Genomic DNA, 124010 nt, shown 5'->3' with positions numbered 1-124010 from the left:
AAAACAAAGACAAACATTATGATTACCCTGCAGTAAATAAATAGCATAGTGAATGAGAATAATATACAGTACTAAGTTAACATGTTTTCTTTATCGCCTTATTGGGGGACACAGATGACCATGGGTGTATGCTGCTGCTGCTAGGAGGCTGACACTATGCAAAACAAGAAACTTAGCTCCTCCCCGGCAGTATACACCCACCGACAGGCACCAAGCACCTCACTTTGTGCTTAGTGTCTGCAGGAGGCGGACCGGGATCTCCCCAGATCCGCATTTAATCCTTTTCTTTTCAGGTTTTAGTTGTGTTTTTTAATGATTTCCCCTTTTTTTTCCAGATACAGCATCAGGAAACGGGATGTGAGTTCATCCTGCTTTTCCTATTAATGCGGCTGAGCGAGCAATGTGGTATTGCCCACATCGCAACTCTCAGGCCCGCAGCCAGGACCTCTCCCTATCACCTTCCCAGGACAGGGCTGAGAGGAAGACGGCGGTCGCCAGCGGTGACGTTTCCCCTGACACAGGGATTGGAGCCGTCTTCTGCACCATACGGCTGGTGCGGGTACTGAGGATCGTCTCTCCCAGCGGCCTGCGCTCTATCGTGGGCCCCTGTGGTCAGCCTCTTCAGGGACATCAGGTAAGCCTGTCTGAATGTTCCCTGCATCCCTGCGCTCACAGACCAATCAAGGAACACATTCAGCAATGACGTACAGCAGAGTACCTAAACGCTGGGGCTCCTCCTGTTTGAATTCCCCGCTCTTTTGACCCAGCGCCCTGACAGGCGCGCGTCCCTCCTGTCGCGAGGGGGGGGGGCTGCGCTTCCTCTGTCAGCGCTCCCGGTCCTCAGTATTCAGCCCACAGGGAGCCCGGGCGCGCCGTCGCTAGTGAAAGCTGAGGGAGCGCTTTCACTTTCATTTTCAAAAGCGGTGCTCCCTCTCCCTGCGCGCGCTTTCTTCGCGCGCTTCGACAGCCTATCTCAGGGCTGCTTTCATTTCAGCCCTGTCAGTGTCTTAACCGCACCCCTCCCCACTGGGGTCTCAGCCAATCGCGCGGTGCGGTGGCTTAGCTCCGCCCACCGCCAGCGTTCCTTCCTGAATTGCCGAGCTTCTTCCTCCTTCTCTCCGGACCTTGCCTGGGGGACACATCGCTAGTTTCTTCTGAACCTCGGTAGGCTAGACGCTGACTATCCCTGACGCCTAACTTAGCTTCACCCCCGCAGTTTTTTCTCAGGTAGTGTTTTCTACCACTGAGACTTATGCCCAACCCTGCAAGGGCCTTCTGCTCCAGACCCACCGCTACTCACTACGCCTGCGCGCGCTGTAAAAAGAAGTGGGCTTCGGGTCAGTCGTCTCCCCTCTGCCCGTCCTGCAGCCCTTCCACCATGTCTGCCCCTCAGGAGCACTCCGAACCCCGGGCGGAGACCACCCCACCCCCTGCGTGGGCCGTGGCGATGTCTGTCAGTTTCTGAGCTGACAAAGGTGTCTCAATCGCTGGCCCAGGTCTTAGAGCGGTTACCTCAGTTATCTGCATTCACCTGTGCACCGACCGCCTCGCATAGTGAGTCGACAGCACCGGACCGTGGCCCTCAGACGGACAGACCAGGTAGGGGCTCTAGGAAGCGGGTCCTGTCTGGCTCTTCTTCCGGTTCGCAGGGTCCCTCCGCTTCTCTCAGGCTACGCTCTTCGTCTCCCTCATCGGCAGACGATCCTGGGTCAGACGAGGATTCACAATCTGGATCAGACTCAGAGGCGGACGACATAGCTAGAACTCGGGAGATGGTAGATAGTCTCATATTGGCTATATACCAAACACTCAAGATAAAGGAGGATAAGGCCCCCCCTCAGGAATGCTCTGTTTCCCTTAAGAAGGCGAGGCCTCCATCTCGAACCTTTCCTAATAAGGATTTCGACACTTCCTTAGCCAATCACTGGCAACATCCTGAGAAACGTTTCTCAGGCCGCAAGTACTTAGATGTACTTTATCACTTCGATGCGGATCTAGTCACGAAATGGACCAAAGCTCCCGAGGTAGATCCACCAGTTTCTCGTATTTCCTCTAAGACGGTTCTTTCCCTTCCGGACGGAGCTTCTCTTAAGGACCCATCAGACAGGCAAATAGAGTTGTTGGCTAAGTCTATCTTTGAGGCATCCGGTGCATCCCTCTGCCCTATCTTCGCATCCGCTTGGGTGGCGAAAGCCATTTCGGCTTGGGCGAAAATTCTGCGCAGGGGCATTTCAGCGGCAGCTCCTCAGGACGAGCTGGCAGCTTTAGCAGACCAAATTAATCACGCAGGCAAGTACCTTCTGGCCGCCTCCTTGGACGCGGCAGGGTGCGTAGCTAGAGCTAACAGCAACATTGTGGCCGTACGCCGCATTCTTTGGTTGAAGTCTTGGAATGCGGATACCACCTCAAAGAAGTCGCTCACCAACCTGGCATTTCACGGCACTAGGCTCTTTGGCGCCAAGCTGGATCAGATAATCTCGGATACCACTGGTGGAAAGAGCAGTTCCCTTCCCCAGTCCCGCCCTAAGAGGTTCTTTAACAAGAAGGTTTCTCGGCCTTTTAGGTCCTTTCGCCCCTTCTCTCCCACAGACGGTTCATCCCAGCAGGACCGGAACACTGCTTCCAGTGACCGGAGAAAGCCATCGTATAAGCCGGCCCCTCGCTGGAGATCCAGGGGTCAGCCTTCCAGGTCCTCAGGCTCTCGATCCGGAAGGTTTTCATCTAAGTGACGGGTCACCCCCACCTGGAAAGCTTTCCAGGGTGGGAGGCAGACTTTCCTTTTTCAAGGACGCGTGGCTATCCGTTGTCGACGACACTTGGGTCAGGGAAATCATCACATCCGGATACAAAATCGAGTTTTCTTCCCTCCCAAACAGTCGTTTCTGTCTGTCTCGAACCCCACAACAGCGATCTCAGGTTCCAGGGTTCCTTCAGGCCGTCTCCTCTCTCCTTTCCGCCGGGGTCATCGTTCCCGTTCCTACAAACGAGCGGTTTTTAGGGTTCTACTCGAATCTCTTTGTAGTCCCGAAAAAGGACGGCTCTCTTTGCCCAATTTTGGACCTCAAGCTGCTCAATCGCCACGTGAAGATCCGCCACTTCAAGATGGAGTCTCTGCGTTCGGTAATAGCCTCGATGGAGCCCGGAGAGTTTCTCTGCTCGGTGGACATACAGAATGCCTACCTCCACATCCCCATTTCTCGGCGGCATCAGAGATACCTCCGCTTTGTGATTCAGAACAATCATTATCAGTTCGCGGACCTTCCCTTCGGCCTAGCCTCCGCCCCTCGTGTCTTCACGAAGGTGATGGCAACAGTCATGGCCATCCTTCGATCCAGAGGGATTCTTATCATCCCTTACCTGGACGATCTCCTGATCAAGGGCTCGTCCCGCCAAGACTGTCTTCACAGTCTTCACATAACCTTGGATCCCCTCAGACGCCTGGGATGGATAGTCAACAAGGATAAGTCCACTCTGCGCCCTACCCAACGTCTGACCTTTTTGGGCATGGAGTTCGATACGAATCTAGCCCGAGTGTTCCTACCGAGGGACAAGTTTTCAACCCTTCGCAAGGGGATCCAGTCCCTTCGGCGCTCGAGGATCATGTCCCTTCGGTCCTGCATGAGAGTCCTGGGGAAGATGATAGCCTCTATGGAAGCAGTGCCATTTGCACAATTCCACTCTCGCCCTCTCCAACTGTTCCTCCTGTCAGTCTGGGACAAGACCTCGTTTTCTCTGGATCGCCCCATTCTTCTTCCGCTCAGAGTCAAACAATCGCTGACTTGGTGGACGTTGTCGGCGTCAGTTCTCCGCGGAAGATCCTTTCTCCCACCTCGGTGGCAGGTCATCACCACCGATGCCAGTCTCCTAGGATGGGGGGCGGTCTACTATCAGAGAATGGCCCAAGGGCGTTGGAACCCCCAGGAGACTCTTCTGCCCATCAACCTTCTGGAGATCAGGGCAATCTTCCTCGCTCTCCTTCGTTGGCAGCATCTTCTCGTAGGCAAGCCGGTCCGCATTCAGTCGGACAACGCCACGGCCGTGGCATACATAAACGACCAGGGCGGTACTCGCAGCAGGCAGGTGATGTCAGAAGTGGCAAGGATTCTCCGCTGGGCAGAGCGTCATGTGCCGGCAATTTCCGCCGTTCACATTCCAGGGGTGGAAAACTGGGCAGCTGACTTCTTGAGTCGCCAAGGTCTAGCAACAGGCGAATGGTCCCTTCATCCCACAGTCTTCAGTCAGATATGCCAGCGCTGGGGCACCCCGGACGTCGATCTCATGGCCTCTTAGATGAACAAGGTTCCTCACTTTGTAGCCAGGTCCAGGGATCCATTAGCCGTCGGTTACGACGCCCTAGTAATTCCGTGGTCCCAGTTCCACCTACCTTACCTGTTTCCTCCGCTTGCCCTGATCCCAAGAGTGGTCAAAAAGATAAAGTCAGAGGGCATCCCGGTCATCTTAGTGGCTCCAGACTGGCCGAGACACCCTTGGTACGTGGAGCTGGTGAACATGCTCACGGACGTCCCTTGGAGGCTTCCAGACCGTCCAGATCTTCTCTCGCAAGGCCCCCTTTACCACCAGAGTTCTCAGTCTCTGAGTTTAATGGCATGGCCGTTGAGGCCGCAATACTGAAGGAATCAGGGTTTTCCAACCGGGTCATTCAGACCTTGATTAAGGCTCGGAAGCCGGCTTCCTCCCGCATTTACCATAGGTACTGGAAGGCCTTTTTTCGTTGGTGTGACGAAAACAATGTTTTTCCACTATCATTCTCAATTCCTCCCATTCTTGGTTTCCTCCAATCCGGCTTGGATGCGGGCCTATCCCTCAGTTCTCTCAAAGGCCAGGTATCTGCCCTAGCAATCCTTTTCCAGACGGATCTAGCTTCCTTACCGCAAGTGAAGACTTTTCTCCAAGGAGTCGCCCATGTGGCTCCTCCTCATCGTTCTCCGATAGATCCATGGGATCTCAATCTTGTTCTTGGCGCTCTCCAGGAGGCGCCGTTCGAGCCGATTCAGGATATCCCTCTGTCTTTTCTTTCATGGAAGGTGGCTTTTCTAATCGCCATTACATCCATCAGGAGAGTTTCTGATTTGGGGGCCTTTTCCTGTCGTTCTCCTTACCTTATCCTCCACCAAGATAAGGTTGTTCTCTGGCCAGTTCCTTCTTTCCTTCCGAAAGTGGTATCCCCTTTCACATTAACGAAGATATCGTCCTTCCATCGTTTTGTCCTGTTTACCTTGCCAGGACCACTTCCTTTCGCCAATCTGATTCCTTGCTTGTCGTTTCTGAGGGTCGCCGGAAAGGTCTTCCAGCTTCCAAATCCACAATTGCTCGTTGGATTCGGTCTACCATCCTGGAAGCCTACCGTCTTTAGGAGAAACGGCCCCCTCCGGGGGTGAAAGGCCACTCCACCCGGGCTGTAGGGGCTTCTTGGGCTGTGTGGCACCAGGCTTCGGCCTTACAACTCTGCAGGGCTGCGACCTGGTCGTCTTTGCACACCTTTGCGAGGTTTTACAGGGTTCATACCCAGGCCTCCTCTGATGCAGCTCTTGGTAGGAAGGTTCTGCAGGCGGTGGTGGCGCATCGACCGACCTAAGCCCTTCCTTATTTTGTTCCTTTATTGCTGTTCCCACCCTCGGGACTGCTTTGGAAAGTCCCATGGTCATCTGTGTCCCCCAATAAGGCGATAAAGAGGGATTTTGGGTTCTTACCGTAAAATCTCTTTCTTGGAGCCTTCATTGGGGGACACAGCACCCTCCCTGTTTAAGTAGTACCGTGTTGGGTCTGAGAGTCCCTTGTTGAGTTGGTACATATGTTTATGGTTTTTGGTTGCTTCTCCTACTGCTTTTTTCACCAACTGAGGTGCTTGGTGCCTGTCGGTGGGTGTATACTGCCGGGGAGGAGCTAAGTTTCTTGTTTTGCATAGTGTCAGCCTCCTAGCAGCAGCAGCATACACCCATGGTCATCTGTGTCCCCCAATGAAGGCTCCAAGAAATAGATTTTACAGTAAGAACCCAAAATCCCTCTTTTTTGATAAAAAAAAAATTGCCAAAGCCATCTCACTTCTTCCCTGTGACCGTTATTGGGTTAGTCCTAACTGTAATATTGAAAACCTTACGTTTTGTCAAGTCACATGCATGTGGATAAGAGCTGAGAAGGACTGAGCCCAACTAGTGGACACACAGCCATGGGAGACCACATCAATATAATGCCCAGCTCAAAGAAAAGGCAGGCCACAGCTATATATGGACATGATTCAAACAGACAGAAAACCCCCCCAAAGGTATGAACTGGGATGTAAACTGGTGTGCATGCAGCATGTAAGTGCATGATCACACTGGCCACTGAACAGAAAAAAACAAAGACAGAAACATAATTATTAGGCTATGTGCACACGCTGCGGATTTGTATCTGCGGATTTGTATCTGCAGGTAAAAACGCAGCTAAAATGACCTGCAGTTTTACCTGCGGATTGGCCAGTGGTTTTCCCCTGCGGTTTGACACCTGGACAATGGAATAGGTGGTAAACCGCAGCGAAATCCGCAGAAAGAATTGACATGTCAATTCTTTCTGCGGATTCAAAACCGCAGCTTTTCCACAGTGAAAAAACCGCAGCATGTGCACAGCAGATTGTAAATCCCATAGACTTACATGGTACTGTACACTGTCTGTGGAACTGCGGCGAATCCGCAGAGGCCGGATCTGCAGCAGAATCCGCAGCGTGTGCACATAGCCTTAAATGCCCTGCAGTAAGTAAACAGCATAGTGCATGAAAACAATATACGGTACTTAGTTAACATGCTTTTTGATCCAAAAATTTAAAAGTGATCCCACCTCTTCACGGTGACTGTAATTGGGACAGTCCTAACTCCAATATTAAAAACCTTACTGTTTGTGAAATGACATGCATGTGGATATATAACTTTTTTCAAGAGTAGAGGGAACTGAGGCAGGCCAAACATCCAAGCTAGCAGGATTATTATCATGTAAATAACATGGAGATCAGCTATGCAGTTGGGCACACTGATCCAGTCAAACCCACATTTTGCTAATTTTACAATGGCTTTCTGAACTCAGCCTCAGGTCTCATTCAGAAATCTGGGAATCATGTAAGTGTTTTATGTTTTTTCTCAGAACAAATAGAAATGTTAATATTTTTGTTATCATGGATCAAAATTACCCATCAAAGTTTATAGGTCCGTAAAAAAATTGACAGAACAAGTGTACAATCCGTGTGCTGTCCGTTCTTAACACTGCAATGGGTAAGAGATGCATTGTGATTTTTTTTTTCCTATACCACAAAATCAATAAGGGCAAATTTAAAATATACCTGACTAAACGGTGATGAACATCTGATCGTTATCAGAGAAAATAGTACCTTTTTTGGTTATGAAAAGTTACTGAATGAGGCCTAAGAGTTTTGTGAGTTAAATTGAGAGACTGGACAGTTTACAGACAGCTCATTGGCCATATATTATCTGGTCAATTTGTACTTGGATTTGCTGCTCTGAATGAGACAGATGCAACCATTTCATTGCACATGCAAGTCTTTTTCTTTTTTTTTTTTCCATATTTACAACAAGCACTGTTAATGTATGGTTCCTGGTCTTGAGCTTTAACATTACGCCATTGTAAATTTACGGAATGAGGTTAAAGCTTCTGCTATCCAGCAGGAGCAGGTCTGGTTATCCAACACAGCCGTGGACTTTGGGAATAAAACAAAAAATGGTAATTACTGCCTTCTCCTTTACTCTCTATATTACTGATGCATATGAAGGACTTGGCGATCAAATGATGGCTGGGTCTGTGCCAGCCTCGCAGTGCTGCTGTGTCCTAGCAGACCCAGATTAACTCGGCCAGTGACCTAGCACAGCAGGAGACTTTTTTTTCCCCTTGCAACTGAGGCGTCTATGGATGCTCCAGTTAGAGTGTGGGGAGGGAACAGATAAAAAATAATAAAAATGTTGGGGGCATGGATAGCCATGGCTGAGGACACACATTGTGGAGCTCCTGCAACCTACATACCTAATAGGCTAGTAAACTGAATCCCAGTATGGGCAAAGGTGGCTTGAAAACGAGGCCACGTTCCTCTCACAGAGATGTTTCCTTTTAGGACATCATTGAACCCTTCCTGCTGCATCTATAGATATAGAAGAGTATCCTGGATACTCCACAGCAGGCGATCACAGAGCCTGGTGATGGTGCTGCTGTTCCCCTGGACACAACTATGCCACCAGCAAGTTTATGATCTCCTCTGCAGCTACCAGAAACAAACACCAGCACTGAAGTAGCTCACCCGACCTTCCCCTGCTTGTCGCGTCTGCTAGATCCTCCTGCACCATTCATGTAGGGGGATGCGGCGATGCCACAAGATGGGCACCACCACTTGTTATATGTCGCTGAGACACCTCTGCATCTTACACAGGCTGCAATCGCAGCTATATGTCCATCACATGATTCTGATGGGCATTCTGATCTCCATTTTGCCCTATATGAAGCAGCAACACTGCACTCCAGTATATTTCTGCCCAGCAGAATAAAAGAACAAATTCTCCCCCTCCCATGCAGCCTCCTAAAAGACATTGTTCCCATATCATCATCAGAGAGTAGAGGGAATAATAGGCTTACCTCCACAGGGCCAAATGAGCCTATGGTCTTGGACTTCTCCGCCAGGCCTTTGACATTAACCCCTCCAGGGTCCCCAATCAAGTTGAGGATCCCTCTTCTCTCATAGACTTAAGATGGCTGACTTGAGAAGAACCCCAGATACAGCCTGCCCCAATTTCATCCCCAAATCCCGCCATTTCACTGGGATGGTGTACCGGCTATTCGTGGGATGTGTCCCCCTCATGCTGTATAGGGAGGCACACCATCACCTGACCCCTCTCCACTGACTCCTCATTTGGGCAATAAGTCCGCATCTACAGTAACATCTGGTTCCACAGCCTTGCCCTTTTTAGATCCAATTATATCTACAGAAGAAGGAAATGAGGGTCATCCCAAACAGCAGTTGCTCCACATCATAGCCCCCACCTACAAAGTCAACTGCAACCTAGGGGCCCTGTTCCTACTGACTCTTGTATAACACAGCTTGTTGATAACAGACCAGCCTCCCTGGCAATACCTCAGTCCCCTTCTCCAGTCTATCCCTACCAGAAATGATATCTCAGTGCTCACAAAACAGGTTGTTGTGAAATGCAAGCAAGAGTTCACCTTTTTCCATTATTAACTCTCCTCTATCTCTGCTAGAGTCGAGAAACTGTCTCAATCTCAAATTACTCTTCTTCCATTCAAGCTTTGCAAGAGACAATACTTCATTCGGCTCAGCAATTTTCTCTCCAACAGAATGTGGACTTGGCGAATAGGAACAGGTGCAATAATTTACGAATCTGGGGGCTCCCGGAGTTAGTCACCTCTGTGGATATTTCTTCTGTTCTCAAGTCTAGCTTACTTCCTGGGCCGTCCTCCAGGCCGAGAAATAGAATAGAATAGAGCTCTGCGCCTTGTGGGTCTCGATGATTCCCGCCCCAGGCACAGAAACGCTTCAGAGTAACTTCATCTCTTCTTATCATGGATAATTTTAATCAAATGGAATAAAGCATTAACATTTTTAAGCACAACTTCTCAATCCAAACCTTCTTCTTTTGTATTACCATTACTGATCGTCAGCAGACTCTTTGGATTTGAGCGGTTTCTCCACATATTACACGGTAAGGCAGTTTTTATACACTCATATGGCTATGCCGACAGAAAATAAAGTTATGGTTCTTAGAAGAAGACGACGATAAAATGTGTATGCAAATAGAGAACATAGGCATGTCGGGAAGAGGTTAATTGGTCCAAGCCGTACAGCACGCCACGCAGGCCATATAACATTTTTCGGATTTATCTTCTTTGGTCTTGACAGAATTAGCTGCAATAAATTGAAATTCTAAAAGGATTTGTCAGAAGAAAAAAAATGTTTTCAGTATCGAGTAACCAGAGGAAAACTTTTATTGATTTGTCATATTTAAAGATATCACCATCAAAGAGTGTTACACCTTTATGAGTTATCAGCTTTAAAATGTATTATAATTAATTTTATCAAAATAAAATGATACCAGTACTATACATATAAATCATAAATTAAATATTTCTAGGTAGTTGAAGACTTGTAACCAAGAGGCAAAACAGGAACCATCCTCATTTTAGGAATCCCAGCCCTCATCAGAGAATAGGTCAACACTGCGCTTCTGAAAAGTCTTCTGAAACGCCTCATCAAACATACTGAGGTCCTCTTCATTTTTAAATATGCCCTGAAATTTACAGAAAATAATATTAATACAACTTGAAAAAGACAGATTACAGACAATAGAACTGATAAAGGAAACCTGTCAGGTCCCCCGTGCCCTCCAACCCAGCAACATTAACATATATATGACTAAATTCCCTGCCTAACCAGCCCTGTATTATTATTATTTATTATTATTATAGCGCCATTTAGTTCATGGTGCTTGAAAGGGCTGTCACAATGTAGAAGGATCATCTTTATTCTCATTTGCACAAGGAAAGACTAGAAGCAATGGGATGAAACTGAATGGGAGGAGACAGATTAGATATTAGAAAAAGCTTTTTGACAGAGTCATCAATGAGTGGAACCAGCTGCCACGAGAAGTGGCGAGTTCTCCTTCAATGGAAGTCATCAAACAGGCTGGACAGACATCTGACTGGGATGATTTAGCAAATCCTGCTTTGAGCCGGGGGTTGGACCAGATGGCCCAGGAGGTCCCTTCCAAGTCTACAATTCTATGACATGTGAAAAGGGGTATAAATAATAAAAACGAGCACAGTAGTCTTAAACAATAAAAGTCAAGACTGGTAGAGGAGGAGAGAGGACCCTGTCCGCGAGGGCTCACAGTCTACAAGGGATGGGTGAGGATACAATAGGTGAGGATAGAGCTGGTCGCGCAGCAGTTTGGTGGATCGGTGGTTACTGCAGGTGGTTACTGTCGGAAGAGACAGGTCTTCAGCTTTCTTTTGAAGGTTTCCATGGTAGGCGAGAGTTTGATCTGTATAAAGCTATTCGCTGATATCTAGGTTTAAAGAAAGTAGTTTTAACTTCTGCTTTTGAATGCTAATTAGGGCTTTGACTAGTCAAATGGGCTTCAGTTTCACCAGACTGGTCGGCTCTTTTTCCATGCTATTACGCCCCTGTAGGCATGACAACATGATTTGCACAAACCAGCGCCATCGCCAGCTCCTGCAAATCTCACACATGCACACGGCTCATTCTCTCTAGCCGTGTGCATGCTTCCTGGCTTCAGAGGCTTGCATGAGATTTGCAGATGGCGATGATGCTGGCTCATACAGTGGCATGATAACATAGAAAAGGGCCAACTTGTCTAACTAACTCTTCAGGGAATTTAGTCAAATATATGTTAATCCTGCTGGGTTTGAAGCCATGGGGAACCAGACAGGTTCTCTTTAAAGGGAATCTGTCAGTAGCATCAACCCTCCTAGGCCATCTACATGGGCATGTAGGTCATAGGAAGCTCAACAAAATGATACCTTGATATCTGCGCTCTGATGTCTTAATTACAGAGAAATCCACGGTTATAATATATAAATGACCTGTTAACATCTATGGGCCAAACACCGATCTCCTCAAGAATCTGCTTACAGAGGTCACTGTAAATGAAATGGGGTGTATCTGGTGTTAGACATGGTGCTACCAGGGCTTGGAAAGGAAGGCACGCTTTAATTTTTGAAGCGCAATTTTGGCTGGAATAGACTGCAGACACCATGTTGCATTTGTAGAGCCCCTGAGGTGCAAAAACAGCACAAAAATCCCATAAGTTACCCCATTTTGGAAGCTACTCCGCTCAAGGAAATCATCTAGGGATGTAGACTGTACTTTGAACCCACAGTTGCACCACAGAATTTTATAACATTGGGCTGTCGAAATAAAAATTACTTTTTTTTACCACTGAAATGTTATATTATCTGCAATTTTTTCATTTTTGCAAAGGGCAATAGCTGAAAATGGATTCCTAAAATCGTTACACAATATCTCTTGACCCCATATGTCATAAGAAACTATTGTTGGCTAAACAGCGGGTCTAAGAAGGAAGGAGCACCATTTTCCTCATATGTTATTGGCTTAGTCGACGGTTGCCATTTGCAGAGGTCATAAGTTTCAGAACAGCAGAAAAAAACACAAAGTCCATACTAAAAATTACACTCCTCTGGGAATTCAGCTACAGGAGCTGTGACTATTTTGGCCTCACAGGTGTTATTCATAAAAAATGCATGGAGTGCACATTTCAGAGTGAAAATTGGAAATATGCCAGATATTCTTTCAATACATTGTGTCCCACTCGTGCTTTTGAAGGCACACATCCCTTAAATTAATTTGGTCCTTCCAGCTACACAATTGTCATACATGTAGACGCAATCTGCAGTTTAGGCACACTGTGGAGCTCAGAACAGAGGGGAGCATTTGGATTTAGGAGTGTAAATTTCACTGGACTTTACTTAGGCGAGTAGGAGGCCATGTTGCTTTTTTTAGTGCCTTGGAGATATCTATGACATGGAAACTCCCCTATTTTTCCATTAACAAATGACAGATCTTAGGGTATGTGCACACGCTGCGGATTCCGCTGCGTTTCCGCAGCGTTTTTGGCCGCTGTGGACCCGCAGCAGTTTTAGCTGCGGTGTACAGTACCATTCAAATGAATGGTAAAAAAAAAAAACGCTGTGTAGACCTTGCGGAAAAATCCGTGCGGATTTGCTGCGGTTTTGAAACCGCAGAAAGAAGTGACATGTCAATTCTTTCTGCGGAATCCGCAGCGGGTTCCTATCTCCACCATTGTGGAGATGGTGAATCCGCAGGACCAAACCGTAGTCAAAACCGCAGATAATCCGCAGGTCTTTTGACCTGCGGTTTATCTGCGGTTTTTGCAAAATCCGTGCGGATTAATCCGCAGCGGATTCCGCAGCGTCTGCACACACCCTTAGTGGCAACTGTTTTTTTTTTTTTGCAGAAAGAGTTGTAGATTTATTTGCAGCATTTTGAGGGGCAAATCATTTTTTGATCACTTTTAAGGCTAGTTTCACATTTATCCTGTGCTTTTTGTTAAGCACTCTGTTCCAAAAACAAAGTTGTTGGAACAAAGTGCAGAACCTGATGTCAGATAAAGTCCTAAGTGCCTCATTATACACTGGTCAACTCAAAAAAACATCAGCAAAGGTAATATGTCTGTTTTACGGAGTTTGATGTGCCGATTCCAAAAATATGCTTAGTTTTGCTCTATCACATAAAGTTTCTGAGATAGAACTATTTTTGTTATTACGTTATTTCTGCATTTTCAATGTATGTGGTTTTTCTTATGTTATTCCCATTTCTTTGCTTGTCTTACTTAATTGTGAATTTTCTTACAGGGACAACATCAGTAAAGGTTTTAGTGAGTTTATGGGAAGGAGTATAGACTCTCGGAAAGTCACATGTTATGGGAAGGAGCTAACTTATGTGGCGTTAAGATTTGAGTCAGTCAGAAAAGGATTATGATGGCAGCAAGGACTGGTATGTGAGACTCTGACAGGAGACAGGCCTCTACAAGGATCTGACCCCTGCCACAAGGAGATAAAAGGGAAGGACTATACAGAAAAACTATATACATTTTTGAAATCAGGACAAAAAGATGATTCAGAAAAGTACAAAGTCACCTGCGATGATTCCAAAAAATATTTTTCCTTGAAGGAATTAGTCACTATAACATTATTATTATTATTATTATTTATATAGCACCATTGATTCTATGGTGCTGTACATGAGAAGAGGTTACATACAAATTACAGATATCACTTACAGTAAACAAACTAACAATCACAGACTGATACAGAGGGGAGAGGACCCTGCCCTTGTGGGCTTACATTCTACAGAAAAACACAGTAAAACAAACGTAGAAAAATACTCTGCTGTAAAAAACTAATAGTAAACAGCAAGTGCTAGTAAAAAGATGATAACAAAACAGGGTATTTGGTTGATACGTTTTTTGCAAAAAAAAATGTATACTAAGCCGCTCTACCAAACGTCAAGAATGGCGTGGAAGGAGACAGTAGGTTGGGGAGGTTGCAGCAGCATCGGAGTTGGTGAGGCAGGAGCTCCGGTAGTGATGAAGTGGCAGCGTGGTCATTGCAGGTTGTAGGCTTTCTTGAAGAGGTGGGTTTTCAAGTTCCGTCTGAAGGAGCCGAGTGTGGTTCATAGTCGGACATGTTGAGGCACAGAATTCCAGAGGATGGGGGATATTATAGAGAAGTCTTGGAGGGGATAGGTTGAGGAACGTATAAAGGTACTGTCACACTTAGCGATGCACCAGCGATCCCGACCAGCGATATGACGCGGTCAGGATCGCTGGTGCATCGCTAAGTGGTCGCTAGTGAGCTGCCACACAGGCAGATCTCACGAGCGACATCGCTGGGGTCGGGGGTCGCTACTTACCTGTCACACCAGGCGATCCTGCGTCCTCCCTCCCGGCTCCACGCGTCGCTCGTCGTCACAGCAGGAAGCGCCCGACGAGAAACAGTCCTGGATGTTCTCGCGCGATCAGCGATAAGCAGCGGGTTGTAGGTAAGTATCACACACAGCGATATCGCTAGCAATATCGCTATAACGTCACAAGTTATAGCGATATTGCTAGCGATACCTCTTAGTGTGACATGCCCTTTAGTATGGAGGAAAGAAGGAGGTCTTGGGAGGACTGAAAATTATGTGAGGGAAGATATCGGGAGATTAGTTCAGAGATATATGGAGGTGACAGGTTATGGATGGCTTTGTAGGTCATTGTTAGTAATTTAAACTGGATAAACTGAGGGAATGGGAGCTGGTGAAGAGATTTGCGGAGGAGTAGTGAGGAGAGAGAGATATGAATTAGTCAGGCAGCAGAGTTAAGGATGGACTGGAGAGGTGCGAGTGTTAGCAGAGAGGCCACAGAAAAGGATGTTGCAGTAGTTGAGGGCATGCACAAGCATTTTAGTAGATTGAGGGTTGAGGAAAGGATGGATTCTGGAAATATTTTTGAGCTGGAGGTGACAGGAGGTGGAAAGAGCTTGGATATGTGGTTTGAAGGACAGGGCAGAGTCAAGGGTTACTCCAAGGCAGCAAACTTCCAGTACAGGGGAAAGCGTGATGTCATTTATTGTGATAGATCAAGTAGGGAAGATCTGTGAGATTTGTCCACATTGAGTTTGAGGAAGCGAGAGGAGAAGGAGGAGGATATGGCTGATAGAGACTCCGGGATTCTGGACAGCAGAAAGATGACATCTCGGCCAGAGAAGTAGATCTGAGTGTCATCTGCATAATGGTGGTACCAGAAGCCATGGAACTTTATGGGTTGTCCCAGCCCAAGGGTATAGATTGAGAAGAGTAGGGTGGGATGAGGAGGTAGTGTGGGAGTGAGAGATGCTGAATGTGTGGTTGGAAAGATATGAGGAGATCCAGGATAGGGCGAGGTCTTTGATGTCAAAGAAGAGAGGATCTGTAGTAAGAGGCAGTGGTCAATTTGTGTCAAAAGCAGAGGACAGGTCTAGGAGTAGTATAGAGAATTGTCTGATAGCTTTGGCTGTAAGTAGATCATTAGTAATTTTGGTCAGGGCAGTCTCAGTGGAATGATGGGGACGGAAACCAGATTGTAGATTGTCAAAGAGCAAGTTAGATGAGAGGTGGAAAGAAAGTTCAGTGTGGACGTGCTGCTCCAGGAGTTTGGAAGCGAAAGGCAGCAGTGATATTGGGCGATAGGTGGACATAGCGGTTGGGTCGAGGGTTGGTTTTTAAGGATAGGTATGATTGTGGCATGTTTGAAAGCAGAAGAGAAGGTACCAGAAGTTAGTGATAGGTTAAAGAGATGGGTTAGGGATGGGATAAGTATGGTGGTGAGGTTGGGGAGGAGGTGGTATGGGATGGGGTCAAGTGCACAAGTGGTAAGGTGCAATTTGGAAAGGAGCCAATTAAGCTTTCCTTGAGTGATGCTGAAGAGGGAGGTTATGGGGAAGAGCATTGGTTTGGTATACAAAGGGGTTGTGGCGATTGAACAATAAAGACTTGTCTTGTTTGGTCTACCTTATTTTTGAAGTGTGTGGCAAAGTCCTCCACAGAGATATAGTGAATAAGGCAGTAAATATAGTGAATAAGGCAGATAGAGTTACTTTGGACTCCGTCTGGCCTCCGCTCCAGCAGTGTCATATCTTTAAAGGCAAAAGAATGATCTCAGTGGGAAAAACAAGATAATCTTGTAGTTACGTTACCTTTTAATAGCTAACAAAAATAAAATCAATGTTACAAAGCAAGCTTTCGAGACTTCTTAGACATGCACACAGCTGCTATCAGCAAAACTTTTGCGCCTAAAAAGATAGACACTGCTGGAGCAAAGGCCAGATGAGGTCCAAAGTGTATCCAACTGCCTTACTATAGTGAATAACTCAGTTATGGTTTCGGCTGAATGTGTTTGTTTTTTTTTTTTTTGGGGGGGGGGGATTTAGATGGGGTCCCCGAAATAAGTATACAATATAGAGCACAGGATAAATGTGAATCAAGTTTTATATACTGATTTTTGAAGGGCAGAATTAACAAGTAATCAGCAGTTCCAGAATTGCTATTATTTTCATTTACGCTATTCACTGTGCAGTAAAAGTGACAAAGATAATATTTCCCTATAACTTTACAGCACTGTAGAGAGAGAGAGAGGATCTGCTACAAGGAACAGGAAACCTACAGAATAAAAAGGCGGAACCTTTCTCTATACCTCAATGTGGGTTTCCTGTTCTTACGGGACACCTACAGCCAGGTGTCGAAGGGTGAAATCACAGGCTGAAACTCTTCTTTTTTTTGTTTTATTTTAACCTGGGGAAGGGTATGGCTGATAATTTTTCTGGGCCTCGCTTCCAGCCAGCTGGTGAGTGGTAGGTACTGTTGCTCAGGGTCTTAGACTAGATTTTTCTACCATTCCTCACAAAAAGGATAATACAAACAAGAGAGGGAGCAAAAAGGAACCCAAACTATATTAGCAGAAGAAGTGCTCGCTTTGATGGAAAAACAAGTTTTCGTCAGAGTGCCTGTACCAGAAATTAGGCAGGGGTTTTACAGCTATGTCTTTGTAATCAGGAAGCCAGATGGTTCTTTCAAAAAAATATCAATCTGAAGGCCCTAAATGTTCATTTAAAAACCACAATATTCAAAATGTAAATGCTAAAATCTAGCGTAAAGCTACTATACCCTGTCTGTTTCATGTCTGTGATAGACCTGAAGAAAATATGTCAGAGTTGCAGTGAGAATCATGAGACACCTTCTTCATCTGCAATAACAGTACCTACCCTTCGGTATTTCCATGACGTTCAGAATCTTCACAAAAATTAAAGAAACTTTGATGTTGGCAGAAAGAAATCTTTCATCCATATCCACCATCAGTTGGAGATTCTCATAGCCGATTAACTAAGTTATAACTTACTTCAGCCTGAGAGAGGTATTTACATTAGATATGCAAGGACCCATCAGTTTTGAGACCACCTTGACGTTGGTTGATGGGCATGCATGAATTGGCCAAATTATATGCTAAATGACTCATTTTTTCCTAGTATTAAGAAACAGTATTGCTATTCATATTTCATATATTTCACATTGACACGCTTTAGCATGATAGAGTTCAACTTTTTTGTGTATTTTATATGGAGGTGGCTGATCCTAGTATGCACCTATTCACACTAGCTTGGATGTGCCAGTCAGTCTTTTGTTATTTCCATGTTAGCTCTCTGACCGAGCACATCACCCCTCAACATGTGCTGGTTTTATTTACATAAAATTTACATCAGGATCGTACCTACCCATAAATACAGACTTCAGCCTGAGAGGGATTTACATTAGATATGTAGGGAACCATCAGTTTTGAGACCACCTTGATGTTGATTGATGGGCTTGTATGCATTGGCCAAATTATGTGCTACGCATCTCATTTTTTCCTAGTATTCAGAAGCAGTATTGCTATTCATATTTCATATATTTCACATTGACATGCATTAGCACGATAGGTAATTGTATATACAAAAAAAGTTGCACTCTAACTTGTCACCTACTCAGCCTGTGAGAAAGGACCTTGAATCGAGAAATCTTCAGTCAGATTTGTATTTTGCAAGGTCTTCAGGAAATAGATTGTTTTAGCATCAGGGGAATCGCCACGTAACAGTATTTTTTCCCTAAACCCCGAGGAATCTCCTTGTGGGTTATATGCCCTCCTTCAAGAGGGCATATAAAACCTGTCCAGCTAATCTTCCTAAAGTAATTTCTAGGTTTCATAGATCTCAAGAAATACAATAGTTCTCCCTTTGCTCTGTCAGAATCCGAGATCTCAGGGTTAGGTAATGCTTCATTCTTTAGATGTTATGAGAGGTCCTCTTAAATATCTTGAAGTTACAGGCTCCGAGCAGAAATCTTTATCCATGTTTGTATTAGTTCGGGGCACCAATAAGGGTAGGAGGGCTACAAAAGCCTCCATAGTTAGATGGGTTAGAATGGCCATAGCTCTAGTCCATTGTTCGTCTAGTGAGAATCCTCCTCAGAATATTAACGCTCAGTCTTTAAGAGCCATGGACACTTCCTGGGCAGAAAAGACCAATACATCAGTAGATCAGATAAGCAGTACAGCAATCCCTAAGGATTTCATGTATCTTAGGGGTACCTCACACATAGCGAGATCGTTAGCGAGATCGCTGAAACGTCACAGGTTTTGTGACGCAACAGCGACCTCACCAGCGATCTCGCTACGTGTGACACATAGCGGTGACCGGCCCCCCGCTGCGATATCACTGATCGTGCTCGAATGTCCTAGGCCATTTTTTGATCGTTGGTGTCCCGCTGGCCAGCATGCATCTGGCCATTTGACGCCATAACAACGACAAGCGACCTCGTTGGAAACTCAGAACTCAGGGACGCAGGCGTGATTTTGCTTTGTCTTTTCAACACCCTCTCAGCTCCGATTGATGGTCTCAAATTAGGATCTTTGTAGCGTTTCCTTTTATAGGTCAGCTATCAATTATATGCAATCATAATATTTAACATGTACAGTTATAATAATCACGTGTCCCAGTGTCAGTGACTGTGGATCCATGAATAAATAGCACACTAGCGACTCAGACAGGGACGCTGAAGCAAACTGCATAGTGATAGCGCAGTAGTGGCCACCAATCGGAGCAGAGGGGCGTGGAAAAGGCAATGCTGAAGCACGCCTATTGAGGTCTGAGTCGTCAGAGTAGCTGCTGTGTGACAAGGTCCCAACGACCGCCGAGGTCGTTATATGGATCGCCATATCGTTGCTGCATCGTTGAGTAGATCTGCCTGTTTGACTGCTTACTAGTGACCATGTAGCGACGTACCAGCGATCCTTACCAGGTCGTATTGTTGTCGGGATCGCTGGAGCGTCGCTATGTGTAACGGAACCCTAAGTATCTCTACAGTTTTGTCAGGATGTACGGAAAATATAATTACTTACAAGTAATTTGATTTTCCCAAACCATGATAGCACCTAGCTTTTTATGGTTTTATGGTAGTTTTGTGTCTTTTCATTCTGTAGGTTTTCTGTTCCTGGAGTTACCTAAAGATGCTCTCTTCATTACAGTAATATACAAGATGGTGATCAATGCATCCGCACAAAGATTGTGTAGTTACTATATTTATTGAACTAGAGAAATACTCACTTTTGGAAGATATCCCAGTAACTGTGAGGCATGCTGCTTGAGAAGTTTCTGTCTCTCCTCCTCAATGATAGCCCGGTGAAATGCTTCTCTCTTCTCCTCCTCATGCCTTTCTTGGAGTTCGCGGTCCTGAAAATAATGAAAAAAGTGCGTTAAGTAAGGCAGCACCTGCTTTAAAACAATGCAAAAATCCTGTACAACTTTATTGTGGCTTTAGGGAACATGTTGCGTTCCCGTGTGGTCGGCGGGCACGTCAAAACGTTGCATGCGGACGCAGCTGCATACAACGCATGTCCCTGCATACCCAATGCAAAATGTAAAGAAGATAAAGAGTATGCATCATACACAATTAACAATGTCATTTCTCACTTTATCAGCAATGAACTGTTTGCGTCGGTCCTCCAGTAGTTTCTCCACTGCTCGCTTGTGCTCAAGCTGTTTCATCCTCCTCTTCTGAGCATTCATCTGCTCAATCCTATCATCCTCGGCAAACTTTGCAAGCATGGCCTGCCTGAAAGCTTCTTCCTCCTCTTTTGCAGCTTGCTGAACAATTTGCTTAAAAGCCATTTGTTCTTCAAATGTACGCTGCAATTCAAGCCGCTGACGAATTTTCTTCTCCATCTCTGCCTAAAAAAAAATAGTCCAAAAAGTAATATTACTGCTAAAGTACATACTAGGGTGACCGGATCTCATATGGGGGGGAAAAAAATGTCAGAATCTTGTTCGTCTGGACCCCACAAAACGATTCCCCTTTCCAGATATTGAGAGAGCCAAAATTTGAGCTCGATCAAACAACGTTAACCTGTGTCGCTCGTCGCTCAAAGTTTGAAAAAATCCAAATTGAGGTATTTTAAGATTTAGGTATTTTGCATAGTCTGTTAGACTATAAAGAATGTGACAACAACATTGCAGAAATAGCCCTGACCAAATTTTTGAACCATTTGTGGTATTTGAATGCAGAGTTGGTGGGATTATCGTTTTTTGATCCCACCATTACAGACAATGAAAAGTTGTTAATGGCTAATAAATTGCTCAGTAGCACAGATGAACCATCAGAGCACGCTAACCTACATGAGTTGATTATTTTACATAGTTATCTAATCTATTCTAGAGCTTTAGTTAAAGTAGTTTTTGAAACGTCAGAATATAATGCTCGGCATTTGCTTACAACTTGCAGGACATATTGCTTTTGTTCTTCATCTTTTGTCAGAAGGTCGTTAAAGTCGGTTACTTCCTACCTCTTTTAATTTTTCTTTCCTAACTTTTGGATTTACAACCCTAGCGTGCTCTGATGGTTCATCTGTGCTACTGAGCAATTTATTAGCCATTAACAACTTTTCATTGTCTGTAATGGTGGGATCAAAAAACGATAATCCCACCAACTCTGCATTCAAATACCACAAATGGTTCGAAAATTTGATCAGGGCTATTTCTGCAATGTTGTTGTCACATTCTTTATAGTCTAACAGACTATGCAAAATACCTAAATCTTAAAATACCTCAATTTGGATTTTTTCAAACTTTGAGCGACGAGCGGCACGGGTTAACGTCGTTTGATCAAGCTCAAATTTTGGCTATCTCAATATCTGGAAAGGGGAATCGTTTTGTGGGGTCCAGACGGACAAAATTCCGACATCGATTTTTTGCGGTCACCCTAGTACATACAGCCAGGAACCCAAGCTCAGCAATGTCCAAACTATCTAGTATCTAAATTACTGATAACAAGTCCCTTATGTTGTTACAAACTCTATTCCGTAACCATTGCTAAGAAGTTTAGACAATATAGGTGCCATTGGCTTCTTGTCAGATCCACCTCCTTTTTATGTGTCAATGTAGAAAGATGTCCTATAGGGGGCCGTGGCCTGATGCTTGATGTGAGCAGACACACAGGAGAGCTCTTGTTCATAATCCTGATATTCTAGCCTGCGCCGTTCAAAAACCTTAGCAAAGCACAGGTCCTATATCATAAAACACTCTGGTGTCAGTGAGGAACTGAGTCTGGGAACTCCTGAAGAGTAGGACTCCTCACAAAAGCCGCTGGTAACGAAGCCTGCCAGTCCAACAAGGCCTCGGCTGATGACACACAGCAGAGAGATAAGACACAGGCCAAGAACCCACAGTGAGGGATGTGCTGTCTGCGGTCAATATGTCTAATATAACCTTGACGAGTATTACCACCCTTATGGGATCTATGAAGAAAGATATGTCATCTATAAGGAGAGACCTCCAAAAGGAAATTTTTTTTAAACCAGTTATTTTTATTTAGGTTTCAAAAGATTTTAAACAATAAACAGTGGATATCAATATACATGCAACAATTCACATATCTTGTAGTAATACAATCAAAGCCATCCCCCCCTCCCCCCTCCAATACTCCTTATGCCGGGTATACTTGAGAGTCTTAGCAATCATATCACCGCGATCCAGGCGGACCATATTTTTTCGAAAGTTCTTTCACCATGCCTTCGCCTGTAAATGCTTTCCTCTAAATGCATTACCGTACGTGTCTGAGCAATAAATTCCCTCCTAGTGGGGGGTTCCGAATCCTTCCATTTTCGTGCTATTAGTTTGCGTGCCACATACAGCAACCTCGCTATTGCCACTTTGTAATGTTCTGAGACAGGTATCCCATCCACCTCCCCCAAAACACACAGCACTGGATTACTGTCGAGCGTGCATGCATAAGCTCTCCCAATTTTGTTGATAACGACCAGCCAGTATGCCACCAGCCGCGGACACGACCATAGCATGTGTAACAGTCCGGCCTGGTCTGTGCCACATCTAGGGCAGCTAGAGTCTCCCCTCAAGCCCGCCTTGAATAGGACCAGCGGTATTTTGTATGTTCTATGTATTACATATAATTGGGAGAGCCGTGCCTGCTCGCTTAGAGAGATCTTCGGGACATATTCAAGAATAGCCTCTCATTGTTCTGTTGTGAGGGTACCCACCTCCCTCTCCCATTTACTCTTTGCAGTGAGGTGATTGTCCCCCAGATAGGAGTGTAGTAGATCATGATATATGCTCTATATAACTCCCCTCGTCCCTCCCTTCATACACACAAAGTCTAGTACAATGTCGCCCTGAACCGTCATGGCTCCCAATCTACACTGTGCCCTCCAAGCATGTCGAAGCATATAGTATTGAAACCCCCATACCGAAGGCAAATCAAATTCCTCTCTCAATGTCTCAAAGGTCTTCAGGTCCGTTCCACTCTGCAGCTGGCACACATATCTCACTCCTTTCGCCTTCCAATTGCCCATTTGACGCAGTTTATTAAGTTCCGGCAGATGCTCATTGTCCCACACAGGTGAGTACCTAGTCAGCTCATCCACCCCTCTGATCCTTTTAATGGTGTCCCATACCTTCTGAATCATGCCTATGGTAGGATATGGTGCTCCCAGTTTCTTAAAGGTACCATCCTCTAGACCCTGGATAAGTGGGCGTCTCCCCGTCACATGCACCAGCACCCGGTGAGCTGCTCCTCCACAATCGAGCTCTCTCCATCCCCTGACATGCTGGCCCTGTACTGCCAAGAAATAGACCCATGGATTTGGTGCGGCCAGTCCTCCCTCTTCCTTTCCTTTTTGCAGAGTTCCAAATTTAATCCGTGCCTGCTTCTTGCTCTATATCAAGGATCTGAAGATAGAATTAATGCCCCAAAACCGTTTTTTGGGTAGCCATATCGGCGAATTGTGCAAAACGTACATTAGTTGTGGCATAAGGACCATCTTAATCAGGTTAGTTCTACCCGTTACCGTTAAAGCCAATTTGCACCATGCACCTATTTTCCCTTTAAATTTCTCTAGCAGAGGAACCAAATTCAGACCCGTGAATCGTGACAGTGGAAGAGCTACCCATATCCCTAGGTATTTAAACTGTGAAACTAGCTGGAGTTGTTTCCCCCTCTCATCTATCTCCTCTGCTTCTATTGCTCTATCCACAGCCATGACATAAGACTTGTGCCAATTTATCTCCAGTCCCAAAATGCACCCAAATTGTGTAATTACATCCATTGCGCACCCCAGTGTCTCTCCTGCACTTTCCAAAAACAACAGGATGTCGTCGGCATACAATGATATTTTTTCTTCCAGCTTCCCAAATTTAAATCCGACCACTCCCCTCTCAGCTCTGATCTTGGCCGCCAGGGGCTCCACTGCCACCGCGAACAATAGCGGGGACAGCGGACACCCCTGCCTTGTGCCCCTATGCAAGTCAAACATCCCGGACTGTTCTCCATTCACCTTAACTACCGCCTTTGGGGATGAGTACAATAACTTCACCCAGGCCATGAACGCGGGGCCGAATCCCATCAGTTCCATGATTTTCCATAAGTATTGCCATTCCACCCTATCAAATGCTTTCCTAGCGTCCAATGACATCACTATTCTCCTGCCACCATTATCAGCAGGCAGTTGCATATTAAGAAATAATCTTCTTAAGTTAACAGCCGTGGAGCGGTTAGGCATAAAGCCCGACTGGTCCTCGTGTATAATGGTATGCGCAACCCCGGTGAGCCGGGTGGCCAGGATCTTAGCGAGTATTTTGACATCCGTTGTCAACAACGAAATGGGCCTGTGCGACTCTGCATCCATGGGATCTTTTCCCTCCTTCGGCAGAACTACTATCACCGCTTCCTCCATTGATCTCGGCAGTGCCCCCGTCACTAAAGCCTCATCAAACACAGATTTCAATTTCGGAGCCAGCAGTTCCACTAACTCCCTGTACACCTCCCCAGGTAGACCATCAGCTCCCGGTGATTTGCTATTGGGCATAGACAGTACTGCACATTCCACCTCCTCCACACTCACAGGTTCTTCCAACCTCAACCTATCTTCCTCAGACAATTTAGGTAGTGAAATGCCTTCCAAAAATTTCTCCACATCCCCCTCTGTGTCCCGTGCTCTCGAAGTGTACAGTGCCATGTAATATGCCTTGAAGACCTCCAGTATGTCCTTTGTGTCTGTCAGAGTCGCCCCTGTTTGATCTCTCAGTTTATACACCCTGGAAGACTCCCTCTGTGCCGCAGATATCACCGCCAACAAGTGACCCACTTCTCTCTCCTTCTTCAAAGAATTGGGTTTGCTGAAATGTCCTTTTCCTCTCAGCTTGCATCATGTGCAGTTTATCAACTGCCTCCTGAGCCAATTTTAGTCTATTGTGAGCTTCACTCGTTGGCGCCAAAATCATGTCTGCCTCCGCTCTTGTCAGGTCATCCTTTAATTGTTGATCTGCCAATTTAGTTTTGGTCTTACACCTCGCAATCTCACTTATAAAAAGTCCCCTCGTAAACGCCTTCATGGCATCCCATACCGTTGTGGCCTCAGTACTCCCTTCGTTCATTTGGAAGAAGTGCTCTAGCTCTTTGGTTATGCCACCCATGTCCACCACTTTAAGCCACGTCGGGTGAAGATGCCAACCTCCCCTCTGACCCTGAGCAGATCTCACCAGAAGCGTGACCACCATAGGACCATGATCCGAGAGAGTCCTCTGTAGGTATTCCACCTTCCCCACCATCCCGTCCATAGCGGTATCCCCCAAAGCCAGGTCTATCCTCGATAGTGTTCCATGTGTTGCCGAATGACATGAAAAAGTCCTCTTACCCTCATTTCGTACTCTCCACAGATCTACCAGCCCAAGTTCCCCTACATACTTGCCAAAGGCAGTCATCCTGTCCTGTCCAGCTTCCGTACCTGCCGGTCTTACTTTAACCCAATAATCATTCATAGTGTTGTTAACATCTCCCATAATCAACAACGGAGTCTCCCCCCATCTGCCCGTCAGTTCCAGTACTGCTTGTAGTTTCTTTTTAGAGTAAGGTGGAGGGATATATAAAGCCACTAAAATCATTTTGTGTCCGAACAATCTGCAAGCAATCCATACATACTGCCCTTCACTGTCTACATGCACTTCCAGCTCTTCATAATGTGTGTTTTTGTGTATTAGGACTGACACCCCCATGGAGTACGAGGAATAAGTAGAATGATAAGTCTTTAGCATCCAGGCTCTTGACAACCAGTGCATAGTGTCTCTAGTGAGATGTGTCTCCTGCAAGCACGCGATCATAGGTTCACAGGATTTGATATGATTCAGAACAGCCGCCCTCTTAACCTTATCAGATATACCACGTACATTCCAACTTAACATCCGAACAGTACGGTTACTCATTGTGCATTAGAAAGAACAATCCATCATCATCAAGTAACATCATTACATTGTGGTCCCAATCATAGCCGGTCAAACAGCATGAAAACCCCCACCTCCCTACAAATCCGCCCCACCCACCTCCCCCCATCCCTCTCCGCTTCCCCTCCCCCCACCCTTCCCCTTTTGCAGTTGTCACTCTCTCCCCAACGTGAGAGTGGGAGCTCAAAGAACCTGAGCAACTTCTCAGTATTCCGCACTTCAACATGCGTCGTGTCCTCCTCCATCATTGGCAGCCTCTCCGCCATATTGTCAACAGTATGCATAGTCCCGAACCATTAGTCAAACAATTAACCATAATACGTAGATCCCAGTGGGGAGTTCTCCCCCTCCTCTGCGCTCCTATTTCGCAGAGTAAAGCCGCGCCACAACCCTGTCCAGTGATCAGTCTAGCAGGGTCATGTGGTCATATTGCCATTATCTTCTCTCAATTTGCTCCGGTTGCGCTCCAACCACGAAGCAGCCTCAACCGGTGACGGGAAAAAAATGACCTTTCCAAAAGCTTCCACTCTTAATTTAGCAGGATAAATTGTAGAGTATTACAAATGCAAAGAGCGGAGCTGTTTCTTCACTTCGCTATACCGCAGTCGCAACTTTTGCACCTCGGCTGAGTAATCCGGGTATATTTCGATTCGTTTGCCCTCCAGGTTAAGATCTGTCAACTTTCCAGCCTTTCGTAAGATAGTGTCCCTGTCTCTGCAATTCAGGATTCTGGCTAGCATCGTGCGAGGTCCATCTCCCGGCACTGGGGGTCTCATGGGTACGCGATGGGCACGCTCCACCGCAAACACTCTCGACAAGTTATCAGCACCAAACTTGTCCAGCAGCCAGGTTTCAATAAAGGCTGTGGGGTCAGCACCCTCAGCTCTCTCAGGGATGCCCACAATGCGCAAATTGTTCCTACGTGACCGGTTTTCCAGGTCATCATTTTTATTGGCTACTACCGTGATCCTCTGAGTGTGCTGTTGTTGTGTCTTTTGCACTGAGGTTAAGTGATCTTCTGTTACACCAACTCTGTCCTCCACCTCAGTTAATCTGGCTGTAACTTTCTGCATAAATGTTTTTATGCCTCCCATTTCTTCTTTCAAGCAATTCACCTGCTTTGTTAGAGAAGTTAAGGCAGTCTTGCAGTATAAGACAGCTTGGAATACATCCCGCAGGGTGGGCTCTGCTACATCTGCACTTTCAGCTAACTGCACAGTGTCACATCCCCCTCTTCCTCCTGCTCCAGCTCTGCATTCAGCACAGGCATCTCCTCATCATCTTCCTCCTCATCTCTGTGCTTCTCACTCCCTCCATTTCCTTCTTCATCTGTCTCTATGCCCCTCACATACCTGTTCAGCCGGGCTGAGACTTCCAGCCTCTGTGCAAAGGCTGTGTTTCTTCTTCCCGCCTCCTCCACTCTCTCAGCACCATCTTGGACTGAGGCACTGCTGCAGGCTCCGACATCTTTCTGCCTTTTGCGGCCCATGTCTGTCTCTCTGAGTCTGGCAGAAGCTCGCCCCTGACTCCTGGGACCTTCAGACATCTGATCCTGGTAAAGGAATTAGCTGGTTCGGGCTCTGTGCAGGATAATTGAGGCTAATGGTGGCAGAGAAGCACAGCCACCCGACTTCTCACATCAGGAGCTAGGCCCCGCCCCCCCAAAAGGAAATTTGAAAGAATTATAGAAACAGAAGGAAGAATTAGTAATATTGAGGATCAACTATCTCCAATGCAACGTGATATGAAAATGTATAAACAAAATCTGAGTGCTCTGTTCAATAAAACGGATGACTTGGAAAATAGACTATGTAGAAATAATTTACGCATTATAGTAGTCCCTGATAGGTCTGAGGGCAAAAACTCAGTTGATTTTATGGAATCCTGGCTCAGGGATGTGTGTGGAAAAGAGGCACCATCTCCTATGTTTGCAATAGAATGATCTCACAGGGTGCCATCCAGAAATCCATCACGAGGGGCCCCACCAAGACCTTTGGTACTGAAGATATTGCATTATAAGGATAGAGACACAATCCTGCGTAAAGCACGTAACTGTTCTAATCTGTTTATTGAAAGTACTAAGGTGGCCATTTTCCCCGATTTCTCTGCAGAAGTGCAGAAACTCAGAGCACAATTTACACATGTCAAGAACAGGATGAGAGACCTGCAGCTTCCATACTCTATGATGTATCCTGCACGATTGAGGATCATTGTGTCTGGAAAGGTGCTAATTCACGATTCCCCTCAGGAAGCAGCACAGAGGCTGGACATTAATGAGGCTAAACTGAAACCAGATAAATCTGGTCCCCATTAAGAGTCAACAAATCCGTATCGGTGATTTCTGTATCCTGATACCATATCACATGGATAGTGCGAAGCCCTGAAACGGTTCTGAAGAACTCTCTTCTGATCTTTTTCAATTGTTTCTGGGGTGTTTTTTTATTTTTTGGAAAAAAGTCCTTTTAAGTCAGGCTTTGGACTTGTATAGGCTCCCAATCTCTCCTACGGGAGAAATGTCTATGTTTGGTTATGGTTGTGTGTTAAGTTCTGTGTTTGTTATATGTTAATAAGGGGTAAGCTACAAGGAAAAAAGAAGGGATGATGGAGAAAATGCTCAATGTTGTCCAGTGGTCATTATCTTCTCCTGTTTCCATATGGCTAAGCTTGTAAATATTATAACGTGAAACGTGAGATCTAACTAAGAGGTGCACAATATATACATGGTTGCATCAATACCAACCAGCGATTATCTGTCTACTAGAAACTCATTTGACTCTTGAAACAAAACAAAGAATTAATAGAGCTTGGGTAGGTCATTCCTTCCACTCGATATACTCTTCCCATGCAAGAAGGGTTAGTGTATTGATACATAAATTAATCCCATTTAAATGTTTTAAATCTGTTGTGGATGCGGAGGGTCGGTATATAAGTCTATTGTGTCATATAGATGGAATTAAATTAATTTTGGTGGCCGTATATATACTGGCTCCACACAAGGATGCAATTATCAAAAAAATACTATGCTTTACATCAAAATTTCCTATAACCGCAGTTCTGTTAATAGCGGATTTTACCAATTATATTCATTCCCATTGGGACAGACTACACACGGGTAATACACCTGCCTCGTCCTCCCCTACAGTGATGTATAGAATGATAACGGAAATTGGGTATTTTGATATTTGGAAACAGAAATCCTCTCACTTGGTAGTATTAGTGCTACTCAATGTCAAACCATTCTTTGTCAAGGATTGACCTAGCAATTGGAACAGAATCCTTGAACCAGTTTGTCCACGAAGTGGAATATTTACCTAGAGGAATCTCGAACCATTCTCCGATTCGAGTGCAATTTAGAACAGGGGAAATAGAGGGGATAATTAGGTGCCTGTGGCGATTGAATCCATATTGGCTTATGTTAGTAGGTAATTCTATAAAGGAAGAATTGACAGAATTCTGGGAAATAAATGAAGGATGAACTTCAAAAATAATATTATGGGACAACATATGTTAGAGGAATATTTATAAGAGATGTTTTTACGTACAAAGCTAAAATCAAGGAGTTCACACAAATTCTCAAAAATAACGTGCAACAGGCTGAAGGCCAATATATTTTAAGCCTATCGGTGAGTACTAGGCAAGAACTAGAAAAAGTTCAGAAATTATTTAATGATCATCTTATATGTAGAGCAGAAAACAAACTTTTTTTTTATAAAGAAGAGATATTTTGAGCAGGGGAAAGTGTGGGGCACTTTTTGTCTACAATAGTTAAATCACAGGCGGGGCCGTCTTATATCATCCAATTAGTTACAGAAAATGGAGATATAATAAGGGGAATGATAACATACTTAAAGCTTTTGATTTGATCCTAGCAAATAGATTATTTCACATTATTACAGAGGTTATTCACCAGGATCAATCAGACTTTATGTCAAACTAGTCCAGAGCAATAAGTCTAAGAAGACTTTTCTTAAACATTCAGAAATCAAATGCAACACCGGGACATAGTAACATAGTTAGTAAGGCCGAAAAAAGACATTAGTCCATCCAGTTCAGCCTATAAAATTCTGTCAGAATAAATCCCCAGATCTACGTCCTTCTAAAGAACCTAACAATAACTGTAAGATACAATATTGTTACGCTCCAGAAAGACAACCAGGCCTCTCTTGAACCCTTCGACTGAGTTTGCCATCACCACCTCCTCAGGCAAGGAATTCCAGATTCTCACTGCCCTAACTGTAAAGAATCCTCTTCTATGTTGGTGGAAAAACCTTTTCTCCTCCAGACGCAGAGAATGCCCCCTTGTGACCGTCACCTTCCAATGAGAGCTATTCTATCTCTTGACGCTGCTGAAGTGTTTGACAGCGTGGAGTGGAGATACCTGTGGTAGGTTCTTAAACAATTGGGAGTGGGTCCTAAATTTTTATCACATATGCAACTTTAGTACTCATGCTAAAATAAGAACCAATGGTCTTTTATCTGATTGCGTTGGGGAGGGGCACATGGTAAGGATGTCCATCGTCAATACTGGCTAAAGTGCTGGCGAACAGACTAACTGGTGTTGTTGATACATTGATCCATATGGATCAATCGGGGTTTATGCCCAACAGGTCAACAGCAACCAATATACGGAGACTATATCTTAATCTGCAGTTGCCAGTCGATAACCCAGGTGGGAGGGTGATAGCCTCACTTGATGCCCATAAGGTCTTTGACTGTAGGATGGTCATACCTGTGGAGAGTGCTACATAGCATGGGCTTTGGTCCTCAATTTACAGCATGGATTCAGCTATTGTATACTCAACCCACAGCTAGAGTTAAGATTACTGGGGTACTGTCCGCGGGAATACAGCTGCATAGAGGAACGAGGCAAAGCTGTCCACTGTCACCGCTCCTGTTTGCTATTGAGATAGAGCCATTGGCAGCTGCTATTAGACGCAACAATGCAATAAAGGGGTTTCAATACGGCGATTTGGAGGAAAAGGTGGCCCTATATGCGGATGACCTTTTGTTATTCCTAGGGGATCCCTCGGCTTCATTGGATCACGCTGTGCATACCATTGAGGGGTTCGGTGAGATCTCAGGACTGACCATAAATTGGTCTAAATCAAGCCTATTTAAAGTGGACAAGGAGGTGGTATGGACTCAGGAAGACATAGGGGCCAATAAACTACAATGTGTGGAAATGTTAAAATATTTGGGGATACAGGTTTCCTTGCCGGTGACTGAGTACCTTAATACTAATCTGGTACCCCTACTGGCAATTCTAAGAACTAAGGTGGATACTTGGAACAAATTACATTTGTTGGTGGTGGGAAGGATTAACCTACTAAAAATGGTTTTAATGTCCAAGCTTTTATATATATTACACAACTCCCCAATCTGGATACCGCAGAAAAGGTTCGGAGCGGTGAATTCACTGTTCAGAGCCTTGGTATGGGGTAAGAAACAACCTAGAATAAGGCTTGAAACCTTGCAGAGACCAAAGGATGAGGGGGGACTGGCACTGCCAAATCCGGAACTGTATTTTGCCCAAAGTCAACATCTTAGAGGGTGGTCTAATCAAGAGAAGGCAGGCGTCATCAGAGGAGTACTGGAATACGTACTAAATAGAAGCCCGTTGATACTTGGCCTACAGGATGGGAAGATGGGTGTAATGGGAGACGGGTGTCCCACTCTGCGACTCTTGCAAGACCTATGGAACAGACTAAAGAGGGTGAAAGGGGTGACCGGGTTGACTAGATTCACAGCTATATGGGATAATAGTAACCTCCCAGAGATTCGGAAACTTGGGAGCCTGAAAGGCTGGAAACATAGGGGGCTGACATTAATGTCTCAAATTATGGATAACGGGGAGCTGAGACCGTTTATGCAATTACAGAGTGAGTTTCAGTTGCCGGATTCTGAATTGTATCACTACTGTCAGGTATGACATGCCATTATGGCTCAAACACTTTCCAGAAACCTGCAGATACAATCTGACATAGTTTTGGACTATATATGTGGTGGTGCTGGACTTACGAAAGGGTTAATTTCTAACACATACAAAGATATATTGCATACACATTTAATGGGGTTCCCACTTAAAGCAAGATCAAAATGGGAGGGAGAGATTGGGGCGATGACTGACGAGGTATGGGAAAGGGTCCTAGAATATGTCCCCAAACTCACTATGAGTGAACCAGCTAGGTTGTCCCATCTTTATGTGATCCATCGTGTGTACCGCTCCCCCCTTCTGATGTTTAAAATGGGGCTGAGGGACAACTCTGACTGTCCAAGATGTGGGGGGTCTGATGCCGGAATCCTTCATATGATGTGGACTTGTCCCAGGCTAGCCGCGTTCTGGGTTACTGTCATTAACAGAATAGAAGGGGCTTACAGTTGTGTTATACCCAAAAACCCACTGGTCTGCATACTGGGATATGTAGAGGAAATTGAAATAGTTAATAGTGCAAAGCTTGCTATAGCCAGACTGCTTTATGTAGCAAGGAAGCTGATTGCGAGGAACTGGATCAGGAAAGAACCACCTTCTGGGAGAGAGTTTGTGAAACAGGTGACTTGTGTCATTCGGCTAGAGGAAAGGATATATGTTAAAAGAGGCAATTCTAAAACCTATGAGAGGTTGTGGAATCCCTGGTTACAATACGGTACAGTTAACTGATGGGAATGTGCTATATGTTGCAATGTTGGTGTTGTGGATAAACCATTAATACCCGAACATAGGAACATTTCTGTTTTGTATGGTTTGATTGACAATATGGGTTAAGAGGATGACTAACGGTAAATTACGGTGTAAGAGGAATCATATGGAGAAAAGAGTTATATATGCTGTCTACATGGGGGGGTGGGAGGGGGGGGGAGTAGGGATGTTCAATTTGTAAATGTATTGTTTATGGAAGATTTACGGTATATTCTGTATTTTGAATTCTGACCAATAAAAATCTATTTGATCAAAAAAAAAAAAGGATGTCCATCGTCTCTCCCCTTCTTTTCGCGATGGCCATTGAGCCTTTGGCCTGTATGTTTCGTACCAACCCGGATATAATGGGTTTTGAATATAGTAATTTAGATGAACGGGTATCCCTGTATGCAGATGATTTGTTGATATACATAGGTGATGTCCAGAAATCTATTGATCCTACTATGAACATCATCGAAGAGTTTGGCAAATGGTCAAGCCTATCAGTTAATTGGGACAAGTCAATTCTTCTACCAATTGATAATCCCCCTAGCTCAGTTATACTGGAACATACTCAGATACAAATAGTAGAGGAATTTAAATACTTTGGTATAAATATTTAAAAAAAAATCTCAGGATTATATATCCCTGAACTTACAACCTCTTCTGGAAAGGTTTAAAGGGAAAATAGAAACATGGTGTAGACCACCACTATCAGCTGTGGGGAGAGGAAACTTGTTAAAATTGATATTGATGCCTCAACTTCTATATATTCTGAATAATGCCCCTATGTGGATCCCTAGTTCTTATTTTCATTCATAGCATGTTTCGCTCTCTCATTTGGAAAAAAAATCTGCAATAAAAATTTGAGCACTTAACAAAAGGACAAGGAGTCTGGTGGGCTCGTGGTCCCCAATGTGTTAATATATTACGTTGCAGCACAACCACAGCATTTTAGAGGCTGGAATTGTACTGAAAATTCAAATAGTGCTATGAAGCTGATTACCTTAGGGACACCATGGACTACCCCTATCCACCTGGTTGAACTAAATAACGTTGAGGATAAGAAATCAATAAGCCCAACACTAGCATTACTCTATAAGGAGTGGGATAGAGGTAAACATTGAATGGGAAAAGGAAACTGTAATGAATATACACCTATATGGTTTAATAAAAAATATGTAGAGCTCTATAAACTAGAGGGATTTCGGAACAGGATTGATAAAGGAATACTTACGGAACAACAAATATTATGTGGTGGTATATTAAAATCATTTGATCAATTGAAGGAGGAATTTGGGTTGACAAATAAACAATTCTATCAGTAATTTGCAGCTTAGTCACTTATTTAATGCACAAGTAAAACTGACCCCTTTGTTGATGGATAATTCCTTTATTAATCTGGTATTGGAAAAAGGAAATACCAAGGGCCGTGTTTCTGATATTTATAGACTTCTTCTAAATAATTTTTTTAAAAACTTCCGTTCATTAGCTAGAAAAAAAATGGGATGAAGATATAGGGTCGATTTCAGAAGATCAGTGGAGTCTGGCATTAGAGTTGATACCTCAATTATGTTTAAATGAGGCGCAGAGATTTTCTCAAATTATATTAATGCATAGGAAATACAAGACGCCAAGATTCTTATTTAGTACAGGGTATAGAACTGATGCTGAGTGTCCAAGATGTAAAATGGATGATGCAGGATTATTACATATGATGTGGGAGCGTCGGGAACTGGGAGGATACTGGAAAGGAGTTCTGTCTATCATAAAGAAAGTCTATAAAATTGTTATTCAACCAGATCCCAAAAAAATGTCTACTGGGAATATTAGAGGATGACATGGAATTTGAGCCAGTAACTATAGGAATTTCACGCACTTTATTCCAGGCCAGGAAACATATTGCATCCAAATGGATTAATCCCTTACCTCCACTGATTAGCGATTTTAAACATAGGATAAATAATATTATTAGACTGGTAAAGGGTATATACAAAAAGCGACACATAATGAATAAATTTGAGAGAATGGGAGGTCCATGGTTGGATACTTCTGGAATGCCATCAAGAGGATTGTTGATGGAGAGGCAATTTGACCTAATGGGGGGAGGAGGGTGAAGCTGGGCTTGATATCTCACTATAATATGTGAATGATTTTTAAATCAGGTGTTTTGGGTGATGTTATATATTTAGGCCTATAATAGAGATGTTTTATATAAGAATTCTGTCTTCTACAGGAAGTTAAGATAACACTATTGTAACAACCCTGCTGGCATCACTACATGGCCTCCCATCCCCCGCACACCAACTTACTTTCTGCTTCAAGCCATGCTGTGAATTCTGTCTGTTGCCAGCTCTGTGCCTCTGCTCTCCATGTTTCCAGACTGTGTGTATAGGGGGGCGGCGCCTGAACTCTCTGGTTCTTATGCAGTCAGGGTGCACCTGTGTAATCTGTCCCTGACCAATCACCTGTAGCCCTTGACTATTTAGTTTCGCCACTCCCACTGAAACATTGCCTGTGCAATGTCTATACTCAGTTAGTATCTTGCTGCTGAGCAAGCCAGGCACTGTTCTGTGTGTCTCCTTCTCTGGAGGATTACTCTAGTCTTGCTTTGTACCCTGTCTGCCTGCCAGGAGGCTGAATATCCTGGCCCTTGAGTCTTGTTCCCTGTACCTTGTCTGTACTGTGTCCGCCTGCCAGGAGGCAGAATATCCTGGTCCTTGTGTCTTTGTCCCTGTGCCTCTGTCTGAACTCAGTCTTACCTCTGTCTGTCAGTCTCCTTGTTTGTGGTTCCTTCTCTGCCGTGTCTTTCCTTGTGTCCTCTTTATCTGTGCATCTGTACGCTCGCAGCTTTATCTGTGCATCTGCACCCTCGCAGCTTTATCTGTGCATCTGCACCCTCGCAGCTCTGTCTGCATGGCTCCCTAGCCGCTCTGCCTGCTCCGCACTCCCGCGGCGCTGCCTGCTCCGCACTCCCGCGGCTCTGCCTGCTCCGCACTCCCGCGGCTCTGCCTGCTCCGCACTCCCGCGGCTCTGCCTGCTCCGCACTCCCGCGTGAACAGGTCCAGATCCTGTTCCAGCATACACCACTCCCTCCTGCCTATATCCATACCTGCACCTCCTGTGTGAACAGGTCCAGATCCTGTTCCAGCATACACCACTCCCTCCTGCCTACACCTGCTGTGAACAGGTCCCTACCTGCTCCTTCTCATACCACGCCAATCTGTCCTTTGTCTCCAAGCCGTGCCCGCCTGTCCTGTGTCTCCAAGCCGTGCCTGCCTGTCCTGTGTATCCAAGCCGTGCCCGCCTGTCCTGTGTCTCCAAGCCGTGCCCGCCTGCCCTGTGTCTCCAAGCCGTGCCCGCCTGCCCTGTGTCTCAGCCGTGCCTGTCGTGTCTACCAGCCTGCTTGTCACTCGCACCGGTCCAGGTGTCCTGTTCCCGAGTGGGATCAGCAGCCACAGCCAGACACCACCCTGGAGTGGCACCCGGCAGCTACCTGCCGCACAAGCCTGACCTCACCATCAGAGGCTCCAGTGAAGACCAAGGAAGCTGCCGTAGTTACGCCCCTTCCAGGGTAGTCTGGTTTGTGGCACAGTGGGGCCACAACCCCCCGGCTCGCGCCATTCAGCCAAGGCACGGGCGTGACAACTATTTTGATTGTAAGGTACAATGAATGTGACTGGACAGGGTTGAGCTAGATTGTCAGCTATCCTGAAATAATGCATGTTTGTTACCCTTAGGTTATTATGTTTGTATGTGGTTCTTTATGTGAAGGTTGCTAATGATGTTTGCAACAAAACTAAATGATAAAAAATTGTTTCAATAAAAATGATTTGATTTAAAAAGAAAGATGTCCTATAAAGATGGTGCCTGCTGAACAAGGCATCCCAATCCATAATGTCGGTAAGGATATAAAACGCGTCTTATATTCTGCAGTCTTCATTGCGCAGTATAAATACAGTAATACCTTGACTTAGGAGTTTAGTAAGCTTTGTGACAGAGCTCTTAGCTCAATTAAAAATTAATTGAAATGCTATTAATTCATTCCAGCCCCCAAAAAACACACAATTTTTTTTGGTTAGGGGTTTTTAAATAATGAAAAATAAAGTTATTAATAGCAAATAATGTACAGTATGAAAAACTATTAACGTAATAAACTTGCTACTGAACCAAGGAGGTTTGTTCCTCCCTTTCAAAAGGTTTTGAAAGTAAGTGAGGCAAGTGTCGTTACACAGTGCCAATGAATGACCTGTTGCAACTTTTTCAGGGTGCTTCTTTTCAATAAATTCTGACATTTTCTCTCTCCCACATTCCTAACATTCCTTAATCTCACTTGTATGGATTACCTCCTCCATGTTAATTTCCTGCAAAACCTCTGTGTCCTGCTGCTGTTGTAGCTCCTTTAATTCCTCCGTTCCTCGTTGTGCTTCTCAACGAGTTTTTTTAACGTCATCTTCATCTACTTTCCATGGATTTTCTGAGGGACACAATCTCCTACACCACTAACACTTCAGGTTCGAATCCATCCATGTCCCTTTCAGACACAACCTCAGACCACAGCTTCTTCCATGCAGATTTTAAAGTTCTTCTTGTAACACTCTGCCAGGACTTGTCGATAATTCTGAGGCAGGACACAATACTGTAGTGATTTTTCCAGAAATCTGGAAGGGTGAGTTTTATTCTCTCTCCGTCACCTCAAAGCAGTGCTGGAAGAAGTGCCTGCTGTAGAGCATTTTGAAATTTAAAATCACTTGCTGGTTCATGGGCTGCAGGATAGGGGTGGTGTTGGATGGAAGATAGAAGACCTTAATAAACATAAATTCTTCAAGGAGCTCATCTGTGAGGTTTGGTGGGAGCACAGGAGCATTGTCAAGGACAAGAAGGGCTTGCAGGGGTAGGTTATTTTCTAAAATGTACTAATTGACCGAAGGACCAAAGACCAGGTTTACCCACTGCAGAAAGAACTCGCTGGTGACTCATGCCTTTGGGTCTGCTTTCCACATACGGTAACCTGCAGTTTTACCTTATGAGACTTAAAGGCTCTGGGGTTTTCAGAGTAATATACGAGCAGCGACTTAATCTTGCAGTCACCACTCGCATTTGCGAACAGTGCAAGGTTTACCTATCATTCTTAGGTTTGTGGACAGTAATGCTCTTCTCTTCTGCTGTTATATACGTCCTCCTTGGCATCTTTTTCCAGAAGAGCACTGTCTCGTCACAGTTGAAGACTTGGACTTGCTGGGAGATGTATCTTTCAGTTTCTATCAGTTCGTAAAAATTTATAATAAAGTCGTCAGCTGCCTTCACATCTGAGTTTCCTGCCTATCCATGCCTGACGATGAAGTGGATGCCGGTCCTCTTTTCAAAATTATCAAACCACCCCTGACTGGCTCTAAATGACTCTTCCGATGCTTTGTCGGTTGATGTTCCCACCGTCTGCTGCATCAAATTCCCCTAAATGTCTCCCCGTAAATTTACTGACATAATGACTTTTGGGTTTTCATTGGCTGTAAGCCATAATCATCAACGATAACGGAAATAACCACTTGAAATAGATCACTCTGTTTGTAATGACTCTATATAATATATGCGTTTCACTTTTTGCATTGAAAACTGAAATAAATTAACTTTTGGATGATATTTAAATTTTGTGAGAAGCACCTGTAGATCCTTACAATTTTAACAATACTATGTACTGCATTCTTATTTTTTTGCTAGTGTTAAAGAAGGAAAAAATTTTTAATTTTTTGTAGAAAAAAAAAACATATATATTTTAAGGGCTCGTGCTCACGACTATTTAAAAATAAAAAAAAATAGGTCTCACTCAGTCCAATGTTATTTAACCTCTTCGGCCCTCAACCCTGTTTTCACCTTCATTAGGAGGCCAAATTTTACAATTCTGATAAGTGTCACTTTATGAGGTAATAATTCTGCAACACTTCAACTGATCCCACTGATTCTAAGAATGTTTTTCCGTGACATATTGTACTTCGTGATAGTGGTAATATTTCTTTGCTATGACTTGCGTTTATTTGTGACAAAAAAAAAAGAAAATTTGGCAATTTTCAAACTTTTCATTTTTATGCCCTTAAATCAGTTATGCCACACAAAATAGTTAATAAATCACACTTCCCACATGTCTACTTTACATCAGCACAATTTTTTAAACAATTTTTTTTTGTTAGGAAGTTATAAGGGTTAAAATTTGACCAGCGATTTCTAATCTTTTCAACAAAATTTACAAAACCATTTTTTTTTTTAGGGACCACCTCACATTTGAAGTGACTTTGAAGTACTTACCGTATATGACAGAAAATACTCCAAAACTGACACAGTTCTATAAACTGCATCCCTTAAGGTGCTAAAAACCACATTCAGGATGTTTATTATCTTTTCAGGTGCTCCACAGGAATTTTTAGAATGTGGAAGGAAAAAAATTAATATTTATCTTTTTTTTCACAAAAAAATTGCTTTAGAACCACATTTTTTATTTTCACAAGGGTAACAGGAAAAAAATTGTACCTCAAAATCTGTGGTGCCATTTCTCCCGAGTATGCCGATACCACATATGTGGGGAAAAACTACTGTTTGAGTACATGATACACACTGGTGGGTAAAAAATGTAACTAATTTACCCAAAATGAAACGAACCAAAAAAATATATGTAATAAAATCACACAATTTTATTGGGTACAAACAGAATAAATATACTGTAAAATTAATAATAACATACCCCACGGGGACAAATGCACAGACCAAGAAAATACCTTAGCCAAACTGCGGTGGTGATCGTGGTCCTGTGCACAGACCCCCGCGTCCCGACGCGCGTTTCGCCTTCTTGCTTCTTCTTGGTTAAGGTATTTATGAGCTATACCGTTATTATAGTTACCTCTAATCCCAGTAGTAACTGGTTCTGGTGGGTAGTTTATTTATATAAATAGACCTTTATAGGTCAATCAAACACTGGCACTTATATATATATATATATATATAACCTTTGATCTGATAACCCATTGTATTATTGCTTTAAAGGGATATTGATTTAAGAGATTCATTCTAGGGGTGATGTGGGGGAATTTACCATTGTTGTGAATATACCAGAATACATTGTTATCTTTTGTACTATGTAATTGAGCAACTGGTATACCAGAATAGGAATATTGTCACTACTGTTTCCCTCGTTTTTCTTGGTCTGTGCATTTGCCCCCTTGGGGTATGTTATTATTAATATGTAGCCTTTTATATTTATTCTGCTTGTACCCAATAAAATTGTTTTATCTTATTACATATATTTTTTGGTTCGCTTCATTTTCGGTAAATTAGTTACATTTTTTACCCACTAGTGTGTATTATTGTGGTTGAAGTGCCAATTGTATTATCTTTAGGACACCATAGTGTTTTGTTTGATCACATGGCAGGGCTCAGAAGGGAAGAAGCGCCATATGACCTTTTGTATACAACATTTGCTGGAATTAGCGGAAGCCATGTGACGTTTTGAGAGCCCCTGATGTGCCTAAATAGTGGAACCCCCCACATTTTGGAAACTAGACCCCTCAGGGAACTTATCTAGATGTGTGGTGAGCACCTCAAATCCCCAGGTGATTATCAGAAGTTTATAAAAAAAAAAAAAAAAAAAAAACATTTTTCCCATTTTTTTTTTTAGCCTCAAATTTTGCATGTTCTTTAGGGTAACAGGAGAAATTGCACCATACAATTTGTTGAACAATTTGTCCCGAATGTGGCTATGCCTCATATGTGGTCAAAAACTTTTGCTTGGGCACATGGCAAGGCTAGGAAATGAAAGAGTGCTCTTTGACTGGGATAGATTGTGAATGCCATGTTGCATTTGAAGAGCCTCTGACATGTGAAAACAGCCAAAACCCCCACACAAGTGACCCCATTTTGGAAACTAGACCCCTCAAGGAATGTATCTAGATGTGTGGTGAGCACCTTGAACCCCCAGGTCCTTCATAGAAGTTTTTAATAAGGAGCTGTGAAAATAAATTAAAAAAAAAAAAAAAAAAAAAAAAAATCACATTTCTTCCACAAAAATGTACGTATATCACAGAGGATAGTATGGGGCTACATGGATGTGTCAGAAGGTAAACAAGATGCTGTCTTGTTACTAGGCATTAGAGCAGGAGCTGAACTATCCTCTTAATATCGGCATTACCTCCCTCCAGGCAAACATCTCTGAACAATAAATGCTTTAATCCCCTATTAGGCCGCACTAATCCCAAAAATCTCAACCTGGTTGTTAACCAGTCAAGTTCTTTAAATGTAACAGATTGCCACTACAAGATATTGTGTAAGAAAAAAAAAAATCAATGGAACAAAATTACATTTGACTAAATAAATTCCACAAAGGCATTTATTTATTCGGAGTCTGATTTGCAATAGTGGCAGAGAAAATATTTGACGCGTGTAATCATTAAATAATTGATGATTTATTTAAAAAAAAAAATAAATGTGGACACCAATGATGAAGGTGAATGCTGCTCTTTTCCTAAATGTAGCTGCTGGTCGGATCAACTACGGAAATGGGCAAGCGCACTACTTCAGTGACAATGAGGATGGTTTTCCTTTCTGCTGTTAGAATATGTTCTTAACGACCAGTATGTCACTTACATTGAAGGAGTAGATTCTACAATTAAAGGAATATCCTGCAAATGACAAACTTCCCTTTGTAATCCTCCGGACTGAGGAGTATTTTTTTTTCCAGTAGCCCTGATACGTACAAAGCGTTGCTCACAACTATGAGTTCTAATACTGTAAAAATTGGCATTGTGACCTGGTATACTAGAGAAGCTTGTAGTGGGGAGAATCTATAATACATTATATTTAGAGAGAGATGATCCCTATCACTTACAATTTCCCGTTGCCTGGCCTCCTCCGCTTGTTCTTCCAGGTACAGCTCTTGACGCATCTGCTCAAGCTCTTCTCTCTGTTGCTGCTCTTTTTGGATATGCACTGCAAGCTAACATAAAAATGTATCACTGGTTATTTCTAAAGAAAAACACATATGAACCTACAAAAAGATATCCTGTTCCTCTAAATGCATTTTTAGTAAAGGAGTATTCTGGCTACACTCACTTTCACATGGGAAGTGCAGTACGTGCACGATAACTGCAGCTTGTGTGATCCGGCAGATATCTGTAGAGGTGACATCAACGGCCACGTTCACCAACCAACGTGGAGGTGACAAAAGCCAGATTACCTCCCTCTTTACAACTTTTACAAAATGGCATTAATTGTATTACTAATACAATATTAGCAATACTAATATTAATTTGGACATTTGTAGGGAGATGGAAAGAAAAATATAGATAAGTGGGAGGTGGTTTAAAAGGCATTTTCGGAATGTGGCCATGCCAAATAGCGGCCAATGAAGGGGAAATGTCACATATGGGCACTGCTGCCAGGAAGAACCGCCAGGTCCTCAGTCACACAAGGAGGCACAAGTATTACAAAGAGCACATGGTATTTGGTGGCCTTATAACAAATTTTGCACTCTCGTAAAAGTGGTGGTCTACTTTTAGGCTATAAATAATAATTACTAGTTTCCCTAGATTAAAACGGTGTGAAAGAGTGGCTCAATACACACTATAAAGTAAGGTGCACTATGAGTTATATGCATAAAAATGTTTAACAATTAATTTATCCTTTCTGATTTAATATATAGTTTAGGACTGGGCTTTGAAAGGTGACATCAAGGAGGAGGAATTAATTAAGGTGTTGAAATTTATACTAATTTGTCCTCCGCTAGCAGGATCTGCTGTATTTTATAATTTGGTCAGCAATGGTGGGGTCTCTGGTTGGGTTTAACTCATTTCCTCATCTCATTGATCAATACCATGTCCTGAAGAGCCTTTTTCTTCTCCTCCTGCTCTCTGACTTGTGCCATGCGGTCCTCCTCTCTTCTCTGCTGCATGTTTGCAAATGCCAGGATCTTTCTGTTCTCTTCTTCCATCTTCTCCTTCTCCATTTTTCTCCAGGTGTATTGCTGCTCTTTGAATTCCTCTATGTATCTCCTTGTAGCATTCAATTTTTCTAGTTTCAATTGCCGCTCTCTGTAGAAAGAAAATATAAAGTACAAAAAGTTCCCCAAAATATTGAATAGATTTAATTTAGCTTTTGTTGAGAGAAATTAGAATTTCATTGGCTCCTGCAGCTCATGAAACAGACAAATATTGAGCTTAAAAGGGTTTTCTCATCATCATGAATGGGTAACACACAAAGTGCTGGTAAGAACAAGCAACTTTGTAATTTACGGTAAAAATCCTGTCTGTTCTCAGGAGCAGAGGCTTTTTTAACTCTATAGTTTACTGTTCGTTGCCATAATTACAATTCAACAAGGATCTTCTTAGTTACAGCCATGTGATCGCTCGAAGACTAGGAAGATTTCACATTTTTGCAATTTACACCTCCAGGCTTTACAGTAATATGATATGGGTGGCATCTGGCATTTTGGGAACAACGTAAGAGGAAGTTTGAGGCAAACAGAAGTGAATTGGCCTAGTCGCATAAAAAGTGAATAGTGTATGTAGGTTTTTTTTTCATATACATTTGTTTTATTTCTATATTTAGACAATTATTTTTTTTTTGTCATGTAAAATTACATTCCCTGGTGAGGAGAACTCATATAGCTGAGCTGAAAAATATAAAAGTCTTTATAAACCTTGTAACAGAGTGCCCACTATAGGTTTCTTTGGCATATTACAGCACCTATTGTCTACTATTCATCTCCTCATGTTGTCAAGCGTTAGATTCAAATGAGCTTACGTTTGATCTTCTTCATAAATCTTCCTCACAATTTCATCAACCAGGATCTTTTCCCGTAGGAATTCCTGATAAGCCTCCTGCCTCTTCTTCTCTTTGTCTTCCAGCTGCGTTTCTAGGTCTCTCTGGTAACGCAGCTTCTCCTCGTAACGTCTCGTCTCCTTGGCCAGCTCTTCTTCTGAAGCCCTTTCATGTTCTTCCTTCATTTTGCGAGCAATGTCAGAGTCTCGTTTCTATTAAGAAATGACAAATACATCAAAAAGGGAAATTAATGAATGGCAACTAAAATGGAAACAGGTCAAGTACAAAAGGTTATTAACCTTGCCAACCAAAGCATGCAGTGATTGGTCGCGCATGTCGGCCGAGACTCGCTAACGTAAGTCAATGGGTGCGAGAAAAAGAAAAAGAAAATCGCATGACACACGGACCATGCATGTGCCTTCCACTTTTAATGCACCCCATCTCCTGGTAACCCCGACAGTTCATAAGCTGAGTACAGTAAATTCACTGTGTGACCTGTCAGAATAGAACTGATATACAGTATATACATAGAATAGATAGAAAGATGTCAGTCACATACATAATTAGTACAGTGTGTGTCTAGTTTAATGTGAGAAAAACGGCGTGGGCTCCCGCGTAATTTTCTTAACCAGCAGAAAGAAAGCCCTCGGCTGGGGGGCTGTTTTTAGCTTGGGAAGGGGGTAATACCCACCCCTGGAGCTTCTCAGGCTATTAATATCAGCTCACAGCTGTATACATAGCCATTACTGGTTATTAAAATGTGAAACCACAAAAAAAAAAAAAAGACGTGGGGCCCCCTCTAATTAATAACCAGCAAATGCTAAGTAGATAGCTGTGGGCTAATATTAATAGCCTAGGAAGGGACTAAGGGTATTGGCCCCCTCCCAGACTAAAAACATCAGCTCTCAGCCACCCCATAAATGGCATGTCCATAAGATGAGCCAATTCTAGCGCTTAGCCTCCGCACTTCCCACTTGCCATGGTGAGAAAGTTCTCATGCTAGCGGTGACGTCAGTGAGGTGAACTGAATTAATCGGCTAAGAACTCTGCTTACTTATTCATGTCACAGTGAGACACTGATGCTGTGCTATGACGAGCAGCTCAGTGTCTCTGCTGGCTGCCAGGCTGAATGTTTGCATCATGCCAACGTTCAGCTTGGCATCTAGATGTCGCGGGACAACTGGATTATCATCTTGTTGGACAGGTGAAAATTATGGTGGTTTATTTTTTTTTCTTTTACAGGGGACAAGGGCTTCAATGGATTAGGTATAAAGGAGAGTATAACTTTTTTAACTTTTTTATTTCAAATAAAAGGTGTCTTTATTTCAATTAAAATGACTTTATTCTTGTTTTTTTTATTTACAATATGACTATGGGGTCAGTAATGGGGGCGTCTTATAAAAGCCTCTCCATTACTAACCCTGGGCTTGATGTCAGCTGCCAATACAAATCTGACATCAATCCTAGTACTATTACCCCACTTTCCATCACACCAGGGCAAGTGGGAAAAAAGGAGGCTAAGCGCCAGAATTAGCACATCTTATGGATGTGCCATTTCTGGGGTGGCTGAGAGCTGATGTTTTTATTCTGGGAGGGGGCCAATATCCATGAATCCTTCCTAGGTTATTAATATGAGCCTGCAGATGTCTGCCTAGTCTTTGTTGATTATTAATTATAGGGGGGCCCCACGTCATTTTTGTGGTACTCCATTTTAATAACCAGTAAAGGCAAAGTATACAGCTGTGAGCTGATATTAATAGCCTGGAAAGCTCCATGAGTATTACCCCCCTTATTCCCATGCTAGAAGCATCAGCCCCCAGCTGTCCACTCTCCCTCAGATAGTTAACAACATTTTCGGGGATCCCACGCCATTTTTTTCTGTAATTTAATGATTAATTAAATACATGAACAGTACAGTAAGCTATACAGTCAATGTACTAATTATCTATGTTCTCTCTATTTCTATGTATTGAAGAATATTTACTTTGCAAACTATCTTTAAATGACATACATATTTACTCTATGTAAAAGCTAAATGTTAAAACTGCATTGTTCTCGCATGAAAATCGCATCCCATTTGCATGACACTTGTTGGACTTTTCGGGAACAACATTGGACTGATTTTATTCACGCTGAAGGGTATGAGCCCAAACACTACAAACGGCATTAAATAGATGTCTTAGACCTGATGACACTGTTGTCTTTATTTTGAGAATCCATGTCAGAAAGACTGAATAATCAAATTCTTAATCCCAAAAGAAAAACTGAACATTTAAAGAGTACACAGCATGAAACTATACTAACAAGAGAAAATGGACAAGCTTTAACTGAGAATCTGTCAGTGAGCTTGTTCTCACAATCTAATAATAAATGTTAGTAACTCTTATCTGCCTTTTTCTGAGCTCCTCTCAGCTGATTTATGGCCACAGACTACACTAAAGTTGAATGTGTAGTGAAACAAAGAGCCTGTGAATGCCAAATGGTGCAAAATTTGTAATGAAACCCAAATTGCAAAAGGATTTTTAGCCCAAATTACATGCTTTTATGGATGCTAAAAAAGGTGAATAACATCGGTAATAATGTATGCAGCTTGTATTATTACATTTTGTGATAGATCCGCTTTAGATCATACTCTTGTGCACCATAATATAGATCTACAGAACCTTACCATTTTCTCATAATTAAGAAGTTCTTTTTCAGCAACCTGAGCAGCCCTCTCCCTTGCTAGATAGGCAGACTTCAGTTTTTGTTCCAATTCCCTGAGCTCAAGGCTGTAAGAAAACAAAATAAATTGTAACACAATCATCTAGAAAATGCACAAGCATCGACTGAGACATTATATACTATAATATCAAACAGCAACAATACATTGATCCATACGATTATAAAATAAAACCCTCTCTCTTTCTTACAACTGATAGGCAACTTAAAGGGAATCTGTCAGCAGGTTTTTGCTACCTCATCTGAGAGCAGCCTGAGGTAGGCAAAGAGAAGCTGAATCCAATGATATGTCACTTAAAATTTCTGGGTACAGCTGTCCTGAAACAATCAGCGTTTTTAGATTTAGCAATGCAGCAGAGCTAAGGAAGCTAACCCCGCCTAGACTAGGCTCTGTATATACAATGTCTACACACAGTGAGGTGCCTATCACAGGAGGGGGCGTGTCATAATAGCATATACACTCGTGTCCCAGCAGTGATAAACTCCTGGTGCTAAAACAATCATCGCAAGCAAACAAAACCACAGAGCTGGAAGGCAGGCATAGCTGAAATCTGTTTTTTAACCCCTTAATGCCCCTTGAATTTGGAGCAGGCTTAAAAGCAGAGTCTGCTCCACAGAGGGCAGATGCCAGCTATATTATAGAGCTTACCTCTGCCTCTAACAGCAGCGATTGGCGTGCCTTGTGCCGCCCCGCTAATTCAGAGTGAATGCCCGTAGGGAGAACATAGCTTCCTTTTCACTCTGCAACTGTCAGGAACACCGCACTGCACTTGCTCACTGTGCCAGTGCGGGTGTCCTGAGTACAAAGACAGTACTCACAGATACCTGTGGAGCAGGGCAGCAGCGGTGACGATGCGTGCTTCAGAGTATCAGGACCTGAAGCACATGACTGCTGGGGGCGTGGCCTAAGCTCCACAGATCTAGTAGCTGCAGGGAAACTCCTAGAAAGGTAACTACGGGGCAATGTTACCAAGGGGCATAGACAGAGACAGAAACCAGACGAAGCCAGGGTCAAAGCACCAAATAGCAATACAGTACCACGGGGTTTAGACAGAAAGGATAGTCAGGACGTAGCAATAGGTCAGAAAACCAGAACGGGCAATAGACGATACAATAGGGACAAACTGTAACGGAGTAACGATAGCCAAACCAGGAGGTCAGAATCGGAGAAGACAGTAGTACGAAAGCGAGAGACGGAGTACAGAGTGAGGGAACAGGCCGGGTCATACACGGGAATCAAACAAGCAACGCAGAATACACGCACACCAGGGGTCAGACACACCAGAACAACAGTATAGCTGACAGAGAACCCTGGTAAAGAGTGAGTATAAATACCCCTCCCAGATCCAGAAAGAGGCCACGAACACTTAACCCTGTGAGTGCAGGGCAAGAACCCTGTTCAAACCATGACAGCAACTACACTTCCCAAAAGACAACCACATGTATTTAAAACGGTATTTTCCTGCAGATGGGTTGAAGAATAATACATTATTTTGCTGACAGGTTCCCTTTAAGGAACTACAAATATAAGTTATTATTAGAGCAACAATATCCATTACCTGTTTTCTCGTATTTGTTGCCTCATTTTCTCATCTTTAAGTTGCTCATTCTTTATTCTTGCCAACTCCTGCGCCATTCTCTCTTCTTGCTCAAGCTGTAACTCTTTAAGATGTTTGCTTTCTTCAAACTACATTTAGAGCAAAGAAACCGTATGAAGGTATCTTAAGATGAGTTACAACTTCCATGGATTTTCTATAATGACATATCATACATTATAAGACACAATTCCGCACTTGTCCATGGGCCGGGTCAGATTTTTAAATTCATTCTTAGTCACTTAAACAGGACCTGTCACTTGGTATAAAGTGGTCGGCTATTGCCCCTATATTATTCCCACTGCTCCTCTAAATATTCAGTTTTTTTTGTTTTTTTTATAAATCTGCCATACGGTTGCAGAAATATGGAACTTTTTATCTACCGTAGTTGTATTTTTTTATTTACCAGGGGGAGTTACTGAAAGGATAAAAATTGCATTGCAGCAAAGCAGCGATAGGCCCTCCCGAGACTCCTGTGAGCCACACCCCTTTGGTAAAAAGACTAGAGAGGAGCGACCTTAAACATAAAAGCTCAGTGTTCCTACCGGACAGTCAGTGTCCAGTGCTTAACGCGGAACAAGGACTTCTCCCAGGAAGTCTGCTGAGATGCTCAGAAAGAGAGAATCTATTTTCTGGTTCAAGTTTGGTACATGAACCGAACTTTGGAATAAAGTTTGAGTCGATTACCAGAATCCGAACTTCCAGGGGTCAGCTCAACCTTAGAAAAGATCATAAGCAAAAAGGCCCACATCTCTAGAATTGTGTGGCGAATTTAACACCTTAACGACCAGGGGTATTTCAGTTTTTGAACTTCCGCTTTTTGCTCCCCTTCTTCCCAGAGTCATAACTTTTTTATTTTTCGGTCAATATGGCCATGTGAGGGCTAGGTTTTTGCAGGACAAGTTGTAAATTTGAACAACACCATTGGTTTAACATATCATGTACTGGAAAACGGGAAAAAATTCCAAGTGTGGTGAAATTGCAAAAAAAAAGTGCAATCCCATAGTTTTTTTTAGATGTTCACTAAATGCTAAATGTCATCACGAGTTCACAATTTAAGAACAAACTACTTGAAAAAAATATATAAATAAAAGCAAATACCAACAATCCATAACAAATATTCATTTTTATTAAATAAGAACACCAAAAAGGACAAAAAATATGCTAAAATACTTTAAAAGACATAATGAATGGGAAAGAAATACATTAAAAACCAAGGTGAGCGGATCAGCACATACAGCACTATTAATAATAATCGTGTATCACATATAAGCACTAGAGATTGGAAACTGTGGCACCCAAGAAGAAGGGGATATATATATATAATCCCCTGAAAGATATATATAAAGTGCAGTGCAAAATAACAAGCATATTTTAGTATATCTATGATTCAGTTTTTATTAATTCTATTAGTCCTCTCAGAAGCTCATGTCACAGGTCCAATCACTGCTAATCACAGCTCACTGTATATATCACCACCGGTAGAAAAAGGGAAATGCAAAGTGCAATATAATATGAGATCACATTATAAAAGATATCATTTCATTAGACTACTCAAAAATTCATATCTCAGCTCCAAACAACAATCATGATTCCCTATATAAATTATCAGCAGTAAAAAAAGTGCTCAGTGCAATATACCATGAAAATTTGTTGTCAGATATAAAGGTGGGAGATGAGTAATACTAACAGGTTCTCATGCTGTATGTGCTGACACCTCCACCCCACACTCCAATGCGCGTTTCACACGTTGCTTCGTCAGGGAGTTCACAGACACCAAACATGTCTATGGTTTTTTTTTTTAATTTAAGTGGTGAAAAAAAATCCCAAATTTGTTAATTTGTAGCGTCTACATTTTTCGTGATCAGGGGCTGGATGAGGGCTTATTTTTTGCGCGCCGAGCTGATGTTTTTAATTATACCATTTTGGTGTAGATATGATCTTTTGATCGCCCATTATTGCATTTTATTTTTTTATGTTGATAGATCGGGCGATTCTGAACGTGGCGATACCAAAATATGTGTATATTTGATTTTCCTATTGTTTTATATTGAATGGGGCGAAAGGGGGGTGATTTGAACTTTTATATTTTAATTTTTTAATATTTTTAAAAACATTTTTTCTTTACTTTTTGCATGCTTTGTTAGCCTCCATGGGAGACTAGAAGCTGCAATACTTTCATCGCCTATGCTACACACAGGAGATGATCAGATCGCCTGCGTGTAGCAGAAATGCTCACTTGCTATGAGCGTTGACAACGAGGCACTTTTGACCAAGGTGATGGGTCCTCCATAAAGGTAAGCTAAAATGAACAATTTTTTAAATTAGGTTTTGTGTTATGTGTACTTTAAGAAATAAAATAATTGGAAATTTTTTTCTTTATAAAACAATCGTGTGATTGTTCTTTAAAAAAAAAAAAAAAAAAAAATTTCGCAATTTTGCAATATTTACAAAGGTCATTGGGGTTTGTTTTTAACTCATACTCCCTGTACTTTCAGGAACAGTTTTCAGAAGGCTACTCATCAACAGAGGTAGGATAACAATAACAGGTAACACATCTATAAACCTCTCATAAAACAGAATCCAGTCATCACAATAAGTGACGTCACAGCTCCCCCTCCCTTTACAATAATCTATTGTGGTATAGTGACCACTGTGTCCGCTAGGGGGCGCTGTATGGGTGTCCCAGGACAGGCGTATAAGCATTTCCAGTGTCCTGATAGGAGTAGGATGCTGAATGATCGTAATGTATCTCAAGGTGGGTGGCCTCGGGATGAAGGCTTGTGTATGTGTTGATCAGCAGTGATACTGCTGAGGTTTCGTGCCAATGGGTTAGGGAGAGCTACTACAAATCCAGCCAGGGGTGTGGCTAGAACGCCATAGTAAAGAATGTATGAATGCTTGTAGGACCTGTGATGAGGTCATAGCCATGTGACCCTGTGGGCGTGGCTCCGGACCATATAAGGTGGCCAGGGTATGTCACGAGTGAACGCTGGGACCCGCTTGGTCCGTATGAAAGGTCTCGCCAGATCGACTGTGCTAGGAAGATGAGTCTGTCTTCCTGCCTGACAGCACGTGTGTGAAGTGGCTGTGAGTAATGGCGACGTGTGAGAGTTCCCTGGAGGGAATGAATATCTGCACTGAGAAGCAGCCATGAGGTAAACCCGGACAGGGAATATAACTCTGAGGCTAGAGAGCCTGTGTACTGGACATTGCACAACCTGTGTGACCACAGGATAAGCAGAGTGAAGCTGTCATGGACGCTATGCTGTTTATTTGAACTTTTTGTTGCTGTTCCAGGTTTATGATGCCTAATAAACCGCATGGACTGTTGGAGTTATGTTAAGAAACCTGTGCCGGATATGATTTATTCGCTGCTGTCATGATCCAGGACGGGGTTTCGCTTTGGCCCATCCTGGTCAGACAGGGGGTTAATTGTTTCTGCCTCTCTCTGGCAGAGGGTGGCTATTTAATGCTCACTGGACCTAGGTCCGGTGTCAGTTATACTCCTGCCCTCGGCTGAGTTAGTTGACCTCTTGTGTACGTGTGCCTTGTGCCTGATAACTTGTTGCTTGTTTGGTTTTGATCCGGTTCTGTCCAGTTACGAGTTCTGCCTGTCCCTCTTGTACCGCACCGCCCTCTCGTGTATGACTCTCTGCTTGTGACTTGTACCGCACCGCCCTCTTGTGTATGACCTCTGCTTGTCTGACCTGCGTTTTCCTCTCCTCTACTACAGTATTCCTGCAGTAGGTACATTAAATCACCTGAAGTAGTAGGTCGCTAAGCCCCGCCCCCTGCAGTCACATGATCGTAGGTCCTGGTACTCCTTACTATTTTCCGTGCCTCAGGTCCTGTCTGCTTAAACCTTCACTACCGTATTGGGTCCGTGCTCTCCCGCAGTGTGGGTAAGTCACCCTGCTCAGCCGTTGCAGTTGCCGACGCTGACAGGATCCTGACAGCTGCCAAGCGAGTATCCCCTACCCGAATGACAGCGCTACCTTACACTATGGACATGCTGATTACATGCTTCAGTACAAATAAATTGTTGGGGTTCGACCATTGTGGTTATGTACATGTTTTCTTTCCTGGAACTTAATAGTCTAAAATACATCGTGGTCAGTATGAAAATTGTATGACTTCTATTTGTTTTTTAATACAGTAAATCCAAGATTGCTTAAAGTGGTTGTCCACTTCTCAGATAACCCCTTCTCAGAGTTTTTGCCCCTGTTAAAATAAAAACTCAACTTCAATGGTGGTGCTGTTCTAGTGGTGACAAGATATTGGTGACCTAGCCTTCTCTTGAATAGGAGTCGATGTTCAGTACTCGGCCATTAGGCCAGAGTCACACTAAAAGTATGAAAAATCAGTCCAAGTCTTCCTGCCGAGAGTTGCAGAAGGGGGTGGAGGCTGCGGTAAAGCTGGGTCCCAGAGTCGCTGCTGGAGGAGGCAGGAGTGGGGTGATGCCCCAGGCTGGGATGAGGGGGTGTTCTGATGTGCTGCGCGCCACTGCGGGTGTCCGGTGCTTCAGAGTTGTCCAGCGGTGCTGTCCTGTGCTGCTGCAGGTGCCCGGCGGTGTTACAGGGGGTGTCTGACGCTGCAGGGGTGACCGGCAGTGCTGCACAGTGTTGCTGCAGGTGTCTCCGGCAGTGCGGCCCAGTGCTGCTGCGGGTGTCTCCGGTGCTGTGGGGGCTCTGCCGACATTTTGTGAAAGGCCAGAGCCCCTGCAGTTCTATGGTTTCCTGTGAGGTGGACTCTGGGAAAATGGCCGCCGGGGGCGGCGCATGCGCACATGGAGGTCTCAGCACAAAGATCTTGGGAGATGAGATCTCAGCGCTGAAATCTCATCTCCCGAGATCTCCATCTGTGCCATTTTCCTAAAAAATCAGCAAGGGATCAAATACTTATTTCATATATATATATATATATATATATATATATATATATATATATATATATATATATATATATATATATACACATATATACATATATACATACACACACACACACTGTATACATTACATACATATATATATATACACGTGTGAGTGTGTTTTGACGCGGAAAAGTGAAGTGAGTTCTATGGCCATGAACTCGCAGGACCAGTCAGACGGCACAGCAAGGAGAACTTTGTCACGCTTGCGGTGCCCTCAGACATGGAATAGCGTTTCACAGGCAGACACTGAGCACACGCTGGATGGCAGGCTGCAGGGTCGCATCATGCAGCCTGCCATCTAGATGTAGCAGAGCTAGACCCGTCGTGGAACAAATAAATTAAAAGCATCTCTGAGGAAAGGTGAGGAATTTTGTTTTTTTACCCCTTTTGCAGATGATGAGTGCCTCTGTGGAATTAGGGGAGGTCGTAAGTATGGTTTAATTAAGAATAATAAAGGAGTCTGTGTTTTTCTTTCTATTAAAGGATTATTTTCGCGGTGTCTGTGTTTTCTGTGTTTTCTTACAATGTGTGTCACAATTGGCTGGCGAGTAAACTGGGACCAGGGGCACCTTTCCTGGCCTTGACACTAGGGGGACCCTTAACTTGCCCTGTTCCCTGGGATACCTCAGATGGAGAGGATGCCGGGGCCTCCGCCCTAGCCCTGTCTCCTAGCTTTAGCCCTGCATCTGTCCCCTTCCCCCATCCTGGGAAAGAGAGGCGCTACCGTGCACCGAAGTACACCAACCCGACAGACAGGGGAACGAGACAAGGGTAAAAGAAAATTCCACTCACAAATAATACTCTCACAAACAACAGAGGTATACACCAGGGTGTGAAGGACGGGGGAGAAAATAAAGCAGGAATCGATGAGTAATCTCCAAGCGTACAAACCAAGCAACCGTCGCATAATAAACTCCTCCGGCACTCCAAACACCAGCTTCTCTCTCTCCAGATCTTTGTAGCAAATGCTAACTTAGACAACGATCTGGCCTACAGACCTAGTATTTATAGGAGAGAGGAGTACTTAACGAAGCACAGCTGCAAGCAGGGATTTCCACATGGCAGATTAACCCCTGTACTGCTGAAACAAAACAAACACCCTTAATACGCCGGAGAAGTGCTTCTTCTCAGCGACAAAGCAGCCGGTCTTCTGGCACTGTTCTGTACCGGTAACCCCGTGACAATGTGACTATGGAGTTAGTAATGGGGGCGTCTTATTGACGCCTCTCCATTACTAACCTCGGGGCTTGATGTCACCTGACAATACAAAGGTGACATCAACCCTCCCCAACTATCACCCCACTTGCCACCACTACAGGGCAAGTGGGAAGAGCGAGACTAAGTGCCAGAACTGGCGCATCTTAGAGATGCGCCTTTTCTGGGGCGGCTGAGAGCTAATGTTTTTAGCCTGGGGGGGCAGTATCAATGGCCCTTTCCCAGGCTATTAATATCATCCCGCAGCTGCCTGCATAGCTTTTGCTGGTTATTAATTATAGGGGGATCCCACGTCTTTTTTTTTCTTTTTTGGGGGGGGGGGGGTTCCCCATTTTAATAGCCAATAAAGGCTAATTACACAGCAGTGAGCTGATATTAATAGCCTGCGAAGCTCCATGGGTATTACACCCTTCCCAGGCTAAAAACATCATCCACCAGCTGTCAGCTTTCCCTCTGCTGGTTATGAAAATTGTGCGGGAGCCCATGCCATTTTTTTTCCGAAAAATATTTTATTAATTATATACATGTACAGTAAGTTGCACACACACTGTACTAATTGTATACGTCACTGACATCTACATAGCCATTCTATTTGTATTTTCTGCATGTAATCCATCTCTTCTATCCTGTCAGCTCCTGCAGTGATTTTACAGTACACATGGCACATGAACTACCGGCTTTTCTTCTACCTATGCAATATAAATACATATATATGTGTGTGTCACTGACATAGAATATATATATATATATATATTCTATGTGTATATATCTATTCTATATATATTCTAACCTGTCAGTGTGATTTTACTGTATGCGGCACAAGAATTGCCGGCTTTTCAAAGGACACCGGTACGTAAAAATTGGACAGCACTCGCATGGTCCGAGAGCTGTGCGATTTTTTTTCTTGCACCCATAGGCGAGTCTCAGCCGAATCTCGGTGACAATTGCAGCATGCCGCAATTTTACAGGCACGTTGAATATGCCCGAAAAAATAAACAGTGATGTGAGTTGCCCCATAGATGAACACTGAGCCGAGTGCTATGCAATGTTTTCTCGCATAGCACTCAGCCGTATTCTGCGCTAGTGTGACGCCGGCCTTACACACTGAATAGAGCTGCACAGTGTAGTTATATTGAATGTTTCTATTCAGCCCCTGCTGGAGCCATAAAACAGCGGATTAGTGGATGTGCCTGGTGTTGGACCCCACCGATCTGGCAATGATGTCCCATTTTAAAATTAAGTCACCAATATCTTGATTTCAACTAATTTAACCCCCTTCCCACAATATGCCGTAACTGTATGTCAACACTGAAGGTGATTTTCCACAATCCAAACTAGAGTTAGGGTACCATTACACGTAGCGACGCACCAAGGATTCCGACAACGATACGATCTGGCTAAGATCGTTTGTGCATCGCTAGTAAGCAGTCATACAGGCTGATCTTCATAACGACGCATCAGCGATGTCACTAACGACTATGGCGATCGTTGGTACCGTGTCACACACTGTCTATAATAGCGATTCAGACTTTGTATAGGCGTCCTTCAGCGCTATCTATATGAGTTCGGTGTCGCCAACGAGGTCGCTCGTCGTTGATAAGGGGTGTCAAACACAGCGATGCATGCTGGTCAGCGTGACGCCAGCGATCAAAAAATGATCCTGAACGTTCGCGCACGATCAGCGACATCGCAGCAGGGAGCCGGTCGTTTCCGCGTGTCACACTTAGCGAGATCGCTAGCGATGTCGCTGTTGCGTCACAAAATCGTTGTCGCTTCAGCGATATCGCTAGCGATCTCGCCGTGTGTAACGGGGGCTTTACGGTTACCTCCCAACTTTCCAAGATGCAAAAGAATCATACTCATCCTCCAATGGCCATATAAATATGTTAGAAAGTGTTGAATGGATACTGTGAAAACAAATCTGAAAAAACAATGGAAGAAATGCATCTTTTTCCGCATTTCATCCTACTTGGAGTTTTTTTCTTCCCATTGTTCAGTATACATCTTAGTAAAATTAATGGTTCCATTCAAAACTGCAACTTGTCCCATAAAAAAAAAAACAAGCCCTCATACAGCCGTGTCAATGGAAAAAGTGAAAAAAAAAATACTTATGGTTCTTTGAAGAAATGGAAAAAACAATGCAAATCATAAAAATGAAAACTGGCAGTGGAGGTGATAAAGGGGTTATCCAGGCTTGGGACAAAAGTCTCCAGTCACGATATATGACTACAGATAGCTTACTCGTGACAGTGTGCCGTGCGCCCACTGTCATGATTCCATGGTATTGCAGATGTGAGCAGGTAGTCATTCGACAGCAGTCTAGACTCATCCAGCTCTCTCAGTTCACTTCTATGGAGAGAAGCCGATTGCGTCAAGTCGGCAAGTGACCGCAAGTATGCAAACAGTTTATATGAGGTCACGTGCCTGCTACTCACACTGAGAAGTCCGGGAACTCGTGACAGTGTCGGCACCAAACACTGTCTTGATTCTGCAGTCTCCAGCCACATAGAGAGACTACACACTTTTGTTCCACGCTAGGAAATCTCTTTAATAAATAAAAGTGTATTTGGAGGTTTAGTCTCTTCATTTTTTTATTTCACAATTCTTATATTATTCAAATATATATATTTCTGTGGCTGCATCTCTGCATGTTGCTCTTCTTTATAGACACACTGTATTGATAGCGATAAAGCTCCATTTACCAGTACACTGCTATGTAACAAAAAACAAACCATACTCTAAATACATGATAAGATTAGATAATTACATCTATCTACATAAACATTAGGGAAAATAAGTATTTGATACACTGCAGGTTTTGCAAGTTTCCCCATCTACAAAGAACGGAGAGGTCTGTAATTTTTACCATAGGGTACACTTCCACTGTGAGAGACAGAAACTAAAAATAAAAAACAGAAACACAACATTGTATGATTTTTAAATAGCTAAATGGCATTTTATTGCATGAAATAAGTATTTGATCAACCAACAAAGAAGCAAGAATTCTGACTCTAACAGACCTGTTGGTTTTTCTTTAAGAAGCCCTCCTACTCTGCACTCATTACCTGCATTAATTGCACCTGTTTGAACCAATTACTTGTATAAAAGATACCTGTCCACACACTCAATCACAATCCAACCTCTCCACCATTGCCAATACCAAAGAGCTGGCTAAGGACACCAGAGACAAAATTGTAGACCTGCACAAGGCTGGGATGGGCTACAAGACAATAGACAAGCAGCTTGGCGAGAAGACAACAACTGTTGGCACATTTATTAGAAAACTGAAGAAACACAAAATGACTGTCAATCTTCCTCAGTCTGGGGCACCATGCAAGATCTCGCCTCGGCGGGTATATATTATTTTGAGAAAGGTCACGAATCAGCCCAGAACTACACGGGAGGACCTGGTTAAAGACCCGAAGACAGCTGGCACCAGAGTCACAAACATTACCATTAGTAACACACTACACCGTCATGAATTGAAATCCTGAAGGGCACGCAAAGTCCCCTACTCACGTCAGCACATGTTCAGGCACGTTTGAAGTTCACCAATGACCATCTGGATGATCCACAGGAGGTATGGGAGAAGGTCAAGTGGTCAGATGAGACCAAAATAGAACTTTTTGGGACAGACTCCACTCGCCATTTTGTGAGGAAGAAGAATGAGAACACAGTCACAACCATGAAGCATGGTGGGGGAAATATCATACTTTGAGGGTGCTTTTCTTCAAAGGTGACAGAATGATTGTACCATACTGAAGTGAGGATGGATGGGGGTCATGTATCGCAAGATTTTGGCCAACAACCTCCTTCTTTCAGTAAGAGCATTGAAGATGGGTCGTGACTGGGTATTCAAACATGACAATGACCCAAAACACACAGCCAGGGCAACTAAGAAGTGGCTCTGTAGTCTCCAGACCTGGACCCAATAGAAAATCTTTGGAGGGAGCTGAAACTCAATGTTGCCCAGAGACAGCCTCGAACCCTGAAAAATCTACACGAGTCAACTGTCCCAGAGGGCCGGCAGGGGAGGGGAAGTGGCAGAGCAGCTGGTCACAGGAGGCAGGAGCCGACGGCTGCGGCTGTAACTGTGCCCGCTGCTAAAGAGAAATGAATATTCACTGCACTGGCAATGAATATTAATTTCTCTTATAGTGCGCTCAGTGACACCAGCAGCCGCCGGCTTCCAAAAGACATCCTACTTACCTTCCTGCATCTCGTTGGTTACGGCGTCAGCAGCATTTCCGGCTGAGCGATCACATGGCCCCGCTCATTAAGGTAATGAATATGCATGCCTCTCCACTCCCATAGGCGTGGAGTGAATATTCATTACCTTTTAGCGGGGCCACGTGTCATGCGGCAGGAGGAGCTGCTGGCGCCGGAACGAGATGCATCGAGGGCGCGCAGGAAGGTGAGTAGGATGTTTGTTTTTTTCAAATAGGAAACATGCATACAAGTATAGGAGATAAGGAACAATGCATACAAGGACAGCGATGGGGGAGCCATGCATACCAGGACAACGATGGGGGAGCCATGCATACCAGGACAACGATGGGGGAGCCATGCATACCAGGACAAGGGATAAGGAGCCATGCATACGAGGACAGGGATAGGGGACAATGCATACCTGGCTTATACTTGAGTCAATAAGCTTTCCCAGTTTTTTGTGGCAAAATTAGGTGTCTCGGCTTATACTCGGGTCGGCTTATACTCGAGAATATACGGTATGTAAAAATCATAAAATCATACAATGTGATTTTCTGCATTATTTTAAAAGATTCTGCCTCTCACAGTTGAAGTGTAGCTATGATAAAAATGAGAGACTTGTATAGTTTGCTAAAAAGCATGTTTTAGTGAGAGAAGTCGAAAAATGAAGAATGAGGCTGTGTGCCCGCGTAGCGATTTTTAAGCGTTTTTGCCGCGATTTTCGGTGCGAAAACGTTTAAAAATCGTGTACAGAACGCCCCCCATGCATTCCTATGGGATTCCGCACATGCTGTGCTTTTTTCTGCGGCGGAATCGCATCGCGGAAAAAATCGCAGCATGCTCATTCTTTTGTGCGGAATCGCAAAAAATTGCCACGATTCCGCACCCATAGGAATGCATGAGAATCGCTGACTTCCCGCATGTGGCTATGCCCACCATGCGGGAAGTTAAGCGTCTCATGTGCGATTGGTTCCCACGGTGTGGAGGAGAGGAGACTGTCCTCCAGGCCCTGGGTACCATACCCCTGTAAAAAAAAGAATAAAAAAATCGGGGTATATTTACCTTCCGGTGTCCCGCGCTGCACTCCCGGCCTAGCGTTCCCAGTAATGCCTTGCGGCAAGGCCCTGTAATGACGTGGTCTCGCGAGATCGCTATAGCAACGTGAGACTACGTCATCACAGGTCTCGCAAGGCATTACTGGGAACGCATAGGCCGGGAATGCAGCGCGGGACGCCGGAAGGTAAATATACCCCGATTTTTTTATTTTTTTTAGCATTTTAACATCCTATCTTTTACTATTGATGCCGCATAGGCGGCCTCAATAGTAAAAACCTGGTCACACTTGTCAAACACTATGTTTGACGAGTGTGACCAACCTGTCAATCACTTTCCAAGCGATGCTTCAAATCGCTTGGAAAGTGCTTGAATATCGCACGTGAAAATCGCGGTAAAAATCGCTGTGAAATCGCGCGGAAAAAAACGCGCGATTTCTGGGAAGAAGTCCGTTTTTAGTGAGCGTTTTAAAACGCTACGTTGGCACATAGCCTAAAACTGTTTATGGTAGCTGTAGTGTGGACCCCTAGAGTCAATTCCCCTGATGGGCTCTAGGCATCTCAGTCCAACCCTGTCTCCAGTCCATCCTTAACTCTGATGCCTGACTAATTCACCTCTCTCCTCGCTACTCTTCTGCTTCTCCCCTCTGCAAACCCAATCACTGACTCCCAATTCCTGAACGTATCCATTTCAAACTGATAACAATGACCTACAAAGAAGTCCATAATCTGCCCCTGCTGTGTATCTCTGAACTAATCTCCAGATATCTTCCGACGCTCCAACTCTGGTCCTCCCAAGACCTCCTTCCCTGCTCCACACTCCTATCTTCCTCCCATAATTGCCTCCAAGTCTTCACCCAAGTATCCCCTTATCCTCTGGAATTCTGTGCGGCAACACATCTGATTATATCCAACACACTCAGAACCTTCAGATGGAAATTGAAAACCCATCTCTTCAAGAAAGCTTACAGACTGCAGTGACCCCGCTGACACCCTACTACAGCCTGCAATAACCCCCTGCCACCTCACCACCACCAGAGCTGCCGCAACCCCCCCAACCTACGGTCTCCTTCCCAATTATCCTGTAGAATTTAAGCTGGCAAGGAAGCGTCCTCTCCCTTCTGTACCAGACTGTCATTGTTAATTTGTTCACTGTAATTTACATTTTTTTTTTGTATGTAGCCCCATCTCATGTACAGCACGATGGAATCAATGATGCTTTAAAAATAAATAATAATACATAGCTGTGAATGGTATTTTTTAACAGCAAAAAAAAAAAAAAATCAGAATTACATTTGTTTTGTTTATTTTGCTTCTCAAAGAGTATAATAAAAAGTGATCAAAAAAGTTGCATGTACCACATGGTAGTACCAATAAAAAAAACAGTTTGTCAGGCAAAAAATAAGCTCTCATACAGCTCGGCTGATGGAAATTTGTAAAACTTATGGCTCTCAGAATATGGCGAGCCACCACAGAAAATGTATATTCCGTATATACTCGAATATAAGCCGAGATTTTCAGCCCATTTTTTTGGGCTGACAGTCCCCCTCTTGGCTTATATTCGAGTCACATACCTGGGGGTCGGCGGGGGGAGCGGGGGTGTCACAGATCATACTTACCCCGTCCTGGCTCGGTCTCTGCAGCCCCATGCTTCTCCAGGGTCTCCCTTCCTTCCTTCAGTGGTCACATGGCACCGCTCATTAAACTCATGAATATGCACATATTCATGAGTTTAATGAGTGGTACCACATGACCGACGAAGGCAGGAAGGGAGACCGTGGGAGAACGGGACTGCAGAGACCGAGCCCGGACGGGGTAAGTATAGGCTATATTCACCTGTCCCTGCTCCATCGGTGCTTGCTGCTGTCTGATGTGTCCTCTTGTCAGTGACATTCAAACAGCAGAGGGTGCGGTGACGTTGTTAGTGCGCGGCCTGCCCTCTGCTGCCTGAACGTCACTGACAGATGACGTGGCAGACAGCGGCGGCCCGGCCAGTGAGCAGCGATGGTCGCAGGACAGGTGAATGTCTCAGGTGCCAGGTCCTGAGGCAGCAGCGACATCGGCACCTGGCACCCAGCGACGGAGAGGTGAGTATGTCATTTTTTTTATTTTTATTTGCAGCAGCAGCATATGGGGGCATAATGTATGGAGCATCTTATGGGGGCATGATATATGGAGCAGCATATGGGGGCATGATATGTGGAGCAGAACATGGGGGCATGATATGTGGAGCAGCACATGGGGGCATGATCTGTGGAGCAGCACATGGGGGCATAATCTATGGAGCAGCATATGGGGGCATAATGTATGGAGCATCTTATGGTGGCAGCATATGGGGGCATAATTCATGGAGCAGCATATGGGGGCATAATGTATAGAGCAGCATATGGGGGTATAATGTATGGAGCAGCATATGGGGGTATAATGTATGGAGCATCTTATGGGGGCAGCATATGGGGGCATAATATATGGAGCAGCATATGGGGGCATAATGTATGGAGCATCTTACAGTATGGGGCAGCATATGGGGGCATGATATATGGAGCATCTTATGGGGGCAGCATATGGGGGCATATTCTATGGCGCATCTTATGGGGCAGCACTATGGAGCATCTTATGGGGCCATAACCTTTATGGAGCAGCATATGGGGCATATTATTCTAGGGAGCTTCTTATGGGGCCGCCTTTGTGCAGTATTACACTGTGTGCAGAATTATTAGACAAATGAGTATTTTGATCACATCCTTTTTATACATGTTGTCCTACTGCAAGCTGTATAGGCTTGAAAGCCAACTGCCAATGTAAATCAGGTGATTTGCATCTCTGTAATGAGGAGGGGTGTGGTCTAATGACATCAACACCCTATATAAGGTGTGCTTAATTATTAGGCAACTTCCTTTCCTTTAGCAAAATGGGTCAGAAGAAAGATTTGACGGACTCGGAAAAGTAAAAAATTGTGAGATGTCTTGCAGAGGGATGCAGCAGTCTTGAAATTGCCAAACTTTTGAAGCGTGATCACCGAACAATCAAGCGTTTCATGGCAAATAGCCAACAGGGTCGCAAGAAGCGTGTTGATAAAAAAAAAAAAAAGGCGCAAAATAACTGCCCAAGAATTAAGGAAAATCAAGCGTGAAGCTGCCAAGATGCCATTTGCCACCAGTTTTGCCATATTTCAGAGCTGCAACGTTACTGGAGTATCAAAAAGCACAAGGTGTGCATACTCAGGGACATGGCCAAGGTAAGGAAGGCTGAAAAATGAGCACCTTTGAACAAGAAACATAAGATAAAACGTCAAGACTGGGCCAAGAAATATCTTAAGACAGATTTTTCTAAAGTTTTATGGACTGATGAAATGAGAGTGACTCTTGATGGCCAGATGGATGGGCCCGAGGGCTGGATCAGTAAAGGGCAGAGAGCTCCACTCCGACTCAGATGCCAGCAAGGTGGAGGTGGGGTACTGGTATGGGCTGGTATCATCAAAGATGAACTTGTGGGACCTTTTCGGGTTGAGGATGGAGTGAAGCTCAACTCCCAGACCCACTGCCAGTTTCTGGAAGACACCTTCTTCAAGCAGTGGTACAGGAAGAAGTCGGTATCGTTCAAGAAAAACATGATTTTCATGCAGGACAATGCTCCATCACATGCATCCAAATACAGTTGTGGCCAAAAGTATTGACACCCCTGCAATTTTGTCAGTTTCTTCCTGAAAATAATTGCAAACACAAATTCTTTGGTATTATTATCTTCATTTAATTTGTCTTAAATTAAAAAAACACAAAAAGAATTGTCCTAAAGCCAAATTGGATATAATTCCACACCAAACATAAAAAAAGAGGGTGGACAAAAGTATTAGCACTGTTCGAAAAATCATGTGATGCTTCTCTAATTTGTGTAATTAACAGCACCTGTAACTTACCTGTGGCACCTAACAGGCGTTGGCAATAAATAAATCACACTTGCAGCCAGTTGACATGGATTAAAGTTGACTCAACCTCTGTCCTGTGTCCTTGTGTGTACCACATTGAGCATGGAGAAAAGAAAGAAGACCAAAGAACTGTCTGAGGACTTGAGAATCCAAATTGTGAGGAAGCATGAGCAATCTCAAGGCTACAAGTCCATCTCCAAAGACCTGAATGTTCCTGTGTCTACCTTGCGCAGTGTCATCAAGAAGTTTAAAGCCCATGGCACTGTGGCTAACCTCCCTAGATGTGGACGGAAAAGAAAAATTGACAAGAGATTTCAACGCAAGATTGTGCGGATGTTGGATAAAGAACCTCGACTAACATCCAAACAAGTTCAAGCTGCCCTGCAGTCCGAGGGTACAACAGTGTCAACAAGTACTATCCGTCGGCGTCTGAATGAAAAGGGACTGTATGGTAGGAGACCCAGGAAGACCCCACTTCTTACCCCGAGACATACAAAATCCAGGCTGGAGTTTGCCAAAACTTACCTGAAAAAGCCTAAAACATTTTGGAAGAATGTTCTCTGGTCAGATGAGACAAAAGTAGAGCGTTTTGGGCAAAGGCATCAACATAGAGTTTACAGGAGAAAAAAAGAGGCATTCAAAGAAAAAAAACACGGTCCCTACAGTCAAACATGGCGGAGGTTCCCTGATGTTTTGGGGTTGCTTTGCTGCCTCTGGCACTGGACTGCTTGACCGTGTGCATGGCATTATGAGGTCTGAAAGTCTACCAACAAATTTTGCAGCATAATGTAGGGCCCAGTGTGAGAAAGCTGGGTCTCCCTCAGAGGTCATGGGTCTTCCAGCAGGACAATGACCCAAAACACACTTCAAAAAGCACTAGAAAATAGTTTGAGAGAAAGCACTGGAGACTTCTAAGGTGGCCAGCAATGAGTCCAGACCTGAATCCCATAGAACACCTGTGGAGAAATCTAAAAATGGCAGTTTGGAGAAGGCACCCTTCTAATATCAGGGACCTGGAGCAGTATGCCAAAGAAGAATGGTCTAAAATTCCAGCAGAGCATTGTAAGAAACTCATTGATGGTTACCGGAAGCGGTTGGTCGCAGTTATTTTGGCTAAAGGTTGTGCAACCAAGTATTAGGCTGAGGGTGCCAATACTTTTGTCTGGCCCATTTTTGGAGTTTTGTGTGAAATAATCAATGTTTTGCTTCATTCTTTTTTGTGTTTTTTCATTTAAGACAAATTAAATGAAGATAATAATACCAAAGAATTTGTGTTTGCAATCATTTTCATGAAGAAACTGAGTATTATCTGACAAAATTGCAGGGGTGTCAATACTTTTGGCCACAACTATACTCCAAAGCGTGGCTGCCCAGTAAAGGTCTAAAAGAAGAAAAAATAATGACATGGCCCCCTTGTTCACCTGATCTAAACCCCATAGAGAACCTGTGGTCCCTCATAAAATGTGAGATCTAGGAGGGAAAACAGTACACCTCTCGGAACAGTGTCTGGGAGGCTGTGGTGGCTTCTACACACAGTGTTGATCGTAAACAGATCAAGCAACTGACAGAATCTATGGCTGGAAGGCTTTTGAGTGTCATCGTAAAGAAAGGTGGCTCTATTGGTCACTGATTTTTTATTTTTTTTTTTGAAAGTCAGAAATGTTTATTTCTAAATTTTGTGTTGTTATATTGGTTTACCTGGTGAAAATAAACAAGTGAGATGGGTATATATTTGGTTTTTACTAAGTTATCTAATAATTCTGCACAGTAATAGTTTCCTGAAAAAAACAGATATCCTCCTAATATAGCCAAATCTAAAAAAAAAAAAAAAACACTCCAACTTCCAAAAATATTAAGCTTTGATATTTATGAGTCTTTTGGGTTGATTGAGAACATAGTTGTTGCTCAATAATAAAAAGAATCCTCTCAAATACAACTTGCCTAATAATTCTGCATGCAGTGTATATGGGGTGTATTTTGTATGGAGCATCTTATGGGGCTATCATGAACTGTATGGAGCATTATATGGCTATTCAAAAACATTTATCCTACTGATGTCTCAATTAATTTTACTTTTATTGGTATCCATTTTTCTTTTTGAAATTTACCAGTAGCTGCTGAATTTTCCACCCTAGGCTTATACTCGAGTCAATAAGTTTTCCCAGCTTTTTGTGGCAAAATTAAGGGGGTCGGCTTATACTCGGGTATATGCGGTATATAAATTCGGTATTGCCCATATTCGTACTGGCCCACAGAATAAAGTTAATAGTTATTTGCGCAGCAAGATAAATAGCATAAATTTTAAAACACGGTTTTGTTCAAATTCTTCCCCAGTTTGTACTTCACAATGATTCCATAGACAAATTCAACTAATCTTGGGAAAAAACAAGCCCTCATATGACTATGCCACTGAAGAAATAAAAAAATATATAGATCCTGAGACATGACGATTAAAAAGGATATAAGAAAAAAAACTTTCACGGTGAAAGCAGGGATGTCACCGAGGTCACCGCAGTTCAGCCCGGCTGGGAATGGAGCCTCAGTGACCAGACGTAACCTCTCTGATGGCACCACCGGTCACAGAGTTTGCTCTTGCAGCAGTTCAGTCACCAGGTGGTTCTCAGCCCGGACGGACGCATCTTGGCACCATCCGGGTTGAAAACTGTTTATCCCCCAGTCATGGATTACGGACAGGTATGGTATATTGTTGTTTTACTTTTATTACAGGAGAACGAGGGCTTAGCTGGAATTAGACGTTTAAATAAAAATGGAAACTGTGTTTAGTCTTATTTCAAATAAGGGACTTTTTTCTGGCTGTGTCTTTATTTACCATACAACTATAGGATTAGTAATGGATAGGTGTCTTATAGACGCCTCTCCATTACCAAGCCATGGGCTTGATGTCACCTGACAATACAAAGGTGACATGAACCCCATAAATATGAACCCAACTTGCCACCGCTACAGGGCAAGTGGGAAGAGCTGGGCAAAGTGCCAGAATTGGTGCATCTAATAGTTGTGCCTTTTCTGGGCAGTTGCGGGCTGCCCCCAGCTGTTTGCTTTAGCAAGGCTGGTTGTCAAAAATGGGGGGGGAACCCACGTTGTTTTTTTTTAAATTTATTTAAATCATTTTAAATAACAGTTTGGGGACCCTTCTATTCTTGATAACTAGCCTTGCCGAAGCTGACAGCTGAGGGTTGCAGCCCCCAGATGTGAGTTTTGTCTGGCTGGTTAGCAAAAATACATGGGAACCCATGCCTTTTTAAAAAAAAATTATTTATTTACAGCGCAGGAGCACTAATGAATACTCTCATCCGCCTCTCCTGCTCTCACTGTAATAAGCGGTAGCAGGTGTTGTCAGCTGATGGGACTAAAGATCCCATTATCCGACACCAGTGACCGGAGGTAAGCTTTATACCTCCAATCACAGCTGAGCACTCATGCTGTCTTTTGACAGCGTGGGAACCGCGGCTTTCTGACCAGCGGGGATGATTTCCCCGCCGAACAGAAGCGGTGTTTGCCACGCTGTCATGCATGACAGCGTGGCAAACACTGGATGTTCGGGCCCCCCATTCAAGTGAGTGGGGTCCGGGTACTGTTCTGGTACCTGAACCCAAACTTTTTGTAACTGTTCGGCCGAACCCGCCAGACACGAACATTCAGGTGTACGCTCATCTCTAATTATTATGGAAAAAAAACAATGCATAGCCTTTAGTGCAATTAAAGAGATTGTGCAGGAGATACAATTTGGGTTCCCACAGCAGAAAAGAAACAAACAAAATAAAAAAAAATTACTCACCTGTATAACCTCTTAAAGCACCACTCCAGCAGGGTTTTTTTTGTTGCACAGCTAAAGTGGTGCTCTAAATGTAATTCCCCTGCCCTTTATCTCATACTCACCTGCCACCTTAATCTTTTTCAAGCGTTGCTCCTGTCTGTCTCTGGCAAAAAGTGACCTGCTGGCAGCTCCTGTGTTTCATGGAGCGCGACGGAGGTCACTTTTCAATACAAGTCTATGAGAGCCTCGTTCTTGTCTCGTTCTGGCCCTCACACACTTGCAGTGAGCTCTTTTGACGCAACTTCTGACTTCCAGCCAGTTAAAAGTTATGGGCACAAGATGGCACCGCTGGACTGAAGCCGCTGAAAGAGGAGTGTAAGAACGGGGGGGGGGGTAAGGGGGCTTACATTTAAAGCGCCACTCCAAAGCTGAAAAAAAAAAAAACAAAGCACTGAAGTGTTGCTTTAAGGACACATACAATTTTCATTTCTGTGCTTTCGTTTTTTTCCTTCTTTGAAGAGCCATACCTTTCTTATTTTTTTGCTGACGTAGTCATACAAGAGTATGTTTTTGCAGGATAAATTGTAGTTTTGAATCATACCGTTCATTGCGTAGTACGAATGACTTGACAACACGATTCTTCAGGTCAGTATGATTGCAGCTTACCCAAATTTAATTTCCGTATTATTTTTATTTGCAAAAGAAAAAAAAATTGCCTTGTGTAGCCATTTTCCCGAGACCCATTAGGTTCTATTTTTGTTTGCTGAGCTGTATATTTTTTCGCTTCTATTTTGCGTACACACAGTACTTTGATTACCGAGTATAGCTGCAACCAAAAAAGGCAATGCTGGCAAATACTTCTGTAATGTAGCATGTAGTAAAAATTAAGACTGAATTGAGAATAGGGGAAGTCGCTGCCTTAACGGGCGTCCTCAATGGTACGGCGCCATTTTTATTATGTTGTCTGAGACAGCAGATCAGATTCAAAGCAGCTTCTAACTTCCTGAGACCACTCGATACACCTGCATGATGGATATACTGTAAGTGTCATGGAGTGTAAAGGGATGAATCCCCCTTATTTTTCTTTACTCTTTTGGTCTGAATCTACAATGTGCACATTGCAATAAGAAAAGAGAAAACCACTGCATGACCAGGTGTGTCCAAACTTTTGACTGGTACCATATGTCTCCAGAACAACCACTTTTAATAAATGCTTGTCCATTTGTCAGCTCTTGTGCTAATCCTTTTGGACAGAGGGTGTTTGTACATATTCTGATACCCAGCTTTGGGGTTCTCCTATTCTTGTTTTGGGGAATCCTTGACTCGGTTTCAGGGAAACCATGGGGATAATATTTGGTCTGTGCACCCAGAGGCCTCGATTCATCAAAGCCTTTAGGCTATGTGCCCACGTTAGCGTTTTTAAACGCTCAGGAAACTGATCCCCCTTCCCAGAAAACGAGCGTCTTTTTTCCGCGTTATTTGCACAAAAGACGCACGTTTATGATGCATTTTTTGACGTGCGTTTTCTGGGAACATTGGGGAAGGCTAAAAATGCTCAGCTATGCGGAAATTAATGAGCATGCTGCGTTTTTAGCCGCTAAGCAATTCCTGAGCGTTTAAAAACGCATGCATTGGCACAAAAAGCATGCAAATTAATTTGAAGCTTCTTTTAAGCGTTTCTGCAGCGTCTGAGCCGGCACAAACGCTGTGGAAACCCTTAAAAAACGCAACGTGGGCACACAGCCTTATGCCACTATTCAGGTGTAAAAAGCGTGGAAAAGGCTCAACATTTTGGTGTAACTCATAGCTGTGCTAAAATTTTGCTACTTATGGTGGTCTCACATCATTTTCACCCAGCTGCATCAGGCAGAGCTGATGCGGAATGAGGGCATGGTGACCGCCACTCAAAGTCATGTCGAGCGGTGGCATTCGCTAAGCCACAAATCTTATTCCAGCAGGGACTGGAATAGGATTTGTAGCAGGGGGGAAACCCGAGGTGTACACCACTTGTCCAATGTTCCTGGTCCATGAAGAGCTGTATGCCTCTACATGGATCAGGAGTAGAGATGAGCGAATGTCATCGGCTCCCTCAAGCTATAGCGCTTACTGAAGAATCTGCATCGGGAACCCGTATACCTGGAGCGCTCCCGATGATCAGCTGTTCGGCGCTGCAGCTGCATGTGTTGTGGCTGTGTGACAGTCACAACACACAGGCTCTCCATGCATGTGTTATGACTGTCACACAGCCGTGACACATGCAGCTGCGGCGCCGAACAGCTGATCATCGGGAGCGCTCCAGGTATACGGGTTCCCGATGCAGCTTCTTCGGTACGCGCTATAGCTTGCCGAATAAGGAGGGAGCCGATGACATTCGCTCATCTCTAATCAGGAGCATCTGACTCCAGCACACTTCATGAAGACCAGCGTGAACAATCCCGGCTTTAATGAATCAGGGCCTGTATCTTATGCCAGCAAAGAACTTCACAGCTCTTACCTGCTGGAGAGTTTCCTCCATCCTCTTCTCCTGTTCTTCTTCCTGAAGTCTCCTCAGAAAGCGTTTTTTTTCCACACGTTCCTCGCTCTTCAAGCATGCCTCCATCTGCTGTTCTTGGTTCAACTTCTTAATTTGGTCTTCTCGAATAAATTCTTGGCGCCTAGCCTCTGCTATCATCTTCTCCCTCTGACTGTAGGTCACACTTCTCTTTGAGACCTAATAAGATAAATATATTCGGGAGATGATTTATCAGCAGGACTGTTAAATGCAAAAAAGAATAAGGCACCGGTTGTATTATGATCCTGCACATGGCTTAATATATTGAACGCATCTCGCCAGTCATTGGCTAAATCCACAGCGCCCTATGAACTTACACAGATTTATATGGATTTTCATTAAAAAAAAATATACTGGCTCTTATCAAGACTATAAAAAAATATATATAAATACACAATCCTTATGATATACCGTGAATTATAGCAGTCCAACACTCTGATATGTATATTACATTTCCGTACCCATGTTAGAGCTGACACATGCCCTTGGATTATTTGCTTTTCGAAGGTGCAATATTCATCTTGCTGCATGTGGCGCCCCGATGTATACCAGTGGGGTTCGTGCAGACCAGGACTGGCGATATAGATTTTGGAATGGATTTTTGATCTGGGATAATGCGACGCCGGATCCAGTAGTTATTTAGATAATAATAATAATAATTTCAATTACACCTTTATTTCCTTTGTGTGCATTGGAACAACACACAAAAAAAAAAAAACGGAGAAAAAAGGTAAATTGGACATAATTTTACACAAAACCCCTAAACGGAGCCAGACAATAATCATGTGTATAACAAAACATTTGGAATTGCAAAAATTTTCTCGAACAATTTCAAGGGTGCCAACACTTTCAGCCATGACGTTATGTGCAGAAATCCGCACACATATCGTTTTATGGGTTGGCTCCTTGTTAATCTAACATAGGTACAGAAACACATATCGGAGCGGTGCCCTGATATAATTGACTGTATTCACGACGGAGGGCATTATTATTTAGTGATATCTGAATAAATCAGCTTTTATCAACACCTTGAGAGTTAATGTGCTTTATTAGAATTATTTTAATTAAAAAAAACACAGTTTCTCCATAATAAGACATCGGATCAGTTATATCAGGTATCATCTTATTCAGCCTCCTATCACCTACATTAGGAAGGGTGATCCTACTGACAGATTCCCTTCCACTGCAGGTGTGTCTCCGAATCGTATGTGTATTTACATCATAGCGAGTAATTCACTAAAAAAGGAATGATATATTGCTGATATATTGGTTTGGAATGATGAACACTAAAGATGGCCAAATATACAGTATACACCCAGGTGAGAGATAGAGGTGGCCATTGGTTCTGCTGAAAACCACACAGACATAATAGACTTATCTGCTGAGGAAGGTGAGAAGAGATGATCGGAGACGGCTGCAGGTGATTGTGCCGCCACCTTGACTGCTCCCCGTGTTACCTGCTCATGTGCTGCTGCTGACAATATGGCGATTCTCAGTTGACACATGAGGAGTAATGTTATGGCCACATCATACTAGAATGCAACAAAGTAGCCACGTTTTACAACATCTGAAGAGCTACTGCACGCTTACCAATGGGTGGCGCTACTCCTCTCTAATCTAAGGCAATGTGCTATGGGAATAAGGACATGCTGATTAGGACCCAATGCCACTGGGGCGGTTCAGTGGGTACTGATGTTCCACTAAGGTGATGGTACCTTGCCCACAGATGCCATCACTTACTACCTGAGGACTTCCAGGACCCAAAGGATCCTGAGAATGAGAAGACCCCAGATGTGGCTTTTCAGTGATATCATCCAAAATGTATGGACCTTCAACTAGTGATGGAGTATGAGGGGGAAGGTCCGCTGCCCCTCTGGGCACAAACACCCACTGTCACATGGTCGTGCAGCAGGCATTGTCATCTCAGTCACTGCCTATGAAGAGCGCTGCAGACAACGACAACTCACGGAGACTGCTGCGCTCTACATAGGCAGCAACCAAGATGACCAAGGCTGCACTGCGCCCACACAGATCTCTAGGAATCTTCTTAGTGAGGGGGGGGGACAGAGACCTGCCGAGCGAGCGCTCCCAGACACAAGCACTAACATTCGGCTCCATTTTATGTCTGTACATACTCTCTCCAGCCCTGATCAGCGCTACGGCTGGGGTAACAGCATAGAGAACCCCACACAACGCACAATAAACAAATAAAACACTGACCAAATACTGAATGTGTGAACGTGGCCTTAGAGGGAAGGGGTAAAATCCTCTAGACACGGGCTGTGCTGCTGTACTACATGTATACATCATATCAGAAAGGGGTCCAAAACCGAACGCCAACTTGGCTACTTACTGCCACCACTGCGCACAGGTCGTTAGTGGTATTACATCTCAGGACCATTCACCTTTTACATTAGGCTAAGATGCACTACCTGACATCACCGGTGGCCAGGGGCGGCGCTGTTCCTGGAGGGGGCCGCCTTGTAGTACAGTCTGTAGCGGGCTCCATACGCCGCCCAATATATATGGGTGTTGTATGCTGCTGCTGACCCCTCAGTCACACAATGTCTCACCATCATGGTTACAGCTCAAGCCCGCGCTTCTCCCAGAGCCGCCACTTCTTCCTCAGCCGCCGCTGCTGTTTGCCCACGTTACTCAGGTAACCGAGTTTCCAAGGATATTCTCCGCCTTCCCACGCCCCCTTTTTCCTCACGTGACCTAGCTACGCTCACGTTTCCGAAAGCTATAGCTGCAAAGCGAGTCCTGCCGCCATGTTTTTGGTTGCTTGCTTAGCAAACAAGCGATCGAAGTATTTTGTTTTATTAGCGCCCCCTAGAGTGCGGCCCGGTTGCACACAAAGACAACCAGTGTTGTAGTCTTCCCGCCCTGCTTTACGACCTGAATGCTGCACGGTAAGATCACGTGGTACCTATCCTGATAGTGTAGTGTTCCCTGCTGATATATGAGGGGGCACTGTTTATAGAAAGTGAGGGAGGCTCCAGAGGCTGGGATGTGAGGGGGCACTGTGTGTATAGGGACTGACGGAGACTCAGAGGCTGCTATGTGAGGGGGCTCAGAGGGTAGGGGGGTGAGGGAGGCTCAGAAGCAGAGGCTGCTATGTGAGGGGGCACTGTGTATAGGGAGTGACGACTCAGAGGCTGCTATGTGAGGGGGCTCAGAGGGTAGGGGGGTGAGGGAGGCGCAGAGGCTGCTATGTGAGGGGGCACTGTGTGTATAGGGAGTGACGGAGACTCAGAGGCTGCTATGTGAGGGGGCTCAGAGGGTAGGGGGGTGAGGGAGGCGCAGAGGCTGCTATGTGAGGGGGCACTGTGTATAGGGAGTGACGACTCAGAGGCTGCTATGTGAGGGGGCTCAGAGGGTAGGGGGGTGAGGGAGGCGCAGAGGCTGCTATGTGAGGGGGCTCAGAGGGTAGGGGGGTGAGGGAGGCGCAGAGGCTGCTATGTGAGGGGGCACTGTGTATAGGGAGTGACGGAGACTCAGAGGCTGCTATGTGAGGGGGCACTGTATAGGGAGTGACGGAGACTCAGAGGCTGCTATGTGAGGGGGCTCAGAGGCTGGGATGTGAGGGGGCACTGTGTGTACAGGGGGTGAGGGAGGCTCAGAGGCTGCTATGTGAGGGGGCACTGTGTGTACAGGGGGTGAGGGAGGCTCAGAGGCTGCTATGTGAGGGGGCACTGTGTATAGGGAGTGCGGGCGGCTGAGGGGCTGATGTGAGGGGCCACTGTGTGTACAGGGGGTGAGGTTGGCTCACAGGCTGCTATGTGAGGGGGCACTGTGTATACAGGGGGGTGAGGCCGGCTCAGAGGTTGCTATGTGAGGGGGCACTGTGTATACAGGAGGGTGAGGCTGGCTCAGAGGTTGCTATGTGAGGGGGCACTGTGTATACAGGAGGGTGAGGCTGGCTCAGAGGTTGCTATGTGAGGGGGCACTGTGTATACAAGGGGTAATGGTGGCTCAGAAGCTGGTATATGGGGAGACAGGGCAAAAGCTTAGAACAAAGATGAATTCTCATCGCCACACAATGAGAAAAAAGAATGATTCTACTTGTGGCCAAACACTTTTGTATCCTTGATCACAGCACCATTGACATGAAATTACTTATATTAAAGGGCATCAGTCACCCTTTTTTTTTGACTATCAGCTGCCGGCATTGACATTAGGGGCTTATCTACAGCATTCTGTAATACTGTAGATAAGCCCCCGATGTAACCTGAAAGGTAAGAAAAACACGTTAGATTATACTCACCGGAGGGGGCGTTCCGGTCCGATGGGTGTTGCGGTCCGGTACGACGACTCCCATCTTCATACGATACCATCCTCTTCTTCCCTTCCTGTAGTGGCTCCAGCGCAGGCGCATTGCTCTGCCATGTTGAGGGCAGAGCAGAATACTGCAGTGCGCAGGTGCCGGACCTCTCCCGACGCCTGCGCACTGCAGGACTCTGCTCTGCCCTCAACAGGGCAGAGCAGTGCGCCAGAGGCACTACAGGAAGGGAAGAAGAGGACGGCATCGTATGAAGATGGGAGTCGTCGTACCGGACCGCCCCCTCCGGTGAGTATATTCTAAGGGTGTGCACACGCTGCGGATTCTGCTGCGGTTTCGCAGTGGATTTGGCCGCTGCGGAACCACAGCAGTTTTTGCTGCGGTGTACAGTACCTTTAAAGCCTATGGAAAACGAAAACCGCAGTGCAGACGGTGCCGATTTTTCTGCGCGGTTTTCAATCTGCAGAAAGAAATGACATGTCAATTCTTTCTGCGGATTCCGCTGCGGTTTGCCATCTCCTCCATTGAGGAGATGAAAAACCGCAGGGCAAAACCACAAAGCAATCCGCAGGTAAAACCGCAGGTCTTTTGACCTGCAGATTTACCTGCGGATTTTACAAAATCCGCGCGGCAAAATCCGCACCCCAAACTGCAGCGTGTGCACATACCCTAACTCTTTTTTCTTCCAGGTTTCATCGAGGGCTTATCTACAGCATTACAGAATGCTGTAGATAAGCCCCTGATCAATACCGGCAGCTGATAGTCAAAAAAAAGGGTGACAGATTCCCTTAAAAAGGTAACTTCAAATCTCGGAGAGACAGAAGAGTCTGGGACTATAAACTCATGACAATCTTTGGCACACTCAATACAGGAATGAATGTATCTCATGGATTTATGTCTTTTTACATCAATTAACCCCTTCATGACGGGAGATTTTTTGATTTTGCGGTTTTGTTTTTTGCTCCCCTTCTCAGAGCCATAACTTTTTTTATTTTTCCGTCAATATGGCCATGTGAGGACTTGTTTTTTTTTGTGGGAGGAGTTGTACTTTTGAACGACACCATTGGTTTTACCATGTCGTATACTAGAAAACGGGGAAAAAAAATTCCAAGTGCAATGAAATTGCAAAAGTAGAATCCCACACTTGTCTTTTGTTTGAAACTGACCTGCCATTATGATTCTCCAGGTCATTATGAGTTCATAGACACCAAACATATCTAGGTTCTTTATCTAAGTGGTGAACATTTTTTTCAAACTTTAACCCCTTAACCCCCAAGGGTGGTTTGCATGTTCTTGATCGGGCCAATTTTTACAATTCTGACCACTGTCCCTTTATGAGGTAATAACTCTGAAACGCTTCCATGGATCCCGGGGATTCTGACATTGTTTTCTCGTGACATGTTGTACTTCATGTTAGTTGTAAAATTTCATTCAAATAACTTGTGTTTATTTATGAAAAAAAAACAGAAATTGGGCGAAAATTTTTAAAATTTCGCAATTCTCCAACTTTTAATTTTTATGCCCTTAAATCACAGAGATATGGCACAGAAAAAACTTAATAAGTAACAATTCACATATGTTTACTCTACATCAGCACAATTTTGGAACCAAATTTTTTTTTTTGTTAGGAAGTTATAAGGGTTAAAAGTTGATCAACGATTTCTCATTTTTACAACACCATTTTATTTTTACGGACCACATCACATTTGAAGTCACTTTGAGGGGTCTATATGATAGAAAATACCCAAAAGTGATACCATTTTAAAAACTGCACCCCTCAAGGTGCTCAAAACCACATTCAAGAAGTTTATTAACCCTTCAGGTGCTTCACAGGAATTTTTTGAATGTTTCAAAAAAAAAAAAATGAACATTTAACTTTTTTTCACAAAAAAAATTACTTCAGGTCCAATTTTTTTTATTTTACCAAGGGTAAGAGGAGAGATTGGACTGCAAAAGTTATTGTGCAATTTCTCCTGAGTATGCTGATACCTGATGTGTGGGGGGGGAACCACTGTTTCGGCTCATGACAGAGCTCAGAAGGGAAGGAGCGCCGTTTGACTTTTTCAGTGCAAAATTGGCTGGATTTCAGATCGGACGCCATGTCACGTTTGGAGAGCCCCTGATATGCCTAAACAGTGGCAACCCCCCACAAGTGACCCCATTTTGGAAACTGGACTGTTATGATTGAGTCACCGTAGGAGGCAAAAATAGAAATGCTAGCTAAGTCCAGAAAACCAGAGAAGTTGGCAGCTATCGGATTGCAGACCCCTGAACATATCAACACAACTAGCAGTAGCCGTGGGGGGCTCCTACGATGCCCTAGGCCCCTCGATCACAGCCAGAGGACTACATAGCCTAAAGACAGAAAGGGAAATCTAAACTGCCCCAGAGCAGACCCCAAAGCAAAAGGCAGCCCCCAACATATAATGATGGTGAAGAAAGAACAAAAAACAGACAGAAAGACTGAGCAAAGATGGGGCCCCAGCTATCTTAGATAGGAAAGTACAGGAAGGCTGCTGTCTGCAATCCGTGAAAAACCCTATGAAAATAAGAGCCAACAACTGACAGTAAAAAAGGCCCTGAAGACGCTAGGCTTCAAAAAAGCTATGTCAGTACTCAGGAATATTCTGAAGACAGAGCAACAGGCAAAAGGAGATTCAGCTCACCCCAGCAGGGAATGGCAGAATCCAGAAAAGCAAGGAAAACAAAACACTAATGCAAAAAGGCAAAGCAGAAATCTTAGCTTTAGATGAGCAGGAATCAGACTGGTTTCCTAGAAGTCCACAGAGAAATCACCTGCAGGCCAGAAGGGCGTCGGCAGCCTTATATCCAGTCATTAACTCCACTCATACAGTCGTCATCATCATCAGCCCCAGGTGTTTGACAATCAGGCTCACTACCTTTCTTCACCAGAAGAAGGAGTTCCTCGGGCCTCAGTAGTGAAGGGGAAAATGAACTCACAACACTAGACCCCCCCCCAAGGAACTTCTAGATATGTGGTGAGAACTTTGAACCTCCCAGGGCGTCACAGAAGTTTATAACGTACAGTCGTAAAATTAAAAAATTCACATTTTTTCCACAAAAATGATCTTTTCATCCCCAATTTTTATTTTCCCAAGGGTAACAGGACCCTAAAAGTTATTGTGCAATTTGTCCTGGGTACGCTGATACCCCACATGTGGGGGTAAACCACTATTTGGGCGCATGGCAGAGCTCGGAAGGGAAGCAGCACCATTTGACTTTTTTTGCCTGTAATTGGGATTGGACGCCATGCCGCTTTTGGAAAGCCCCAGATATGCCTAAACATGACACCATTTTGGAAACTAGACCCCCAAGGAACTTTTCTAGATGTGTGGTGAGCATTTTGAACCCCCAAGGGCTTCACAGAAGTTTATAACGCCCAGATGTAAAAATAAAAAAATATATTTTTTCCACAAACATGATCTTTTAGTCCCCAACTTTTTTTTATTTTCCCAAGAGTAACAGGAGAAATTGGACGCCAAAAGTTGTTGTCCAATTTGTTCTGAGTACGCTGATACCCCATATGTGGGAGAAAACTACCGTATGGGCACACGTCGGGGCTTGGAAGGGAAGTAGTGATGTTTTGGAATGCAGACTTTGATGGAATGGTTTGCGGGTGTCATGTTGCCTTTGGAGAGCCCCTGATCTATCTAAATAGTGGAAACCCCCCACAAGTGACCCCATTTTGGAAACTAGACCCCTTAAGGAACTTATCTAGATGTGTGGTGAGCACTTTGAACCCCCCAGTGCTTCACAGAAGTTTATAACGCCCGGGCGTGAAAATAAAAAAATCATATGTTTCTCTCACCCATGACAGCACCACGGAGAGAGGGGGTCCGCCCATCAAGGACAGGAACCTACAGATAAAAAGGTGGCACCTCTCCGCCCCCAGTTGGGTTCCTGTCCTTGATGGGTGACCCGTGGAACCAAGCAGCGGCAGCTTACCGGATAAGAAGAGGAAGTCCAGGGCCGTCCCGTTCGCAGGCTGACAGCGGGGAGGCCCCTGTCGCAGCGGGGTCGGTACCTGAAGCCGCCACCGCTGTAGCCGAGGGGCTGTACAGGGTGAGCGGGCGGGAGAGGACCAAGCCGCCGCTCAGAATAGGAGAATGGGGCTGGGGGACGCCGGTATACGTGCGGGCAGCGCCGTGGTACTAAGGTGTACCAAGATGGCGCTGCCCCGGAAATGAACCAACAACTTCCAGGTCCCCGCGGTCGGCGCACTGCGAGCTCCCCGGGGCACAGCGGTGCAGGCTGGGACGAGGTGACGTCACGGCCGGGAAATTCAAAGAGAGACGCCTGGAGCTGCTCCATGCTGGAAGCGTCCTGTGAGCATGGAGGATAGCGACCAGCACGAGGAGCAGCCCAAGCAGCAGCACAGGCAACACCACCATCGCCGATAAAAAGACAAGGACGGACGCGAGGGCCGGTCCAGCAGCCACTCCACGCAGCGCAGCAAATCGACTGCGAGGAGCAAGTCACCTTCCTTGGAAAAACTTGTGAGGGATCTAAATCCGCCTCCCGAACCGGTACCTGCAACCGCGCATACGGGGTAAGTAAGCTACGTGAATGTTCCCCATTGTTATAGACTTCTTTCCCTTATTAGGGAAAGAAGAAAGAAAAAAACAAAGAACAGGGAATGCCTCACCTGTAAAAACCTGCTACCAGCTTCCTGGGATAAAAAACTCTGCGATTCCTGCATACAGGAGGTTCTCTGAGGAAACCCCGGTTTACGTCTCAGATCTAAGAGCAGTAATCCGTTCGGAGTTTTAGAGCGCCCTTTCATCCCTAAAACAAAAAGGGAGGGGGGAAAATAGGGACACAGTAGTAGGCTCCCAGTCAGGGGCCTCAACGTCAGGGGAAATTACCTCCCATACTTCAGACACCGACTAGTCATCCTCGGAAGAAGAGACAGAGGGTCGTCATTGTTTCCCCCTGGATGAGGTAGATATGTTAGTAAAGGCAGTAAGATCTACCATGGGGGTAGCAGACCCTCGGCCCGACAGATCAGTCCAGGACATAATGTTCGGGGGACTGGGCCAGAAGAGACGGAGAGTATTCCCATTAAACGAGAACGTACAGGGCCTATTAAAAAAAAAAAAAAATGGGAGAGACCAGATAGGAAAAGCTCCACGGTTCCCTCTCTTAAAAGGAAATACCCATTTGACGAGGAAGCATCCACGTCCTGGGACAAAGCCCCCAAGCTAGACGTGGCGGTTGCTAAAGCCTCGAAGAAACTTGCACTCCCCTTTGAGGATATGGGTACTCTAAAGCAGGGTTCCCCAACTCCAGTCCTCAAGGCCCACCAACAGATCATGTTTTCAGGATTTCCTTAGTATTGCTCAGGTGATAATTGCATCACCTGTGCAATACAAAGGAAATCCTGAAAACATGACCTGTTGGTGGGCCTTGAGGACTGGAGTAGGGGAACCCTGCTCTAAAGGACCCGTTGGATAAAAAAGCTGATACCTTCCTCAAAGGCACTTGGGAGTCAGCAGGAGGAAACCTTAGGCCAGCAATAACGGCAACTTGTACCTCAAGAGCCCTCATGGTATGGGTGGACCGATTAGAGAGGCAAATAAGGGAAGGTACACCCAGGGAGAAGATCCTGGAATCCATTCCAGTCATAAGAGGAGCGGTGGCTTTCTTAGCTGACTCATCAGCTGACTCAGTTAGGTTGTCCTCCAAAGCGGCAGCCCTGTCAAACGCAGCCCGTAGAACGCTGTGGCTTAAATGCTGGCCAGGGGACTTACAGACTAAGATGAAGCTATGCACCATCCCTTGTGAAGGGAAATTCCTATTCGGTGAAACATTGGATGATATCCTCCAAAAGGCAGGGGATAAAAATAAGGGATTCCCAAACGTGGGCCCTGCAGGCTTTAAGAGGTCCTTTCGAAACAAAAAGTTTTTTCAGAGGAGACCCCCGATAGAGCAAAAATGGGACGACAGGAGAAGGGACAGGGGGTTCTTCTTCGGTAACCCGTCCTGAGACAAAAAAAAACTCAAGTGACTGTTTGCCCAGTGTGGGAGGGAGACTAAGTTTTTTTTCTACCAGCCTGGAGGAGAATATCGAACAACCCCTGGTTATTAAATCTGATAGGATCAGGGCTAAAGATAGACTTTCTCTCTCTCCCCCCTCAAAAATACGTGGTAACCCCACTAAGATCATCGATAACGGAACAAGAAGCCCTTGAAAAAGAGGTCTTAAGTCTATTGAACAAAAGAGTCCTCCAGGAGGTTCCCCCACGGGAGAAAGGCAGAGGGTTCTACTCGCCTCTCTTTCTAGTAACCAAACCGGACGGTACCTTCCGGACAATAATAAATCTAAAGAGACTGAACGATTATGTCAAAAACGAAAAATTCAAAATTGAGTCGATCAAGTCAACCATCAAAATTCTCTCCCCACATTGCTTCATGATAGTATTAGACCTCAGCAATGCGTATTATCATGTCCCCATCCGCAAGGACTCCCGGAAATATCTTAGACTGGCGGTCTCCATAGGAGGCGAAGTAAGAGTTCCAATACAGGGCCCTGCCATTTGGAATTTCTGTAGCCCCGCGAGTTTTCACGAAGCTAGTGGCAGAGATGATGGCGCACCTGAGAGAACAAGATATTCTGATAGTCCCATATCTGGACGACTTTTTAATTGCGAGCAACTCGGCCCAAAGATGCCGGGAACAGAGAGATAGACACTCTACGAAATCTGGGCTGGCTTCTAAACCTAAAAAAATCAAGGCTGGAGCCCAAACAAGTTTAGGAGTTCCTAGGCCTGACCCTGGACTCAAACACCCAGGAGTGTTACCTCCCAGACCACAAAAAAGAAAAGATTGTTCAGGTGGTAGCAAGAGCAATGCAGAACCCTTCCATGACATTAAGGAAAGCAATGTCCCTGTTAGGGTCCCTTTCCGCCTGTCTGCCAGCGGTCCAGTGGGCACAGATACATACAAGAGATCTCCAATGGGATGTATTGGCCAACCAGTCGGCATTAGGAGGTCACTTGGAGGGTCACGTCACACTAGACTCCAAAACTATTCATTCCCTAGCTTGGTGGGGGAACAAAGACAACCTAACCAAAGGGGTTCCCTGGGTGATAAAAATCACACACGTAATCACCACAGATGCCAGTCCCAAGGGATGGGGAGCACATTTGAGCAACAGAGTGGCTCAGGGGGAATGGGGAGCTCAGGAACTAGAAGCCTCCTTGAAGCAAAAAAGAACTATTAGCCATACACTATGCCCTAACACACTTCCTGCCGGTACTACAGGGCCCTCATGTCCGAAAATATCCGGACATATCGGGTGACGGCCTATATAAACCATCAGGGGGGAACCAGGTCCCGAACACTAATGAATACATCCTCCGAAATATTCACGTTAGCCGAGGAAAACCTACTATCCCTCTCTGCACTACACATACGAGGGGCAGAAAACCAGAGAGCGGACTTCCTGAGTCGCACCCAGCTACATCAAGGGAAGTGGGTTCTAAAACGGTCCATTTTTCTACAGATTGTAAAAATGTGGGAATCCCCTGACATGGATGTTTGCCGACTACAGAAACAAGAAAGTAAAAGCTTTCTGTTCCTTAAACCCCAGGGGAAACCCCCGGGCCCTGGATGCATTTATGCTCCCGTGGACACAGGGCCTAATGTATGCCTTTCCGCCTCCCATTCTCATTCCGGCGGTCATAAGGAAAGTCAGAAAAGACGGTGCAAGAATGATACTAATAGCCCCATTCTGGCCAAAAAGAACCTGGTTCTCCTGGCTGAGAATACTATCAATAACCGACCCCTGGGTTCTACCGGATCTCCCCGACCTTCTCTCCCAAGGTCCCGTGCTACACCCTCGAGCAGAGAACCTCCATTTAACAGCATGGAATTTGAAAGGACACTGCTAAGGGGGGTCTCAGAAAACCTGATCTCCACTCTACAAAAAAAGTAGGAAGCCAATAACAACCAGGGCCTACGGGAGAACTTGGAGGAAATTTCTGTCCAGCTCCGGGGCAAGGGTTCAGGATGGAGTTCAGGTTGAAAAAATTCTTGAGTTTCTGCAAAAGGGGCTAGAACAGGGGTTGGCGACCAGTACGTTGAAGGTACAGATAGCGGCTCTAGGTGCCCTTTATAACCAAGATGTGGCAGGCAACCCTTGGGTAGCACGGTTCATGAGAGCCGCAGCCAAGTCTAGACCAATAATTACCCAGAAATTACCATCATGGGATCTAAACCTAGTGTTATCTGCACTAACGGGGGCCCCATTTGAACCCATCCAGTCGGTACCCCTAAAAATCCTATCATTAAAGACGGTACTTCAAGTGGCCCTAACATCTGCTCGCAGAGTGAGCTATATTCAGGCTTTGTCAGCAATACCCCCGTTCACTAAAATCCTAGACGATAGTCATACTGAAACCTGACCCAAGGTGGAGACACATTTTCATAAGTCCCAAGAGGTAGTCCTTCCTTCCTTCTGCCCAAACCCTAAGAATAGGGGAGAGGAGAGATTTCACACCCTAGATGTGAAGAGGTGCCTAGTTTGATACTTAGAGGCCACCAAGGAATATAGGAAGGAAAGGTCTCTTTGTGTGTTTCCAGGGGCCTCGGAAGGGACTTGGGGAATTGGGGGTTTCCACTGTTTGGGCACATCAGGTGCTCCCCAAATGCAACATGGCGTCGGATCTCAATTCCAGCCAATTCTGCGTTGAAAAAGTCAAATGGTGCTCCTTCCCTTCCAAGCTCTGCCATGCGCCCAAACAGTGTTTTTCCCCCATATATAGGGTATCAGCGTACTCAGGACAAATTGCAAAACAACTTTTGGGGTCCAATTTCTCCTGTTACCCTTAGGAAAATAAAAAATTGGGGGCAAAAATATAATTTTTGTGGAAAAAATGATTTTTTTTTTTTATTTTCACGCCTAGGCGATATAAACTTCTGTGAATCACTTGGGTTCAAAGTGCTCACCACACATCTAGATAAGTTCCGTGGGGGGTCTAGTTTCCAAAATGGGGTCACTTGTGGGGAGTTTCAATAGTTTAGGTACATCAGGGGCTCTCCAAACGCACATGACACCCGCAGACCATTCCATCAAAGTCTGCATTCCAAAACGTCACTACTTCCCTTCCGAGCCCCGACGTGTGCCCATACAGTAATTTTCTCCCACATATGAGGTATCAGCGTACTCAGGACAAATTGGACAACAACTTTTGGGGTCCAATTTCTCCTGTTACCCTTGGGAAAATATAAAAATTGGGGACTAATTGATCATGTTTGTGGAAAAAATAAGATTTTTTTATTTTCACGCCCAGGCATTATAAACTTCTGTGATGCACTGGGGGGTTCAAAGTTCTCACCACACATCTAGATAAGTTCCTTGGGGGGGTCTAGTTTCCAAAATGGTGTCATTTGTGGGGGGTTTCCACTGTTAGGGTACATCAGGGGCTTTCCAAACGCGACATGGTGTCCGATCTCAATTCCAGCCAAAAACGTAAAATGGCGCTGCTTCCCTTCCGAGCTCTGCCATGCGCCCAAATAGTGGTTTACTCCCACATGTGGGGTATCGGCGTACTCAGGACAAATTGCACAATAACTTTTGCAGTCCAATTTCTCCTGTTACCCTTGGTAAAATTAAAAAAAATTGAACCTGAAGTATTTTTTTGTGAAAAAAAGTTAAATGTTCGTTTTTTTTTTTGTTTTTTTTTTTTAAATATTCAAAAAATTCCTGTGACGCACTTAAAGGGTTAATACACTTCTTGAATATGGTTTTGAGCATCTTATGGGGTGCAGTTTTTAGAATGGTGTCACTTTTGGGTATTTTCTATCATATAGATCCCGCAAAGTGGCTTCAAATGTGATGTGGTCCGTAAAAATAAAATGGTGTTGCAAAAATGAGAAATCGCTGGTCAATTTTTAACCCTTACAACTTCCTAACAAATAAAATTTTGGTTCCCAAATTGTGCTGATGTAAAGTAAACATGTGGGAAATGTTACTTAAGTTTTTTGTGTGCTGTATCTCTGTGATTTAAGGGCATAAAAATTCAAAGTTGGAAAACTGCAAAATTTTCGCCAAATTTACGTTTTTTTTTCACAAATAAACGCAAGTTATTTGAATGAAATTTTACCACTAACATGAAGTACAATATGTCACGAGAAAACAATGTCAGAATCACCGGGATCCATGGAAGCGTTTCAGAGTTATTACCTCATAAAAGGACAGTGGTCAGAATTGTAAAAATTGGCGCGGTCATGAACGTGCAAACCACCCTTGGGGCTTAAGGGGTTTTTAACTTTTAGGAATTTGGACCCAAACCGATTAGATTGTAATGTAAAGTTAACCCTCCGTCAAGAACAATATTCGCACTAACTCGTAATGGAACAATGTGCCTGTCAAGCGCAGGCTAGAAAAATGCCTAGAATATCTAATTTTCTCAATTTCAGTGATCTAGAAGTGATCAGAGACCTTCATAGGGATGTAATAAAAGAGACTACACTATCAGGTGCAAAACAAACCCATTTACTCAACATAAAAGGAATAACTTTGATGTACACAAATTTCAAAACTCCCACCAAATAGCCCCCAAAGATATCACGTAACGGTTATTAAAAAGAGAAAATTTTGGCACAAAAACATTTTCTAGGCATCTAGAATAATATTACAAACAGAATTAATCTGAATTAGATCCTGAAGGTTCCCCAGAAAAAAACACATTTGCAAAGCAAAGAGCAAGAATTGCAATACATTTTTGCATGTGTCAGGCAGATTGCATGATGACATTTGAGACATTCATAATAATTAGAAAGCCTTCTGTTCCCGCTTTCCATGGTGCTGGTGGTGCATCTCCTTCTTTTAGGAGGTGGTACAGGTGTTGGATTTTCAGTATCAATATCTGGGCGGAATCTTTTGAGCCTAACTTGAAGGCCAGAGGGGATACCGATGGTTTTCATACTTCTCCTGCGTAGCTCTCCAAGCATTAGTTCATGGGCCAATTTTTTCAGGTACAATAGTCTACGGAGTGGTTCAAGCTGGTTTTCAAGGTAAATGATTTGTGAATTTATACCACCCAAATTTAGCATAGCGAAAAATATGACCATTGGCCAGCGCTTGGTGTTTCTGCTGACGCTGAAAGTTGAGCACATCTGATCAGCTGTATCAACACCCCCTTTGGTTTCATTATAAAATGTAATAATCTCTGGTTTTTGTTGTGCTTCAGATTTAGTATCGATGGCATCATCATTATGAAGCGTTGAGAGAAGAAGTACATTATTTTTTTTCACGTGGTACATAGGAAACCAAAACCTTTCTATCATGGAATGCAGACATACTGCTGTACTGTTTTCTCCCTGTCACAGTAACAAGCTGTGGCAGCAATTCTTTTTTATTTTTTCTTACAGTTCCGACAAATGAAAGCTTCTGCGTTTTTAGATAATCAATAAGATCACAATTTGAAAACCAATTATCAGCAGTTATATTGCGACCTGATCCAAATAAGGGCTCAGACATTCTTTTCACAACATCAGTGGGTTTGTTGCTGACACAGTAAGGACTATCTGGCTGTTTTCCAGCATAAATTTCAATGTTGTATGTGTAGGTCTTACTGGCATCAGCAAGGGCATACATTTTTATCCGTATTTGCTAGATTTTGATGGTATGTATTGACGAAATGCGCATCTGCCACGAAAACCAGGGAGCATTTTGTCAATTGTGACATTTGCCACAGGGTGATAGTTTATCTTACAGTTTTCCACAAATTTTTGGAATACATCGCGAATTGGAGCAAGCCGGTCATATATTTTACGTTCGGTTCGGGTAGTTCTGTCATCAAACCGAAGGCAACGAATTAGAATCTTGAATCTTTTTAGAGACATAACAAGGCTAAATGTTTCAATTCCATCACTTTCTATACCCCAAAGTTCCTCCAAACTTTGCCGATTTGCCCTATAAGCTCCTGCAAGGTATAATAATCCAAAAAATGCACGCAGTTCGATTTCATCCGTGGGCTTCAGGATTCTGTCACAGATGAACTTGTGCTTTATATTGTCTATATATTGATTAGCGTATATGACAATAGAGTCCAGAATGTCATCTGTGAAAAATGTATTCCAGCATTCAGCTGCATTTTTTGCATTACGTGCTGTTCCCATAACTGCAGGAAGGTGAGTGATAATGTTATGAGGTTCCATACTTTTTTTTTTTTTATGGGTGGATTCTTGTTCCATTTGGTTTTTTTATCTTTTCCCATATAATAAGATTCTATATCTTCTTCCTCCTCATCACTGTCACCATCTTGCTCTGTTTCAGAATTTTGTTCAGACTTCCACCTCATCATGAGAATCAATCTCACTTTCTTCAAAATCATCATTCATTGTGGGGTCTGCATCATCATCATCTAACAGCATGTTTCCCACTTCCTCAACATGATGGGGTTTTGAGAGATCATACATTTTCTTCTCCATTTCAGAAGATAATCTGAAGCAAGAGAGAGAATATGCATTAGGGAACAATGTGCCTGAGAAGCACACTTTCATTTGTAAGAAAATCTGCCTTATTTATATGAAATATCCACAAACCTTTCTCTGTCCATTCATAAAACAAGCTAAATAAACAATAGTAATGACTAAAAACATTACATACCAACCTTATAAAGTATGATGTGTTCGGGACTAATGAGCCTGAGAAGCCAGCACAGCTATATCTTCCTTCCTGAAGCTCTGCAGACCAACTGTGGTATCAGGTTTCACACAGCAACTAGAGCCAGGAGACTAGAGGGAGGGGGTTTCCTGAAAATTTGGTGAGAAGGGAGAAATGAAAGTAGAAGAGCTGTGCCTGTCAGATCCATTGTTTCTGATGGAGGGTTAATAGTAGAATATTTGCTGTTCCTCGGTGTATCACTGGCTCCCTGCCTCTGTGGTGGTCTGTATCTTGGCTGAATTGGTGACATCACATGTACAGCCCACATCTCCGCAGCCGCCATTTATTGAGCTTTGCATCTCTGCTGTTATTTATGGTACGATCTGCTGAGCTCAGTAATTGGCTGCAGTGGTGATGTGCATTGTATGTGTGACATCACCCCTGCAGCCATAACACTGAGACCGGAGGTAGCGCAGGACCAAGGGAGGATGAATGTGTTTTCCTTTTCTATTACAATGTAATCTGAGGTCCAGTCTTCTAAAAGTGGAAAACCCCTTTAACAGCTCCCTGTCTTAGAACAACACTGTACATCAGGGTTGGATTTTGGTTCTTACTTTATGACCTACGTTTTTGTAACCGTGATTTCCTGGCTGCTGTCTGTGCAGCTGGCAGATCAGAAACCACATCGGGATGACTATTCACCATGGTCAATAGTTGCTGAAGAACTTGAGTAGTTAGTTCTGTCACCCAACACAATAGCAGGCTACTCTGGAAGCTAGGAACCTAACTATGGCTGCCATCTTAGTATACAGTGAGGAAAATAAGTATTTGATCCCTTGCTGATTTTGCAAGTTTCCCCACTGACAAAGACATGAACAATCTATAATTTTAACCCCCAAGGGTGGTTTGCATGTTAATGACCAGGGGAATTTTTACAATTCTGACCACTGTCCCTTTATGAGGTAACTCAGGAACGCTTCCATGGATCCCAGTGATTCTGACACTGTTTTCTCGTGACATATTGTACTTCATGTGAGTGGTAAAATTTCATTCATATAACTTGCATTTATTTGTGAAAAAAACAAAAATTTGGGGAAAATTTAGAAAATTTCGCAATTTTCCAAATGTGAATTTTTATGCCCTTAAATCAGAGATATGGCACACAAAAAACTTAATAAGTAACATTTCCCACATGTTTACTTTACATCAGCACACTTTTGGAACCAAATTTTTTTTTTTTTGTTAGGAAGTCATAAGGGTTAAAAGTTGACCAGCGATTCCTCATTTTTACAACACCATTTTTTTTAGGGACCACATCACATTTGAAGTCACTTTGAGGGGTGTATATGACAGAAAATACCCAAAAGTGACACCATTTTAAAAACTGCACCCCTCAAGGTGCTCAAAACCACATTCAAGAAGTTTATTAACCCTTCAGGTGCTTCACAGGAATTTTTTGAATGTTTAAAAAAAAAAATAACTTAACTTTTTTTCACAAAAAAATTACTTCATGTCCAATTTTTTTTATTTAACCAAGGGTAGCAGGAGAAATTGGACTGCAAAAGTTATTGTGCAATTTGTCCTGAGTACGCTGATACCTGATATGTGGGAGGGAACCACTGTTTCGGCGCATGACAGAGCTCAGAAGGGAAGGAGCACCGTTTGATGTGCCTAAACAGTGGAAACCCCCCACAAATTACACCATTTTGGAAACTAGGCCCCCCCCCCAATGAACTTATCTAGATGTGTGGTGAGAACTTTGAGCTCCCCAAGGGCTTCACACAAGTTTATAACGTACAGCCATAAAATTAAAACATATTTTTTCCACAAAAATGATCTTTTCACCCCCAATTTTTATTTTCTCAAGGGGAAACAGGACCCCAAAAGTTATTGTGCAATTTGTCCTGAGTACTCTGATACCCCATATGTGGGGGTAAACCACTGTTTGGGCGCATGGCAGAGCTCGGAAGAGAAGGAGCGCCGTTTGACTTTTTCAACTTAAAATTGGCTGGAATTGAGATTGGGCGCCATGTTGCGTTTGGAGAGCCCCCGATGTGCCTGAACATAAAACCCCCCACAAATGACCCCATTTTGGAAACTAGACCCCCTAAGGAACTTATCTAGATGTGTGATGAGCACTTTGAACCCCCAAGTGCTTCACAGAAGTTTATAACATAGAGCCATATAAATATCTTTCTCCACAAAAATATTTTGATCAGTGTTTCGGGGGCTAAAGTGCCAGGAGCGGTCTGTGACCGCTCCTGGGCACTTAGTGCTGCATGTCAGCTGTGAGAATCAGCTGACACCTGTTAGGAACGGCGGAACGCACTAAATAAATAAATAAAGTGCGTTCGCCGCTCGGGGTCCACCGTGCAGTAGGTGTTAAAACCGCTGCTAATTAATGGCAGACGCACTATATGGCGGTATAATGCGCACGGGTTCAACGTCACCCGACGTGCGCAGAGTGGGCTCTGTTAACTCACAGAGGCGCTGTAACATAAACACCGAGCCTGTTAGACTCACAGGTCTCGGCGAAATTGCACACACGGTATCTGGTCACAGGTGTCCGTCTAGACCTACCGTGCGGCGTCACTACTGCGGGCGCCGATAAGTGCTGCTGAATGCAGCGCGGCGGCAGACACAGCCGCTATGCGATAGTGCTGTGAGAGACGTGACACCACCGGACGCTAGTGTAGAGGTGCGGTGTGCACAGTGGCCTAAGGCTTGCCACTGACTGGCGCTGACTCTTTCTATAGTTCCCTATCCACATGCGTAATATCAGAGGGAGGGGAAGCTTAATAAGTCAGTTACCAGAATCGTACATCCATCACCATTCACACATCTAGCAAGAAGAATATACTAGCGCATGGCCGAGCGGCCTTTCAGGCCTTTTATAACCGTGCACTGCCGGGACCTTCCAGATATCTGAGATGGACCAGTCAGATCTGGAGATGGACCTGAGCTCGTGACTCCCGACCTTCAATGGGAGATCGTCTCGTGAGCATACTCAGTGGAGTGGCAGAGGAACTTGGCCTCAGGAATGGCTTGCTGCAGAGCAGCATGTGAGGCTCTGGATTCCTGTTGTCGCTGCAGGAATCCGACGCCTAACACCCAGTTGCGCTCCCCCTGTGAGGGCGGCCGATCGCCATGACATACTATTCCGTCCATGGGAAGTAAGTCCCAGGTCACATGAACGGAATAGTACGTCGGTGGTCTGAGAGGGGTTAACGGTACGTTAATTTTAACATTGAGAAATAGAATATCAAAAATAAAATCCAGAAAATCACATTGTATAAACTGTATACATTTATTTGCATGTTTCAGTGAGAAATAAGTATTTGATCCCTCTGGCAAACAAGACTTAATACTTGGTGGCAAAACCCTTGTTGGCAAGCACAGCCGTCAGACATTTCTCCTTCGTCTCATTGGGGGACACAGAGACTGTGGGTGTGTGCTACTGCCGTCTGGAGGCTGACACTAGGCATACAAAAAACAAGTTAGCTCCTCCTCCACCGCATACACCCTCGCCCCTATAGCGGGCGGAAACCAGTTTTTTGCTTAGTGTCTTTGGAGGCACACGCAGTCTGGTTTCTCCAGACTAGGTTTCTTTTTCGGTTCTCACTATGAAGAGGAGATAGGGGCGACGGATCCTATAGAAAGGGTCCGATCTCCCCAAACCATCAACGGGCGAGCACGCGTTGAGCATCGCTCCGCGTATCCTTTCCCGCACCGAGGGACACCTCTGGGACTTTTCCCCAGACATCTATTTTTCGTGTTTGTTATTTTTTGAAGACGAGAAGGGGCAACGCATCCTATAGAAAGGATCCGATTTCCCCAAACCAGCAACGGGCGACTACGTGCGAGAGTCCCTCCACGTCTCCTCTCCCGCGACGTGGGACACTATGCCAGACTTAGCCCTGTCCACCCCTAGGTATGGAAACCATGGGCTTGCACACGGGCACAAGACTAGTCTGTGCGCCCCCACTGCTCCACCAACGCTTGACGGCGGTGCTGCACGGCGGCGGACGGTCCCTCTCCTCGCCCCTACAGGGCAGACGGAGTTAGGGTGCCTGCACCGTCCAAGAAGGAGACTAGCAGGTGCGGAGGGCCCTGGGAGCAGGTGGACCACCCCCCCAATCCCCCCCAATACCTGGGGCAGAGCGGGCAGTGGCTGCACAGGAGGTGGAGGAGAGGACGTCGCTGGGGCCCGGCGTTTGGACCCCAGGTGGGTAGCGCCATTAATTTAACCCGCGGCTTCGGCCTAGGCCGCGGGCGGAAGTGGGCGGCAGCACTCCGGCCGCGTCTTAGGCGGCGTCGCTTCGGCGCCCCCCGTCCCCGGTATCGGCGTTACAGGGTCCGGGGGGGGGTATCGTAATTTAGGCCGCGGCTCCGGCCTGATCCGCGGGCGGAAGTCCCACCCTCAGTGCGGCGTCCGTCGGCGCCACTTCCGGCGCCGCCCCCCTCCTGGCAGGGCGGGCACTGGATAGAATTGAGTCCCCGACGGCAGTCCGGGGTAGGCCGCAGGAAGCGCAGCTTACCTCAAAGCGCGGCAGTCCCCGGAGACCGCCACCAACGCAGCTGGAGGGGCCTCCCACGGCAGGAGCCGGGAAAAGGACTACGGAGGGGTAAGTGTGACCCCGGCCTGAAGGCCACGCTAGGGCAGGGTTCCCCAACTCCAGTCCTCAAGGCCCACCAACAGGTCATGTTTTCAGGATTTCCCTTGTATTGTACAGGTGATGCAATTATCACCTGGGCAATACTAAGGAAATCCTGAAAACATGACCTGTTGGTGGGCCTTGAGGACTGGAGTTGGGGAACCCTGCGCTAGGGCATATAGAGCTCCCCTCTCCTCCGCATTCGCCCTCCTTGAAAAAGGAAAAAAAAAAAATATATATATATATGAGAATCTATTTATCTATTTATTTTTCTGGCCTTTTTCCAGCAGTATGTCTGGAAAAGGTAAAGCGCACGCATCCTTCTATGCCGCATGCGTTTCCTGTGGGGTTAGATTCCCACGAGCGCAGACCAGTAAATTATGTGAAACCTGTGACACCGAACGCGCCCAGGAGCCCTCCCCCGCAGCAGAGCCCAGGGGTCCGGAACCCCCAGAGTGGGCGGTATCCCTCTCTCGGTCTATGGTATCATTAACAAAGGCAATTGAGACCCTTCAGGCCCCGGATAGGGGTAGAGATGACGGCTCGCCTGGTTGGGAGGGTTCTGCCTCCTCACATGAGCCGCCGGCCTGCAGGGGCCGCACTCTCTCTAGGCAGGCACATAGGAAGGGAACCCATACTGTGTCACCAGGCCCCTCCGGTGCTTCAGCATCTGCGAGTGTGGCATCACGCTCGCCGTCACCCCTTTCAGGGAGCGAGCAGAGCTCAGTAGAGGATGTGGAAGAATCCTTGGACCTGGACACCCCAGGGTGCCGGGAGACGGTGGACAGTCTCATTGAGGCTGTCAACCAGACTCTGGGTATTGATGATGAGGTCACCCTAACCGCAGGGCATAAGGTGTCTTTTAAAAAGGCCAGGAAGCCGCGGAGAGTGTTCAGCACTCATCCTGAGTTCGAGGATATAGTGCAGCGGCACCGGGAACGGCCAGACAAGCGTTTTTCAGGACAGAGGACGCTAGGATCAAGATATCCATTTGCGCCAGAGCTCTGTAAAAAATGGGCAGAGTCTCTGGCGGTGGACCCCCCGGTATCTCGCCTGGCCTCGAGATCCCTGTTATCAGTGCCTAGTGGTTCGGCCATCAAGGACCCCACGGATCGGCTCATAGAGGGATTAGCGCGCTCGGTATACGAAGCATCAGGATCAGCACTCTTCCCTTCCTTTGCGGCAACATGGGTAGCCAAAGCCATGATGTCCTGGTCGGACTCTTTAAATTAGATCCTGCAGGATAGGGAGTTGCCAGCAGAGGTGGCTGAGATAACGAGTCAGATCGCAATGGCGGGTGACTATCTAATTAATGCATCCTTGGATGCAGCTAATAGCGCAGCACTTGCAGCAGCAAACGCAATCGCCATTAGGAGAGCCTTGTGGTTAAGGCTGTGACGGGCTGATTCGGTGTCTAAAAAATCCTTGACTTCCCTGCCTTTTCAGGGTAACCGACTATTTGGGGAAGAATTGGATAGACTCATTTCGGACGCAACAGGGGGTAAAAGTAGTTTTCTCCCACAACAGAAGACGAGGACGCCATTTCGTCAGCCTCAGGCGCGTTTTCGGGCATTTCGCGCACCCGTGTGGACGGCAACGGCCAGTACCCCCGCTCCTGCGCGCTATAACCATGACAAAGAGCGTCAGGTCACCTACAGGACCAACCCGCTGGGTAGGATGCGAGGGCGTCCGCCCAGATCAAGGGGGGCCAGGTCCCAGAGGCCCTCTACAAAATGACTCGAGAAGTGCGGTACCCGAGGACAGCAGGATTGGCGGTCGTCTGCAACGGTTCTGTCACATATGGGCTGCGGTGGCACGCGACGCATGGGTGACGGAGCTGATATCTTCCGGGTACAAGATAGAGTTTATAAAAAGTCCGCCAACACGATTTTTTTCCCTCCCGGCTTCCCAAGTCAAGGTCTCGGGCAGAGGCATTACGAGGGGCCATCGAAGTGCTGCAGCACAAAGGGGTCATCGTTCCGGTGCCAAGGAGCGAAAGAACCCAAGGGTTTTATTCCAACCTGTTCGCAGTGCCCAAAAAGGATGGAGCGGTAAGGCCGGTTCTGGACCTAAAGCTACTAAACAGGTTCATCAGGGTCAGGCATTTTCGCATGGAGTCCCTCCGGTCGGTTATATCCTCCATGGAGAAGGGAGAATACCTGGCCTCAATCGATGTTCAGGATGCATATTTACACATCCCTATTTTTTCCCCCACATCAGAGATTCCTACGGTTTGCGGTCGAGGGACGGCACTTCCAGCTTGTGGCGCTGCCTTTCGGTTTGGCCACGGCCCCCAGAATATTCACGAAGGTGATGGCGGTCGCCATGGCCACTCTTCACTCCCGGGGCATTGTGGTGTTGCCATACCTGGACGACCTTCTGGTAAAGGGCCCGTCCTGTCCAGCGCGCGAGGAGAGTGTCACCATCACACTGGATACCTTGTCTCGTCTAGGATGGATGATCAACAGGAAGAAATCATTCCTCACGCCGGCCCAGGGGATTGTTTTCCTAGGGATGATATTCGATACCTCCCAGGGATTGGTAATTCTCCCTCAGGACAAGGCTCGGGCACTCCGACAGGGAGCTCGAAGACTTCAACAGCCAGGCCTCCATACTATCCGATTCGGGATGGGGGTCCTCGGCAGGATGGTGGCAGCGATGGAAGCAATCCCGTTTGCTCAGTTTCATCTCCGCCCCCTGCAGCATGCCCTGTTAGCGGCTTGGGACAGGAGCCCGTTCTCACTCGATCACCCGTGCAGGTTGTCCTCTCAGGTACGACAGACCCTTCGATGGTGGACACGCGATCGGTCACTTCTGCAGGGAAAGCCCTTTCCTCCGGATCATTGGTTAGTGATCACGACCGATGCGAGTCTCTCCGGTTGGGGAGCAATCTTCCGCCACCACACGGCACAGGGGCAGTGGTCGCCTCAGGAAGCTCGTCTCCCTATCAATCTGTTGGAGATTCGAGCAATACGGTTGGCCTTGCAGCAGTTCCAACACGTGCTAGCAGGATACCCGATTCGGATTCAGTCGGACAACGCCACAGCAGTGGCGTACGTGAATCACCAGGGGGGCACACGCAGCAGGGCAACCATGCGCGAGGTGGAACATGTGCTCCGCTGGGCCGAGAGGACCCACTTGATGATCTCAGCGGTTCACATTCCAGGCGTCGAGAATTGGGCAGCGGATTTCCTAAGCCGCCAGGACATCACGGCCGGGGAGTGGTCACTACATCCCGAGGTGTTCCAACAGATTTGCCAGCGCTGGGGAACACCAGACGTGGACTTGATGGCCTCCAGGAAGAACGCCAAAGTGGGCGTGTTTGTCGCCCGGTCTCAGGATCCGCAAGCAATCGCAGCGGACGCATTGGTGATACCCTGGAACCAATTCCGGCTCCCATACTTGTTCCCGCCGCTGCCACTTCTCCCCAGGGTTATCAGGAAGATCAAGACAGAGGGGGTTCCGGCAATTCTGCTGGCCCCGGATTGGCCCCGACGGGCATGGTACGCGGATCTGGTACAGCTCATCGCAGACGTACCATGGCGGCTACCGGAACAACCAGATTTACTGTCCCAGGGACCTATCTGCCACCCGAACTTAGGGGCCCTGCGTTTGACGACGTGGCCATTGAATCTTGGGTGCTGACCCAGGCGGGGTTTGGGCGCGAGGTAGTCACGACAATGGTAAGGGCCCGAAAGCCAGCCTCGGCAAGGATCTATTATAACACTTGGAAGGTTTTCTTCCAGTGGTGTCGGGAACACGGGGTTCCGCCATTGTCCTTCTCGGTGCCCAACATACTGGCTTTCCTTCAGTCTGGCCTAGACGCAGGTTTGGCGCCAAGTTCCCTTAGAAGACAGATATCGGCCCTGTCGGTCCTGTTTCAGCGAAAGATCGCTACCAATTTGCAGGTCAGAACGTTCCTGCAGGGGGTCGTTCATTTAGTACCTCCCTTCAGAGCACCATTGGAGGCCTGGGATCTTAATCTGGTCCTGTCGGTACTACAGGAGGCTCCGTTTGAGCCACTACAGGATGTTTCATTGGCATATCTATCCAGAAAGGTTGTGTTCCTGGTAGCCATAACATCCATTAGGCGAGTATCGGAGTTGGGAGCGTTATCTTGTAGAGCCCCTTTCCTGACCTTTTTTAAGGACAAGGTAGTCCTTAGGCCTCCGCCACCTTTTTTACCAAAGGTGGTGTCCTCGTTCCATATTAATGAGGACATTGTGCTGCCTTCTTTCTGTCCAGCGCCAGTTCACAGGGTGGAAAAGGCGCTCCACACATTGGATCTGGTAAGAGCTCTCAGGAGATACGTGTCGAGGACAGCACCTTTCCGCCAGACGGATTTGTTGTTTGTGATCCCCGAAGGGCGCAGGAAGGGCCTCGCAGCCTCACGGTCAACCATAGCCAGATGGATTCGCCTAACCATTCAGGAGGCTTACCGTATTAGAGGCACGCCAGTTCCAGCTGGAGTAAGGGCGCATTCTACTCTGGCAGTGGGCGCCTCGTGGGCGCTTCGGCACCAGGCTTCGGCAGAACAGGTATGCAAGGCAGCAACCTGGGCCAGCCTGCACACTTTTTGTAAACATTACAGTGTGCATACTCAGGCTTCGTCAGATGCGAGCCTGGGCAGAAAAATTCTCCAAGCAGCAGTGGCACACCTTTAAACAGGAAAGCATGCGGCTTGGATCGGTGAGTGTTATCCCACCCAGGGACTGCTTTAGGACGTCCCGCAGTCTCTGTGTCCCCCAATGAGACGAAGGAGAAACATGGATTTTTGTGAGTACTCACCGTAAAATCCTTTTCTCCGAGACGCTCATTGGGGGACACAGCACCCACCCTGATAGCCGGTTGGCTCATACTTATTATTTAACATATTTTCTTGTTTAAGGCAGGGTGATTCTTTTTTCAGACATATGATTTATTGCATTAAGGCTAATTTTTGTATGTCCTCCTACTGCTTTTGCACTAAACTGGTTTCCGCCCGCTATAGGGGCGAGGGTGTATGCGGTGGAGGAGGAGCTAACTTGTTTTTTGTATGCCTAGTGTCAGTCTCCAGACGGCAGTAGCACACACCCACAGTCTCTGTGTCCCCCAATGAGCGTCTCGGAGAAAAGGATTTTACGGTGAGTACTCACAAAAATCCATGTTTTTGCAGTTGATGGATCTCAGTTTTGGGAACAATGACCCCTCGAGTTCTTAGTGAATCCTTGGGATTTGCATCCTTTTTATGAAAAATATTTTTTCATATTTAGCTATCCTGTCTTTGCTGCCCCCTCTCTCTTTTTTTTTTTTTTTTTTTTTTTAAATTGCATTTTGATTTTAATTATTTTTTTCTTATTTTTGTCCTAGTGTCTCTCTTTATTGGGCTTTACCTCATCTCTATTCCTGTATCTTCGAAGTCCAAGACTTCTCATCCTGTGAACATGCAGTGAAATTTTTGTTCTGTGGACTAACATTATTGCATTTATGATGGCCGTCCATCCCACGGTACCACATCTGAGCTGGCGGCGTGGCAGAAGTGAGCTCCTTGGGGTGGACGCGCATGCACCATTGCCTTCGTTGTGAGGGGCTCCTGCCGACCACGTGATCGGAATTGCTTGTGTACATAGAACAGGGGTCCCCAACCTGTAGCTCGGGAGCCACATGTGGCTCGCGGTCCCATGAATTGTGGCTCACGGTTGTCTGCCAACTTGGTGCATTAGCTCCAGGTCTAGTAAACAGGTATGAGGAGTAAATCTCAAAATGGTGAATTTTGTGGGTAGGCCTGCACAGAAGAGCAGATCTGGATGCACATATACTGGTCTTAGGGGCTTAAAGATAATTTAACTGAGGTACGCTGGGACAGGATGATGCTATCTGTGAGATGAGTGGCTTGAAGCTGTATGTAACAGTGTGTTGTTGGGTGTGGTTTATGAGAGCAAACTAAATGGGGGTATTGTGGGGACCGCTGGAGCTTGGTATACTGCTTCAGGGTGATTTCTGTGGAAAAGCTTTGGTTATCATTATACCCCTAATGGGGGCTCTGGTTCCAACTACTCTGAGGAGGGCATGAGCTGGATGTGGCTTGTGACTCCCTCTCAGAGCTGAATGTGGTTTTCTAGTCCAGAAAGGTCGGAGACCACTGACATAGAGGCACACTTGACAATCTTAGCTATGCCCCTGAGGAAGCAAGTTTATTTGCGAAACGTGCATTGGGGACAGCTGACCGGTGCATTTTACTCTTCTTCACCTACCATGGGTACATTTTGAGACTTTCTTTTGTTATAGGTCCTGGACAATGCAAATATATTTAAGGCTATACTTATTTTTCTGACATCGGGGTCATTATCAGCCTTTGAATTATCATGGTTGCTTTAATGCCCCTCAGTAGTTACATTGCATTTTTAGTTATTCTATTTGCTGTCCCTTTTGGGTATCGGTGGTTGCGTTTTTTGAGCGAGGACGCCGGTTATGGCTAACCACTGTGCAAATTAGCCACTGTGCTTGGACTATGGTATACTTACTCCCCCTCTCCTTCCTCAACACTGTATACCCTTGACCTTATTTACACTTCACTCTGATTTCTTTCCTGGTACATTGTATACATGAGTGTTGTCTTCTTACTTATTATTCTAATGTTAATATCTCTCTGCCCATGGAGGGCTTTTTGCCATTTATACTGCTTTAATTCATTGTTTCATATGTGTCTGTTCCAGTATGTGTCTTTTTGTATTTGATAAAATTTATATCTTTTGAGAAGATGTGACTCAAGTTCTCTCTTGTTTAAACTGTCAATCAGCGAGTCGTTCCTGTGATGCATTTTTCTGGTTCTTACTGAGCATATTAATGCGTTATGATTTATGTAATGTTGGGAGAATTTTTTTCATATCTTTTGTAGTTGATTGAGGTTTGCGCACATATCAGGAGGAATTTTGGTCCACTCCTGTTTGTAGATCATCTCTGAATCATTAAGATTTTGAGGCTGTCACTTGTCAACTCGGAGCTTCAACTCCCTCCATAAGTTTTCTATGGGATTAAGGTCTTGAGACTGGCTAGGCCACTCCATGACCTTAATGTGCTTCTTTTTGAGCCACTCCTTTGTAGCCTTGGCTGTATGTTTTGGGTCATTGTCTTGCTAGAAGACCCAGCCACAACCCATTTTTAATGTCCTGGTGGATGGAAGGAGGTTGTCACTCAGGATTTTAGGATACATGGCTCCATCCATTCTCCCATTGATGCAGTGAAGTAGTCCTGTGCCCTTACCAGAAACATCCCCAAAACACAATGTTTACATCTCTATAGTTGACAGTGGGGACAGTGTTCTTTGTGTCATAGGCAGCATTTCTGTTCCTACAAACATGGCGAGTTTAGTTAATGCCAGAGAGCTCAATTTTTGTCTCATCTGACCACAGCACCTTCTCCTAATCACTCACAGAATCAACCAAGTGTTCATTGGCAAACTTCAGACGTCTCTGCACATGTGCCTTCTCGAGCAGGGGGACCTTGCGGACATTGCAGGATTTTAAACCTTTAGGCTGTGTGCCCACGTAAGTGTTTTTTTTTGGAATTTGAAGCGTTTGTCCCGGTCAAAACGCTTCAAAAACGCAGCATGCTCATTTTGCGGGACAGTCCACGTTTTTAGCTATTTCCTATGAGTCAGAAGACGCGCGAAAAAAAAAAGCGCGTATTCTGGGAAGGAGTCCAGTTTTGAAGCAGAAATGTTCTGCATTCGTGGGCACATAGCCTTACAGCGTACTGTATTACCAATGGTTTTCTTGGTGACTGTGGTCCCAGCTGCCTTGAGATCATTAACAAGTTACCCCATGTAATTTTAGACTGATCTATCACTTTCCTCATGATCAAGGATACCCCACGAAATCTCGCGAGATTACGCCGACGCCATTTTGGATCCCGATGTCGCCCATGCCAGCGACATGTTGTTGCGGCGACGCCATCTTTAATATCGCGGGACTTCACGATATCCAAGATGGCGTCCCGCAAGAACATGTCGCTGGCGTGGGCGACATCGGGATCCAAAATGGCGTCGGCGTAATCTCGCGAGATTTCGCCGACGCCATCTTTTTGGATCCCGATGTCGTCCACGCCAGCGACATGTTGTTGCGGCGACGCCATCTTGAATATCGCGGGATTTCACGAAATCCAAGATGGCGTCCCGCAAGAACATGTCGGCGGCCTGGAGAACGTCTGGATCCTGGATCGCGGCGGCGGAGGAAGATGTCGGGGCAGCGACGATGACGGCGTGAGTATGAGAAACGGAGTGAGAGAAAGGAACGTATGTGGAGTGAAAGAGTGAGTGGACATGAGTGGAGGTGAAAGGTGAGAGGAGTGTGTGTTGAGGGTTAACATGGCAAGAGGTGTTAACGACGTCGGCGAAATCTCGCGAGATTTCGCCGACGCCATCTTGCATTCGTGAAATTGCGTCATTTACCTCACGCCGACTTGCTGTGCGGACGCTTGGCATTGCCTGTACCACCATAACTACTGCTGCCTTGGTCCTATTCCTGTTTACTGCCGGTGTCTAATTACTGGACCAATTTGCCTCTACCGCCATAACTATTGCTACCTTGCTACTCTGCCGGTGTCTAATTACAGGGTTAATTTGCCTCTACCGCCATAGCTACTGCTGCCTTGCTCCTCTGCCGGTGTCTAATTACAGGACCAATTTGCCTCTACCGCCATAACTACTGCTGCATTGCTCCTCTGCCGGTGTCTAATTACAGGGCCAATTTGCCTCTATCGCCATAACTACTGCTGCTTTGGTCATCTGCCTGTTTACTGCCGGTGTCTAATTACAGGGCCAATTTGCCTCTACCGCCATAACTACTGCTGCCTTGCTCCTCTGCCGGTGTCTAATTACAGGGCCAATTTGCCTATACCGCCATAACTACTGCTGCCTTGCTCCTCTGCCGGTGTCTAATTACAGGGCCAATTTGCCTATACCGCCATAACTACTGCTGCCTTGCTCCTCTGCCGGTGTCTAATTACAGGGCCAATTTGCCTCTACCGCCATAACAACTGCTGCCTAGCTCCTCTGCCGGTGTCTAATTACAGGGCCAATTTGCCTCTACCGCCATAACTACTGCTGCCTTGCTCCTCTGCCGGTGTCTAATTACAGGGCCAATTTGCCTCTACCGCCATAACTACTGCTGCCTTGCTCCTCTGCCGGTGTCTAATTACAGGATCAATTTGCCTCTACCGCCATAACTACTGCTGCCTTGCTCCTCTGCCGGTGTCTAATTACAGGGCCAATTTGCCTCTACCGCCATAACTACTGCTGCCTTGCTCCTCTGCCGGTGTCTAATTACAGGGCCAATTTGCCTCTACCGCCATAACTACTGCTGCCTTGCTCCTCTGCCGGTGTCTAATTACAGGATCAATTTGCCTCTACCGCCATAACTACTGCTGCCTTGCTCCTCTGCCGGTGTCTAATTACAGGGCCAATTTGCCTCTACCGCCATAACTACTGCTGCCTTGCTCCTCTGCCGGTGTCTAACTACAGGGCCAATTTGCCACTACCACTTCATAACTACTGCTGGGCAATTACAGGGTCAATTAGTATCTGTTTACTCTACAATACTCCAGGACGCCTTCTTCACTGCCAGATAACTGCCAAATAGACTCCTTTACCTGTGCCAACATGAGTCATAACAAAAAGTATGCCAATGCCAGTGAAAGGAAAGCAGCTTTAGCACTACGACAAAAACAACGCCGTGCTAATGAGACTCCTGAGGAAAAACACCATCGCCTTGAGAAGATTAAGGCTTATAAACGCCGTCGCCTCACACACAAATCCCCTAACTCTAAATCCATAAGATTGGCTGAAGAAGCCTCTGCACGCCGTCACCGCCGACAACAGACGGCCTCTTCCTCATCATTATTATTAGACTCACAACAGGATGCTTCCACATCAGCATGTGGAACAATTTACTGCTACACTTCATCCCATATGCCGTTCACTGACATAACTAATCAGCAATCTGTTTCTGCCCTATCAATACCACCATTCAATACCGATGCACAGTATGCCAATGCCAGTGAAAGGAAAGCAGCTTTAGCACTACGACAAACAACGCCGTGCTAATGAGACTCCTGAGGAAAAACAGCATCGACTTGACAAGATTAAGGCTTATAAACGCCGTCGTCTCACACACGAATCCCCTAACTCTAAATCTATTACATTGGCTGAAGAAGCCTCTACACGCCATCACCGCCAACAACAGACGGCTTCTTCCTCATCATTATTAGTAGACTCACAACAGGATGCTTCCACATCAGCATGTGGAACAAGTTACTACCACACTTCATCCCATATGCCGTTCACTGACATAACTAATCAGCAATCTGTTTCTGCCCTATCAATACCACCATTAGTCAATACCAACGCACAGTTTCTTCACATACAAGCTGCAGTTAGCCCGCAGAAAGTGCAACCAAGACAAATATACGTTGGTCTCAAAACTAGGCGCACCCCATCGGTTGGACATGCACTTCTACTACAACCTCACATTTTCACGAATGATGAAAATAGTATTACCGAACACAGCTGTGGTGACATGACCCATGTATGTGAGCATTGCGAAGCTTTGCATTTTGTAGCAGAGATACCTTCTGATAACAACTTTACGCTCTGCTGTCAGAAGGGTAAAGTCCATGTACACATACTACAATATCCTGATGTCTTTACACGTTTGCTGAAAGGGCAAAGTGAATTTAGCAAAAATTTCATGGATAATATTCGAAGTATTAACAGTTCCTTTGCTTTTGCCTCCATGGGTGCAAATATTTCACCACCTCCTGGATATGGCCCATACTGTTTCCGCATACATGGCCAGATCTATCATAGAACTGAAACACTACATCCCTCAGATGACCAGCAACGCGCATTTGCCCAACTTTACATTCTCGATACCACTACCGCAAACGAACAACGCTTACGATGTAAAGAAAATCAAAAATGTCATCCTACATTGATGAACATTATTGCCCTTCAAATCCAAACTATTAATCCTTTTGTGGAAGCTTATCAAATGTTACGTGATGTGGAAGAACAAGAAAAAATTAAATCTCTACAAAACGCAACTGTGATGCCAAACATCACTATGGCTATTAAACAAGATCGTACTCAAGACCCTCGACGCTACAATAATCCCACTGTCAGTGAAGTAGCAGTCGTGTTTCAAAATGACAATGGTGAGCCACTAATGTCCACTCGCAGGATTTCAGAATACTCAAGATGGCATGGCCGCAAGAACATGTCGCCGGCGTGGACAATGTCGGGATCCAGGATGGCGCCGGCGGAAGAAGATGTCGGGGATCGTGGAGCAGCGACGATGACGGTGAGTATGAGAGACGGAGTGAGAGAAAGGGTCGTATGTGGAGTGAAAGAGTGAATGGACGTGAGTGGAGATGGTGAAAGGTGAGAGGAGTGTGTGTTGAGGCGGTGTGGTGTGTTGAGGAGGTGTGTGTGTATTGAGGGTTAACATGGCAAGAGGTGTGTCACTATCCTCTCGATGCGATAGCATCGGGCCTTAATCTACTATAATAAATGCGCTAAGCAGCTTCCGGGTTGTAACAACTTCCGTCCAGTTGTAACTGGTGACGTCACAGCACACCTCTTGCCATGTTAACCCTCAACACACCACTCCTCAACACACACTCCTCTCACCTTTCACTATCTCCACTAATGTCCACTCACAGGATTTCAGAATACTCAAGATGGCATGGCCGCAAGAACATGTCGCCGGCGTGGACAACGTCGGGATCCAGGATGGCGCCGGCGGAAGAAGATGTCGGGGATCATGGAGCAGCGAAGATGACAGTGTGAGTATGAGAGACGGAGTGAGAGAAAGGGTCGTAAGTGGAGTGAGTGGAGATGGTGAAAGGTGAGAGGAGTGTGTGTTGAGGAGGTGTGTGTGTATTGAGGGTTAACATGGCAAGAGGTGTGTCACTATCCTCTCGATGCGATAGCATCGGGCCTTAATCTAGTTACCTCATAAAGGCACAATGATCCGAATTGTAAAAATTGGCCTCGTCATTAAGCTGCATCATGGCTCTGTCACTAAGGGGTTAATGCAGGTAACGAGTTGATTAGGAGCATCTAAGGATATGTGCACACGCTGCGGATTCACCCGCGGATTTGTATCTGCGTATCTACAGGTAGAACCGCAGGTAAAATAACCTGCGGATTGGCCTGCGGTTTTCCCCTGCGGTTTGCCACCTGGACAATGGAATAGGTGGCAAACCTATTCAAAACCGCAGCTTTTCCGCAGTTGGAAAAACCGCAGCATGTGCACAGCGGATTGTAAGTCATAGACTTACATTGTACTGTACACTGTCCGCAGAGGCCAAATCTGCAGCAGAATCCGCAGCGTGTGCACATAGCCTTACTGTTCTGTAGGAGCCAGAACTCTCGATGGTTGGTAGTGGATCAAATACTAATTTCTCACTGCAAAATGCAAATTTATATAATTAATAGAATGTGATTTTCTGGATTTTATTTTTGATATTTTATCTGTCAATGTTAAAATTAACCTACCCTTCAAATTATAGACTGTTCATGTCTTTGTCAGTGGGCAAACTTACAAAATCAGCAAGGGATCAAATACTTATTTCCCCCCGCTATACCTATTAAAACACCTATTCTAATCAATAGCCCAGATACACTATATCTGCTGATGATGCACAAGTCCTGGCAGCCACCCCTGAATGGAACATAATCAGTGCCACTTGCCTAATGATGCAAAAGTGAGCATTGCTGCAAGACTTAAAAGTTTTATGGGGGATTTAACAACACTTCTTAATGGGAACATTCTCTTGACGATCACATTTGTTTGTATCTAGGCTGTAATCGCTGATAGCAAATTAGTTCCACCTTGTGGGGTTAATGTGGTGATGGTAAGGTTAGTTGTAATGAGTGGCAACATTTTTAAAAATTGCTTAACTTTTTTTAACTTTTGAGCGTAATGAAACATTAAAATAATTAGGAAATGGGTCAGTTAAGAGGTAAGACCAGATTCACACATTTGTGTTTCATGGTCTTAGAACGAGTTCTCCTGACCCAAACTTGACGTTCCATGCATTATGTTTCATAGTCATGTCATAAAGCGTGAATATAGGAAATTGGTCTAAACATGAGTTTGTTGGAGTGAGAAAAACTTGTGAATGCACGAACTGGCCGCAGGTCTTCCGACTCAAATGTGACAAATTCATATGTTTCTATAAAGCGTTTATGCTCAGGTGGAGAGACCTGAGACCAGTCCATGCTTTGTAGTCCAATCTTGGACCGATTTGTATGGATGTCTGAATGCGCCCTTATAATTACTTCTATCAAAACTGCTTCTTTAGTTGTACCTCAACAAAAAAAAATATGGTCATAGAGGAAGGGGAGGAAAAAACGAAAAACTGTCTGGTTTGGCTAAATTCATTCTGCCTGATCCTTTTTATTTTTTTATTTTTTTTTTTGGACCTGATCTACAGAGGAGAATCTCTAAGCTCCAGTAAGCAATGGGTCATTGGCTGGATCTGCTGAAATGTAGTTGGCACTTTTCAATAATGAAATGTTTAAAGCTTTTGAAAAGATTTTTGTTTTTTTTCTGTTTGTTTTGTTTCTTAGTGCATAAGTCAAGTCACCACAGTCTACACGTAAATATCAAGACTTTAATCATGGATATTGGGAGTGAACCATGTTCTGCCAAGAATGATGAACCAAACAAATCTGCCAGACTAGTAGCCAAAAGAAATGTTCGTGGCAAACACAGACATAAAGAAAGCAAGAAATTGTTACAAGAATCTACCAGAGAGAAGAAGAGATTTTCCTGTAAGGAATGTGGCCTACAGATGTCTGAGAGCTCAGTCTTCGAGCAGCATCTGAAAACTCACCAGGGAATAAAGGACTTCACTTGCTATGAATGTGGGAAAAAGTTCTTGCTCAAAAAGAACGTGATAAGACACCAAAAGACTCATTTAGTCAAACAGTCCGTTGGCGTCAAATCAATTCCAATTAAAACAAACAAGAAATAATGAACTTATGATAGCTGAACATAATACAGTATAACATTAGTAGAAGTGGAATACAAATACATACATGTTTGAAAAATAAGAAACATTACTTGTGAAAAAGGTATTTACAAGAGTTTTTTTTTAGTAGGTATGCGGAGTTAAAAATGATGGTTACTGCTGCCGGGTGTGACTCTGGAGGGGGAGGGACAGAGGATGGTAATGGATGGGACGGAATGGTGGCCAATGCACGGGTGCACCAAAGTTCCTTTTTTTTACATATGTAATAAAAGTTTTTCCTTAAAACAAAATAGTTAAAATCTCTACCAGATGTATAATTATATGAGTGTATAAAGGGCTTAATTTCAATTATGGGGTGACATATTTTCTTGACGGTTGCTCCAACTGTATATGTACCTTCTGTCGGGTGCATACACTCAGGAGGTATGTGCCCAACAGTGTTCACAGTTAAGATGGATGCCTCATCATCCATCTACCACAACGACCATCTGTAAAGATTGTAGATTGTAAGCTCTTTCAGGCAGGGTCGTCATTATCTTTGCATAAATTATTGTATTAGCGTTAACTTTGACTGTTGTATATGAACTGTTGAATTGTAAAGCACTGCGAAATATGTCGGCGCTATATAAATAAAGATTATTATTATTCTTAAAGAAACATATTTGTTTATTTAGAGTGGCCCTCTATATGGGAAAGCGCAGTCTGATGTGCTTTCCTATACAGTTTAACGGTATATTAGCACACTTTTAGCCTCCCATCTGGTGAATGGCGACCTATGACTACATCACAGTTTGTCGGAATAAGCTCCCGACTTACACTGTATGCTAAGTGTGCAGACGCCGTGTGCACTTAGTTTATTATGTCACAGGGATTCTCTGTGTAGCTATGCAGTGAAGATGCAGGTCACTGGTGATCTGTAAATGAAGATATCAGGCTACACACAGATGTGTTCCCTGCTAAACTTTTTGAAACCACAGTCGCCAATATTACACCTTCCTGTGCCGTAATGAGTTCCTTCAGCTACTCCGTCATTAATATTTTCAATACCAGGATAATTTTCATAATTTTTGACAAAACATATAAAAATTGAAAAATCTTTGAGCAGTGAATGCACTGCAGATATTATGTCTCTTTTTTTGTCTCCTTGATGCGATTTTGACCTGTTTTGCCCATTGCCCCCAATAGGGCTTGGATAATATATTTTATCTTGAAATAATATCAAAGTTATATAGTTGAATTATAATATGGCCTTTACGTTATTACTGTTCTCACTTAGGAAATGTCTTTCGGGTGTTCTAGTCACCCCTCCATCCACCTAATTGAATCTTTGTATGCAATTAATTAAACTTATGTATGTTATGAACATAATTCCAGCACCGGATGAGAACTTAGTCACCCCATCCCTTGAATTGAACCTTTGTAAGGTCCCATAGTACGCCTGTGCAGAATGAGATTCTTTGTGCGATTCACCATCCAGGATGTACGTCAAATGGCTGCAGGGCAGATAAGTACGCCTGCGCAGGAGCGCAATGCCGGGGAGCAATGAAGCAACAGCAGGATGGCATCGCAAGAAGATGGGAGGACCCGGACTTGTGAAACCCATCGGACCAGACCGCCCCCCGGGTGAGTATAATAATACTTATTTTTCTTATCTTTCATGTCGGATCGGGGGCTTATCTATAGCATTATAGAATGCTGTAGATAAGCTCTGAAAAGCAGTGGCCGCATCTTATATTGGCCAAAACTGCTGACAGGTTCGCTTTAATGACGTATATCGTAAGGTGCCTGTGCAGAGTGAGGCACATGGTGTTCCACCATCCGGGAGGTGGGACTGAATGTTGGAGCGCCACGTACCTCTGACTCTGCATGCGCAGCGTGGGATGCATTTGCGTTCCACCACACCATCGTGATAATTAGTCTCGGTAATACCGATATCAGTGGGCGCATATTCATGAGGTGGTTACACTTGTGGGCATATTGTGAGACACCTCATGCTCCACCCGAATATGGTAGGCCCTTGACCAGGAAGTGTTTGTCAATAGGATTGCTTTGGATATAAATGGAGGGCTGAGCCATGGCACACACATGACTAGCATTGATGGATGGACATTGTTCCCCCAAATGTAAACAGGACTCCCTGAAATTGAGTCCTCTGATTGAGCCAAGTTATTTGTTAATCCTCATATTTAGAACAAAATTGAGTGTCTCCAGATGAACCAATTGGAGGAGAAAAACGTTGAGAAATACATACTTAATAGCTCTGAGATTTTTTATATGCTCTTGAATACTGGGGTGATCAGTTACTATTGGGTTTTGGTGCAATAGCTACAGTCTGGGTATAGTCTCCTGAGGGTGTATTTGAATAAGTGACTAAGTGGTCAACGGAAGGTTGTCATTTCCCCATCGTCTGGGAGTGGAGGTATGATCTCTGACCTCTATAATGTGTAGTTTGGTGACATTTATTGAAGTAACTTCCATTTGGGTGTTATATCCATTTGAAAACTATTGATGAATGTGGTTATAGGAAGTTACTGACTGTTATTAATTTGGTAATAAGTGCAATATTCATATTTTGTTATGATTTACCACTTTTGTATGAAACTTTTGCCTTTATCTGTGCCACTTGGTATGTTTCCCTTTTGAAGCCCTTTTTATCTATTAATACAATTAGGCTAAGTGCACACGTACCGGAACTCTCGCGGAAATTACCGCGAGAATACCGGAATTCCAGTCCGCGGGAAAATCGCATTTTAAATTCCCGCGATTTTCCCGCGGAAAAACTAGCATTTTGCAAGCGTATTTAGCTTGCAAAATGCTAGCGTTCTCCAAGCGATCTGTAGCATTGCTGGGAGAACTGATTGACAGATTGGTCACACTCGTCAAACATAGTGTTTGACGAGTGTGACCAACTTTTTACTACTGAGGCCGCCTATGCAGCATCAGTAGTAAAAGATAAAATGTAAAAAAAAATAAAAAATGGTGGTGTTCTTACCCTCCGACGTCCCGCGCATCCGTTCCCAGTAATCCTTTGCGAAAATGCCCGCGATGACGTCAGTTCTCGCGGGATCGCGACGTCTCGCGGTAATTCGCAATGACGTCGCGCCAATGACCGCAAGACTTCGCGATCCCGCGAGAACGGACGCCATCGCGGGCATTTTCGCAAAGGACTACTGGGAACGGGAGCGTGAAGGGAAGCGGAAAGACTGCGCGGGACGCCGGAGGGTGAGAATAACAATATTTTTTATTTTTAAATTCTATTTTTTACAGGGGTATGGTACCCAAAGCCCGGAGGACAGTCTCCTCTCCTCCGGACCGTGGGTACCATCCGCAATTGTTCTGCTTACTTTCCCCATGTTGTGCACAGCCACATGCGGGAAGTAAGCGGAACATTGCATTCCTATGGGTGCGGGATCGCCGCGATTCCGCAAATTAATGAGCATGCTGCGGTTTTTACCGCGAAGCGATTCCGCCTCGGTAAAAACCGCAGCATTAGCACAGCATTGCGGAATCCAATAGGAATGCATGGGATGCTTATTTTTCGCGTTTTCGTGGCAAAATCGCGCGGTTAAAACAGCCGCGGAAACGCGAAAAAAACGCCACGTGTGAACTCAGCCTAACATATACGATTACAAACTGTACTCTTGTGGCAACTTCCACTATTTGCAACATATCGAAATATATTACAAACCCTATATTGTACTTTTTTCTGCTGTTTGTTATATGTACACTGTCCTTATACCTCCGTTTTCTCCAGTCACCTTCCACGACAGCAGTATCTGAGGATGTCTCCCTGCCCTAATGGGGGACAGGAAACACAGAGGTTAAATACTCCTCCCCTTCCTGCCACCAGTGTTTTTCTGAGAATTACCTCACCACAGAATTTGCATCTCCAAGGCTCATTACTATCGGGTCTTCATGATTTACTCCAAGCAGAGGTGATCTCTCCAGTACCTCGGCAGGAGATAGGCAGGGGCCATTACTCTCGCCTCTTCCTAGTCAAGAAGCCCTCAGGAAAGCACAGGATTATTATCAATCTGAAACCCATGAATCGGGTAATCACATACAGACTGTTTAAAATGGAATCAATCAAGTCGGCAATTCCGTTTATTGGACAGACTTGGGTAATGGCTACGACAGATCTGAGGGACGCCTATTACCATGTTCCCATCCATCCAGATCATCGGAAGTTCCTCAGATTTGCAGTTTCCCAGGGTCATCAGGTCAGCCATTACCAAATCAATGTCCTCCCATTTGACATTTCTTCAGCACCTCGGGTGTTCACCAAGATTATGGCAGAGGCAGTAGTCTTCATTCGCCATCAGGGGATTTGCATCGTTCCATATTTAGACGACTTCCTCATCGTCATACTATCCATCTCCCATCTAAATCTTGATGTCGCAACGACTTTGGAGATCCTGGAATCCCTGGGCTGGATCCCAAACCTGGAGAAGTTAGATCTTCGCCCTTATCCAAGGAAGAAATTTCTAGGAATCCTTCTGGATTCAGAAAAAAGAGCATCCTTCTTACCCAGAGACTGCCAGCTCGATCTGTTGCAGAGTGCCTCGAAGTTCAGAGACCAGAGGTCTCCCACCCTAAGGGACTCTATGTCCATCCTGAGATCCTTAACATCATATATCCAGGCAGTACCCTGGGCCCAAGCCCATACACAAGTTCTTCAGACTCATGTTCTCTCATCTTGGAGCAGACATCAGAATTCTCTGACCAGGAGTGTTCCTTTTTCCGGTCATGTCAAGTCTTCCCTTGGAAGATGGCTAAATTACCCGAACCTCTGGTGGGGGGTCAGCTGGGATCAGCTTCCCCTGAAAGTACTCACTTCAGACTCCAGTCAGAAGGGATGGGGCGATGTGGTGAAGACCCACTTCCAGGGTTTATGGTTCTCGGACATCAGAACCAGCTCATTGCATCTCAGAGAACTGAAGGCGGTGGAGGAAGCATTGAAAGCCGCATCTGTCCTTGTCCGGGGTCATCACGTTCATGTCTACTCCGACAATGTGACCACAGTAGCGTATCTCCGTCACCAGGGGGGTACGAAGTTTCCCAGATTAAAATCGGTCGTTGCAAGAATTTTTTCCTGGGCAGAGAAACCTCTTCTGTCCAGTACAGCAGTTCATCTTAAAGGGTCCGCCAATGTTCAGGCAGGTTTCCTCAGCAGAAGGGATGTCCATCCACGGGAATGGTGCCTCGACCAAGCAGTCTTTTTTTTTTTTTTTTTTCCCCTAGTGATAAGATGTGGATCTGTTTGCCAACAGCCAGAATGCAAAGGTGAATGTGACGGGGCATTAGGCATAGACGCCTTTTCTCACCCTTGGCGGTTGAGCCTGTCTTATGCCTTCCCAACGATCTCGGTCCTGGCAAGGACATTACAGAAGGTACGGTCCTATCACCTCATCACGATTCTAATCGCTCCCATGTGGCCGATAAGGAGTTGGTACATTGCCCTGATGGACATGGCAAAGGGGATTTCGGATGAAGTAATTCAAACTCTTCAAAAGAGTAGGAAACCAGTGACCAACACCATTTGCGGCAAAGTCTGGAAGACATTCTCATCCTGGTGTTCTGCAAACATTCCTGACCCTTTTCATCCAAACATTGCTCAGATTCTAGACTTTCTTCAAAAGGGGCTTGACCTAGGGGCTTACACCTAGTACCTTGAAGGTGCAGGTTTCAGCTCTTAGTTCGTTCTTTGACCAGAACCTGGCTAGTCATCGTTGGGTAAAATGTTTAATGAACTCAGCAGCAAGAATCCGACCCAGATTTCGTAGTCTTATTCCCCCTTGGGACTTGAATCTAGTACTTAATAGCTTAACCCGAGACCCATTTGAGCCTTTGTCAGAAGTCAGTTTAAGAAACCTTACCCTTAAAACTGTCTTTCTGCTAGACGTGTAGGAGAGCTTCAGGCCCTATCTACAGTTGTGGCCAAAACTATTGACACCCCTGCAATTCTGTCAGATAATACTCAGTTTCTTCCTGAAAATGATTGCAAACACATTCTTTGGTATTATTATCTTCATTTAATTTGTCTTAAATGAAAAAACACAAAAAGAATTGTCCTAAAGCCAAATTGGATATAATTCCACACCAAACATAAAGAGGGTGGACAAAATATTGGCACTGTTTGAAAAATCATGTGATGCTTCTCTAATTTGTGTAATTAACAGCACCTGTAACTTACCTGTGGCACCTCACAGGTGTTGGCAATAACTAAATTAGACTTGCAGCCAGTTGACATGGATTAAAGTTGACTCATCCTCTGTCCTGTGTCCTTGTGTGTACCACATTGAGCATGGAGAAAAGAAAGAAGACCAAAGAACTGTCTGAGGACTTGAGAAACCAAATTGTGAGGAAGCATGAGCAATCTCAAGGCTACAAGTCCATCTCCAAAGACCAGAATGTTCCTGTGTCTACCGTGCGCAGTGTCATCAAGAAGTTTAAAGCCCATGGCACTGTGGCTAACCTCTCTAGATGTGGACGGAAAAGAAAAATTGACAAGAGATTTCAACGCAAGATTGTGCGGATGTTGGATAAAGAACCTCGACTAACATCCAAACAAGTTCAAGCTGCCCTGCAGTCCGAGGGTGCAACAGTGTCAACCCGTACTATCCGTCGGCGTCTGAATGAAAAGGGACTGTATGGTAGGAGACCCAGGAAGACCCCACTTCTTACCCCGAGACATAAAAAAGCCAGGCTGGAGTTTGCCAAAACTTACCTGAAAAAGCCTAAAACGTTTTGGAAGAATGTTCTCTGGTCAGATGAGACAAAAGTAGAGCTTTTTGGGCAAAAGCATCAACATAGAGTTTACAGGAGAAAAAAAGAGGCATTCAAAGAAAAGTACACGGTCCCTACAGTCAAACATGGCGGAGGTTCCCTGATGTTTTGGGGTTGCTTTGCTGCCTCTGGCACTGGACTGCTTGACCGTGTGCATGGCATTATGAAGTCTGAAGACTACCAACAAATTTTGCAGCATAATGTAGGGCCCAGTGTGAGAAAGCTGGGTCTCCCTCAGAGGTCATGGGTCTTCCTGCTGGACAATGACCCAAAACACACTTCAAAAAGCACTAGAAAATGGTTTGAGAGAAAGCACTGGCGACTTCTAAGGTGGCCAGCAATAAGTCCAGACCTGAATCCCATAGAACACCTGTGGAGAGATCTAAAAATGGCAGTTTGGAGAAGGCACCCTTCAAATATCAGGGACCTGGAGCAGTTTGCCAAAGAAGAATGGTCTAAAATTCCAGCAGAGCACTGTAAGAAACTCATTGATGGTTACCGGAAGCGGTTGGTCGCAGTTATTTTGGCTAAGGGTTGTGCAACCAAGTATTAGGCTGAGGGTGCCAATACTTTTGTCTGGCCCATTTTTGGAGTTTTGTGTGAAATGATCAATGTTTTGCTTTTTGCTTCATTCTCTTTTGTGTTTTTTATTTAAGACAAATTAAATGAAGATAATACCAAAGAATTTGTGTTTGCAATCATTTTCAGGAAGAAACTGAGTATTATCTGACAGAATTGCAGGGGTGTCAATACTTTTGGCCACAACTGTATACAAGAACCTTACTTAACAGTTACGGCAGATAGTATTGTCCTCCGTGTAGATCCCTCCTTTATGCCTAAGGTGGTCATAGTAACATAGTTTTGAAGGCTGAAGGAAGACCTTATGTCCATCTAGTTCAGCCTATTTTTAGTGCAGCTGTTCTGCATTGTTGATCCTGGGGAAGGCAAAAAACCCACAGAGTAGAAGCCAATTTTCTCCATTGGGAAAAAAAATTCCTTCCCCTAAGCTGGGTCAACCATCTACTTATAATATTCTGTTATTCATAACCTTCTATATTGTTACTCACAAGAAAAGCATCCATTCCTTTCTTAAATTCATTCAGTGAGTTGGCCATCACCACTTCCTCAGGAAGAGAATTCCAGAGCCTCACTGCTCTTACTGTGAAGAACCCTCTTCTATGCTGGTGCAGAAATTGTCTTTCCTCCAAACGAAGAGACTGCCCCCTTGTTCTTGTCACAGTCCTTGGTACAAACAGTTCATTGGAGAGATCTCTGTATTGCCCTCTGATATACTTGTACATATATATATTAAGTCCCCCCTAAGTCTTCTCTTTTCTAGAGTAAATAGACCTAATTTTGATTACCTTTCTGGGTATTGTAGTGAACCAACTCCATTTATCATTTTAGCCCGCCTTTGAACCCTTTCAAGTTCAGTAATGTCTTTCTTGAGCACCGGCGTCCAAAATTGCACACAATACTCCAAGTGTGGTCTGACGAGTGAATTGTACAGAGGGAGAATTATGTTTTCATCTCGTGTCCCCAGACCTCTTGTAATGCATCTCAAGACCCTATTTGCTTTGGTGGTAGCTGCCTGACACGGGGCACTCCAATTTAGCTTCTTATTGACTAAGATGCCTAAGACTTTTTCCATGTCTGATTTCCCCAGCAGTTTCCCATTTAGTAAGTAATTATAGCATCTGATTCTCCTTCCCATGTGCATAACCTTACACTTATCTGTGTTAAACCTCATTTGCCATTTTTCAGCCCAATTCTCCAATTTACTCAAATCTGTCTGTAGTTGCAAACTGTTCTCCTTTGTGTTATCTACCTTACATAGTTTTGTATCATCTGCAAATACTGATATTTTACTGTGTAAGCCGTCCACTAGATCATTAATAAATATTTTAAATAGTAGGGGGCCCAATACAGAACCCTGTGGTACCCCACTAGTAACCCTGGCCCAATCTGAGTATGCACCATTAATAACCACTCTTTGTTTTCTATCACTAAGACAGCTACTGACCCATCTACACACATTTTCCCCTAGCCCAAGCTTTCTCATCTTACCAATCTTTTATGTGGGACAGTGTCAAATGCTTTAGAGAAGTCAAGATAAATGACATCCAATGATTCTCCTTGGTCCATTTGAGAGCTTACATCCTCATAGAAGCTGATCAGGTTAGTTTGACAGGAGCGATCCTTCATAAATCCATGTTAAGCTTACCAGCCTATAGTTTCCAGGTTCCCTTTTACACCCCTTTTTGAATATTGGTACCACATTTGCTTGCCGCCAGTCAAAAGGAACAGACCCTGTTTCTATAGAGTCTTTAAATATAAGGAATAGAGGCCTGTCTATCACATTACTTAACTCCCTTAATATCCGAGGGTGAATGCCATCAGGGCCTGGTGATTTGTCAATTTTAATCTTACTAAGGCGGTTCTGCACTTCTTCCTGGGTTAGGCAGGTAATAATGGGGAGTTTACATTATCACTCTGCATTTCCCCTGGCAAATCCTTTTCCTGTGTGAACACTGTTGAGAAAAAAGTATTTAAAACATTTGCTTTTCTCACCTCTCTCTCTGATTTCACCCTCATTGTTCTTTAAAGGGCCGACACCATCAATTTTAATCTTTTTACTGTTTATATAATTAAAGAATAGTTTGGGGTTTGTTTTACTTTCCTTAGCAATGAGTCTCTCAGTTTCCACGTTTGCTAAATGTATGTTTTTTACACATTTTATTTTTTTCTCTAACTTTTTAATGCTTCTTCATCGCCTTCTTGTTTTAGCTTCCTAAATGCCTTGTTTTTGTTATTTATTGCCCTTTTTACATCCTTATTTAGCCACATTGGTGTTCTCCTGTTCCTAGCCCTTTTATTTCTGTACGGTATGGCTAGCTCGCAGTGGGTGTAAAACTGATTTAAATATTTCCCATTTATTTTCTGTGCTCCTATTTTTGAGGACATTGTCCCAATCAATTCGGCGAAGGTCCTCTCTAAGCTGATCAAACTTTGCTTTTCTGAAATTCAGCGTTTTCGTAACCCCCTTCCAGGACACCTTACTGAAGGACAAGTGGAATTGTATTATATTGTGGTCACTGTTCCCTAGGTGCTCATCGACTCCTACTTCTGTTATTCTATCTGGCCTGTTGCTTAAAATTAAGTCCAGAAGGACTGTCCCTCTTGTTGGGCCCTGCACAAGTTGTGACAGATAATTATCCCTGGTTACTGACAGAAATTGGTTTCCTTTCTGAGATACGCAGGTTTCAGTTTCCCAGTCGGGGTAGTTGAAGTCCCCCATAATAATCACCTCATTGTGATTTGCTGCTTTGTCTATTTGTTTCAATAATACATTTTCAGTGGTTTGTTATATTTGGTGGCTTATTACAAACCCCTATGAGGATTTTATTACTTTTCTCTCCTTGTATCTCCACCCATAGAGACTCCACCTCTTCATTTCCCTCTTGTATATCTTCTCTTAGTGTGGGCTTTAAAGTGGACTTTATATATAGACAGACTCCACCCCCTTTCCTTATTTTACGATCCCTCCTATACAAATCATATCCTTGCAAGTTAGCCGCCAAGTCATAGCTGTCGTCTAACCATGTCTCATTTATTCCTACTATGTCGTATTTTTCCTCATACATTACCAACTCCAGATCTTCAATCTTATTGGTCAGGCTTCTTGCGTTGGTCAGCATGCAGGAAAGAAGTTTTGCTTCATTTTTCTTAGCTTCCTTCTGAGTACCCTGTCTTGGGTCCTCTTTACCACATTTAGTATCTTTTATTAGTTTGTCCTTCTGCTGCATGTTCTTGTCTGTTTTTCCTCCCATCCCCTCTTCTAGTTTAAAGCCCTCCTGATGAGTGTGGCAAGTCTTCTGGCGAATGTGTGTTTCCCAGGTTTTGTGAGGTTTATCCCATCTCTTGCGAGAAGTCCATCGTAGAGGTAATTCACGCCATGGTCCAAGAATCCAAATCCTTGCTGCCTGCACCACCGTCGTAGCCAGTTGTTCACCTCTAGTATCCTATTCCATCTTCTGATGCCATGGCCATCGACTGGGAGGATTGATGAGAAAACAACCTGTACGTTCCTTTATTTTCTTCCCCAGAATTTCAAAGTCTTCGCAGATAGTTGGTAGGTCATTTCTTGCCGTGTCGTTTGTGCCTACATGTATCAGTAGGATAGGGTAGTCCTTGGATTTGAGGATAGTTGGTATCCTGTTGGCCACATCCTTGATTTTTGCTCCTGGGAGGCAGCATACTTTTCCTGCGGTTATGTCCGGCCTGTAGATAGTTGCCTCCGTGCCTCTTAGTAGTGAGTCACCCACAACTACCACTCTTCTTTTCTTTCTGGACGCACTGCTTGTTGCTCGTGAGTGTTTTTGAGTGTCATTGGTTTCCACTTTTGTTGATAGTGTGTCTTCTCTTGTAGATACGGTATCATCCTGAGCTGTGCCATTTTCGTTCTCCAGCATGAGGGCTTCATATTGGTTGCTAAGCTGTGTGGGTGGTGATGACCACTTGATCCGTTTGCTTCTTTTCGTCACATGGCTCCACTTTTCAGCCTCTGTATGTGCTCTGAAGCTTTTCTCACTTTCCAAATCCTGAATGGTTGCTTCTGCTTCATCCAAGAAGTCCTCATGTTCTTTAATTACCTTCAATGTTGCTATTCTTTCTTCCAGTCCCTGCACCTTTTCCTCTTAGCGGGCAACAAGTTTGCACTTCTGACAGGTAAAGTTGAGTTTTTGGGCCGGAAGATCCGTAAACATGTAGCATGTGTTGCAGGTGACCATGTGGATTTTCTTTTCCATATTGCTGATGCAGGCTATGATGGGTGGTTTTGCGATGTCCTCAAACAGCAAGATCCGGCAAATCCCAGCGATCGATCAGCTTAAGGCGACTCTTCCCAGAATGTACCGGAAATATGCAGATGAGCTTCCTGCTTCTCCAATCAATCCCTGGTCCAATCTCGGACTTCCATAAAGGTCAAGATAAAGTGCTACCTTCATTCTGCCCAAATCGAGTCCTTTCACACCCTGTATGTCCGTAGGGTGGTTCTCTACTACCTCCAACAGACCGAAAGTTGGAGGATTGACAGAAACATATTCATTCAGCCCTCAGGACAGAATAAGGGCAAGAAGGCGGCTAAGAACGCGATCGCCAATTGGATCAAACAAGCTATCTGTCTCGCTTACTCATCACAGAATTTATCTCCTCCTGCATCATTGAAGGCCCATTCCACACGTTCATTATCAACATCATGGGCAGAGAGAGGGGACGCATCTACTGAGCAGATTTGCAGAGCCGCCACCTGGTCTTCTATCCATACATTTACCAGACACTACAGACTAGATTTTAATAGGGATTTAACTTAACATTCGGCAGACGAGTTCTGCAGACTGTCGTCCCTCCCTAAGAAATTAAGTTGTTGGTATTACTCCGATACTGCTGTCGTGAAAGGTGACTAGAAAAAAATAGAATTAGTCTTACAAGTAATTCGGTTTCTGGGAACCTTCCACAACAGCACTAATTTCCCTCTATATCTGATGTTCTTATTGGATAATTCCTGCACTTTGGCTGTAACTATTCATGCTAGTGTGTCCGGAAAAACACTGGTGTTTGCAGGAAGGGGAGGGGTATTTAACCTCTTTGTGTCTCCTGGCCCTCATTAAGGCGGGGAGACATCCTTCGATACTGCTGTCGTGGAAGGTTCCCAGAAACCGAATTACCAGTAAGACTAATTCTATTTTTTCACTTTAGGGTCTAATTAGGCATATTAGTGAGAGTTGAAGGTAAGCGGTGGTGCCATCAGCGCATATTTTAGGGTGCCAAGTTCCCCAGCAATGTAGGGAGAGAACAAAACTCATCAACTGCAAAAATGGTCTGATGCTGTGCTTGCCAACAAGGGATTTGCCACCAAGTATTAAGTCTTGATTACCAGAGGGATCAAATACTTAATTCTCACTGCAAAATGCAAATAAATTTATACAATGTGATTTTTCTGGATTATATTTTTGATATTCTACGTATCTCTCAATGTTAAAATTAACCTACCCTTAAAATTGTATGCTGTTCATGTCTGTCAGTGGTCAAAAGGGCCTGTCACTCTAAGCGATATCGCTAGCAATATCGCTATAACGTCACTGGCTTTGTGATGTAGCAGCGATATTGCTAGCGATATCGTATGTGCGATACTTGCCTCTGACCGGCTCCCCGCTGGTTATGGCTGATCGCGCGAGAATCAGCGGCTTCCTGCTGGGCTTCCTGCTGGGGCGACGCGTGGACGCGGGCGGGAGGACGCCTTCATCGCCGTGTCTGACTGGTAAGTAACGACCGCCGACCGCTGCTATGTCGCTGGTGAGATCTGTCTGGCAGCTCACTAGCGACCACTTAGCGATGCACCAGCGATCCTGACCGGGTCATGTCGGGATCGCTGGTGAATCGCTAAGTGTGACAGTACCTAAACTTACAAAATCAGCAAGGCATCAAATAATTATTTCCTTCACTGTAATATATAATATAGTGCTTTAGTCGGTGATTTAGTTTGAAAGGGACTAAACAATTGATGTCCTATCAAATGAAGCTGTAATGATTATTAGTGGCCACAAAACAACAATGTTTTGCTCCATACATTGCTTACATCCACCCACTTCCAGAGCCGATATCATCTGACTGGTGAAAGTGTCATACCTCCACCGATCTCATAATAATGAACTATCCTATGGATAGGTCATCAATTGTTTAGTCTAAGTTCACAGGCATGCAACTAAAAAGCTGTTTGATCATTTTAATATAATGTCCATGTATTTTGGTGTTTTGATTAAAAAAAACCCTAAACATCAGGGCTTGCCACAAACCTATAGGTTCTTCTGCAAGCTCTGGTGTGAATCATCGGCAGGCAGCTTATTTTCTTTCCTCATTAGCATCAATAGTTACTGCATGATTGGCTGTTGGCAGTCAGGTGGTTAGTGACATAATGAAAGGTCCTTATGCTTTCAAGAAACTTACATTGGAATTTCATTCATCAGCCATGTTTCCCTAAATTAGCGTTATGGCTTTGCAGAACTGTATTAATTCGTCTGACCGTTTGTTTCATTTGTGGTGAATATACAGTGTTGAAGCAACAGCTGAATATTACAGACTTTGTGAAACAAGTATACTCTGCATACTTCGGACTAAAACTTCGAGATCAAGATAAAGTTTGGGCGCTTCAGAGTGTGGAAACAGTGTGTTGAGGACCTCCGAAAATGGTTCAAGGGTAAGAAAGAAGCTTTCCGTTAAGGAATTCCTATGGTATGGCGTGAGCAAAAGTGACAACTGTTACTTTTGTTCATGCAATGTGAAAGGGTATAATTCTAAATGGAGGCATTCCATTTCATGCCCCAATCTTCACTCAGCAATTCGTCCCATCCCCCATGGTACAGATATACCAGTACCCAAGGCCTCTTCTACTTCTTCTGATACCTAGCTCCGATGAAGGTGGCATCGTACCTGAACCGGATGACGAATCAAGATCTGACTTTGAAGATGGTGCAAGACCAAATTTTTTTGAATCTTCCCAAAGATGACGCTGAGCTACTAGGATCAAGGCTCAAAAGCAGGAATTTAATGTCACCAGGAGTGTCTTTTTATTAACAAATACATTCCTATCCTTTAAAGATGACATCTTTAAACGGATCCTGTCAAAAGGACATAGGTGTAGTGCAAAGAAAGGAAAATCACTGGGAGATCATTTATCACCAGGTTGGTTTCAGACCAATTCAACCACCAGTAGTATCACGTGGTTATATTTAAAAGGCTTTTTTAAATGTGCAGGAAGCAAGTGAAATATGTGCAAATATGCAATAAAAACGCACCTAATTAATAAAAAATTCCCTATTCAAACGTTTATTAATTGTAATTCACAAGTGGTTTATTGCATTCATTGTAACTTTTGCGATCTTAACTATGTGGGTTGACCTAACTGTAAATTAAAGAAGAGAATTTCAGAGCACATTCAAAATATCAATAGCAAACATTCATCTTACTCAGGAGTTACTAAACACTTAATCCATGGTGGCAATTTTAGATGGTTTTCATTTTTTTTGGTATGGAGAAAGTTTTTTTTTTCTCCCATGAGAGGAGGCAATCTTCAAAAAACATTATTCCTTCGGGAAGCCTTCTGGATTATACAATTAGATACCAAACAACCTAAGGGTCTTAATTTTCGTAATGACACCATGTTCATTTACTAAATTAAAAAAAAAAAAAACTTTATATTTCTAACATCAAAATTATTGGTTTGCTTTTGATAGCTATCTAATTTTGTAGTGCGAACAGGCTCCATTTCGTAAATAATCAATTGCATCATAGGTAATTTGTCCACCTCTAATTCTGTAGTGTGAACGCGCTCTATTTCGTATGTATCCATTCACATCATAGACAACTTGTCCACCTCGCATTTTGCAGTGTGAACATGTTCTCAAGGTTCAGACATCGTGAAAATGAGTTAGTTTCTTACTTTGCCCAGGAACACAAGTTGGTTTGTTGCATCAATTTCGACGGTTTGATGGGTCAATTCAAAATCTAATATGATTCAGCACAATGGTGTCTTTTTATAGGGCAGCACGGTGGCTCAGTGGACAGCACAGCAGCCTTGCAGCACTGGAATCCTGGGTTCAAATCCCACCAAGGACAACATCTGCAAGGAGTTTGTATGTTCTCCCCGTGTTTGCGTGGGTTTCCGCCGGGTACTCTGGTTTCCTCCCACATTCAGTATGATAGGGAATTTAGATTGTGAGCCCCGTCGGGGACAGTTATGATAATGTGTGCAAACTGTAAAGAGCTGTGGAATATGTTAGCGCTATATAAAAAATAAAGATTAAGATTACTCTACAACAGTGGTTTTTACGCTATAGGTCATTCCGTACACTTGAAGGAAACCTGCGAGAACTTGGAATTGGTTCTTTGTAAATTTAAATATGAAGACCACGGTTGGCAAGTGTGGGTATTTGAAGGTCTTTTGCATGCTGCTCAGGCAACAAGCTGTGGGACAGTCAAGGGTGCTCAGTCGGTAAAAAAAAAATTGTCCTCCAAGAAATTTTGGTACCGCCCTATAAAGTTCTTCTACCACCTCTCCACATAAAATTGGGCTTGATGAAGCTATTCGTAAATTTACTTCCAAGAGATGGGGAATGCTTCAAATACTTGGTCACCAAGTTTCCAAGCCTCTTGGAGGCAAAATTGAAGGAAGGTGTGTTCATCGGACAAAACTTAGAAGGCTTATAAAGCTGATAAAGAGTTTGTCAATACCACGACGGATCCTCAAACATTAGGGTAAATTGCATTTCGTAGAGAAATTTTTAGGCAATAAAAATCATCCAGACTACAAAAAGATCGTCGGACAAATGCTGAAAGCATTTCAAGCTTTAGGTTACCTGATGAGTTTGAATGTGCATTTACTCTATTCCCACCTTGACTACTTTCCTGAAAATTTGGGAGCTGTGAGTGATTCCTCCAGGACATTAAAGAGATGAAAAGATACCAGGGAAAATGGAGCATTACAAAGATGTCAGACTACTGTTTGATGCTTCAGAGAGACATTCCAGATGCTACTCACAAGTGTAAATGTACCAAGAGGAGCCTCACAGGGGGAAAAAAAAATCGATTTTAGTGAGTGTTAGGCTAGGTTCACATTAGCGGTTGAGTCCGAAGCATATAATCTGCATGCAAAACATGTTAGTGCAGCATTTTTTATCAGCATCATCTTACGCATGACTGCAAAAAACGCATGTGTTTGCATGCGGTTTTGAATGTGTTTGCGTTGTTTCTGCCTATGCATTCAATATTTCCAATGCTTTTCCAGTAGAGTTTCCTTGACACCAGACACCCAATGTGCGTGTTTCATGGGATTTCTATGTATAGACACACTGCACAGCTGAACTCCTCATCTTTTGCTGCTGTATCCAGCTGCAAGATTAGCGTGGAGAGCTTCCTTATTAATCTTGTTTTGCAATTGAAATTGACTTTTGCCTTTGCTGTGGCTTGTGAAGAAGAAAGACGGAGAAGACGTCGTCTCCGCAATTGGCAACACCCCATCTTAGAAGTTCGAGAGAGTCGTGTAGCCTACCACTCATACACAGAGCTGTGTGAAAACCCTGAGAAGCCTTCGAGTACACGAGAATGTCTGAATAGAGCTTCGATGACTTGCTGCAATGTGTCCGAGGATCCATCACCATGCATCACACACAACTACATCAAGCAATTCTTGCAGAGGAACGTCTGTTGGTGACCGAGGTATGTAATTTTGAAAAACAAACATGTCATTAGTATTACTGTTTGAAAAACCATGTACTTATATTTTTTTCCCATTTTCTGTTCAGCAGATTCTTGGCTACCAGAAAGACCTTATCTCTACATTTTCATTTCCGTTTTGGAGTGTCCACCCTTCTGGGATTGGCGATCGCAGAATCTAACTGTTGATTTGTCGCCGTGGACTTTGGCTCATTTGGATGAGGAATTGACTCACAGGCTTTCAAAAACTCTGACATGGGCCAACGTTTGTATGGTAATGATTTCAATTTTCCACAGCCACGACCTCTTCCGAATACTGAAGGACTGCCAATGCCGTTTGTTGTGGTTGGGGATGAGGCGTTTCAAATGTGTGCCAACCTCATAAAACCATACTCAAGTCGGAACTTGAATCACACCAAAAGGATTTACAACTACCGACTGACAAGGGCATGAAGAACCTTTGGATTGCTGGAATGTAATTGGTGCATTGTGGGAGCAGCCATCAATCTAAAAACTGACACAATTGATGAGGTTGTGATAGCGTGGTGTTCTGCACAATTATATCCTGGTGAAAGAGTGACAACAATTAGAACTTGACGAACCTGTTCATACCACATTGCAGGATTACCAAGATCATCCTCTGAGGACTACAGTGGAAGTTGCTCAAATGAGGGATACATTTGCTGCCTACTTTGTTTTGGATATTGGACGTGTGGCATGGCAAGACGAAATGGTTTAAGCCGCTAAGTTAAATAGACCTATAGTGTTATATACCGGTAATGTTTGCTGACTTTAATACGAACACCTTGACTGTAACGTTAATACACCTTTACTGTAACACCCGTTAATACTTCACTCAACAATACACAAATGTTTAATTAAAGAGATAAAGAAACAGGTATTGTGAACTAAAATAATTTTTATTATCAAACATAAGAGGAAATTTGACACTTTTGGGATCTGGGGGGGTGTTGGGCTGTGATGGTAGGCTAGGAGTGGTTGGGGAAGTTGTTACAGGGGAAGTGGCAGTCAATTGAAGGATTGTAAAGTCTGAGGTACGCATGTCCTTGTGTACCATTCTGTTCCCATAGACAGTAATGCGCTTTTTTGACGCATTCATCCGCATGCGCATGCCTTCCGCATATCTGATGGATTTTGACGCCTCAAAAAAAATGCAACATGTTGCGTTCGCCACACCGAGAAACGACGCATGCGTACACATCTGCATGTCCCTGTGTACACCATGTTAAAGATATGGACGCATGCGGATCAAACGCTGCGCACAGATACACATGTGAAACCAACCTTAATTAGCTCATTTCAGTTCAAAAATGATATTCATGAAAAATTTGTAATAAAAATTAAATTTTATAAGTCTATTTTCATTTATTTTGCGGTATTGCCTTATTTAGCATAGTTACCTAAATTGTCAAGAAACGTGATGTCCTATGACACAACGGAGGTCATTTTCCGATTCAGCTCACCAAAAAACAAACTATGTGGAATAACCATAACCACATTTGAAATTTTATTTTTTTGCAGTCCTGTGTTATTTGGACCAACTTTTTGAACTCCACAGCATGTTTCTTATACCTTTTGGATTCTGCGTGGAAAACTGTGATTAGCGTAAATACTCGTGTATAAGCCGAGTTTTTCAGCACATTTTTTTTTGTGCTGAAAATGCCCCCCCTTGGCTCATACAAAAGTCAATTGTCCCAGAAAGCCGGAGGGGGAGTGGTGGAGCAGCGGGTGACAGAGGTAGGAGCTGGCAACTGTAACTGTGCCCGCTGCTAAAGAGAAATTAATATTCACTTTCCTTATAGCACGCACAGTGACACCCGCAGCCGCCGGCTTCCAAAAGAAAGCCTACGCCCCTCCCTGCTCGCCCTGCATCTTGTTCGTTCCGGCTTCCAGCAGCTCTTCCTGTGCTGAGTGATCATGTGGCCCCACTCATTAAGGTAATGACTATGCATGTGTCTCCACTCCATAGGCTTGGAGATGTGTACATATT

The 124010-nt window shown here is 44.5% G+C and overlaps 2 protein-coding genes across 5 annotated transcripts; one reads left to right on the top strand and one right to left on the bottom strand.

Moving 5' to 3' along the window:
• Positions 1-9970: 9970 nt before the first annotated feature.
• MNS1 (meiosis specific nuclear structural 1) lies at positions 9971-72076 on the bottom strand. 2 transcript variants are annotated; one of them, XM_073587000.1, is made up of 10 exons: positions 71931-72076; positions 69301-69516; positions 47656-47783; positions 46044-46146; positions 43358-43587; positions 42429-42645; positions 41445-41552; positions 20086-20343; positions 19720-19845; positions 9971-10295 (listed from the first exon to the last, which is right to left on the bottom strand). In XM_073587000.1, exons 1-10 carry the CDS (start codon positions 71934-71936, stop codon positions 10188-10190), a joined length of 1500 nt encoding a protein of 499 aa, XP_073443101.1. In that variant the 5' UTR covers positions 71937-72076; the 3' UTR covers positions 9971-10187. The 2 variants fall into 2 exon arrangements, with proteins under 2 accessions (XP_073443101.1, XP_073443102.1); XM_073587001.1 differs by lacking the exon at positions 71931-72076 and adding an exon at positions 71790-71809.
• LOC141098957 (uncharacterized) lies at positions 71884-105601 on the top strand. 3 transcript variants are annotated; one of them, XM_073587002.1, is made up of 3 exons: positions 100328-102264; positions 102626-102748; positions 104541-105601. In XM_073587002.1, the coding sequence occupies exons 1-3, from the start codon at positions 101239-101241 to the stop codon at positions 104571-104573; spliced, it is 1182 nt and encodes a 393-aa protein (XP_073443103.1). In that variant the 5' UTR covers positions 100328-101238; the 3' UTR covers positions 104574-105601. The 3 variants fall into 3 exon arrangements, with proteins under 3 accessions (XP_073443105.1, XP_073443106.1, XP_073443103.1); XM_073587004.1 differs by lacking the exons at positions 100328-102264; positions 102626-102748 and adding an exon at positions 71884-72016; XM_073587005.1 differs by lacking the exons at positions 100328-102264; positions 102626-102748 and adding an exon at positions 72114-72269.
• Positions 105602-124010: the final 18409 nt, after the last annotated feature.

This window comes from Dendrobates tinctorius, unplaced genomic scaffold (assembly GCF_039654945.1).
Source record: "Dendrobates tinctorius isolate UK_male_01 unplaced genomic scaffold, ASM3965494v1 ptg000097l, whole genome shotgun sequence".
NCBI lineage: Eukaryota > Metazoa > Chordata > Amphibia > Anura > Dendrobatidae > Dendrobates > Dendrobates tinctorius.
Note: the sequence above shows the minus strand (reverse complement) of the source record. Positions and strands in the feature narration are given on the sequence as shown.

Excerpts from the sequence above, each read along its gene's own strand:
- LOC141098957 (XM_073587002.1), top strand. The coding sequence starts at position 101,239 with ATGCCGTTCACTGACATAACTAATCAGCAATCTGTTTCTGCCCTATCA. Across the intron at positions 102,265-102,625 it reads GTGGAGCAGCGACGATGACG|GATTTCAGAATACTCAAGAT; the intron begins GTGAGTATGAGA and ends GTCCACTCACAG. Across the intron at positions 102,749-104,540 it reads GGAGCAGCGAAGATGACAGT|TGCATAAGTCAAGTCACCAC; the intron begins GTGAGTATGAGA and ends TTTGTTTCTTAG.
- MNS1 (XM_073587000.1), bottom strand. Across the intron at positions 42,646-43,357 it reads ATTTATGAAGAAGATCAAAC|AGAGCGGCAATTGAAACTAG; the intron begins GTAAGCTCATTT and ends TTCTTTCTACAG. Across the intron at positions 19,846-20,085 it reads AACAGTTCATTGCTGATAAA|GACCGCGAACTCCAAGAAAG; the intron begins GTGAGAAATGAC and ends CATTATTTTCAG.